Genomic DNA, 144,179 nt, shown 5'->3' with positions numbered 1-144,179 from the left:
GATTCGTATATTATACTCCTGGACGAGAATATTATCATTAAACGAATCCTCTTGGTAAATTATATCGAATTAAGCGAATTGTCGTATCCATACTATAATTATGTTATACTAAAAGATACTGTCGGACGATGATAATAATAATTTACCAAGGTCTTACTTGGATTTTACAAATCTACATGACACAATTTATAATAAACACATTACACTATATAATATTATGATAACGTAAATACAAAAATGTCCGCATAACAGTTGAGAAGATGTGGTTTATGGAAATTGCTTATCCCTTCAAGGAATCGGCGAGAATAATGTTGACTGATTAGTGATTTGTGACTTACCTTAACGAGCAGTGTGGAGCGTATAATCCTCGGAAGACGGGTAACTCGATTCGCCGGATCAGAGTGTTCTATACACTATACTTCTATAAAGTACACGTACAAGAATCATATCGCCGGAATGTCATCGAAAAGCACACCACTATAATTAAGTTATTAATAATAATATTAAATGGTGACTCGGAAGCAGTGAGCTTTCATTAGACCAAAAACAACGAATGAAAAATAGAAAAAAAATGATACAATGAAAAATAGCAGTGGTTACCCAATCTGCATAACCGCAAGTAAAGCGCATTAGTTTCCGCAAAAACAGGTATACCTACTTAAATACCTATTTCAATAACATTTGGTATCACTGTTTTTTTTTTTGTGAAACGATATACTATATTAAAATAAATGCAGAATGCGTGTATTCGGCTTTTCTATTTCAACCATTGACACAAACTTAATTTGTAGTTCGGTACTATTATATAGCACTAAACAATTACAATGCTCATAATATAAAAAATAAACGATTGACAACGTGCAGCTGTATATACAACACTGAAAATACATCATAATATTATAATAAGTAATGCCTAATTATCTAATTATGAACATCGAACAAGCAAAACCGATTTAATCTACCTATACAGGAGGTATGTATACAATAATTGTTTAATCGTGCATAAACTAAAAACAACAGAAGAAAAGTCGTCCACAATAACGTACACCTCGATCGTACGTTCGATCCCTACGCGTTTTCCTGCTCAACATAATATTATAAATCTATGGGTGTATCAGGTATCTGCACCCTCGACGGTTGTAATGTTACGCGACCGGGGGTAGCAGTAGCAGATAGGGATGGGACCGACGTCATCCACACCGTCGACGTCGTTTACAACGCTAATTAAAACATTTTTGAGCCTTTAACAACACACCGGCGGCGGCACGTGTATTCCTTTGTGCGCGTACAGGTATACACAATATACACATAAGCACAGACACACACACACACACACACACACACACACACACACACACACACACACACACACACACACACACACACACACACACACACACAAATATAATATTGTAGTACTCAGGGCGCACTTACCTCCATCGTACTACCACCACTCCCACACCCGGCTGCCAGTGTCAAGAGAGAGAGAGAGAGAGAGAGAGACGATGGATATAACACACTCACGCAAGCATTCTGTTTTGTTATTATTATTTTCCACAGCCTAAAACCCACCTCCAGCGCTTTATCTGATAAACTAATAATAATTCGCGCTTGTATATTATAATTTATAATATCATAATAATATAATACATATATCCACTGCCGACGTCGACGAACCCCTTCGCGAGAGTCGTGCAGTTACTGTACACGTATGAATGCTCCTCACTTTCAACAAAAAACAAAAAAAGCAGATTTAACCTTAACGATATAGGTAGTGACGGCAACGCACAAGTATACATAATACACCTACAATGTGCCTACATCCGTATACACACAAAATACACATATACATATATACATGTACAGTGGCGCAGTAGGGGGGTGGGGCAACCGCAATTGCCCCGGTAGCACTTTTTTTCGGGACAGCAAATTGTACACGAATGTTGTAAGTTTTTTTAAGGGTGAGAAAAATCTCCACTTAAAAAAAATGTTGGTGGAGAAAAGAGGGCATTAAAAATAGTAGGTACACCCAGGGCAGCAAAATCATAGATTAGCATTGTAAATATCTATTATGCACTTGCAAAAATACCTATAAGCAAGTTGCAACTATATATAGTTTTAATTAATCATATTCTACGCCAACGGCCGGATAAGAGTGTGTCGTATAAATGTTTCTAGAGCATATAATATTAATAAATAAATATTATAATATCACGTGTATTAACGCGTGCGGAAGACTGAGTGAGGTTGCGTGCTCATTCAATGTTTCGTTACCGTTCCAAAAACAGTGGGTGCAATTTAATTTACGTTTTTGGACTTGAGAAGAGAGAGTGAGTTTTTAAATTAGTTTAAATAATAAATATTCATACCTATATAACTATAAACGATGTACCTATGATTATATTATTATGATGCCGTCGTCTTTCGAATGTCGTGCGCCTTCGCTTTTTTGTGTACTTAAACATTTACACCCCTTCGGCCCCGTATGGTGCGACAATCAACCGGCGGCAATGGCTTATCTGCAGTGCGCTGTTCACTTTACCGTATAATCTTTTGCAAATTATGTATTATCCTTTTCGTTCAAAACTGCCAGCGGTAGCCAGTACGAAAATCGTATTATAAAATTTCAACGTTAACATCAACACCTGATTTTCCCATATTTCTATACTACTATACGTATTGCAGTGGATAATATTGTATCATACGATGTGTGTTGTTCACCGTACTTACCTATAATATCTTACCTCCACTTATATAATATAATATATATAACAATAATTCTTGTCACCACGGTTAGATTAAATTTAAAATTATTTTTAAGTAATATTCATGTTGTTGGTCCATATTTTTGAATAAAAAAAAAATGTAAATGTACAATAACCTAATACAGTGAAAATTGGTTGTAATAAAGTCGATATTAATAAAACTTCACTTGAAAAACATTTAAACATTTAAAATGTAATATACCGGTGACCCAAAAGAAACAATAAACACTATATATTTATCATAGGTATTATAATTTATCTCTTGTTACAAAATCGGTTAAAACTTGAAACTAATTATTGATTTTTAAAAATGAGGTTCAAGGTCCCGTTATATATTTGTTATCAGTTACAACAATATCAACTTTTGGGGCATGGACCAGTTGCGCCTAAAACAATATTTGTATTTTAGGTCAGTATACCAATTGCGCCGCTTAAATTTTAGGTCAGTATACCAATTGCGCTGCTTAAATTTTAGGTCAGTACACCAATTGCGCTACTTATATTGTAGGTTCCTTATTTTTGCATGGGCATAATATGTAAGTTACTACACGGCGGAAAAAGTTACATATGAATATACACAGTAAATGTGCAACTTTTAACCTTTATTTTAGTCCAAAAACAGTCGTTGCCGATTTTAAACAAGCGATTCATTTTGTTGTTTAAAAAGTTTGGCCTTCAATAACTCTGGTAGGTTGTAGGTTTCATTTCACACAAGCTTAGTGGAGGAATATCCAAAGATATGGACTATAAGCTGAGTATAAAAACATAGATTCTGAAATAGGAAAATGGCTACATTTAATTTTTGGCTTGTCACTTTTTCCACACAATGAAGTGGAGGATGTTTTTATAAATGAATTAATGACAATTTAGCCAACGAATTCAAATGTTACTAAATTCACTGACTATATCGTTGAAAATGATATATCATCAACCTCTACATTCCCTCCCATACTGTGGGCATCGAATACAATAAGCTTTGAACGTACGTAACCTAACCTAACCAATGCATGTGAAGGTTTTCATCAAATTTTTATTCCTCACATCCAAATATTTTTGTCTTTCTAAAAGCGATTATAGAAACACAAACCAACACTTACCTATACTGCAATAAACAGTACTGAAGAAGATAAATATACACCAAACCGAGCGTATTTAGTGAAAAAAGTGGCCATAGAATCTATTATTGAGAAATACAAATCCGGAAAAATTACTTGCAAAGAATTTTTAAAACCAGTTTCTTATTATTACAGTAAAATATAAAAAACATTAAATGGAAACATAAATTGTAATTATATTTTTATATTTTTATGTATATTAATTATGTATTATTTACTTGTATCTATGTGTATAATTTGGTATAGATTTATATTGTACAATTATTATTAATATTAACGTGTATTTAAAAAATAATATAAACCCTGAAAACAACTGAGCGCAATTGGTCTATCAACCCAAAAAAAGACATAGCGCAATTGGCATATCGACCCAAAAAATACAGAGCGCAATTGGTATATCGACCCAAAAAAGACAGAGCGCAATTGGTATATTAAAAGGTCATTTTAAGCGCAATTGGTAAACTCCCAACTTTTGTACCAATCATTTTATTACATTGTGCTATTATATCTTATTATTTCGTATATTTCTAGTTACACACGGGCACATGGTTATAAAGAATTAATTGTATCCGTTCAATCGTAGCATACTAATTGTATTTTTTTTTAACTTTATTTCATTTTTATAGCTTTTACTCTTTTTGAAATTTCTATATTTTTAAAATATTTTTAACTTGACAAAAAATGTAATATACCATGTAGTTGAAAAATAAAAATATTAATTACTATATAATTGTATAAATGTGTATAGAAAATTGCTTACAAAAAATAATTGGTTACAACAAACAAATTAATATTCCCTACGGGCTTCGAGTTTGCCATACCCATTTTCACAGTGCGTACTATAGTAGTATACCTATTATTTATTTTAAATAAGTCATTACTACTTTGAGGGGGACCACGAGGGTAGAAATTCCCCCTTTGCGTTAAAAAAAAAAAAAATGTTTTGGTTAGAAGTGTATTTTTCTTTTAAAGTCATTTTAATTACCTTACAAACAAAAATTATAACATCGTTTGAATAAATAATTGTTGTTAACAATCATTTACAATATTATAGCTCGTAGTGTTATATCAAAATGGACTTATAAATCTGTCTTGGTATTTGGTAATATTCTATTTCTTATACCTCATCTGATCACGAATGTACGAAGTAAATGTGCAGAATTTATACATTTTAACTCGACCAATGTTTTTGACTTTATTTATTTTCGGATTGTTACCACGGCCACGTTATGTTTTTATTTTTTTTATGAATTCTTATACTGTTTAAACTCTAAAGTGAATCCACAAAATAATTCGATTTTCGAGTACAATAATTTTCCGCCAGGTACACATATTATGCGTACCTATAACTTGAAACTAATCCTGCATACTTGATTGGCACAATCGGTCATTATATTCCAACGACCCAACCTTTTAGATACTACCTATTATACATTACGATTTACGATATTATGATTTTTATAATACATAATTTACAAACGTCAAACACAACATATTAGAATACTTGAAAATGTTCGTTGATTACTAATTGTCAGTCTCGTATTTAATTACTATAAGCCATAATTTACCTACATGTCATGGAACGGCATAACTATACATTTTTCAGCACGAAATCGGCTTTTTAAATCACAGCATTACGGCGAGCTTAAATTATTATTATTAGCGTATATAGCTCTTTCGGAGTACACCGCACATTAAACACAGCCGAGAACTGCAGTATTGATCGGTTAAACAAGTTAAGTACATGCGATTATTTTAAGCTAATTAAAAACGTCTCCACAGCATAACGACTGCTATCATCTTTACGACCGAGGCCGTCGGATTAACAATTTCACCCTCACCTCCTCCCACCACAATCACCACAACCACCATCCCCACAAACAACGATATTATTATTATTATTATTGTACGCAATTTATGTAGTAGTCGGCGGCGGCGCCCGTACCTCTCATCGCTCTGCAGTTGTATATATACTGCTATTATCGGCTTGATAAATTGGTCTATAAACACCGCCACTGCAGTCGGGACTGTCGGGGTACAACAAAAACGCATACATATTTCGATTCCTGTTCGCGCTTGTCGTCCCCGCTACAACAGTTACGTGTACGCACGTCGCTGGTGCCCGTCGTGTTTTCACAACACACTATAATATAATACATATCATACACCAAAACACCACGGAGGCTCAACGTTTGAACGTACCATATAATAATAATTAATCAAACCTTGGCGAATAATATAATATAATATAATAGGTATTATAATATAACTATGGTAATGGTACAATTATATTTCGAGGCGATAAAACCAAGCGGTGCAGACAGCCGCATGCGTCCACCGCCGGCGTATGATTGATTCGCCGCTGCCGGAAACGCCAGAGAACTATATATATATGTATATCGTACACACTGCGTGTGTGAAAAAAAAACAAAACGAAAAATTATATAAAAGTTCACTCAATAACACGCGTCGCGGGTTAAGTGAAAAATGACCATCGGATTTCACCGCATGACAACCGTCTGGTGTGCATAAATCAACGACACGTCGTGTGTGTCACCCTTCGCGCAAGGGTCCGAAGGGGTTGTTGCCGAATACACCTGTGCGTGGCGAGCACGGCAGCCCTCTGTGGCTCTCACGCACAACTCCACTCGCCCCAGAGGGAACAACACAACTGCGAAAGAATACTAATCGATAGCTATTATAGACAAATTTATTATATTTTATAATCACCTATATCGGTTTTTTTTAAATATTTTTTTAAAAATAGGTTGATGATAACCACAACTGCAGTGGATAAATCTTTGTATGGCTTAGAACTGCAGCAGAGATACGCTTACATATATGTTTTATTACACGCACACTAAAAATAATATGATTATGTTAATCCGATAAATCATTAATATGTAAATTTCGATAATTTTCAAATGATTAATTATTCAAATTATCATTACAACCGATTAGAGTTAATTGAATAATTTGATAAACTTAACAACTAAAATTATGACAGTGATAGCTGTTATAACAGAACTATCAAAAGTGGGTGTATAATGTTCATTCATATAATATATTCTATTATACCTACCCTCGAAGACTTAAGTATGTATATTCAATCACTTGTAATGCGTTATTAAACTTTATTCAAGAACAACCACACGGCGTGGTGCACATTAATAAAATATATATTTTCTACGGGAAATTGATTTTCTACAATCAACATAGGCGTTTGTCATCAAATGATCAAACATAACATTAATTATACCGTAGTATTTGCATGGTATACATTTATATTGTATGTGTATAAGCGCAGTATATATTTAAGGTGAACCGAGTTCTAATATATCATTATCAAACCTTCTCTAATTGTCATTTGAAAATCACATTTTGCCTCAATTTATTTTGAAATCTGAATTGCTTTGTTTATACCGACACACCTAACCTACACGTTCTGGGGGGACTTTTGTTGTTTGTATACAACATTATTGTGAATTTAACATTCGTAAGATGTCTTGACACAAATCGCATCTATTTAAAAAAAATAAAATACAACCCCCTAATTTGTCACAGTTATCGCACATCGTACTTTTCGTAATAAGAAAAAAATATAATTCCCCTTCTCCATTACTACAAAGTTTTTTACATCCCCTTACAATATTTGTGTTTTGATATTCCGAACAGAGCTTTTATCTTGCCGGCAACAACAGGTCTTCCGGCTGAATACTAAATAAGGACACTTAAACGCATTAAAGTTGTCTTTCGAAAGAAATTCCATATTTTTGTCTCCCTTCCCGTCGGAAAAAAACGTTATTTGATATTGTTCTTAATGTTTCACGTCAAACTCGGCATACCAAATGTCTTTCGGTCTTTAAGCAAAACAAAAAAATAGGGACGTTGGGGTTTTTTTTTGATCCGATCGTAAAATAAAAAGAAAAGTAAAAACCACTGCGCCCGACAATATATATACATATATAATAAAGCCTATAAAAACTAAAACGTGAAAAAAACTCTTTACGTCTAGGTTCTGAAGAATAAAAAAAAAGCTACGCGGTGTCTGCGGGGTGAACTTTATAGTAGTTATACACAGCCGTCTGGATATATAATATTCGTTACTGCATTTTAAACCCCGAAAACTCATAAACCAAGCCATTCGAACACGATCTCTTGTGGTATTGTCGAATATCGCGGTATTGTTCATAAAACTAACCGGAAACGTCTAGGTATAATATATTTTATTTTTACGTGGTGGTACGTTTCTGTAAGTATAGATACGTCAAACCAATGAAGTATGATACTCGGTATCAGGTCAAAACTATATATTTAAAAAGAAAATAACGCACCCATCATAACTCTATTCTGTTAAGTTATATACTATGTGATTTTTTTTTTTAATTGTGTTTTTTTTACTTATGTTCTGCAGGAGTAAGATGACAATGGACGTCAAAGCCAGTCAAGTAGCAGCTAGCACGGCTACCAAGTCTAGTGCCAACGTTGGCGCTTCCGCATCGACGGGAGGACAAGAGTGTGCCGGATGCGGAAAACACATAACCGATAGGTATGGCACACTGCCTACGTATATGTTAAAATGATACACTGACAATATTATATTTAATTTTAAACAAAGTGAAAATATTGGCTCTTATCGCAGTTGTCCTAATATTATATAATACATTAATATGTGATGGCATAAAAAACGTTCAGCGTCCTCTATAAATATTGTGCATATTTTATGATTTTTATTTAATTTTTTTTTCGGCAGATTTCTGTTGAAGGCGCTTGATTTGTTTTGGCACGAAGACTGTTTGATGTGTGGTTGCTGCGGATGTCGACTGGGCGAAGTCGGATCTACCCTGTACACCAAGGCGAACATGATATTGTGCAAAAAGGATTACTTCAGGTATTAATGGCGGACACGTCACACACCGTATGATGCTATTACTGATTGACAGGTTTTACAGGATGTTTGGCAATAAAGGCATGTGTGCTGCTTGCTTCAAGGACATACCGGCGTTTGAGATGGTCATGAGGGCCCGTAGCAACGTGTATCACTTGGAGTGTTTCGCGTGCCAACAGTGCAATCACAGGTAATAATAAACCACTACAATAATATCGTATGTTTCGTGCCGTCGTGAAATTTTAGTGTATATATAGTATATACTGTTAGCATAATAATAATATTATTATTATACGTGCATCGCACACTGTCACGCCGTTATTTGTCGGGATTGCGGAGGTCAGGTGAAGCGAAGAATTTAGAATTCGTCAGCCAAAACATCCCCCACGGCAGCGGCATCGACACCAGCACCAGCATTGTATATATCCACGCGGGAATGGCCGGTTAGGATCGCCCTTAGGCATAGGCGTGCGCAGGGTTTTGTATCGGGTGCAGCATACATTTTAACCGGCCCTAATGAACAATAAGCAGCCCACTTATTTCCTTAATATATCCCCCCCTGAATTCTGTTAGCCCCATAGTGTAAAAATGTAATACTTAATACGTTCATATTATTATCACTTGTGTACCTGAATCATTATAAGGTATACCCTCCCACCATCCATATAAATTCATCACTCTATGACAATGCCTATTATGATAATAATAAATATAATAAATTGTAAATAAAAAATAATATTAATAATATTTTTATGTAATTTAATATATTATTCTATACTTTTATAAATATATTTAACAATTTACAATATAAGTCTGCGATTACTAGGAAGCAAATGTTTAAATTCATCAATTACATCATTTAAGTCAATACCAGTTAAAAGTTCTTGTTCTACAAACAAAAATAGAAGTGCATCCAATCTTTCTTGTGACATAGTATTTCTCAATTTGTTTTTTACAATGCTGAGTTTTGTAAAACTACGTTCACAGCTACAACTAGTCACTGGAATTGTCACAAACATTTTAAGACAGTGAAAAAAATTTTTAAAAATGTCATGTCTACCATACTGTTTTAACCAATCGAGCCATTTGTGTACAGAACCTGAGTTGGTACCTTTTGGTGTATCTTCAGTAGATCTCAAAAGATTAACTTCACAACATAAATCATCAGCAGAAATTGAAAAATATGTGTATAATATTTTATATGTTGAAGTTTCACTTTCATCATCTAGGTTGACTAATAGACCAATAGCATTGATTACATCCAATGTATCTTGTTTGAATCTTTCTTCTAATCCATTAAGAAGTACATCCAAATTTGAATAAAATACCAAAATTCTCATTTCATCATATTTATTTTTAAATATATGTTGTGTTTCAGATTTATCTTCTAGTTTTTTAGAAATTTTTCTTGTTTTTACTTCAGGTATTTCAATATCCATTTCATAGCACATTTTTTTTGTATTTTCAAACATTGATTTAAAATGTTGAGAGTCATTCCGTAATGAAATCAATGACTGCTTGAGTGTTTTAATTATCATAACTGCAGTTAACAATTCTAAATTTGGTGTTTGTAAGGCAGAACTTACTTTCAAAACTAGCTGTAAGATAACTTGCATCATATTTAGACAAAATATGAAATTAAAAGTTTGAAGTTGATGTAAAAGACCTTGGCCTTTTGCCCGCATTTCAGGAATTGAACAATTTAAATTGATTGTTTTTAATGCTTGAAGTATTGCACCATAATTATTTTTTATTGCATTTACGGCTTCTGCACGGCAAGCCCATCTGGTAACGGAACAAGATTTTAATGTTTGCACGTGAGCACCATTTTCTTTAGCTATTTTTTCAAATATAGCATGACGCATGGGACTCCCTTCAATAAAAGAGTAAACAAATTGAACGGTTCCAAGAAAATCAAATAAAACTCGATTTTGGTTAGGATTTTTATTGCTAGATTTGTCACAAATAGAGTCAATTAGAGATAAATTTAAGCAATGCGCATAACAGTGTACATACAAAATTTTACTATTTTCTTCCTTACATTTTGCCTGAACACCAGAAATACTACCAGCCATTGTTGCCGCCCCATCAAAACACACAGAAACAACTGAACTCCATTCTAATTTTATTTGATCTTTGAGAACATCAGTTATTGCTTGAAAAATAGAATCTGCATTAACTGATATCATACGTTTTAGTACCAAAAATGTTTCAACAGGTCGATTAGTCATAGAATTAAAATGTCTTATTACAATTGATAATTGCTCGTGATGTCCAACATCAGATGTTTCATCAGCAATTATTGAAATATATGATTGATTTAATGAGTTATAAATTTTTTTTTTAAGAACATTATGAATTGAAAAAATAATATCGTTTTGAATCCTGTTACTAGTGTATTGAGCGTTTTTTGGTCCAAAATCAATGTGATCTTTTAAAACAACATCATATTTACTTAATACTTGGATAAACTCTCTGAATAAACCTTTTTGATGACTATTAATACTTTCATCATGACCACGGAATGGCCGCCCACCTTTGGCAAGACAAATAGTTATATCAACTAATCTTTCCATTAATTTTCTGTTTTTCAAACGTTCAGCCTCCCTTGTTTTAAGACATACTGTTTTATTGATATCAATTATTTCATCAATTGACTTAGAATTTTTAAAATGAACCAGAGATTTTGTACTATTAATATGTGCTTTAGATAAATTATGTCTCTTAAACATATGAAGTGCTCGGTACCAGCCTTTAAAACCAGTTGTGGAAAAAGTTAATTCCAATTGCGAAGAATTGTTTTCATTTCCACTGAAACAGCGGCATGGAAAACAAAATGCAGCATCAGCTGCTGGACTATATTCAAGCCAATCATATAAATCATACCATGATTTCTGAAATGAACGCATACAACTACCTTGTTTTTGCCTTGGAAATATTTCTAAAATTGGACGATAAGGACCTTTGCCTATACGTTCATTAAATTCAAGTCGATTAGATGAAAGAGGGTTTATTGGATCATCTACATGTATCAATATCTTATTCTTTATCAATGATAAAGAACATGATTCAATACTTTCAGCTAAAAAATAAAAACATATATATTATTAGTATATTTAGTTTTCATACATAATTTATCAATATTATGTTTAATTTATTACCTGCATCTATACATTCAGAACTGTTTAACTCTAACTCTAACTCTGACGATGGAAGTAAATCATTGTCTTCATAATCACTAGTTTGTGTATTAAATAAAACGTTTGATGGTGTACAGCCTTCATGCGACAAAACTTTTGTATTTTGATCATCTGTTAAGAAAACATGAAAATTCATTTAAATTTCAAATAGGTAATAGTTTTCACAAAATAAATTGTTAAGTAGGTATAGGAATGACTTAAAATGGTATTATCAAACAAGGTTAAATAGAAAAAATTTGGTAAATATAAATAAAGAATATAATAAATTATCATAGCTTAAGCGTGGTGTATTTTATCTGTGATTATAGGTGCATAAAGATACAACTTTATAAAATTACTTGTTGTTATAATGCTAATATTAATCACTTACCTGCTATTAATTCTTTTATTTCTGTTTTTTTTTTATTTGAAAAAAAATCATTTATCTTGTGGCACTTTTCACTAGTCTTCAACAGTAACAGTTTTTTTTTTGCACGAACTTTTTCCTGACCACCGAGTCGTTTACTCGACATGATATGAAAAATTAAAATAACTAAGTAACAAGTAACAGAACACTAAGACGAGGTCCAATTTGAAATAAGACTGCAGACTGCAGTAACAGCGAAATATCGTTATTAAATTACAAATTTAATATAACAGTCAATTAGATTATGTGAATATGTGATCTGATTATAAGTTTATAACTAATTATGGTCATTATGGACATTCATTGCGTTTTCGTATCGCTGGCCGCTACACTGGTTGGATGGTTAATGCGCTATTGTTATTATTGTTGTGTCTGTTTTTGTAATCTAGTGTGTACGTCGAATTTCTCCAATATTACCCATCTATTTTTAGACTTGTATTGATAATATAGTATTTTTTTTTTCATTTGAATAACACTAAACATATTTTATATTTTATTTATAAACTCAATATGTTTAAAATTATTCATTCCATGTATAATATTATACATTTCAAATAAATATCTACCAGCCCACTAAATCCAAAATAAATTGTCAGGTGCAGCGAAAGCAGCATTCGCTGCACCCGTGCGCACGCCTATGCCCTTAGGCCGTACGACTAATCCACTGCGATTAGTTATCCAAACAGCCCTCGGATGCAAGACCCGATATACAGGAGATAGGAACTATTTCCGTGGTGATCCGTGATTAAACGTTCTGACCCGCCCTCAAACGAATTATTCGTATTAAGCGGCGCGGACGATATTAATGTCGATGAATTACAGTGTGTTTGATGTGGAATTCAAGAATAAGTACAGTTTATACTCGGGGCTTGGGAGTCTATACCCGTAAAATAACATTCCACGTATTATAATTATTCGGTCGTTTATCCATATATTATAATATATAAACGCGATATACAATGCTTGTGGTGTTTAATGATTGTATAATTCCTGGAGGTTTCGCAAATAATTCAAATTTTCAGTCATATCAATATTTCAATATCCATAATATTATTATTACTATCGTAGTATGTGTCCACTGTGACAAATGTATATATTATATATTACTACACATCGCAGTCGAAAACTAAGAGAGAGAAACTAGTATACTACTATATTATACTACTATAAATATATATGTGTGTGTATGTGAGTATTTTTTTTATATTTATGTACTAGAAGCAAAAAATTCGGTGAGTTTTCAAACTTTTGACGACGACCGCGTAGTATGGAAAAAGTTTACTTTCGAATGATTTATAACAAAGGGGAAAATCGCTTTTCAACCCAAAAAACAACAACAATTTTTAACCTCGAAAATCGCAAAATATAATATTATATGTATCATATTTTGTACGAAAACTCTAAGCTATGACATTATATACGTGTGTAGTGTGTACCTGTATTTATGTGTAATAATAGAGTCAGAGCAGGAGGCGAGGCGTTAGCAAAAGTGTAAATGTTATATTATATAATATCATATGCTATACATTTTTTTTTAATTTAAAATTTTTTTTTGTAAAAGCTCTTAGTGCTATAAATGTATAATAGTTGTTCAAACCTCATGTGAAAACTTTCTTATTAGAAAAAAAATATTAACTCATTTTAACAAAAAAAAAAAAATATATTGTAACTTTATACTTATAAACGTTCCATAGCATAATATTATAATATATATATTACGCACGACGACTCACTAGTATACAATATAATAATATGGTCATCCGGATTAGCAATTAAATAACGTCCGCGATGATACGAACGCGGCACATGTACACATATTATTACATCGACGGTATAGAAATATGGCAACATGTGTGTGGCTAATTGACATGTGACACATACATAATATACAATATATATATATATTAAACTTTACGTCCAATATGTGAACGCGCGTACAACAATCGCGTATAACTGCAGCAGTGACGGCGGCAGTGGCAGTGGCAATTATGAGAAAACAATAACTCGTATATATATATATATATATATATACACATCTCCCACAACAATATTCCACCCCGTAACGCCTAAAGGGGTAGTTGCGCTACAATATTGTAATATTCGCATTGCCCGGCATTGTCACGGAGGAGGCGGCGGCTCTTTATTCCCTTTCACTCCAATTAATTAATACACACACACACACACACACACACCGGATGAACGCGCGGGGGTAGACGGTCATACTACTCTGCTGTGCTCGTCGTACACACACGAACGCACGCACACTGCCAGCGGATTAATTAAATTTCATCCCCAGATTCGGTAAACCCTGTGTAAACGATTCCTTTTATTCCGCCGCTCGGGCATTCCATCACCGCTTCGTCCGTCCGTTCCCGCTCGCCGTCACTCCGACCGTTCGCTTCTCTGCTCGCACTATACACATACATTTATACACCACCTTGTCACGGCGGATATTATATTTCAAAACGACGATGCACTGCCGTAGTCGCCCCCTACCCCACACCACTCGAGACTCGAACGTTATTCTATATATATCATATTATATTATATACTACCCCTTCCGGTGATAAAAACCCACTGCGAAAACAGTGGACGGCACTGGACGCCAAAAACTCCTGCTGTTGCACCGATGCACGCCAGTTGTATACATAGTTGTTAACTACGCGTATCCATAAAATATTATAATATTATTTAATTTCATTGGTTTGGAAAAAAAGGTTTCTCACGTAGTGGTTATCCAAAGTTCGCTTTCATATAAGATATTATCAAGTATAATCCGCATCCATATAGTCAGTGATCGCACAGTCAATCATTTCATATATTATCATAAGAAAAGATGATTATTTTAAAGATAATCAATCATTTCCCTCGAAAAGTATTCACGTTTTTGAAAATATACATTTTACACGATTTGAAGTCATTAAACAAAACTATTATATTTTTTATCGTTTAATTTCTGAAGTTTTTTACTTTTTTGAATAACAGAGTACATTTTTATTTCATATTCTGAAAATGTCTATACATTCAATTGGATTTAAAAAAAGTATATATAAGTTAATTATAACTAGGTTACTTAATTATATAAATTGTAACTATTTGAAGTATAGATGAACAAAATGTCGCTCCCTTTTTTCACTTGTATAAACATTAAATACTTATTACTAATTAGCTTGTTACCTTGTTCAAAATTGAAGAACAACTCTTGATATGAAGGGCTCCCTCTTCTACGCGCCCCAATTTATCAACTATATATATTTAAATGTTTGTTTAAGAGTTAAATTCATTTTGTAATTGTTTATTTGACAATTTCATCTCTATACATACATGATTATGAATACATAAAATAACCACAGCCCACTCCCGAGGGGCTCATCACCTGAAATATGCCACTGGACATAATCTTCATATATAGTTATATTCGTCGCACAGTTGACTTTATAATATATCTTCGGTATAATAAAACAATATAAATTGTCTAATATGTATTATGCTTACGAAAACAAAACTTTACCCCGGCTGTTATCGTAAATAACACCTACCTACTCCGAACAAAACGTCAAAACGGAAATTAGAAACTCCTATAACTACCTAACTTTTTATCGCTATAGCTGTATCAATAAGGGGACTATATACGCGGATGAGCGTCCTACCGGGTACAATATAATATATTAAAACGTAGTTTAAAATTGAATGATATTTCCCCGGGGCTATTAGTTTACTCGTTTAATATCAACAGTATAAACACTCTTCGTCAATCGTTAGTCCTGCAGTTTCAGTGTAGTCCTGTGTGGAGAGAGTGTGTAAGATTGTTATCAGATTTTAAATGCCCATCAACGATTGAGTTCTAGTTTCAATACAATGATGCTGATCATCGGATCTCCGTCACCTAATTAATGTCTTGAAAGTTCTGTTGGTCGTAAATGTTGAATGTTTTCTTATTCCAGAGCCTGTGATAGTATGTTAAGTTCTGTAATCTACAGTATCATAAAAAATCACATTAATTATTTGTCATACAAACAAAAAAAAATTGTTAATATACATTTACCAAGTACTAGCGCGCGTTACTGAAATACTTGGTATGTATTAATATATTAGTACAATGATATTAGTTGTACTAAAAATCGCAAATTATATTGTTTTAATTTTGGCACAGAAGTTTTAATTATTACCTAAAGTCATAAATCATAACACACCATTTTAAATACAATTATGATATTATTATTCAATATGTCAAGTAATAAATTACATTACATAATTAGTAATGTATCGTATGCGTTCAGGTACCTGCTATATTAGCATCATAATGCACACAATATGAAACTTTTTTTTTTTTAAAAGCCTTTACCTACTTAAAATTAATATGTTTTATAAGTATGAACTATGATACTGCTATGATCGTGGGTTTAATTGTATACAAAAGTCAAAAATGTTAAATATCATCATTCTCGACCATTAAATTTTAATATATGGCTGATTTAAAAATAGCATACTAATGCTATTCAAAAAAACTGTTTTCAAAATCTTCTTTTGTTGCATAAATATTTTTAAATACTATTAATTAATGTAAATAACGATGGGTTTTTAACAGAAAAAAATTCAAGCTTCATGATGATGTCATTAATCAAGAACTTATCTTTTTCCTCCCCCGCACTTAAGCACACATAGTCATCATTTTACCGTCTTCAACCCTCCCTTTTATTTTGACGATAATGTCATTATTATTATTATCATTATGAGTCATTCAGTAGAAATCTAATGGATTTTTCCGCAAAAAATACGCCAGTACATTAATTTACATTTTAATCAAAATAATTTATAAATATACTTACTCGTATAATATGTAATCTACAACAAAAAGCTTTATTTAGAAAAGACGAACTTTTATTTTGGTTCTGTAATTACTTTGCTACCTTAAATAATTATTTTGGTATTGATGACTAACAACCACTTTATAATTGACCAACCTATAATGATAAGTTATATAAGTATTAATTTTTGAAATAAAAATAAGTTGCTTCGATTGTGCTGGAAATTGCAACGAAGTAATAATTTTTCTTATAGTCGATATTTAATCTATCACACATTGTGTTATACAAGGGATGACTCTGATTTTTTCTGAATTTCTAAATACCTATACCTGGCTACTTATGTATATAGTAGCTAGTATTTGTAAACCGTCGGAAAGAGTATAACCGAAGAAATCCAAATCAATTCAAGTTTATAAATATATTAACATAATCTTTGTGTATATCTTTATGAAACCGTTATGCACGTGCAACATTAATACACACGGAGAGAACGATTTATTTTTGTTATTCATTTTTCATCTGTCTGGGAAAAGCCTACTTTAGAGTGGGTCTAAACAGGAGAGAAAAAATGATCGACGGCTGACATAGCAGACACCGCGGAGCGAGACACGCGTATTTATACTGAGCCTATATTTAATTTAGAGGTTCGCGTGCAGCTCGTGCTCGTGTGGACGCCGCCGTTAATAGAATATTTACGAGGAGGCGGTGGTGGCAACCGTAGCGAGATGTTGCGGTCGGATAACGTAAACTGCCTGGCGGGTGCGGTGCGGCGGTGCCGGCGTCCATCCGTCCGGGGCCCGACACGAAAAGGACCCCCACCGGAGCTCGTGCGAACGTCGTGGTCGGGAGAGCTCGTCGCGTGTGCGTTGTGTGTGCGATAATCGGTTCAGACAGGTGGAAAAAACGAGCCCGCCGACCGACAAGAGTGATAATCGAGGGGCGGCGGCGGGGCGGATGGTTTATATGTAATTGAATTGTCACTGGCAACTCGCGAGAGCTAATTTTACGGCGTTTCCCCACGCCGCCGCCGATATGAAACGATTGTCAAATCGGGCAAAACGTTGTGTTACCGTAATCCACGCAACGAAACGACAAAAAAAAACCAACAACCTCTTCCGCCACTCGCATAGTAATAATAATAACAACACGACCGAGCAGGGGATCTCTCATTTTATTATTTTTTTGCCATATAGTTTTGCATGTATGCGTATTTGTATGACAAAAAATACTCATCCCTCGCACCACAAGTGATGGTGTATATAAGCACCATCGTTCGTTACACAATTCGTTTTCCGCATGACTTTGTCATTTTCCCCGTTTTTCGTCTCAAATCCAAAACCCACTCCTCGGGAAGACTATATATTATACCAATCACTGGCAATCAGCGCTGTATGTAGGAGTTTCCACGTGGTAAGGGACTTGCAAAAATAAATAATAACTCAGTTGTCACGAGATCATAGTTTTGAAAAATAAAGTAAGTGGTCTCTTAGATCTTATACTTATATGAAATATAAAATACACAAATATTGAAAGAAAATAACTTATATAATATTTTAATTATATGAGGTATTTTTAATTCGTCTTACAACTTCAACTTTTGTCCAGTTTACTATTGCCAGCTTATTCAACTTTTTTTATTTCTATTGTCTTAAGCTTTAATCCTATAAGACATCTAATAATACTAAATACACATCATTACTTACCAACTAGTTTACTATACAGTTTAAACTTGATAAATATAAAACAAAAAAAAAATAATAGTATAATTGTCAATTGCGAGGGGGGGGGCTTCAGCATATAGCCCCTCCAACTTACGCCGCTGATACCAATACAGAACTTGCAAGACACATCGCAACCGAATTCCGTCGCTCGTGTTGCAAATGTAATAAATTATTATTATGTGTAGGTACCATATGGAAAAAAAATTTAAAAGATTGTATAAGATACTTTGTGTAGGCTTCCGATAGAAATGATAACCGCTTGATGACATTAATATAACATTTTGTATTATATGTTATTTTTATTACTTTTATTGATTGTATTTACCTATAAAGATTTGATTTTGTTTTATATCATTTTTAGCAATGTTTTGTAATGATATGTACCTACTACCAGGAAAATATTGTTTTTGAAATTAAACGATTTTTTTCGTTTTAATCATAATTGATAGTTTTCCAATGTCAACGATATTGAATGATAACAGTTTTGAACTTTTAATGACAGCATTTGCATTATTGTGGAATTTATTTACGTCTCATTTAATCGTGCGCGATATGAAAATTTTGATATTTTCGCCTATGTTTATACAGACGAATTCAATTAAAAACAAATTACAAACACGCGCCGGCCAGTAATTAAAAAAAAAAAAATAATAATGATAATAACTTAAAATAAACAACAGTATAGGTTATTAAATCATTAGTATAACGAAAAAAATGCTCGAATGGAAACAATAACATTTATTAAAATATAAGACTAAAATAATTTTACGAACGAAATATTTAAATTAAATTAAATTTCTACGTAATTGTTCACAAAATGAATTAAAAATGAATCGCAACACGCGTGCCGCTTGTGATACACTCTATGGTAATAAATAATAATAATAAAATATATATTATTATGGACTGTAATACCGTATTATTATTGTACCACTTTGTTGCTGTTGCTGTTGTTGTTGTTGTTGTTGTTGTATACCCACGTTTATTAATATTATATTATGACGTGTATATACGCAATAATTAATGAAAAGCGATGGAAAAAAAATTGCAATGACTGATAAAAGTAAAAAATATATTATTCACTGACGGCGGAATCGGAATTTCAAGCTCGTTTGTTTAGGCGATTAACATTATTAAACCATGGAATTACAAAATTGCATTTATTCAAACGCTTGTTATTTGTTTCTAAATGTTTTATATTATTTTCAGAAGTCAATTGGGAAGTCGAATATATTTACAATATTTTCAGCCTATACATTGCTCATTCCGTTTTCAGCGCGCATTTTCTATCGGATTCAATAAAAATTCCATGTTTGAGTGTTCTCACATGGTTGTACACGACGGACGTGACCCGCTCTGTTTTACTTATGACCGAAACCCTTAGATTTTTCGTCACAACGCCGAAATAATAAAAACGCTAACTCATAATCTTACATGTTTATAGATGTATACCGGTAACGGAAAACGTCGCATTTGTACCATAATAATGACTGACAAAAATAATAAACTATTACCAGTTATAGCTTAGTAACTTACCTATATAGGTAATTTTCCGGTTGGATATATTTTATCGGCTGACATTGTTTTTCGAATATTTCTCGAAATGATAAAAAAAAAACACCAATGTTTAAAATCATAATTATTCGCAAAATTACTTTAATGTAATAATATTATGAATTTAAAAAAAAAACAAACAAAATAAATAAATAAATAAACAAACAAACAAATTCGGAGGACTTTGAAAACTTTGTTCAGCCGATCCAAATGCAACCGTGGCGTGCCAAAAGTCAATATACTTACGGACTTTTCTCAAAAACCATATTCCGTGACGATAAAAGAAACTTACAAGTTACATGAATATCTTACCAATGTAAACCAGCTTTATGCATATATATAATATTTATAATGGTATCGGGAAAACGGATAATATAATCTTATATATACGACGTATAAACATTAAACACGTATAGCTTATTTACGAATTGGCGACGACAAAAAAGGACAATATATATATAATGTATACACTACATACAAACAGTGGAACACATAAAAACGGAACATCCGTCGTATGGCCTGCGTAGTGCGTAGGCGCTTCGTTTCTAAAAAGTAGTGAATTAAAGCTGTTTTGGCCAGCACGTGTGATATTAAACAAGGGGCGGGTGTGATGTTCATTTCTTAACATATTATACAGCCGAGTCGCGATAACTAGAACCTCGATAACTCGAAGAACTCGACAACTCGATTTTTTTTTAATTTCCCTAGAAATGTAATGTATTATATTTGACTGATTTTTAATTTTATTGATGTCTTTTTTTTGTCACATTTTTTAACAAGAAACAAACAAAAATTTATATTTTTAATGGTACTACGACTTTACAATGTCACTAATACAGTAATACATATGCTTTTTAATTAAAAATGTATCAACAAAATCACTTGCAAAGGCGTCTCTTATAATGTTTTCTAATATTTCTGTTTAAACTGCATTATAATCTGAAAATGATTGATTACTGCTTCTGAGAATCTGAATATATACTATATATACCTAATACAATAGTAACAAATTTAAGCTGAAAAGCTTCATTTATTTATATATATAAACAAAATATCCATCCTCATATTATAATAAAACATATTAAACAATTTAACTAATAATTATAATTTTAGTAAAGTTTATTTGGACGGAGTTTTATTTCTAGAAAATTATACAGTTAGATTAAAAAACTAAAAGGAGTAGATACTTTAAAATAGAAATTATTTTGCACATTTTTTAGTTTACAAAATATGAAATTGTAATTAATATTATGCACGTCATCTAAAAAATTCCGGGACAAAGAATAAGGAACAAGTTAAACCGTTTTTATCAGATAAACTTAAAATAAACGCTCTTGGGATCTATTGCAGCGTATACAAGGTATACGCATAATCGGGAGGAGAGTGTTCGAATTCGGCGACAAAACTGTTGTCATAATCCGGAAGGGTCTTATACTGCAGCGTAGTCAGTCGCTCTCCCTTCCCCCGGAGCGCTTTCTTCCTATAAATATACGTATATATACGAAGGATTAAAGACTTAAATTACAAACTCCTGCAGCATAATAAAGGTTCTAATTCGTCGTCGTCTCTTCCAAATCTGTGTACTTTATCACGTGTCGCCTTCTTAATTCGATGTCTGCTTGGCTTATCGCTGGGCCTGGTGCACCCACATACAGACGCACACATATAATCCGAGCGGCGACAACAAGCGCAGGTGAAGACGAAAAATCGGTGTAAAGCGATTACCGAACTCTCGATAAGCGTCTTTACGTGGCTAACACCATTTGTGTATTTTATATACCAGCAGCTATAACTCCCTGGATTTTGATTTTCCTCCGTTTCACCCGATGACGACACTTTAAAGCTCGTGCTGGAGTGACGACGGTTGATCTTTGTTTAAACATTTATAAAACGTATTTTATGACTTAAAAATTACTGCTCAGCGGTATTGCAATAAGTACGTCTGCTGCTGCTGCATTAGTTCAGAACACATTTGTAGACGTACTGTTTATAAAAATCTAATATAATAAAAAATTAACCAATAAATAAAAAATATTTAAATAAAATATTTTACAATGTATGAATTTAAAGTTATTTTAAATGAAATACAAAACGGATGTGTTATATTTAATTGAACAACCTATTTGAGAAACGACGTAAGTCCATAAAAGGTAATTCTGAAAAAAACAAGAAAAAACTGTTTTTACCTACTAGTGATATATGGTTATTTCTCTTTCATACTGATTATTTACAGTGGTAAAATTAAATTTTGAAAATATTCACACATGATCTGTCTATCATTTGATAACACATTCCACTCAATATCTCAATTTGTGATATTTTGTGACTTACGTCGTTTCTCAAATAGGTGGAACAATTAAGAGTTAACAATTGAGTGCTATTATTATTATTGTTGGAGAGCGCAGATATACGTTTTAAAATAATGCTATTCGATTCGAAGTTTGAGGTTACAATATACATTTACAATTGGCAATATATATATAATGCGCGAGTGATTGCTTCCCATGTATTTTTTACTACACTAAAAAGGCGGAGTTGATAAGAATTGCTTTCGATTTAAAAGAATCGAAAAAAACAACACGACCGAGATGAAATTCGGAAATTGCACCCACACTAATGACAACAGCGTGTTTAGATAAGGGTAATAATTCTTGTGCATGATGGAAAAGACGGAAAACGTGAGAGACTCATAAAAAGAATTCGAGAAAAAAGCCTTTAACTGATAACATTTCTCTTTTTTATTTTCCCTCCTCTATGATGTTAGTCGTTTAGTTTTATCACTGTTACAGGGGTGGAAATCTTCCCAAATGTACACGCCTATATGGTATACGCTGATGAACCACAAAATACCAACACTTCATGTGGTGAATTAATATAATAAATATTTTTTTTTTTTGGTAACACATAAAAATAAATAGCTAATCAAAAATTGTTTTTTTTATGTGCGTGATTATTTTTAGGATAGAATGTTTTACTTTTCGCAAATTTCAATTTCACTGACACTAAATGTGTTAAATAATCTAAATCGAAATCTATTAAAACCCTTAAAACAATTTTTATTGTTTATAAGATATCCCATAATACCAATTCAAGATATTTTTTTGGCATCGATATAGGGTCATAATAATATTATATATTTATATGACATATTATTTTATACAATGTATTTTGTAAAGTCCCGAAGAGACTTAAAAATAAGACCCAGACTTAGTTGAACCTAAATTTTATTAACTAACCAGATTTTCGATTTTTTTAAATTTGAATCACGTTATTATTAAAAATTCCGGGTTTTTAACTATACGTAGGTGCTATAAAATTGGTATTATTAATAAAGAAATATATTAATTACTATGGAGCATTTGTGTACAGTTATTTATCGTAAAATTGTTAAAAGTCTTAAGTAATTATTGTTGAACGAAAAAATAAAAAACCTGCATTATAGTTTATAAATAGTTATAAAAATTACCAAGTTTTGTTAACAAAAATTGCGTTGATTCTTTTACAACACATACTTAAGTTCGAAAATCAAAAAAATTTTATTTATCATCATATTTTTTAATTGGTTATTACAATAATGATACCTTTCTGTGTACCTATTGAAAAAAATAATATACCAAAACTTAAATTTAATCATTTTCTTAAATTTAGTTACTGAACAAATCATTTAATTAGGAAATTAATGTATAAACTATAATCATTGAGTAACCAAAAATAAATAGTCTAAAATATGCATAAGTTCTTCTGAGCCATATTTCATAATTTATTAAAAACTAAAGACACACTTTAAGTTTAAACACTAACATGAATTAATTTCGTTTTCATTCAAACCCTTCGAGGCAACTTTACTCAATCTGACTCTGACACAAGGGAATATTATTATTTAAAATAATAACTTTTTTACAGTACATTGTGTGTGTATATAGGAGGTCTCCTGTGCGCACTGCAATATGTGAACAAAACCAACATCAATAAACATGGGAGAAGAGTTAATTAAAGGACGTCAGTACTTCGGTGGCCCTCCACACTATCGAATCATTAAGATCTCAAGATCTCTTAACCAAACTTTGTTAGAGTACCTACCTACTTATTAGCAGTACAATCAAAAAGTCCATAGAACATTAACACGAACTATTCAAAGTCATGAATATCACATTCCACGAATGAAACAGACATATTTCACAAATTATTTTTTTTAATAACATAGGTGTTTAGTTATCCCGCCTTGTTTATACGCCTTGTATTCTAGAATATGATAATCTACCACACTATCGGTATATAGTGCACGTCTGCTTGATATTATATCCGTCATGTATAATAATATGGCCATCGAAAAGAATATTTTTTAAATAAATAAATTATTAACATTTGATTTGGTTTGACAAGTATTCAAAAATATGATACCTATATAAAATAGTATAATAAATCATAATATCAAATCAAATATTCAATAATTCGTACATCAACAACAGTTTATACGATACAAAATATGTATGCAAGTTTGTAAATATCAAAATTATTATTTTTTTTTAAATTACATCAACATCCAACATACGAATTTTAATTGATATATAACTACTTCTATAATATTATGGTATAGCCGTTTTATAAAAAATATTCTAATGCAGTAATTTATAATAATAATAATATTATACACGCCTTCTCGGAAACAATTTCGTCCACTCAAGTATATGCACACACTATGCGTCTTATAGACTTATCATTATATTATATACTGCACCGGGTAAACAAACAAATCATAATAATTCTCTATTCGATGTATTTCATTATCATAATTCATAACACTGTATAATTATTATGAATACTGACTAGTGTGGACTAATTTATTTCGACAGAATCGCGGGCGCCGCGTGGTAGAGAAGAAATCGAGCGGCAGGCTGACGCATTTGATGCTGTAGAGACTTACCGTTTTTGGGCGTTATGAGTCTTTATATATATATATACACACTGAGATTTCGTTAAAACATGCGTCTCTGGATAATGTATTCTCCGTTTAGCCAAAACGTCATCTGTTGTTACCTAATGATTATTCACCGTAAAGTGCCTTAGACGTAACAGCTATAGCAGCAGCAGCAGCAGCATCAGCAGGAGTAGTCCTGTTAAATATAATACATAGGGAAAGAGCGACGAGCTGCCGGCGATGTAAGTGGGGCGGAGAGAGGGACGAATGTGTTAAAAGTTATTCATGCAACTTTAAATGCGAACGAAACTTGATTTTCTGGAGTGGTGGATGGAGGTGGGGTATGATATGGTGCAAATACGTATATAATAATATAATATATACAGCGACGGGAGGACGAGAAAACGCGCGAGTATATATTATATATATATGCTGATTAATTATTCGACGGGTGCAGACGCGCATCAAGCCGAGAAACTGGAAGAGAGGTTTTTGTTTTTAAATCGTCGCCATCCGCGTGAAAGGATTTCCGTGTGAGAGAAGTCGAACTATACGCGATGCCGCGTAGTGAGAGGGAAACTCGCTTCAACTCGGGACACGCGCCGCGCGTCCTGCGTCGTCGGGCTGCAGGAGTAGCGGAAAAATGGCAGGATAGTACGTGGCAGGTGCAGGACGAATAGCGCGAGTCGAGTAGAGTTTACGGATTTTAAAAATCGCACACGAGTATACAGCTCATCGGACGTTACAGATAACATCATGAATAACGATCGAGTTTATTTTTAAGAAGTGCTGTGAGGACTTCGCTTGTTCATCACTCCGTTGATTTATTTTCAAATATAGGTATTGAGTTCGATTTTAAGTTAAAAATAATCAAGATGACTGTGAAATATAAATGGGTATTAGTAGGTAGTATAGTTTTCTTTGCTGAATTCTTAGCTTCATCGATACACGTTTCTGTAATTGTCGAGGTACAATAATTTTAAGTTGGAATCTCAGTAAAGAAAAAAAAATGTGATGAAAAACTTCTTTTATTTAAAATCATATTTATTTGAATGATATATTTTTTTAGAATACTCGGGTACTAACTATACCAAGTATTCCATCATGTACTCACAGCGCATAAACTATGCTATTAAAAAATCAATTGTTAAGTTTCGCTAAATTAGTCTCACTATTAATATTATGTAAAATATATTTAATAAAACCTCCGTACATCTATATGGCTTATTATATTCTTCGATATAAATCTATATAGAAACATAGATAACTAGAATAGATTTCTCGTTTCACTCGGTATCTAAAATCAAATGGCTCGATCATTGAATATGATGATATATGAATACTTCTTATCGACCATTTCCCTGAACTTGATGAGAATTTATAATGATTTTTGATACAACAACCTTCCGTTTACGTGTCACTGTATATCAGTCATCAAGGTTTATGCAAAATAAATAAATGTATAACTACCGATTTAGTGAAAAAGGCGAGAGACAAATGTCTGGACGTTAGTATAATAATAATCTTTTAAAACTTTTATAAATCAGTTATTAATCTCAAGTTTTTTTCCCATCGAAAACAATGCTATTAAGTAGCAAAAAGTGGAAGCCAAAGTTTCTTTAATTTATCGACACAATAAAGACATAATCCGGGGCGCCCTCGGACCATGACATAACTGCCCTGGGCACGACCTTTAAATGACTTATAAATCTAATCGAGCTATACTCATAAACTGTTTTCACATAAACTTGATTTAAAGATTTTCAAAAGCTATGGTAAAACAAATAACTTCAAATAAACAATCCACCGGAAACGTATACCCTCGCAGTGATGATGTATATGAAAGACGTTAGAAGACGAACTCCCCAAATATGATTTATCAAAAAAAATGTTATTTCTCCCGTATAACACGCACCCTATCTTTAAGATTTCCTCTGGACTTGATTTTATTTACTTGTAACACATTAATTTAAAAATGAAACTTTATTATTGGAGTTTGAATCGTCCCTGCAGGCTGAAATAATTTATTGTTATACTGTTTGCATTTTTTTTTTTTTGTCAATTATTTTAAGTGTTACAATTATTTGAATTGTATGTAACCTAAATAAAATGGAGATGAAAAATACTCATATATAAGTGTTTAACCGTATATACATAATATAGTATTAATATTTTATTAGTATCTTGACATACCTAATATATTATGTCTACTGTGTTCTAAAGTATGAATAGTAATTCAATACAGTATTAATTAAAATCATGAACCTTAATTTACATTATTACAATAATCCTTTTAGCTCAATCAATTCAAAATTAATTTCCAACCCGACTTTCCTTTACTAATTAATGTATTATGTATTTATGTGTACCTCAAATAAACGGATTATTAACGTACACCCAGATTACATTTCAAGATTATCTCTTATCTCTAAGCCCCTTCTCAATATTATGTTCAGGTTTTTATATTTTACTGCCCATACACTTCATAATAAATAGATTTAATGATATTATATTCAAATAATTGCAATCGAATTATGTATACATATAATACTCGAGACGATTTATTTTTGAGACAGTTGACGGTTGTTTAATGTTGTATTTAATGTTGATTTTAGATTTTGTGTCGGAGACCGCTTTTACCTGTGCGAAAACAAAATATTGTGTGAATATGATTTCGAGGAGAGAATGGTATTTGCAAACATGGCTTACAATCCAGCTACTTTGGCTCAGTTAAAACGTCATGCCACACACATACCACCAGCGGTATGTATCTATACATAAACAATTACTTTATAAGCAGTTAAATTTACTTAAGAGGCTGTCACCAAGGAATTTGTTGTCTCCATCTTACAAACTTACTTTGTACATTTTAAAATTATCATAACTTACTCAAAAATAATAATATCAATAAAACCCTCCGAGGTGCCCTAGATAATTAATGCCTTTATTTTTTATAATAAGTAGACTCACTCTAGTTTTATAAATTACAGAGATTATTGTGAATGTACAATTTGTCACGTTGTATATTTTATTTTATGTATATTATTGCTAAAATATTAGCAGTTAACTTAATTGAATAATAAAATGTGCGGACAGTGCAGTTTTAAACGCATCTTAAGCAAGCAAATGTAATATGCACAGTGGACAGGTTAGCCGTTAGGTTAAAACTATAGAGTATAGACAACTATGGTATTATTACTTATTAGCTAAAAATGTCTGAACAAAATAAATATTTTCTACGTTTTGATAAAATTATAAATTTTGATACTTACCTACTTTATTATCTATATTTAATCTGTACAGATTCAGATTTTTTTTTTGAAATTAAATTATGTTACTATTGGTAGTCACCCTATGTAGTATGTCGTGAACTCATTAACTCTATTCTCTGTTCAGAATCTGTATGCTCGAGCGCGGTCTGTTCTTATTCTGAATATAATATGTAGATATTAAATGCAATATAAATACTATATTATGACTTACGACTTACTTGGTCAGCTAAATTCTCTACGTTTTCTTTTATTTTCGATTATTTAATGTTTTGTAATCAATGTAAAACGATCATTTTGTTGTAGGTTGGTGGAGGGGGTAGAGCAGATTTGCCCATGGCGGCGGGAAGCAACGGAGCTGGTGATCGTAGAGCAACGCCAACTGACTCACACCACCATGGACATCACCATCATGGACACCATCACGGAGCGCCCACCAGCAATGGACACCAGTATGGTGGATCAGGCGCCACCACGAATGGTGATCAATCTCAGCTTCAATTATACGATGTAAAATGATAACATAACATCGTGTTATTCCTCAAAAACCGCTCTCTTTTTAAATTTGATTTTAGAACTATTTTGTTATTTATTGCCCACTAGTATCTTGATACCTATAACTGCGCATAATATTATTAGATTTTTCGACGAATACAAATCGTTACAGACAGATCATTTCTGTTTGGCTAGTCACAACGATAAGGTATTATTCGTAGTATAAAATTACAATTTTGTTTCCATTTTTTTTTTTTTTTTACAAGCTACAGTGTAAAAATACATTTTAATCTCGTGCAATTAAAAGGGAAAAAATGTTAATCTAACTATTACTCATTAATGGTTTTTTTTTGTTATTGTTGTTGTTGCTTAAATTACACCAATCAAATAGTGTCTATTTGCTGTCTTAAATATTTAGATGAAAATACTATAATATTATACATTTCAACATTTGTATATTATGATTTAAAATTATTCCATTTGTCCAAATTTCGAAATATATGAAAACAAAATTATCTTTACCAAACTATACTTTATAATAATAATATTATATATATAGTATACTAGTTTAGTGTTAAGTACTTGTAAGTATGTATGTATTATTAATTTTACCCTTATATAAAGGATCTCTCGTTGATTTAAATAATGTTCTAAGTTACCTTTGTATTGTTTTCAATTTTATGATATTTAACAGTAAGACGAAACACTGGTAGTAGGTATTATATGATATTATATTATGACATGTGTATTATAATAATATGATTAAAAACAAATATATATTAAGTATTTCGTTGGTACCACTATATGGACATTTTATTTGTTTATTTAATTTTCGATTAACCTATATACTTACCCGTGTAATTCGAGTGAAACAAAATCTATTTTTACAGACTTGACGCGATTTATTTGAACGTCGACTTTTCCGGGAGGAAAAACTCGACGGGTATTCTATACGTTTATCTCGTTATACTTGTACGCTGTGTAACGCAAGTTTACACAGCGCGATGCAAGCATTTACTCTTATATACTCTTCAAAAACACCTTTAGCGATACATCGTAATCTCTAAATATACGGTTTAAGAACTAAAGCTCTGTTTTTCTTAACTTAATATTATAAACAACAACTAAAATTTAATTTTATGTCGTGCACAGCACATATAATATGTTAAACACATACTTAATTTATTCATCGGTTGTTTAAGAAGTTTGGCAGGAAGTAGCTACCGTATAATATATAATGTAATATTGTATTATATATATATACTGCGCAGTCTGACTCGCATTATTCAAAATTACCATTTCCTCGGCTGATTTGTTATTACGCGAGTTTTAGGCAGCAGTATATATTTACCGTTCACAAAAACGATAAGTTTACCATCGAAGTTTTTGCGGCCTCGTAAAAATGATAAACCGGCCGTACATTATTTTTTATCAGCGTTCCATATACTGCTATAGTCTGCTTTATCGCGCCCGCCCATTGTTACGTGACTTCCGCGAAGCAACCCCCGGTGATGTACTGCCCTTATACGTGTCCCGTCGCTTCAAATATTCCTCACCCCTATATTATATTGTACGTACACGATGATTTTTTTTTTGCTGTTTGTCTACGACGAGAGTATAATAATATGTACATGCGAACTAAATCGAACTCGTTCAAAAATGCATGAAAACTTCTCGCAAATGCACGCGCGAACACTGTACGGAAATTTCCGTTCGTACACCGGAAATGTGAACGGAACACAAAAAAAATACGTCGACGGCGCGACAGAGCGGAGCTTTCCGGATATTGCACACGCAGGCGATTTTAACGACCCTTTCAAGACATCTGGGCAATAAACCACCGTTAACTCTTTGCAGATGATGTTATTATTTTCGTTCCGGGTCCCCGCGCTCAAATGCCGCCGCACATCACATGTATACTACGTTTGAGTGTGTAGGACGAGTGTGTTTTTACGTGCCCAACAGTATTATTATTATATCATACAATGCTATAGTATTATGTTGGTATGGAATAATAGTAAATACGACGACGGCGGCGTTCGATTTTATTCGAATGAGATGTGCCGAGAGATCAAACTGCAGCGGACTACCCGAACATATTTTTAGTTTCTATCATGTTATGCAAAGCACTGCAGTTATTCGTCGAGCTAAATTTATTTGAAATCGTATAGGTACTCGCTGTTTATATACCCCGTTGATCAGTAGTTTGATAAGATTATTGATTAAATTATAATATTTTGTACTTAGCTTCTATAACTATTTGTTATGTCTCATATTTTCGTTGATTTTTGTAAAAACGAACCTGTCGATGGATGGTGCGAGTCCCATCTTTAATAATAATTTAAGGGGAAACAAGTATAATTACTATTTTTCAAATAGAAATTCGAAATTCCAATTGCATATAAGATATAAAAATCCAGACTCAGCACGCAAAAGCCATATCATATATGATATTCATTTGGTAGATCCGATAAATAAAATACAATATTTCAAATATTATAAGAAATATTTACCTTTTTTTCCACAAGCAGTGGCACAATAGATTAGCCACGCGTAAGGTATCATAGAGATACAGAGAAATATCGAACATGAATGTCGATGGATTATAGATTTTAAACAACTGCTGGCGTAAGGTCCCGTTGGTGCGGGGACGATAAATTGTATACGGCTCGGTGGCAGGATGATAACTCGTGTACAGCTCGGTGGCGAGGTGATAACAAACATTATTAGGTACAATAACAACAACAGCATTTGGGACTACTGGACGGAAAGTTTGTCAAAAATTAATTTGTACACGCCACTGCAGGCCGTCTTAACCTTTAAAACTCAAAAACGGACACTAGTTTTGAACACCCGTGAAACTCGCAAACGCAATACATATCATACAGACACATAAGTCCCAAGCACTGTTCCGGCAACTCGAGTAGTTGAGTGCGGAAAATGCCACGAAACTCATTTGTTGACTGTGATGTCATTGCAGCGTTTGCATAATGTTATCGGGTGTATTATATTATATTGTATCGCGGCGTCGCTGAACAAAAGCTGGGCAGGTTATAACTTGAGATAAACGCATTAAGACGTCAAGCGCGTATTTGGGGCGGCGGGGAAAGGATAATTAAATTACGAGGAACGGGGGACCGACTCAGCCATCAGACGTCTTGTCACCTGTTCGACGGGACAAAAGGACTTCAATCGACAACGGCGGCGTTTAATTGTCACAACACAATGCACCGCGAGCTTATCAATTTATTATTGTTGAAGGGTTCCCTGGTTCGACTTGCGCGCAGTTTCCATTCTCCATTGTCAAGCTTTGAATATTATAGTGTCCGTTTTGAGATTTTCTAACCGACATATTGTGCAAAACGGACGACAGATCGCAATCAGACAAATACATCATATATTTCGCGGTGTATGTAGTGTTATACTGCAGCTATAGTGAGACATAATAATATATGTGTACAGAAAATATTTCCAATGACGGTAACGACGCAGCTTCAACTCGAAATCTAGAAAACTAACACATTCAGGTACTTGTACTTAAGTCTTAAAATACGAGGTATGTTGAATACATAAGTTTAAACAACTATTACATACTATCATAACGCGATAACCATATAAGTTCCAAGTAGGTAAGTTTATTTTTATACACTACCTAGTACCTATATATATATATATATATATATATATATATACCTAGTGGCACTGAACATGTACTACAGGTAGTTCGATTTAACTGCTTTGTAAATAGGATAGGCGAGTAAAATACTAGAGTATACTTTCTGGGTTTTCTGCTATAAAACACATATGTGTTTTCATTTTCTAATTTTAAATGTCATCGAAAAACAATAGCAATTTGATGTCATTTTAATATTCAAAACCAAATATTTATTAAAACTACTAAAATCAAAAAATGAGTCGGCTGAATAATATACGAAAACCCAAACACTCGTATAGTCGCAACAGAGTTTCTATTTTATATTATGCTATTATAATACGAGTACAAAATTACAAACGATATTGACAATGTAGAGTGTGTAGCCACTGTGTTAGTGGTTAGCAAGCAACTTAACAACTGCTATAACTGCAATATGTCTGCTCGATTATTCTCTACTCGTTTACTGCAATAGAAATGCTAAAATATATTATAAATAAGTAATAACACACCACTCTGCAGTACATATAATAATATTCAGTAGGTACTACAATTTACAACGAATAAATATTATGGTCTATGTACGAATGCATCACGACTATCAAAAAGGGACGACTACGAATTGGTTCCCGGGTTGTCTACAGGTAACATACGAATTGGTCCCCGTAAGCTTTCCTGATAATACAGTCTTGTTAAATTAACTTTTCAAATTATTATGATATATTCAAACAGCAACAATTTCCTTCCCATTTATTCAGACTAAGGACTGTCTATTTTTTTTCGATTTTAATTTAAGTGAGCTTCTTTGCTTTATATATGTTTCGCATTGCACCGCTTTTAATTGTTCAATCCATAAAAAATATTTGGGTGTGCGGAATAAAATCTAGAATTCAGTTTTTCATGAAACGATTCGCAACAGTTTGTTGTTCGTTCTGAAGTGGCTGAAAAATCTGCCTAAATTGTTGGTAAAAATTACTATCATTTTCAATATAATTTTCAAGTACATAATCAAAAAATGTATCAAGTTTTTCATGTGCAGGTTTTATAGCCATCAACTCAACATAAACGTTTTGTATTATATCAGGAGGCAATAAAAGTAATCCGATAAACTGATAAGTAATTTTATTCGGGAAATAATTCGTACACTTTAATTGACCCGGGACCCAATTCCACGTTCTCCCAAAAAAGTACATCATCATGTCGATGATCATTGACAGTCGACCACCATACCTGCGTTACCAGTTACCATTGTTAGCCGACGCCGACCTGCAGTTATTGTCGTATCAGAATAGGATGCCACCGAACCTCGAACGTAAGAGCTACGAGAAACATGGAAACCTTAAAACGACAAACTTGGTAAACGAAGTCGACGAAAAACGTCGGACTCGCAGAATAAAATACTTGGCAAACGGAGTCTGACGTATTGTCAAGTGAACACAACAGGTGCGAAGAGTTTTGATCGGCCAGACACGTCTCCTAATACTGCAGGTTGGCGGGCTGACTGTGGTCTGCGGTAACTAGTGGATGCAGGCTTGCGGGGAGAAGGTCGAACTTTTCAAACATTATTCCGCGTCAACAAAACTCTGGCAGAAACATATTTTGCGCGAGCTACGTTCACCAGGCATTTCCGCACGCATCTTTTGGACCTCTTCCAAGCTGAACCACGTGTAAGCTTGGGTGAGATTTCCGATGACACGTGTGGAACAGGGTGCTTTCTGCTGTACACGGTTGGAAGAACCGTTAACTCAGGGGACGACTGGGATTTCCCTGCGAGATTTGTCGTAGAGGTGGCCTGCAGACAGCTACGATCCTGCGATGGACAGCCAAGTCCAGTGTGGCGATTAAAAGGGACCGGTGTCGCTCGAATTTTAGAAAGTCATCCGTTTGGGCGCCGTCTATATCTGCAGTCACCCGAAAGGTTGGCACCGCCGATGGGTAAGTCTCTACTTTTACGCGGTACACGGGCGATTCCATAATGAGCTCGGCCGATGATTGCGAAGCAGCGCCAGTGACCCGACAGTCGTGTTCCTACCGTTGACGGACAAATCTCGAGTGACAACAATCACTGTTCGTTCCTCGTTGGCATCACCAAACGACTGATGGCTGTATGGGGTTTTCACTTGCATGGCGTTCATCATCGGTGTCATGTAATGTATCAAAATGTGAAGAAAGAATCAAACTACCAACGGTTTTTTTTCTTCGAGTGTCTAAATGTGCCGCGGGCAAGAGCTACGCATATTATACTAACTAATAATAATAGCAGTCATCTGTTTGTACTGAAATAGTTAAATACTAGAAGTCTGTTTTTTTCTGGTTTATAGTGTGGCCAGTTTAGTTAGATCGTAGCCAGCTAGTAAATACATAAAACTTTTTTATTTTGAGTGTAAAAAGATCGCCGATAATTTTATTTGAAATATTGGTATTCGATATCGAATATCGATACTACAATAAAAATATTATTATACCAACTATACTTAAGTAATGAAATTCCATTTTAAGGTAAAGTTATTAAGTACGCTTGTCTTTATAAATCATAAAATGTATTATTCCATACATAATTAATACTTACATTATAATTATTAAGTGTTATTACCTTTACCTATTTATGCGAGATAAAAATTAATTGGTATTAAACTCTCACAACACGTAAATTATACCTCCTATTGTATAACTCTAAATCTACTCAATTTTTGATTATTAATATTATCAACGGATTCGGTATGTGGAATATTTTAAGCACAAAAATTGATTTGCATACAGCGTAAACACGTATATTCCAAGAGCATCATGGGAAGTAAATCCGGGGAAGGGTTGTAAATTTAATTTAAAACTTGCCACTTGAACCGAGAAATATTCAGATACGAAAACTGTGTTTCATACCGTATAGAGGTTATAGTATAGTTGCGGTGATTCTAAGATTAGCGTTTGGCGTGTAGGAAACAATGAAATTAAGTTTGTTAATTATTATTCCCAGACCGTCAACTCTTCATTCGCATATAACACAACTGGGTGGAAATATTATTATAATATAGACCGAATATTGTTTCAACGCGAACCTCGGCTGGCTGATAACACACACAGGGACTGACGTACTTGACAACTACTCGTTCGTCTTAACGGTTCCCCAGTTCCCCACCGCCCCCTTGCTCACGCCGTAGACAAGATAACGCTGTTTCGAGATAATCCCTTTAGAATAAATTATATACAATTCTTGGTAGTTAACTGTTATGTTCTAATTTAATTTGAAATGCGAACAAGACTTCAGCTGTTATACAATCAAAGTTAAATTAAGTTTTCGATAGATACCAGATTAGACTTGACCCATATTTATATGGAATACGCATGTACGCATGAAGTACAGATATTTGGTCGGTGTATTTGTACTTTTTGCAGACAATTTTAAAGGAACTCAGTACTGCAACAACTTAGAAGATACGAATTGAATGAATGATATAAGCAATTTGAAGGATGCGATCGCAACAGAAATGTAATTTATATAAATTAAACAACATTGCATGTCATCAAAAAATAAATAAAAACCCATACGAGGAAAAATGCAGAGATAACAATAGTCAATAGTTAGTTGTGGTACATATTATTATTGTAAGTTATATTACTTTCAAAATATGAGCTATAGTTTACAACGGAGCTTGGTTAATAATTATAACTTAAGTTATTAGATCGTATTCTTAAAATTTGTTGACCTTCAATACAACAATTTTCATCTTCCGTTATAGAAGTTTCTACAGAATCTAAGGTAATTCAAATAGAGCAAAATGTCAAAACACATACAATTAGTAAAAAATGTCGATCTCGTTTCGTTGAACACTGTTAGAATATAACACTCCTTGATTTTTTTGGACTATATTTTCGCTGGTAGAACTTTTTTAGGGACATTTTTCTTGAGAAAAAACCCCTTTTTTTGGAGACGTTGTTAAACCTCCCAGTTAAAATAAAGTCCAATAAAATCTCGTAGAGCTCTAACAGTGCTCAACCTTGCGAGCTCGACATTTTTTACTCTGAAAAAATTTAAAAAAATTAAAAATACCACTAGGGTCAGTGGGGGAGGAGAGGTCCTCATCGTTTTAAAAAAAAAACAGTAATTTATCCTAGAGCTGCATCCAAATTGGACCCAAAAAAAAATTGTATAGCTCTATTTGAATTTTGTAAATTCTGAGGTTTGAGTCATGTACACAATTTATGAAGTTCGAATTTTTAAATAGTAGGCAATAATTATTGTCAACATAGATAATTGGCTACCGTTTAAGTCATAACACTATCAATTTTGTAGCCCCAACCTTTTCAATATTTTATAGATTAGTAAAATTACCGAATAATATATACTATCTGAAAATTAAATTGTTCTTACATCTTAACAACGAACAACCTAAAGCAAAAGTGCAACAGTGCTAATTTAAACATTTAAAATTAAAATGAATGACTTTGTAATGAAAATTGGAAGTTGATACAATGTGAAAAAAATTTTTTTTTACTATAGCAAATATAAATATTTTAAATATATATATATATATAAATGGAGCCAAAAATGTATAACAATTCATCAGTTTGAGAACGGCTGGGCCTGATCGGCACAATTTTTTTTTATTTGTTCGTAATTGCCAGGAGAAAGTTTTACGAAATTTTTTTGGAAAAACCCTTTTTTCAATGATTTATTTTTTGAGTTCCGAAATGTTTTTTTCGAATTGAAAAAGCTACAGTAAGCTTTAGCTTAAAAAATTGTTCATATGACATAATTAATCATTAAAATGGGACCCCCGACCAACACCAAAACAATGGATCAACATGGAGAAATATGTCGTGTATTGAATATTAGGTATTAATATTATGTTTAACTATATAAAGTAAAATTTAAATTTTGTAAAGTGATGATTTTCGTATCTTTTTTATTCCGTTTGATTTTATTTATGGCCGTAAGTACCCTCTCTTCACATAGAACGCCATAGTCGATAGTAGAAATAAAATTTCGGTCTTATCTATATGAAATATGATTATTCGATTATTACGACTTCATTTTCCATTTTCCGTTGTTGGCGCTACCAGAAAAACTGCGCTAGTAGAATTTTATTTTATTTTACTAATCTTACTGCAAGATACAATCCTCGATGGTTTAGATTCACAATTGTACCCGATGGTCCGACCCGGAGAGTTGCTCAGAGATTTTAAGATTTAAGAAGACAATATTTCTTTATACACGGTTGCTATTGGTTATAGGAGAAATATAAATATATTTAAATTTATTTATATTTATTTTTTTTGTTTATTGGTTGCCTGCAGTGGTTCAGTGGTTCATCGGGCAGATCAGGTATAAGCATGCAATTGAATTTTCGCACATTGCCTACTAAGGTGGCTGAGTTGCACGTCTTATAGCCGCTCATCGGCTTGTCCGCAATCAAAATAAATATAAAACATATTATTTCAATAATATACACAGCCGGTAGGCATAAAAGAATGCTCGCATTATCACCACCGAGTCTCATATAGAGTTGGCATTTTTAACGGGCAACAAAGTGCACGGGATCAGCTAGTTATAATATATTATTGATGGCTACATACATTCTATATTCTCCATATTCTCTTTTCAATAGTTCCCTTATTTTAAATAATAATATTCAAAGATTGTATAGTGTTCAAATCGTACTTGTAAATCTTATTTATATAAACGATAGACCTCTGCAGACAGGGTAGGTCGGGGTAAAGGGTAAGGTAAATGTACAATCTTGATTTAACCATACTATCGGTCTCTTGTCATTTGAAACCCACGGATGCAACAATGATCTGTCGTGGGAAACCGCGTTCGCCGTTGGACCGAAATATGATTTTCCGGAAGCAACTCGGATGTGCCGCGTCTTGGACGGGGGTAATTTATATCGATCGGTTCCAGCTATAAGCTAGCCTATATACTGCGTCCGGTAGAACACTGCACAGAATCCGGTGCGTGCGACTAGTATAATATTTAAGACGATAAGTAAACTGCACGGTGCGATTTACACTGATAACCGTTAAAGCAAACTCAACCCTCCGCGCAAACGGCGGCCACGGGGTGGAGCGGAACCAATTAAATAATGCAAAGTGGCGAGTCTTAAACGATCGCGGCGGCGGCGGCGGCGGCTCGGAAGTGGTTGTGGCGGCGGCGCGGCGGTGGCGGTGGCGGCGGCGGCGTCCGCGGATTATCAACCGACCAATTAATATTCAAAGTCGCCGGTCGCGGTGTGTATAGCGATAATGATATATATTATTATATGTATATAAACGTATTATATATCTATATATACAGGTGCAGAGTGTGTATATATAACGACTTACGTTGCGCGTCCGAGGCGGCTTGTACATAATATATAATATGTATGTATGTATGTATAGGTATCGTCGTATCAGTATGTATATACACGACCGGAGGATTATAGCTGGTGTATATCTTCGAGGAAAATATCCTCTATCTCTCATCCGATGCCGTCTCAGCATAATATACGCGTACGTGTATGTGTGTGTAAATGTGCGTATATGTATGATATTATAATGAAATATCAACAATCCTTCGGACGCGGCAAACCGACCGCGCGAGCGTCTTATAAAACCTCCCCTCTACCACACCGACCCTCGTCATCTTCTTATAGCTATTCGAACACAGCACACGCACACACACCCTGTCTGCTCACCCGAAACGGTCGTACGCTGCTATCGTCGTGTGTGTGTGTGTGTGGGTGTGCGTATAATAATTCCAACCCCAACCCCCTACCCTAGGTTGACCTATACACTGGCAGTGGCATCCCACGCCCTATCGGCGTCTCCCACGCGCCCTCGGCGTTAAGTAAAATACGATAAATCTATGTACACGTACACATTACAATAACTTGGCAATAACTTGTTACCGGCTAAACAAAACAAGTCGTGCCCGATACCGTCAGCTCGGCGTAATTCGTAACAACAATGCAAATATTGCTCATCGGTATCAACGCGTCTCGGCCACCGCCTCCTAATCTCCTTATTTTAACAATATAGTGTATGCGTTATAGGCTACTCGAGGCCGTATTGCTGCAGGCCATGCCGGTCGAGAAATGTACGATTTGGTGTCGAGGTTTCTGCACAGGCAGTCTCACGTCGAGTTACGGTATAGTAGATTATATTAATATTGTATAATATGATGACGTATAAACTTTTTAGAAAAAAAAAACGTTTCTACCGCGAGAGTAGCCGAATTGGTTCACTATTGAAAAAAGTATTTTATTATTGTAAGTAGAAATGGTTCCCGTTCAATTTTATGACGATCCACTACTGGTCGATTATTGGTTTTCGCTCTTTAATTAACACATTTCCCTAAGCGGCCTAAGCAATAACTTAAATATTATATTGTTACCAATACAACTATACTGCTACCTATAATTGGCGTTTAAAAAATACGGAACTAAATTTTTAATTTGCGACTAAAAGTAGACCCCTATATTTTACTGGGCATATGACATTTTAGTTTGTATGTTGTAAATGTAAAAAAAAAATATAAAGGATAGTACTTTTTAAGTAGGATAAAACGAGTTACAATGTTTAGTTAGTTTAAACCGCGATCAACTATTTAGAGTACTGTAGTTATGGTTAATCATTAAAAAAAAAAAAATGGCAGGTATATTAGCGGTACCCGCCTAATATAATATAATATAGAAGGTGATGTATTAAGAACGTTGGAAATTATTTCTTTTTTTAGATTTTATTTACTCGTTTACTTTAACCGGCGTAGAGTAATCGTATTACACAAACTTTACACTACGACGTATTATACTGAAACACGCTCGTTCGAGGTTTCAAACCCGACCGACGACGTAGATAAATTGTTGTAAATAAACGTTTTGGAACGTCTTTATCGCTGCGAGCACCCTCCGAAACACGGTTCTGAAAAATTACAGTTGTTTGCTGGAACCTCGGATGAGGTAAAAATCGTACTGGCGAATATTTCGGCGGGCGCGGAGGGGCTGCAAAAAAATAATTGGAAAACATTTGTAACATTATGGACAATTGACTACAGGCGATATAAGATAACGAGGGCCATAGAGTTGCAACCACGATGGTCACCCCTCGCCCCTTACTTTATATAATACTACCTCTGTTAACCTGCTGCACGGTGAGAAATTAAATTGAGTGAGAACACGAACACTTGGTCCCAGCTAATTATATCCGAAACGCACGGAAACCCGAAAACGAATCTCGAAAAACCGCTCTACCGTTTATAATTCACTGCACAGTAAGCGTCTCCGACGAAGGGGCAACTATACGTCCCTCTCTGTTTTCGGTAAACTGAAAGTCTCGCAAACAGAATCTTTTAAACAGCAGCTCGGGTAAAAAAAAAACAAAAGTGAAACAAATAAATAATTAAGCGGTACAACCGATTGGGTACCTACCTCGATGTTAATAATGTTGTTATGAAACGTTCGATGTAATATCAAATTAATATGATGTGTTTCATACAAATATTGCTGTAGAAGTTATATCACACAGAGCACAAAAAAATAATAAACAGAATAGAAATACGATAGAAATAAAAAAATTTTAGATTTCTAAACTATCACTGAAACGACTGATTTTATATAATATATTCATCAAGATTGATGACCAATGATGTACTGTACCTAGTTTATATTATCATTTGTTCGCTGTCAATGTTAATTGAGAATCTAAGATTGATAAAAAAAAATATTGTGAAAAATGAAACTTTAATTATGGTATATTAATATTTATTTTTATGCACATGATTAGAACAGTAATTATTCATATCAAAAGCATATTATATAAGAATTAATAATGTATACAGATAACTAAAAAAAGTATGCTGCCACTTATTTATATAACTCACAAAAATAAAATACTAAACGCTAATAATTATAAATTATAATACACCTAACTCGTATAATACGTAACAAATTCATTTGCAATATTGAGTAGGTACGTAATTGACAAAACCAAAATAAAACCCACACACATTCCATGTATGGGTACATTTGTGTTACCTACTGCAATTAAATTAATTTAGATTTTTACAAATTATATTATAACTATACAGACCCAAATAATGATAACATAGATAGGTATAAGCGTCATTTAGGAGCAGCTTTGTGGTAGAGTTTTTGTTTTGAAACACACATACACACACGTGTTTCGTTTTCCTTCAGTGCCGAAATAATAAATAACTGTTGTTGTTTGGCACTTTTACCGGAAAAACAAACGAGCGTTTTTCACAAACTTTGAAAACATACACATTAAGCGAGTTGGTGGCTCATTCATCCGTGTCGGTTTATGTTTGGTGGTTTTACGTCTATACAGCTTTTATGCCATCGTGATTGTTCGATAAAATAAAACGATTTTTTTTTATGTGTTTATAATCTAAATTTTTTCTACATTTTATTGGATGTACATATATATTCTACGTACATGTAGAGTTAGTAACATTTAAGTAATATATAGCATACCTACACCTTTTTAAAATATTTATTTCAATTTAGAAACTCGGTTATAATATTATTAATTATTATTTTATAATATAAGAAGTACGAATGATGCTTTTTCTGAGTTTCATTAAAATTAACCGAAATCGATAAACACCGTTTTAAGTTTCCAATTTAGTAAAATTTCTAAGTTCAAATGACTAGAAATTAAACTATGGATATGTACTTTTTTAGATTTTTAGGTTTTTTATATGTGTATTTGTCATCGCCTTTTGCGGCAGTAGCAATGCTTAAATTTTAAACTTCAATCTTTTTTAATAGGATTGTTAAACTTGATTCTCTATCCAGTTAACTTTTCTTGTGAGGTCCAAAATAAAAATTCCCAGCACTTCTGAAATACATAATCGAGAAAAACAAAAAAAAAAGTTTTTGACTAGATCAATTTTTTAATTTGGTTGTTATTCCAAAAAAATAACTGTAGATACTCGAATTGTTCACCAAATTTTTATAATAACATTAAATGGTAAAATATTTTGACTCTTTTTAAGCTATTTATAGACATGTGACATTGAAGGTTTTTTTCCCGTTTTTTTCAATGAAACATTTTTTGCTTAGTCATAAAACTTAATCATTTAATACAAGATTTTTTTTCTTAAATTGCTTAAAATTACAAAAATTTGTAAATTATTTTGTAACTAAAAATGTATACATTTTTCAATTTTTGACATTTAAAAATAAATGTAATTCACATTCCAACGAAATTATATATTTAAACTAAGATTTTGTAAAGATGTTAATTTTTCGATTTAATTGAACGACATATTATTTTCAAAGGGAAACTTTTACGAGTTATTTAAGTACATTTTATACAGACAATGTCACAATTTTCAAATGATTTAGAATAATTGTAATAATTGTATGCTATTGCCTATTTATATTTTATAATTTTATTCCAAAAACAATCACACAATTCTACGCTAAGTCAGTATTGAATTAAAAGTTAATAACAATAATATATTTTCTAAATATATACTATTATAATTATTAATTATTAATATTATAATAAATTAATTATTAATATTATAATAAATTATTTGTTTTATTAAATTAATAATTCACCTTCACGTATTAGTGTATTACTATAATTATAAAATAAAAGACTCTAATAAATAATAGCAACATAAAATATTTACTTAGTAACAATACAAGCTGACAGACCATCTTCGCTCAGAATCGTCAATAATATGCAATGATTAATCATTGAATTCAAATTAAACACATATAACCTCATAATACATTACAATTCACAGGGACTTTTCAAAAACTAGGGAACACTTTTCACGTACACTCGACTACTACTGTATATGAGAACGATTACCTACTTATTCCATTTTTTCTTTTTACCCTATATTGTATGAAATGTATGAAAAATATATTCAATTTTCTTCTAGAAACTACTCTTAAACTTGAAAATCAAAGCATTCTTACTACTCCAAAAAGTGACTGTTTGAGCCGGGAAAATTAAAATAATATATTATCGCTACGCCATACTAGCGACTTCATCACACTTTGTTTTATAGTTTAATGTACATACAGTACACATCGTTCCGGCGTATAACATTGCATCTATTTATTATATTCAATAAACTAAATTGCAATTTTCACCGAAGTGTGGATTATATAATTTATTAGATATCCCATTCGGCCTCATCAGTGACGGAAGACACGAAAACAAACTCTCTTAACTGTAAAATTAATAATACTTTCATCGCTCAGTATCTAAAATATTTAAAACATATAAGTATTAATTTTAAAAAAAAATGACTGTACTTAGATAATATACTTACTTAAATAATAAAACCCACATGTCCTACCTGTCTCGTGTGTTTATATCTTCAACTATAGCTCATACACGAAAATAATAAAACTCCTACCATTTAATAGCATAACGCAAAATCACAGTATATGCAAATATATAATATCACTAATATCATTGATTATAAACAAAATATTATGGATAAATTATGATTTGGTTGTGATATAAATAAGTATTTAGTTTTATGCTCTACATCTCAAAGTTGTAGTGTGCTCTATGCGGGACGCCCTTCGTCGCGTCGTCTAATAGTTGTTGGTTTGTTTCTGATTATTTAATCACCAAATTGACTAATTGTATGTAATTGTACAGATTGTTGACTAATTTATTTAAAAAAAAAAAAAGGAAAAACAAAAATATTATACGTGAACCATTATATTACAGGCATAGTGTTAATTTCAAAACTCTTTTTGTACGAACCAATTAGACCGAACCCATACAGGGCTGTACGACGTATAATATGACTAAAATATTATATTGTGCTGCAGATGTTATCAATCACGCACCTAGCGTTGTCCCTTTATAATATCATAATCGGTTGTTTTAAATCAGTTGTTAGTACCGCGTACATTGTGCTAATAATAATAATTGTTTGAATCCAAAACGTGTAAATTATTCGACAATGCCAAAACAGTCGAATTACCATTTTTCACACTCACGTTTTGGCGGTATCGTTCAAAGTTTCCACAATGCTTGTTGTGCAGTTAGTTCCGCACACAACAGTTATCTCCATTTTACCCCCACGCGCACCGTCATTTTGTACTGTCGTCTCTCTATTTTGGGAATTCCGCTTTTGTTTAGTTTGGTACCACAGTTGCCGGCCACGGACAAAGCCCGACAAAGTTTCAGTTAACGATTGTTACATTACAACATACCTACCTACCTATACCTACACGTGGAAAGTGCGAAATTCGACAAACGTTTATACCATTATATTCCTTTTCCCATTATAACCGTATATCCTAAAACTATTCAACTGCAGCTTCGAAAACAAAATATATATTACATAATTAATTTATTTTGCACAAATTTAACTATTTCAAAGTGAGCATAATATATATATATATATATATATATATATTATATACGCGTGTGCAAAGACAACGACGAATAAATGACATTAAACATTTCGTTTTAACTGAATTGACTTGCTATTAAAATTAAATAGTTTATGATTTAATTCAATCGACTATCAAAAACAATCACTCCTATAATAAGATCCTAACTTTGTTATTCTGGGAAGCGGTTCATTTTTAAATCTTGAATTATAATACGTGTACGGTGTACCTACTTTACAATAATTCAAATATGATACATAAACTAAAACGCCAATTTTAAAAACGTAATATCCTACGCTCCGAGATAATAAATGTATGAAGATTCTAAAAGTCCATTGACTCCTAAAAGCCACCAAAGCATAGATCTATGCTCTATCAACAATTCTGATCACCTTTATAATATTATCCAGTACCTGTATCTGTAAAAAATATCATGGCAATAATTATGATCATATTGTATTGTTATTCTGATATAAGTAGGTACCTACTTTTCATACTAAATATGTATTTATTTTAATCGATCTTAAATAAATTCGAATTTGTCAACTTGGTCATTAACGCTATATAAATATTGAATTTTCTTAAAAATATTTTAGCTATTAACATGCTGTGTCTTAAAGTTTCCTTGTATTATTATAATTTCTATGAAATCATATAACAGATGTCAGATGATGATCATAAATAGATAATAGAAATCATATAACATAAAACAGTATCTTTACTCTATAGAATATTATATTATTCCTAAACAATCTGAAAAAAGTGAACTTACTTTATTAAGTCAATTATTTATTGTCAGGGGTAGAGTAAAAGGAATAAAACAATTTTTCTGTATCAATGTTGGGTTTCTTTTATATTATGTTTTTTAGCTTTTGTGGATAAGAACGATTTAGTATGCCAGTTTTCATGACGTTATAATATTAATTAATTAATTAATTATACTTTTGTTCTATGCCTCTCGTTTTTCACAAAGGAATTATGTCAGGAAAAAGGCATGGCTTATAAAGTTTATTTTCAGTTTTAACGAGTCTTCGCTAAAACGAATTAATGGGTTGTCGTATAAATTTAAATAAGAAATCACATTTCTATGACATTATTAGAAAAAAATAAAACATATACCTATAATATCATTTGCAATAAATAAAAAAATTGTATAGCTGATAATAATGCATACTATATAATAGGTGGATAAATATATGACATCAAATTAATTAATTATCCATTTAAACCATACATCAATATATATTACATACATTTTTTTATTTTATTGACCATGTTATATGTTATTCCTTCTTTGTCTACAAACACGTATTTTCATAGTAAAGTTATTATTAACAAATATATTATTTTGTAAATAATGATTTTCTACAAAACACTTACAAAAAGTACAAGGGAAAAATAAAAATAATAATTTAATTAAAAACAGAAATATTGATTGTACCACACTTACGAACAAATTTTATTTTATTTCATGTTAACCAAATCATATTTTTTACCGTATTTTACGGAAAAAATAATATTCGTCCTCTATAACAATATTATATATAGTACCTAATTAATAATATTAAAAAGTTGTTCTATTCAAGTGCAAGTATCGACATGGAAAGTCAACGTACCGCGACAAAATGTTAAATGTCAATTAGACGTGATACTATTATTGTACGGTTAAATGTCAGTTAGGGCTCACGTGCTTAAAGGTTAAAACCGCCCGGAATTATCCGAAAGACCGGCCGAACGTAAAATCGGGCCCTCGAGTTTTATAATGATGTAATTTAATAAATCTTGCAGCTATAGGGTTGGAGCAGTGTGATTTTCCATTTGGTCTTTGAGTAAAAGCAGCTCAAGGCTAAATGATTCCGCCACACGGACTTGCATTATTTTCCACCGTGCGCTGCACTGGACACGAGGGAAATCAGCGCATACTTTAAGATAGGTACCTTCCTACCCTTATTATGTGCACAAGACACTTAGTTAAATGTCAAGCCCTCTTCAACTGCTCGTGACACTTAGTCCAAAGAACCCGAAAAATATATTATATCACACTGTTAGGTGTATTCCGTGAGTCCAGAGAGATACTTCATCAATCATCGCACAAATGTGATAACTAAACAATTTAATCTCAATGCATTATATTATTATTATTATGCAGTTTCAATCTCATATTCATCCTGTATTTACGTAAAATCTAAACATTTATTATTCATTTCGAAATTAAACATGTTATAACGTGTCTTGTCCTTCGACTGTATGTACATTGTGCATATACAAATTTTACGGTACAATTGAAATATTAATAATACAAATTTTGCTTTTAAGTTATTATATACACAAACAACTATACACACATAATGTATACTGGTGGTCAGAATGGAAATAGGACATGGAAAAAAATGAAAAGGGGTAAAACGTTGTCAAGGAAATATATGATGTTTTGTTTGTGGCGATAAGGTGCCAAACCACAAGTCGAAACGAACATCAGTGAAAAGGGTAGACGTAATATCAGATATCGATATATCGGACCAGAGACACCCTTGTTCTTTTTGTTAATTACAAAAAACTACCCTTCGGGAAAAAAGAACAAAATACATCACAACCCTTTTACCGGTTTCTTTTGCCGTCTACATTGTTTCATTTTCTTCCTGAAACGTATATTTTTTTTTTGTCTGGCTATTTTCCAAAAGGCACGTAAATGCTGTAAAAAAAACCGTGATAAAACGCCTCTATAATGTTTACGCCCGTAACTATTTTAACTTCAGAAGCACGCACCTCTTTTTCCCGGCATACATTTGCACTGCAGAACTTTGGATTTACAACTGTGCAGTAGTCTAACGCGTGATCGACGTTTTTATTTGGAATGACCGGCCAAAAGGCTGCTACTAGACCACGTTATAACTCAGCACAACAAAAGACTCAAAAGGTTTCTTTTGTGAATTTTTTTTCCACCGTTGGTTATCCATCAACGTCAACTATAGAGACTAGTGCTTAACATTAGACGTGGTGTATAAAACGCTCAGTCAGCGAATGAAAAAGGGCAGTCCTCCTGAATTGGGTAGTGGGGAGAGCATTGATAATTAACATAAGAACGAAGAAAAGATATTAATAATATGATGAATGGTGGAAATGTTGACAGTAAAAAAAAAATATAAAATAAAAATGCCCCGTACATGGTATACGAACTTAAATGGAGCATTAAGCAACTATATATATTAGCATTATATGGCGCGATATAGTTGCATAAACAGGAGCGACTTATGTGATGTGTACGTCTCGCCGAATTATAGTCGTAATTGTACTTCGGTTTCGTTTTAAACATCACTTGTTAATAATTACAAGTTGGTAATAATTGATAGATAAATATTTTATAACAACATTGATATTTTAGTAAAAGCGAAATAAACTATATACAAGCCACAATATAAGAATGAACCGCCCTGCCTCAAAATGTTAAATGCATCACGGTAAGTGAAATTAAGTTCAGAGTTCGGGACGAATGGCACGATAAACACTGAGCACAGTGAAGTTTGTTAAATAATGTGACAAGAAAGTAACGCCATCGTAGTTTTTACTGCACTGCATGTGCAACTTTTACTCGCTTTGCCGGTGTGTGTGTGTGATCGACCGTTGCGCACCCTCAACGCAGATATAGAGACTTTTCGATTCGGTACGTTAACAATCAAATTTATATCCCGTGTCGTTTTATTGGTTTTTAAAATTGCAACTCACGAGTAGTCTCGCCGGGGCCCAACGTACTCGGGACGGGTTGTAATTAAAACCAACTTCCGATTTCCCTCGACTATGTGCGCGCTGCTCGCGAACCCTTTTATAATTGGCAAATCGGTTAAGTCCGCAAACATTTTCCCTTTGAAGGTAACGCTGCAATGGCTATAGGTAATTTATCGTTATAACGGCGCGTAACTTAATTATACACGCGAGGTACCGCGCGTAAACGGTTTCAGATTAATTTTTCATGTTCTATATAGTGACTTCGGGTTAAACCATCGAGTACAAACGGGCTACTTAATTGAGTAAAAATCTATTTCGGCACTATTGGAGTATTATTGTAGATTAACGACGAAAAGAAACTCATTTATAGCGTAATATATAGTATAATATTCCAATAACTGCGGCACATGGTGGGGCGCAGGAATTAAATACGAACTCGTGCCAAGGAATTTTCTCAAAAAAATATAACAACGAAAATTGGTTGTGTTAAGCATTTACCGAATCTTACTTGGCTACTTCGTAATATTATCGGTATATTAGTTAATATATAGTAAAGATGACATTATTTAATGATTACAACAATTATGAGCCTGAACACTCGTCGACTCCAAGTATTTAGAGACAACGGTGATACCTTATACAGTTATACCAACATAATATTGTAACTAATAACTAAAAATTCAAATAATCATATTCTGTTTTTCGTAGTAGTATTATAACCAAAAGGAAATTAATTGAAATACCTAGTCATAATAAATGCAATAATATGTTTATCCGAAAAGGTTATTATATAACTATAAACAACTAAAATGCAAAATGATGATAAAAATATAAAAAAGAGCTAAGAGTAATCACCACCCTTCTCTCTCCATCGTGTACACATATATATATATATTATGTCCCCCGAGGGGAGCTAAAGGCTAATACACGGATATTCACTCGAATCGCAACCGATCATCAGTCTTGTCTTATACAGTTATGCAGGTGGAAAACGGCTGTGTATTATTAATCAGCTGCCGTTAACACTCCAGTCCCCAGAGCTGTTTCTTGACGAGGATTTGCTTTTAGCCCTACGGTCACCTTTTATCGTTGCCATTATTATTATATGGTCATTGTCTCGTGGTAATAAAGCGTTTATTACTGTACTATTTTTTTTTTGTTTTGTTTTCAGAGGGAGTCGGAAAAACAAAAAAGTACCCACGAATCTCCTCAATTTCCCAGAAGTGTCGTTTTCCCTAGAATTTTCTTAAGATCCTATACGAAGAAATCGTTGTTTTTCAAGATTATATGAGCCAAGTAACGAAAAAAAATTATAATTTAAAACTGAAAAAAAAACCCACTTCAGTTAAAACAGTTACGATTATATTGAATAAAAATTTTGTAACATTATAATATTGTAGAAGCGAAAACTATAATTTGCACTGAATCAAATTTGCTATAGATACTAAATTACTAACGCAACCTAAACAAAGTAAAAATACATGCGCAACATTTTTTCACAGACAGTTTAATTTAGACAAAAATGTATATTTAAACGAAAACTAATGATTGTAGTTAAATTTCTTGTAATTCAAAAAAATACTATTCGTATAGAGGCTAAATGTTTTCACCACTATATAATATATATTATTATTATTTTTTTTTTTTTTATAGTTAACAGTATTACAGCTACTAATATTTATATGAAATAATATTATGAACAAAAATTAGTTTGGCCTACCATATTACTAGTAGAAATAAACCTAATAAATATATATATATACCCTCCTCCGAAATATAGGCTGACAGATCGTCTCAGAATAATTGTTCGTATGCAATAATTAACCGTTGAGTTCAAATTAAACAACCATTGCAACAGTGACCTATTCAATGGCAAGTATACCACTCAACACCTACTATACATAGTCTATACTCTATAGCCGGGGAAAAAATAAATAATAAAAGTGATAGAGACATGTACTATGAAAATTTATTAATCAGACGATAGTGAAAAATAATAACTCACTCAGCTTAGCTTCCCACACTGTTTTTACAATATTCAATTTAGTCGTTTTATAAGTATTAATTTCATTGACTCGGCGTGGCGCGTTGGCTGCTACCAGTCGCGGAATGCGACTCGGCAGTAAGTAACGGCCACAACTACTAGCTCCCGGATGGGTGACCACCCGGGTTCATAGTATAGTTAAGCACCTTGCCACACATACACGTGTTTGCTACCTACCGTGGTAACCGTAACAGTCGTAAAAAAAAAACAACTTATAGTGCCTACCTTACCCCCCCGACCACAGTGCCATAACCAATAATTGGTGATACGGTTTTTTTTTAAATTCCGTCCATCGGTTTTAGTCGATTTTATAATTTTTTTATTTTTCTAATTCGAAGTCGACGGGATCTCAAGAAAACCGAACACTTCTGATTTATAAGACAGTATAAATTATTTTGTGTAGGCGCCTAAATATCATTATATTATTACAAAATAATATATTAAATTATGATGACCGCAGAGAAAGAAAAATCGATTGCGCGGTCTTAAAATATTAAAACGCAATTTACCGTAAACATCGTCGAGTTATAATGTATTTGTTCGTAATAATTATAATAATAATATTCATCGGCATTTTTAATTTTTTTACTTTAACGACCTCTCGCAGTACAGAACCACGTCTTGTAAACGTTGCGTTTTAAATTCGTACACACTCGCATTATATGTCATACGCGTCATGTACCTGCGTCGTATTTATACTGTACATTACATTGTATACTATTCCGTATAATACGGCGAACGACGGGAAAAAAATCAATACGCAACGTTAATATTTTGTGCGTATAATATTTTATACATTATACGGGGCGACAATGGCGATCGTCGAGTGTACTATTCACATGGCATCGTACCGTTTGGCGGGACAAATAAGTGGTAATAAATAAAATATTTCCCCAATGCTCGTCAACGCGTCAGTAATACGCTACGAGGACCGGTGCGTAATAATATAAAGACGTCTGCTGGACCTAATATAATTTCGTTGCGCCGGCCGCCTAGCTCTGTCCCCTCGCCAAACGTCTCCTCCCCCCCCTCGTTCCCCTCCCACGTAGTAGTAGTAGTAGTAGTAGTAGTAGTAGTAGTAGTAGTAGTAGTAGTAGTAGTAGTACATTTCCACCGCTCCGCGTGTCGTTTTGGGTAAAAGCACAATAATATTATCCAGTAGGTAGCTTTATGATATTTTTTTCAAAAGATATCTGTAACGGATCAGTGCGCCCGATTGCCTTTGACGGAAAATAAAAAATAAAAAGTAAAGAAAAGCAAAGGCCCCACATTTACTCACGGTCGGACACACGCGCATACCTATATTATACCTATGCGCACCACGTGTATTTTTCCTCTCTCCGTTGTACTGCATTTGATATTTTCCTCCGGCCGACAATTTTTTATCGGCCCGCCATCGAGTGTGTCTCTAATTCTCTATATGTACGATACAATTAAATAAAAAGTGTTAGAAATAAAACCTACCTACTACTACAGTACACGCACTCGCATACCGCATTCAATGTGATCTAGGACAAATAGACGTGGCCGTTTGGACGTGGGGACAATTGTACGTCGACAAAATATAATCAAAATTTTAAATTAAAAATTTATGAGTTATTTATATTTATTATAATATTTATGCGTCAAACGAAAATGAATGTACAAATTATTTATTGTATAAAATATTAAAATTAAAAATGTATCCAAAACAATTCTTTATGACAACTATAGGTACACCGGAAATTAAAATACGATATCAAAAAAAGTTATTTATAATAATTATTTTAATACGTCCAAAATATAATATATAAAATACCTAAGAAGTTTTTTTTTATATTAATGCAGAGAAATATTTTGATAACATTCGATATTATACGATACCATTAGTTATATTATGAACACATTTTAATGTCAATGGTTTTATAATTTATAAGCATAAACCAGAACTATTTATTTTCAATTTTCTTAAATATATTTTAATGATGATCTATTTTAGTAATATTATTTAATTAATTTATATTTCTTTGTTTTACGTCCAAACGGCCACGTCCATTTGTCCCTCAATGATGTATGGGTACTGTATAGTTACCTGCTACAGTTGTGTATATTCAGTGTATATTTAAAATTTAATAATCTAATGCTACACTATCCATGTGACATTTTTTTTTGCTCACTTCGTTTAGATTTTGATGATCGACAACTTAACTTATAATGATACTATTAAGTGTGGATATATTATACACAATTTATGAATCGGACGGATTCTAAACATTCCATGAAAAATATATCGTCTCTCTTTATCAATCTCAATGTATATTGCTATTATACTGCACGAAAGACAAAAATAGTCCAGTCAGGTGTGCCCTCCGCGCGGGTGCTCATACTTCCAGCTAAAAGGGCTGTCCAAATTACAAAGCTCTGCTCAAACGTCGCATTGCAACTCATCGTTCAAATCGTCATAACCTAAACACAGTACTCACGTCTCCCAATTCCAAAATACCACCACACCCTCCTAAAGCATCTCACGGCTCCGTCGCAGATTCTAATAATACCCCATCACCCAACAACTCCATTAACGATACGTTTTTTTCAGATCTTTCCGCATTAATTGATCATCTCGTTTCTCTTCTTACAGCCGTTCTACCTTAACAATATAGTCCATAGTTCAATTTATCTAATTATATCGATTGTCATTTTTATCTCATTACTGTTTACGATGTATCGCGGTCGAAACCTTACAATACTATTGCTATATTATGTTATTATTAATGTTTAATGCCTAAAGTGAATTCTATAATAATATCATGTACGATATGTTTAATTGATGAGCTGTATAAAAGTCTCTGACTTAAAGTTATTGGAAATAAAAAAAAAATAAAAAAATAGTTGTTATACACTGTAATAGAAAACATGACGAAATTACATTAATACATATTTCGATATTTGTGTATTTCATAAATCTATGATCCATAGTTATGTTACCCAACTGTAATAGGTAGGGAGTGGATTTGAAACCAAAGACACGTGGTTTTTTTAGCAAATATATTATATTAACACTCTTGCATTTGTGCGTGTGATATAAATTTTAAATGTACAACAACAAATTATAGGTGAAACCTCGTCTACGTTTAGTGATGAGTGTTAATGTGATTGCGATAAATCATAAAATCCCAATTACTGTATTATTGAAATAAATCAAAAATGGTTTGTGGACACGTAGGTTAGGTTTATTCTTAAGTTTGTGATCTATCGCAGCGGTTCCCGAACTTTTACGACCAGGGCACCCTTAAAAAATTGTTTGTGTTTCGCGGAACCCTAATGTCTAATCCAACTCAACTACAATTTTTCTAAATAAAAAAAGGAAAATCAATTCTCTAAACTCTCAAGTCTTAATAATATTTTAATGATACTGTTAATGACTTTTCATTATTAAACTTAGTTAAAAAAAATTTTCAATCAATAAAATTTTAAATAACAAACATAATTAATAAACATAATTTTCTCAATAATCTCATACATCTGGCGGAACCCTTGAAATAGTCCCACGGAACTCTAAGGTTCCGCGGAACACACTTTGGGAAACGCTGATCTATCGTACACCGTAGTTGTGTAGTCTGTGGTTCTATTATGTTATCGGATCTCATAATATTATATTATTATAATGATATACAATATCAATAACCATATTATTATTACGTTAACGCGGCGTTATAGATAGGCATTTTAAGTACGTTACCGTCGTATGGAACGTTTCGCCCATATCACATGACTACGCAAGTATAATAATACTTATATTATGGTTTGTTAAAACAATGATCGATTATATTTTTTTTTTTCAAAAAAGTAAAACTTTCAGAAAATTAAAAAAACTGTATACCACCGCTTATCACTACATTCATACATCAACACATGTTTTTTTATAGCCATTCTATACAATGATAATAATAAAATGTTATATAATCATACGAATTTCGCTACTTTCTAAAGTAAACGAATTACATATATAAAAAAAAAAAAAAATTGTCATTCTTTAGAACAGATTAAGCTCCTGTGGGTTTTCATAGTTTTTTCCAATGTTGCTCTGGGATCCAAATTTGGTTTTCGGCAAGCTTTTTTACATTGCCAAGATAACCGGATTTGGGTCTCACAAATATTATACTTTTATCAAATGATACCCAATATTGGTTCTCATTTATCGGTTTCTTGTGTCTTGTCGTTCAATTTATTATTTTCAGATTCTGCATTATATTTTGATGTGAACAGGGAAAATCTAAAATCATTATTATTTTTAAAACATATTTAAATATGACCACGAAATATCTAAACGTATATTTCAACTTCACATGCCATGACAATAGATAACATATAATTTTAAAATCATTGTTGGCGCTCGCCTAAATCTAGTTGAAATCCAAAATCGGGTCTAATGGCGCTCAACGTGTTAAACGACTGTAAGAAACGATTCGAATGCATCTAAACACTGTAGTGCCTATACTGACCTATTTCCTATATAAAATATATTATAATATTACACTCAACGAAACGCGTTGAAATAAACCTTTGCGGACGGAATGCTAAGATCATCGCGGAGTCGAGTAGGTACAATATTGCGTAAACAGTATAATATTATATAAATACAATTTTTTCTAGAGATGACAGGCTGCAAAAGCATACACACAAATGGCACGCTAAGCCCCAGCTGTAATTATCATGTTACGCGCCCGCGGAAGCAGTGGCTTAAAAAAATATAATTAATAATTGACATTCGCTACCTTTCTAGTTACATAGGGTTGGTGAGGTGGCGTCGCGAATCGTTGTATGACAGTGTATAATATAATAGAATATTGTACAGTCAGTATATAAGCGTGTGTATATACATACCGGGTGATCCATTTAACGTAAGTCACTTGTTATTAAATATTTGTTCCGCGTTATTCTGAGTCGTTTACAAACAGAATTTCACTGAAAATAATTATATTTCGTTTAATGATGTGATTTTTTCGATTTTCTAATGACACGCATTTTTAATCCCTTATTCCAAAGCAGAACGAGTGTCTTGTAATTCAATGTATAAAAATCGAATTTTGGACGAGTTTAGATATAGGTCATAACTTTTAATACGCGAGACGTACCTACCTAATTATGAGTAATAAACGACTCGTCCGAAATTCGACAATGATGTAGGTAGATCGATGTGCGTCGCTCAATGATCTGCTTTGGAATAATAAATTTAAAATGTATGTTGTCATTGAAGCGAGTAAAAAAATAAGCTCTTAAAAAATGATGACCGTAAAAAACCGAAAAAAGTATTGTTATTTTCCGAAAATGTTATCGAATTAAAATTATGAATAATATTTTTAAAAGCGTTAAAAATTTTGGAAATAACTAGTGTCTTACGTTAAACGGACCACCCCGTACATAATATATTTTACACGTGACTCATCGCCTCCGCGCCGTCAAATTCCAAATGGTCGGGCAGTCAAAGGCCCGCGAAAACGGTTTTTTTTCCGTTATTATTATTTATATTCCCCCGTCCTCCGCCCGTCCGTTTCCCACTCCAAAAGAGACCGCGGGAGGGTCGTTATGATATTATTCGCCCCGGAATAAAGCTTGTTTCACCACTCGGTTCTCCTCGACAACTAATTAAGGCAACCGCCAACGTGCCCCTGCCCGCGCCGACCTTACTGCTGCAGTCAACGGCTCTCTTATGTCGTCAACCGCCGTTTCTGTCCGCTTGTCGCATAATATCTCTAATTATCTTCATACATTTTGTGAGTTTGTAGAAAAATAGTTAGAACATAAATTATTGGAGAAAATATTGTTTTCAAAAAAAAGCTTTGTATACATAATCGAAAAAATATACCTATTTATTTTACGACTTGTGATTAAAATTTAAAAAAAAAAAATATTTTTTTCTTGAAACATCAAGGCTTATCAATAAAATTATAATTTAAAAATTAAAATACTCTGGTTTCCCGGTCACTTAAACATACGAAAAAAGTAAAACTAACGGTGCGAAATTTCCAATTGACCAAAAGGTCATTTCAACCACCCAATAATTTCTTTCTCAAATTGTCGCACACAATGGTAACCTGAAAAAAAAATACTGCACGACACCAACATAGGCAACAATTGCTTAACTATAAACTTGAAATCCAACGAAATACCGTAAAAATCTCTCCTGCAAAGTAGCTATGAAAGTTTGAAGTAATTAGCAAAAGACTTAAAATTGACCACATGAAAATACTACATAGGTAAAGCCGGGGGTTAGGAAAAAAAGCAAGTAAAAACAGCAAAGTGAAAAAAGCATATGGAAAAAAAGCGAATGAAAAAAGCATACCTAAAAGAAAGCGAATGAAAAAAAAGCAAGTTAAACATTTATACATTTATACATTTATAAATTATTATAGATATAAATTATTACAAATAGCTTGTTAAAAAAAATCAAATCGAACTAATTGATTAATAAAATATTTGAATATATTATGTATATAATTTATAATATATCGTACGTGTATTACATGTTACCATTAAAATTTGCAAATAATTATTACAAATAGTTTGTTAAAAAAATTAAATCAAACAAATTTATTTATTTAAAACTTATATGATAAGCTACAGCGTTTAAGAAATGTTCGATATAATTATCATCATTATTATTTATTATTATTGTATCTTGTGCACAGTAAAAATAACTTTTCTTGCATATTTTCATATGTATTGTTTTTTCTTCTTTGGTTGTAAATTACCTATATGAAATTGAGCTATTTTAGTACATGAATCTATCTCTAATCTAATTTTTTTAATCAGTGTCCAAAGAGAGGGATGATTATAGCATCGAGCTTAGAAAATCGATGATTAAATCCTTCTGTTTAATTATTATAGTACGCTCTACATTTTTAAGAGTTGTTTCGTATATATGTATTTGTTGTATATATACCTACTTTATATATGTACATCGTACATAATATGCTGTAGCATAGCCGCATATAGGTCATAATCAATAATAGTAGTAACATTTTTGTTATTATTTACGAGGCGACGCACTGTAAAACGTTTAACTTGCTTTTTTTTCATTAGCTTTCTTTTCCATATGATTTTTTCATTCACCTTTTTTTCATAATATGCTTTTTTTCACTTTACTTTTTTTTCCTTTGCTATTTTCCCTAAACTCGTACAGCCGTATAGGTATAGTTTCTTAAATGCCCAAAACGCGAGCAGTCCCCTAACGTGCGCCTCCTGCTGTGCAGTTCGTATTAACATCAAACATACGCTACCGACTACCATAAATAACTGCGAGGCCAGAGAAAATTCAAAGGTCCCGAAGTGACCGTTGGCCGAACCTTTCCATTAGGACTGAATCTCCACCACCATCATATTCGTTGTCGCTGCACATTTACATAATGAACTAAAGTATTTCATAACTGATCATTATAGGTCATTAATATATCATGTAATACGTGTACATACTCGTATTATGTAAGCCATTGCTATCAAGCGGTAAGTTTCTATAAGAGACATAATATATCTCACGTAAAAAATACAGATTAGTTCCTACATCGTGAAAAAAATGATATATGTGTAAAAAATTTACTAGTTCCAACAATATTCGATCGTCGGTTATTATTGAAATAATAATATAATATATTGATAAATTATTTAAATTATTATTTTTTTAAATAAAAAGTAGAATTATGCTACTATAATATGTTTATGTGAAAATGTAATCAAACATCAGTTTAATGGTAAAATAAAAAATTGTCTTTAAAAAAATGTCATAATATATTTCATAAATAAATAATTATAAAAAAATATATTATATTATTTTTTATATACTCGTATATAGCCAAATGGACGCTAATGTCTTACATAAAAAATTATTAATAGTTAAATTTATTGAAAAAAATCAAAAAAATTATTGTAAAAAAACCTTTTTAATGTTTTATATAATTTATTTTTTACAACGGAAACCTAAATATTTAAGATAATCATACAATCGTATTAATAATTGTTAATATTGTTGTTAGTGGTATAATCTAAAATTTTCTATTTCAGAGTATTTTTTTTTGTTAAATTCGGTTTTTATGTCAGTATTTGTGGATATTATTATTATAAAATATGTATTTACTAGAAAAGGTTGAAATTTCAACAATTTTTAAAATATGTGGAAGTTGGTGAATGGTGATATAACTTTAGTGTACAATTATTGGTGCAGGAAACAAAAGTCTTAATCATAAGTACGGTAGGGGACTTGTAACTATACAAAATCACTAAATATGTTCTCACATGTGCAGCTATGAACCATATAATATGCCCTTAAAATATGCACTAAACATTTTTTTCTAGCTATTAATTTCAAAATATAAATAGCTTAAAAATTACCAAAATAAGAATACCTAACAATTAGATACCTTCATAATTGAATTATATACCATGTCCATGTTAATAAAAAACGGGTTAGGTTAGGTAAATCTCTCTAGTTGAAATATAATTTCCCGTTTTGTATTAATACATAATAATATTTAGTTCACACATTGATTATACAAACCAATGGTTTATATAATCAATTTTACAAACTATGAATTATGAAAATATTTTGTATTTATGATAATCGCGAGTGAAATAAAAAAAAAGTAAAAATTTTAAATTAAATATTTAGATATTATTATTTACATTTACTATACCTACTATTATTATGTGCCTATCTCTTTACTTTTTTAATAACAAAATAATCCAAGTAAATACCTACTAAATACTTTTGGTTTTCCACACAACCTAACGACTAATTAAGATACAATTTTATTCGTTTTAATACAAGAACTTAGGTCCAGTCTTAAAAGTTAGACTAGGTCAACGTTTTTGGAAAAAATCGGATTTTTAAAAACAACCATAATTTTATTGAAAATTACTTAAGCTTATAATTTCACAGTTTATTTTTTGTAATTATGTATTTTTTCAAATGTATCTATAGCTGGTATCGTGTATTTGACAATTAGGTAACTATTCATTTAAATCACATTTTTTTGTATTGATAAAATTTTGAAAGTATTCCGCTGATTCCTAATTCAGTCTCAAGCTTAACTCGTAGTATTGTTTATGTGGTAAAATGTAGGAATGTATATAAAAATAACTATTGATTTCTTAAAAAACAATTTCATATAACTACTTGCTTCAGATTTATTGAGTTTGTATTATGTAAAAAATAAAAATTATAACTATTAAAGGCTTGTCGGTGTACATCCATTTTAGTTACATTAGTTAAAGGTAAATTATTGTAAGTTATGAACAAAATATGTAATCAATATACATCTGTATATTTTGTTTATTTTTAATAAACATTGATATTTTTAAAATACAGCAGCTTTTAGCCGACGATCACTTCAAAAAACCGGACAAATCTTTGGGTAGAAATTCTGGTGTGAAATCAGGGAATGTCCATTTCCACCTTTCAGACATACCGCACGACAACAAGAGGATTTTCGGACCATGACTGTAGGGCCAGAACGCCGGGCCTGCAGGGGGGTTATCGTTGGGCTGCGATGACGGCGCAGTGCACTACGATGTACGACCACCTGCGGTACAGCCGGCAGTGCCCTCTCGACAGAGCAAGAGGATGTGTGGTGCTCGACGGCGACGACTATGGCATGCGGCAGCAGCAGCAGCAGCCACTGCAGGAGCAGGATCAGCTATAGAGGACGAGTCTTAGAAATCAGACTTTGCTGAAGGACCACAACCGCAGGAAATGCTGCTCGAGTTCACGAGTTCGTTCTGAGAGTATAGGCAATCCGCGGCCGGGCGGTTTGGGCTAGAAAGCTTGGGTGCAGACCGGGGTGTACCCCGTACGTCGGACACGGAGATGGTGACTGCAAGAGGAACTTTGGACTTAACGATGAGACTGGTGGAAAGGTTATAAGCTTGTTGGTGACTGTTCTAAGAAGATTGACATGGATTCAAGCCATCTGGTGAGCTGCATATTATTAGGTAGTGGAGACTTCCGGTTATAATCCTATGCAGAAATTATGAAACAAAATTAACAATTTTGATTTTTTCACAATTCTTGGACATTGTTATATAATATTATGGTCTATAATAAGTTCTAATACTCTTAGATCATAATAATGAATATACTTATAAATTTGTAACTTACTTATTTTGGTATTCAATATTGGTATATACTATTTAAATTTGACAACATTGTTTGTAGCGCTTCTTAGTGAACTGCCCCGTTCCTTGCTTTTTACCCCCTTCAGTTTCACCGTCACTTCCGTCAATTCCTTCATGATCAGGTCACCATTTCCGGTTCCGACATACACTCGGGCACATACACCTCGACCTGTAGTTTGGATTTCTCGTCCGTTTTGTCCGGCCGCTTACCCAACCACAGAACGAACACTGGTGGGTAGCATTTCCATTACATAATAATATTATGCTCTCATTGGTCCTTCGGCTGTGGCTTATCTTCAAACTCGTCCTGCTCATCCTGATCCTTTTCCTGGGTTTTTGGTGGCTGCAAGTGCTGCTGCATGCCATATTTTATATTCATCGCCGTCGAAATTATCCTGCAGTTCATTCTCCTGCTCATCCTCCATTCTTCCAGCTCCACCGGCCGATCCTCTTTCGGTCGCACTACTGCAATACACCACGCCAAACCGCCGTCGCAAAGGCCCAACGAGAACGTGGCCCGGTCACCGCAAATGTCCAAGTCCCCCCCAGAAATCGACCAAATGGCACCCCGGTCCGACAGTCGGCCGCTAGTCCTCTCGTTGTCCTTCTTGCAATATGTCTCTTATTTAAGTGCCACTCCAGTTCTACGGAATGGACTTTCTCTGGTATCTACAACACGCCCAGCGTTTTTCCTTCAATTTGACAGATTTTTATTTGATCGTAGTTACTAGTTGGTGTAAATAATTAGTTTTAAAAACTTAAATGAGAATAAACAAATCTCGGTACTATGGTCCTACTGGTCCTAGATATTATATTTATATTATTATTTATTTCGTCTTTAGCGTTCAAACAGAAATGTTATTAATTCATCTATAGTCAGATGCATAAATTACTGCATTGTGTTTATAGTGTTTATACCATTTTAATGTTATACCTATAACCCACCGACCACCCTATAAGTTAAACGTTTTAACTGAAATCTGAAAATAATTAATTATGTAAAAATTTTCGTCCAGCAGAATACACTACACCTGCAGCTATTAATAGATTTTTTTTGTACATGATGCAAACAACATTTCGTGATGAAAAGAGCTTCGGGTTTTTTATTTCTACGAAATGACGAGGGTGAAAATTGGCCGATGATATTTCCCGGAAGGTCGGCACTCGGCACTGATACCACGATGTCCATCGATGGCACGTGAAATATGACTTCTGGAAAATACCACGGCGATGGCAGTAATTATTACTCGTATAATATTATAATATTATAACACCTGTTCCGGCATTATAATATGGGTACAATAATAATATTTTATCAATTCGCGGATATTTCTCTTTGAAATAAACCGTGTTTTCCGATTCACGAGCTAATATTATACCCTCACTCGACTCTGCACAATAGGGCGTATGATATCATTTATGTGTATGTATATTGCGTATTCTGTATATTGAAGTATGTTATGTATAAAAGTAATACCTATGGATTGTCATGTATGTATTATTTTAAGGTCGCGCCATGAAAGTACAATGTTTTTATGGGAACACGCTTGCCGCCCCTCTTTTGCCCAAAACATATTCACTCCCCCCCCCCCAAATCAAGTTCACTGCCCACCTGCAGGAGCCGTTATCGTCCCCGTTGAGAACCACTGGTATAGACGTATAGTATGTTATTTTATATTCAATTGTATAATATTTTATTTTATAATAATATAATTTATTATGTTATCCAATGTATTGTTATGTGCACATTACCACTGCGATGCGTAACTTCCTATAAGCTACTTACGTGACTACGTACATGGTACATACATAGTGTAAAAGAAATAACTGAGAAATATGAATAAAAAATACGTAATATTGTTATGTAATAACTTTTTTAGGTATATTTAGGTACGTCCTACTTATCAATTTTAGCTCATTTTTAAAAATATAATCCATAACAATCGCAATATTATTAAATAAATTTAAAAAAATGTTTTATACACTGACAAGTTTATAATAATAAAAGGTGTACTCTACTCTGATTTGCAGTTGTAGGTTACAAGTGGGTCACTGAATTCGATGGCATCAAATTATAATTCAATTATATAATATTCTACACGTAAAAAAGATTCTGACAGACTGTCAGTCAGCCAATATTATTATAATATTTTTAAAATACATCTAAAATCGTTATCCTTCTATTAAATATTAAATTTCGTCCAAATTTAAACTTACAACAGCAGGTACAAATTTCAATTCTTATTTCTTAGTAATAAGGATTAAACATTTTATACATTTTTGACTATGCAAAATAATTAAACATTTTTCGAGATTTTGACAAATTTGTAAAATTTTAAACTTTGAATGTAAATTAGAAATTAATGCCTATCGCCTATGTATCTTTAATACTTTTTAACTATTATTATAACAACTTATGAGAAATCTTGTATTCAATTTTCAACCTTTTTGATAGAACGGAAAGATTTTTATGGACGATGATTTGAATAAAAATTATAATATCTAAATAAAATAATATTTAAAATAATAATAAGTTATTATTATGGCCCAGATTTATATCCCCTAAAAACTATTCAAATAAGTCCTATAACAATTTATTTCAACCACAATAATGTCCTTAAAAAATGACCAAAAAATTGTTTTAACAATAGATACTTGAAAAAAAGATTGATGAAAATACAAAATAAAAGTTAAGTTTTCAATTATCATCAGATGTATGAAATGGATTTTGTCCATTTCCCTCAATCTTAGTCTCTGGCAGTCCCTTACACTGACTGAAAATATTAGTATTATTTGTATACATTTTTTTATTTGAGTTTTGAAGGTTTTTTCCTAGACTCTCGTATGCATGTGGACTGCTTACCTGTCTTTGATTACCTACCTATGTTGTAATACAATAATTTTATTGAGATGATTGAATCATTGTAAATTACTAAAAGGTATGATTTTTTGTTTGGCTTTTTAATAGGCAAGTGCTACATTTAATATTTAGATATTATAATTGAACAAGCCAATTAAGTCGATAAATAGCTTTCTAAAATTAAAACTTGATACCAGGAAAGTATCATTCAAATTCATACTTGTGTATGTTTATCATAATAATTATCTTTTAAAGCCCCGAAACTGTAAAATAATATTAGCTCCAAATAAGCTTTAACATTTTAAATGCAAGAATTAAAAAAAATATTTCAGTCACTCAATAGGTAATTAATTGACTAATATAATAAAGAATTTTAATTTTCAAGCATTTTAATGTACATAGTTTATGTATAGGTACTGTATTATTGATAATTCAATAATTGTTGATGTAATTAGATTGGACAAAAAGATATTTTTCATACTTGAAAGTTGAAAGTAAAACTAAAAGATAGATCAATTTGTTTAGTGACTAAAATAGTAAAATATAAGAAGCACAATTAGTACACTGATCCTAAAATACTAATTTTGTTTAAAACGCTAAAGGGTACATTACCTCTATTTTAACAGGGTGATATTTACTTTGTCTTTGGAACAAGGGATTTCCATTTTTTCATATTTAATGTGTTTTCTTAATTTTATATTTTAAAACTTGTAAAATATCCGAGCTATTGAGTATTGTGTAAGTATAAAACCGGCTTATGTATGTTTATATATTGATTTTCAGATGTTTTTGATTACATTTTTAGACAATTAGATCTAAAAGAACATTCAGAATTTATAACCTTTCAGAGAAAGAAATCAATTAAGGTTCTAAATAATTTTTATCAAAGAAGAACAAATACAATATATCACTATTTGTAAAATAGTTGGTTATTTATATTATTCAAAAACAAAACAAAATATTTACTATCTAAATTTATATTAGAGTAAACAGCATAAAATTATTAAAATATAATGTAACTTAATGACAAAAATGGGTAGTCAATAAAAATGAAAATAAATATTCAACATTAAGTATATCACAGACGACACATATAAAAAAAAATTAATGATAAGCCAACTTGTTGTCATCAAATGGGTTCCATACGGTATATAAAACTATCGGTATATAAGCATTTAGCCAATTTAATTATGAATAGTTCACCAGTTTTCATAGAACTCTGTGGTCCTTTAATCATTTTTAATGCCATGTCAATGGCTACAATTGAATCAGAAAACTGTCTATCTAGTTTTAAAGACTCTAAAATACTGATTGCTTTCAAACATTCTATAGATGTTGTAAAATCACTGCAACAAAACAAATTTAGATTAAGTTATTTTGTCTTTAAAGTTGTATAATAAATTATATCAAAGCTATTACTTGTCATTACACATGAAACCACCAGGTGCGTTGTCTTCCTGTCTTATATGTTGTTTACGACTGGATTTGTTTTCTGGTAACTGTGAGTGTATAAAAGCTACCAGAGCTCGACATATCACACGACATCTATGATTTTAAATTGTTAATAAAAATTATTTAAAATAAAAACTAATGAGCAACTTACTTTGGGGATATACTAGTCTGTTTCTGTAACCTGATAGCATCAAACAAACTCCAACTCTGTTTATGTTGAGCTAATTGTGCTGCTGAACCAGCTACTCGTAACAGATATTCAGCTGTTTGATCGTCTTCAACAGTGCTTAAGCGTAAGACTAAAGACCACAATAGTGGCAACTTGTTTTCAGTAATATTACTGCATAAAATAAAATAACATCAAATTTGATACGACATTTTTTTCTCTATATTAAGCCACTTACTTAGGTTTCACTGATTCTAGACACTGTACTAGAGTATTTAGTATGTCAGGATATGCTGATCGATTTTGGGATTCTTTTAGAGCCAGAGTGTATAACGTAAGTAAATGACTGGAGGTCATTAATACTTCACCTAATCCTTGATAGTGAAGACGCACAGGCTGAACCAGTGATAACACTTTATCCCATTTAAAATCATTTTCATTCCCTATTTTAAATAGTAAACAAATGAATATACCTTATATTTAATAGTCCTATTGTAAAATAAACTCACCAACATGTTTAAACCATGATGTCAAACAAGCTTCAAGTATATCACCTTTATGTTGCTGATCAGTAACATGAGCCCAAGTAACCATTAAAAAACCTTGTAATACTGCACAGTCAGCTTTTCTTTGACTAATCCACTCTTGAATAGTTTGTAGCATGAGGGAAGATAGTATGGAACCTGTAGGTTGATTTACTAACACCAACAACTCTAGGACCAATAGTTTAGCCTCTTCACCATGTTTAGTGACCATTTCAGTTTCATCCAGTAAACGGTGAAAAGCACATTTAAGATTCTTGTAATGACCACCCAACACTGACCTGTACCTCGAAGCAAGCGATATAAACATTCTTACCATTGCACGAATAAATATTCGTCTTTTGTACATCATGGGTTCTGCATATGGAGCATTATGATCGACATTATTATAACCAGCTGCTGTTTTCAAGAGGCTAGAAATTAAAAGTTATTATTATAATTATTAAAATCCCAGATAATACATTTAATATTATGAGGTGCATGACTTACTCAAGCACAGCAGAATCTGTGCCACACCAATCTTCATTACTTAGTTGAAGCACAATCATTGGATCATATTTTGAAACAAACCAACTCAGAATGTTTTCATATGTTTCCCCATCAATTTGGTACCAAGCAAATTTTTGTGCTTCTAATAAAAGGGGTCTAATTTTTCCACCCTACAGAAAAAATTATAAATTTACAAAAATCTATGATACAAATTATATTGTATAAGCTCAGTAGTACTTTTCTCATATTAGGTTGATTAGATAGTTTTATAAGCAGTGATAACAGTATACGAAGATCAAGATTTGGAACATGTGGCCAAGGTATTTCCAAAATTACATTTGCCAAAAAACATTGAGATTGGGGTAAAAATTGGTCCATGACCTGGAAAAAAATGTATGTAAAACTATTAATTATTTTTATTCTATGTAAACTAAACAAAAAATATCAGCACTCACCTTCATTATAAAATCTAAATCGACAGGTGTTGGTATAAATCTCTGCCAGGGTAACTTTTCAAGATTTGAGTGGATTGTCTCAAAAATGTAATCATTTGTCTGAATATGAGCAAACATTTTTATATACCACTGACAGACAAAACTTAAGACATTATCACATGCTAAAAATCAAAGAAAAATAAATGCATTTCTTTTTAAAACACTTACAATATAATAAATAATGATTAATAGTTTTTAACAGATTCTCACCTGGCATGGTGTCTAGGACAAATGTAATACATTCCACTAATGCATCAACCATTAAAGCAGATATTGAAGAATCAGTAGCCAACCAAGGTAGTTTCAATGATCTATGATCAGTGTTCCACCCCTCATACCATGGTTCCAACCATGGACCAAACATGCTTATTAATGTTGGACACAAAAACTCGCATACTAAAATAGTAAAATATATATACAATTATAGTTTTAAAAATGAAATATAAGCTATTTTTTTTTTTTGTAAACTTAAATCATTTTTTATTTAACAGCATTTAAAGTTTAAATAAATATATATTTATACATTTTAGAAAGCCTTTTTAAATATATTTAAAATATATTGCAATAAATATTTTATAGATATAGATTTGAAATTAAGTTATGCTTTTATAGTATATACAAAATATTGTAAAATAAATACTAAATAGATTAAAACACTCACATGAATGATTTTATTTTAAATTAATATGCATACTTTTATTTGCTAACATTCCACGATAAGACTGTAATGTTCCTACAACTAGTGCATGGGTAACCATAGCATACAAGCCGACCAATGGTTCAATATATACATTGTATTTTGAATACAGCTCTCCAGTAGCAGATTTCACTCTTTCATTAGCAAAATGTGTAGTCAAAAGATGTAAAGTCTCTTGAAGCTGTAGGTTAGAAAAAAAAAGGTTAAACAGAACAAATTATAATTAGTCAAAACATACTTCTTGTGAACTTAGAGATCGTTGATCAGTTGCATAACGTCTAACTACGTCTCTTAGCTGATCTGATGACATTCCTGGCAATAAAATTGTTCTCACAGAATTTGTTTGTGTTGTAGGTACAGCTTGAGCTAAAATTGTATTGAGGATATTGAACCAAACTTGACAATAAATGCGACCTTCTTTAGAATGATCTAAGAGTTTTAGTAATATTTCACCATAATGTTCAGGAAAATCATGATTCATTATTTCACATAGATGTTGACTAAAAATCTGTTGATTGCAATTTAATAAATCACCGTCCAGTTGAATAGTTAAATACCAAAAATATTCAATTTACTAACTTCATGTAAAGACCATGTGTAATCTGACCGTGTTTGTTGTTTAACTAATATTAAAGCTCCTATACAGTAATCCATTAATATTGACCTTTCTTGAAGTAAAGGCTGTTTGGTTGATAGACAAACAGATACATTGAACTATAAAACAATTAAAGGTTAATATTTAATTCCACTAAATGTTACCTTGCACTCACTTTGGAAAGTAAATTTAATGCAATAGGCTCGTATTGAGCATTGCAATGGTCAACAATATTTTTGTAAGCTTGCATAAAAGTATTTGTGGATGCACTAGATGGTGAAAATAAAGGAATCAATATATCGGCTAGTTCAGGGTAGGTAAATGCTGTGTTCTGTATACGTAAACATTCATTTTCATTATTTAGTATAAAAACCTAAAAAATATGAATTTTATAATTTAATTATATTGAATGTTAATTTATAATATTACAAACAATGATTAAAGTAATATATACGTTTCCAATAGATTGAAGCATAGTCAACATAAATTTTTCAATAGAAGGACACGTTTTTAGAATTGCATATTCAGACATGAGTGTATAGAACAACAAAACACCTGATGATTGGATATCAGTAACTAATGCAATGTCCCCTATTTTTATCAATGCATTGTATTCATTGAATATTAACCTAAAATTTCAAATAAATTTAATAATTAAGTTTTAAAAACATACTTTTATAGTAAAAATGGTTACAAAATTAAATACTTACTGAATAACTAGATCTATTGTAGTACATGCTGTTGTTAATGAACGTGGCATTGGATTTTCCAAAATATCAGTAATTAATGTGTCCAATTCTGATCTGTTATTAGAATTAATTTCTACCACGTCTGCATTCAACTTGGCTTCTCGAATCTTTAAATTACATTTTAAACTTTAAGTATGTTCTTTTTTTTTTAGAAAATTATGTTTTGTACTTGAAAAGTGATTTCAGCTGCTCCAGCACAGCAGCTACTCGTGCTGCCTTTTTTTGTCTTATAATCACAAACTGCTTGAACTCTGGTAGTAGAATCTATTTGGACATAAACCATTTTTACACCATCAATGTACCGATTGTCTAAATTTTCATGACACACTGTTTGCATTCGGTACATTCTACTGCAAAACAATATTATACAACCTTAAAAAAAAATTAAATAAACAGAAAATATGATAAACACCCACTTAATGAACTGTACAATTTGTTTAATATTTAATTGTACAATATTTAGCAAATGTTCTTTATGGTACAACATATCAGCAGATATTGCCTGGACATCTGACAGTCGTAACACAAAATCTGGACTTTTAATAGGATCATCATAAGATTTCAATCTACAAGTAAAAATTGCGAACATCAAACTTTGTCAATATTAATAAATGATCATTTTCATTTTCAACCTGTTGATAATTCTGGTAATAGGATCCTTTTCTAAAGGTAGTCTTCTATTAGACTGACTGTTGTTTAGAGTCTTTTTGCCAAATAAATCACACCAATTTTGTACACACTCAAGTTTGTTTTCTTCAATTAATTTATGATTGATTAAATCTGACAACCACTCCTATCAAACAAAAATTAAGTTAATATTTTCAAACAAAAATACTATATTAAATATAATCATTATCATAAATTTTATTTCATTACATGAGATCCATTAATAATATGTGTTAGGTCATTTGGTTCATACATTGAGTCCAATGAAGGTATGAATAAGGTAGATTCAAGAATCCGAACATCAGTTAACCATAGAGTACAAGCTTCATAAAATCTAAAATTATGAATGATATTTATATATGAGCCATTTATAAATTGTTATTAAATATTAAAAAAAAAATTGTCTGTAATCTAAACAGCATACTTACAATAATAATAATAATAATAATAATGTGCATACCTCGATAAACGCAAATCAATTTCAGAATTAGGTTCAGTTTGAAGCTTAGAGCGATGAAAATCAATGCACTCCTTAAGTTTATTACTAATTTTATTCAGATATGGTGAGTTTACAAGACCTTCAAAAAATTTGCGACCAACACAGCCTAATTGCTGAGTTCTAAGTAAAAGTGAAATATTAAAATATTAAATAATGTAACTAAAATTAAATGTTTAAAAATGTTTAAAACATTTACCCTGGAACTCGTTGTAAATACAATCTAAAAAAATTTTGCCAATATAAAGAAGTCATAGGATGACCTGGTGGCATTTCCAATCCATACTGCATCCACCGGTATAAAGCTAAATGTCCAGATGTAAAATGAGGTACTTTTAGTTCTGAACACACTCTCTAAGTACAGAAATACAATAAAATAAAAACATGATTCTAATATGTATTATGTTTTATTATTGTCAAACCTTAAGTGCGTCATCTACATTTGATTTTCCTTGTTGTGCATGTAATTTTATCAGTAAGTTTTTCCAAATATCATTTCTACCTTGGATACACCATTCTTCAGCTTCTAATGCTAACAGAGCATAATATGGACAATAATACAATACCACCGGATATTTGGGTAATAAAAGTGGCCGTTTTTCTGGACTTTGAAACATAAAATTAAGGATTGACCCAATAGCCGTAACATTTTCTTTGGAGCCACTTAATTGCTACAATATAATTACAATTAGTACTATGTTTGGATTGCTCAACAACCAACAACAACACTTACAGTTATCAAACTTATAAGCAGCTCTCGGGCCCACTGGATTGATTGGGTTCGAAAAACATTTCTGAATACAGTATCCAACACATAAACAAATAAATCTGAATCTGCTTCTTTCCATACAGCACACACCACTTTAGTCCAAAGGTCCATAACGGAATGAGGACTTATTAATCCATACCGTGCATAATTTGATATTTGGTACTGAATCATATTAGTAAATTGTAAAGTGATTTCAGACGGCCCTTGAACACTCAATAAATTCATAGCACGTTTTGTGGTACTATTCCTATTATCTGCCATAATGCCTGCTACAATTGTAATAAACCTATGAAATAATAAATTAAAATCAATATAAGATTTGAAATTTTTAAATAAAAATATCACTACTTTTTAGATTCTAGTAGACAATCTGGGTTTTCAAAAAAGAATGGAACTATCTTATTCAGACAAGCTATAGTAGCTGTATAGTGTCTGTATTGTAATAATCGATAACAATAATCTAAACCCTTGGTTAGTATAACTGGAATACAATGGCCAGCTGTGGTTACATGTATAGCAGTGTATAGAGCGATTGGGTCATCGTGACGCAAATATTTTATGTCCTAAAATTGCAAGAAATACATTATTTGGAAATTGTTTTTAAATATGTTAAGTTGTTAACTTACGTTATTATCAGTATCAATATCAATTACAGAAAGTAAATAATGACTTAAGTCTTGTAATGAGCCACGCACTATTATATCTGGTAAGTCCATTAAGTGGAGTTTTAATGTGTATAGTACTTTCCATGTCCATACTCGAAAAGCTTGTTCGTTTGACTTAATTTGTACCAACTAAAATAGTATTAGTTATCTTTTTTAACATTGAAGTTATTAATAAATTTATAAAAATTACTTGTTTTATACTGTGAACTAAATATTGAGTTGAAGTTTCATCTACAGTGATGGGAGCATGTTGTACAACAGCTTTGACAATAATGTTTGCTATACGGCAGTGCATATCTTTAGTCAACATAAAATCACTGCATTGCATTGCATTGAAAAAAATTAAATAATAAAAATAATGTTCAAAAATATTGAAATATGTTCTGTAAATTGATAAATCTAGAAGCTAAACATTTAGACAGAAAATACACACTTAATATCATTCTCATTGCATCCCGAAAATATCTTTGCAAGTATATGGCGTCTTAAGGAATTTTCTGTAGATGTAATTGGATGATTGAGTATCAAATGTTCTAAATAAGATAAGTCATCCATGGTTATATTCCAATTTGGTAATTGAAGAGTTTTAAAAAGATACAAAGAACCCTTTATATGATAAAATACATTTAATTTTATTCAGTCTGATAAATTAAGATTTTTATAAAACAATTACATTTCTAGTATACATACCGAGCCAACCTCATCAAAATTATGTTTAAGTACACTTATAATTTCAGAAATAAGAAATGGATGTTTATCAGATAAATGTGTAAGCAAAGTTCGACAAGTTTTACGACATTGTTCTTTAGTTGTTTTACTCACAAATCCAATCTATTAAAAAAAAAAAAAAACAAAAAATTAAACATAACAGCTATAAAGTAAATATAATAGTCCTTACTTTAAATAAACAAATAGTCACTGCTTTTATAAAGTCTATATCATTAATGTATCTACTTAAGGCCATATTACTAATGGCTGTTAATAAATAGTAACATTCATCATCGGAAGTATTTATAATGCATTCTGAGAGTTCTTCTAATGAACACTCATTGAAATCTATAAACAAGATAAATACTATTAAGATAAAATATACATTTAAAAATTGTTATTATAATCAACCTGATTTAATGTGTAGTACGTATTGGAAGAGATGCACTACCATTTGAGAAGATACTTGTCCAAATGGCAACATCACTAAATACTGCCAAGTAGTTCTATCAACATTACTGTACAAACAACTAACGGCACGGAACAAGAATGCATCATATTCTGTTTGTATTCTAGCAGACATAAACTTATGATTCCTAAATAAAATTACATTCTGTTAATAAATAAAATAATTTCTGATAGTATTAATGAAAGAACTTACTTATATTCTTCTAATACATCAGTAACATAGTTTACAGTATCCTGAAGTAGATGTCCAAGTCGTTTTGAAAATTGTTTATATTCGGTACTTTTAGAATTATAAGTTTCCAAACCGGATTTAAATAATTTAACCAAAACGCTGCCAACAGCAATCAGTCTTAATAAGTCGTGTTCATTCCACAAGTTTATACGTACAACATTTTCATTATCAGAAAACATAATCATCTGTTATACAAATAAATTGATTATTTGTTGGAACTTTTGATTATAATAAATAATACGTATTAAACATAACATCATTCAAATACTTTTTTAAAGAGCACTGAAAATGGCATTTGATTGAGAAAAGCAATAATATCACTCTCACGGAGTGTTTGTTGAGAACTTCCTGAACTATCTTCTTCTCCTTCGCTGTCTACTACTACCCATATAGATTCATTAGTATCTCCTTCACTTTTATAAATCTAAAAAATAAAAGAAAAATATACTGTTGGTACCATCTATACCGACATATGGGGTACAACAATATTAATTTCATGGTTTCAGAAAAATTTTGTTTACTTATAAGTATGTTTATATAATAACATATTTTTTAAGGTCTCTTGCCCGCTATAAATGATACTTATTGTATGTTCATATACAATTAACAAAACAAGTATTGTTTCTTACTTGTTCTAAAAATTTTTCTCGAGATTGGACTGGCAGTAAGATAATAGCCAATGATGTAATAATGTAATCTAAATGAAAGTTATCATCTTGATGGTTTAAATCAATCAAAGGTATTTGGATAAAAGAGTTGGCCCATTTCCCAACACCTGTTTGACATCTAGATCATAAAATAAAATAAATTATTATTTGTGATTCAGAAAAATACAATCTACTGATGAGTGAAGTGGAATACATATATTACAAATGTCGTCATAGTAAGCAATTCTATCATTTTATTATAGTGCCATTATAAATCGAATAATCCTTCAGCTGTGAAGATCTTTCTCCGATCGATCTCTATTTTACCATACTTGGAAAAAATGGTTGAATTGATTATCTTAAACTGTGTTAGATATAGATTCAATCATAAAATGATCACGGATTCTGGCAAGGTTAATATACTAACACAAGTATTACATCTTTTATCCTAAATGTTTCTGAGTATATTAAAAACAGCTTTCAAATTGACATAATTATGATCAATTTTACTGAAGACTTTGATCCCTTAAACCACAACTTCTAAAGAACTTGAGAACTTAAGAATAGGGAATTACTTCTATTTTGGCTCACTTACTATTTCACAGGCAGATCACAATTTGTTAAACTAAATAATGCAGGATACCCATTGAAATCTGGATTTTCTATAGGTACCATAAATCTAATAGTCTTTTTTTTTTATTAATTTACTCTTTCTGTCCATTAAAAAAGTTAAAAAATACTAACTGTATGCTGAAATACATTTTTTTTTACAAAATTCACTTAATTTTCAACTTGAATAAATTTAAAATAATTTCTTTCTCCAGAGTTCCAGACCTCCCATTTTTTAATTAATTTTAAACTACAACAAAAAAGTTAGAGATCTTGGGATATACAACTGTCAACTCCTCAAATCTTTCCTTTAAACATCACACAAACTTAACTGTAAATAGAATATTGAAAGTCCTAGGATTCATTAAACATAACACCAAATATTTCAAATCAGGTCATTGACTTTATACTTCATATATTTCACTTGTCAGACCTCCCCTAAAATAAGGTGTGGTGGATTGACTCTATTCCTAGCAAAAGACCAAGTCAGCATAAACATGTTCAATATAGGTTTAGCTTATGCTTCTTTCATCCTTATTACTCTAGTTAGTGGTCACCCACATCCAAACTCTATGCTCTTTTAGAATTCTGTCTAGTTATACTCGCAACCAGATTCCTTTGTAAATCCCTAGTCATACCACATTGTAAACCATAACCTCCCCCTTCACCGCATACTCAAGACATATATTCCCAGATATCTGTATTTTTAAATTTGCATTATATTCATAGCATATTGATAGGTTTAGATTTAAATTGTATTTGTACCTCTTTGTAACTATTATTTGAAATTTATATTGTGATAAAAATAAAAATTTTACACATACAATAGAAACCATTTATAATGACATCCAAGGGTCTAATCAAAATCAACCATAATAACTAAAATTATAAAATAAAATTTCAAAACATAGTTGTATATTTATATGAACATTATACTGTATTACAATCAATGGTTCATATTTTTAACACTAAATCATGACTTAAAATTTAAATATATATTAGATGAGTATATATACAATAAAATAAGTTGTCATTATTTTAAACTTAAATTTACATTGAAAAAATCTGTCATCTTAGTATGTACTTTGTATAAAAATCATGAATTTTTTTTTTCAATTTCTTTAAAATTTGTTTTTAATATTTAATATTATTGGTTGTTATATTATCTTCGATAACAATTTAATATAGCCATTATAAAATACTTTTCCAATATAACCAAGAATAACTGTCATAACATCGGTAGAGACATTATACAGAAATCATAATCGTCAATACAAATTAATACATAATATAAAAATATAGGAGTTTTACTGGGACCTTCAATCTAAGGTCACTAAAACGGTGTCATTATAAACAGTCTCTACTATATTTGCTTATAAAACCAATACCAACTTTTAATTTTTAGTTTAATCTGATTACCTACCTCAAAATATGATTCATTATAAAGAAATGATCCTTCCATGAAGCAACTCGAAGTAAGACACCAATTATTTTGACCAATAATTTTTTAGTTTCATTAATAAAAACTTTGTCGTTAATTATTTTTCTTTGGTATAAAAATAATATTGAAATGGAAGACTTGAGATCATTGATAGGTGACTGAAGATTTTTTCCTTGTAGACTTCTTACATCAGAATTGAGAAAGAGTCCCACAGGTGTATCAGCAGACAAAGTAGAAAAAGGTTGACATAATACATGCAAATAATAGTCAATCTAAAAAATAAACAATATACTTAACTCATTATAATTTTTAATTGATGAACTATAATATTTATGTACTCGGAGGCGCACCCAGGAATTTTCAACGTGTGGGATGATATTATAAGTAATAATTAGAGTTGACATTTTATAGCACTTAAGATTGCAAAAATATGGGCTATAAATATGTGATAAAATTAACAAAATATACAAAAATTAGAATTTTAAAACAAAGTTAAGCACAAGTTATGGCATTACAAAAAATAACCACAGCACATTCAACTGAAAACACAACTAGCATACTGTAAGAGTACACTAGTTAAGTAATTGACTATATTTAAATAGTATAAAGGTATCTAATGATTTCAACGCTCGTTTAATGATAATCAGTTGTACATTAAAAAAAGGGTCAATCAAAATCAGAAAATAACAAAATTTTTAATATTAAAACCAAATACATGATACAAAAAAATGGGTCAGAGCATTCGTATGGTCAGTCTATTTTCCTTAATGTATATTTACTTTTAAAATTAGACAATAATCAAAAACAGTTTTATTATAATGTTATTTCATAAAATATGAATAATGTTAATGAACAAAATGGTCAAAAATGCAAAAATATCTCAATAAGTCCAGAAAAAGCATTAAAATCTAAAAAACTTAAAAAATGCTAAATAAAATATTTAATTCCAGTTCTCTGAATTACGAAATGCTTACATTGCTATCTATAAGTATTTTATAAGAAATTAATAAATGCTATAAAATCCAATGATCAATGGGGAGGACACAAACCCTAAATTTAACCCTTGGGCACTCCACTGAGAGCACTTATAAGTTCTATAAAAAAGAGATCTAAAATCTTCAAACCTTCTCTTTGATCATTTGACAATCATATAAGGCACAATAATAGTTATGGACTAAAGTTCGTAACTGTTTCAGAGATACAACTAAATTATCTAAAGCTACTTGGTTGAATCTAGATATATCATATTTCTTAGTAGCCGATACTGGATTACCATCCTGAAATAACAATAATTAAAATTAAATACTGATCATAAAAAGAAAAATCAGAAGTATAAAATATGTTTAGATAAAATATATTTGTGTATATCAGGGATGGGCAACTCAAAGTTACTAGAGGGCCAATTTTTAGAAATTTAAAATCTAGCGGGCCAGAGCATAGAAAGCAAACAAAAAAAAAAAGGTCATTCAAAATATACATTTTAATTAACATTTATTTTGTTTATAATGAAATAGGTAATACAAAAAGCGTTATGGAAAATAATTTAATTAAATATTTAAATATAAATAGTTATTTGCAGTTTAGTGAGAGTTTTGAGGATATGTGGCTTTTAATGACAACACGGCGAAATCGACTTCTATTTCGGATGAAGAAACATGAAGTAGGTGACTTAATGTTTCATCTGTAAGTCGATTTCTATGTTTTGATTTAATATACATTTAAAGATGTTCAATACCAGATAACAATTATCATATAGATAAGATAGAGTATAGACTATTACATTATAGATTACAGAGTATAGACGATAAAGTTTAAAATACCTATACCTAATGCAATTTGAAAATGTAGCGCGGGCCAGATAAAAAAGGCTCGCGGGCCGCCAGTTGCCCACCCCTGGTGTATATGATGATAGAATATGTTAACTTATCCAAATAAAACCATTTTTTAATAATATTTACTTGGCATTCACCATACTGTGTATATGTGGCTGGTTCTAATGCCCAGATATGTTTTTCATGTGTAGCGTATGAATATTTTGATTCTTTAATTTCTTGTTTAGTGCTTTCAAGTCTAAGTCTTGCATGTAAATAATCTTGAAGTAATGTGTAAAGTGGATGTTCACAAATTTGGAAAAATTTTAATTCTGTATGATTAAATTCTTCAATACACTCTTGTAATCCAAATAATAATTTATTTTGATAATATTCTGCCAGTTGTTCATCGTTAAATGGAGTTAAAGATTCAAAAGGTGTTTCATTAATTGGTGAACTACATAATTCATTGTATATTGGAGCACAAGGAGTTGGTAATGAACCAACAGAGCAAGGAATTGAAATCGGTAGAATAGATGAAGGTGTTATATTTTTAGCTGTAGATTCTTCAATAACGTTCTCTGTATCAGATATTTTAGTAGTGTCATTATTTAAATAACTGACACTATCATTAACTTCTTTTGAAAGTTCTGTACTTAAAAAAATATCATTGAATGCTTCGTGAAGAGCATTTTCAACATCATCCACTGCAGAAGAATTGAGCACATTGTCTATAGGTTCTGGTTCTTCAACATATATCTGCAACCAAAAAAATTGTTAAAAATGACCAAATGAAATAACATTATTTACAAGTTTGATGATTTTCAAATAACTATCTTATAAATTAAGTTTGAAAAAAAAACTAAAATTATGAACATGATATATTAAGGACTTATTTAGAAATGTCTTAGGGGAGGAGGGGGAGTACGAACAAAAAATTCAAATAAAAAAATTATATTTTTATCTCAAAATAATGTAACAAAAAAGGATAAAATATGGAGAATGGGTAGAGCAAAGCCCCTCCTTGAATATGCATCTGTGCATCATATTAGTTTACTGAGCCTGGACATGTTTAGAACTATTTCAAATATCTCACTTTAACCATTATTATACTTTCTTAATGCAAAAACATGCCTATTTTTTAATAATATATTGTGCACTAAGAAATTATTGTCACAATGATAAATTGGTAATAACTAATTAATAGTTGGAATATATTTATATTTAGACGCATACGTGGACGTGCATGAAAGTTGGAATGTTTATTTTTTATGAAGGAAAAGGAACATAATAATTAATATCTAATAGCGAGTAAAGTAACCAATTTTTTTCAAGTTATCCATTATTTGGGCTGGTTAAAACTTTCGATCTCTTTTATAAAAAACTAAAATGACACCACTGAATAATATTATCATACTGTTCATAAATACCATATTCTAGATAGGTAATAAAACAGAATTAAAAGTTGTTGAATAAATGTCAACAGGAAACAAAATTTTCACGAGTGAATAATCAACAGGCGTACACATTATGAACATTGTTTCAAAGGTTTGGAAAAATCGGATTTTTTTCATTTAAAATGCCCAACTGGTAAACATAAATATAAAGTTACCTACTGTAACAAAACGAGAATGTATAATATACACACATTACATAACGAGTTCATAACAAAGGGGCAAGTCTGTATAGAATTACAACAGGATCAAACGGCCTTGATAGAAAAACCAAATGAACCGGAAAACTGTGAGCCAAGTACCACTCAGACAGAGAAAAATACGAGGACACGTTTTTTTCATCTTCACATTTTAAACTGTTGTTTGGTAGACGTAAATTGATTACCTAACTATAATATACAAATACAAAGGATGAAAGGCTTCTTAATTCTGATTTCGTTTCGGAAATAACACCGTTATGCAGATGTCGTACATACTTTGGCCGGGTGTTTGGTCTCAGACGGAGAGCGAGTTTTTGGCCTTTGTCGTTCCATACCGACGAAATCAAATCATATTTTCTCAAGCGTTAAACGTTCGACGGACAACGGCGAGCGCAGATCGTAAACAATTACGGTCACCCAACCATCGAGCACGGTGCGAGACATTCGTCGACTGTCGAGCAAACAAGCAAATTGCGACTTTTCCAATATATTTTTTTGTCTTATCCGTTTTTATCGTTGTTTTTAATCATGTTTGTTTCGTTTTATCTCTTGTTGGTGACAACAATAACAATAAAATCAGCTGCTGCTACTGAGCGAGTGATTATCACAGTATCAACATAACATCAGCTGTTGTCGTTGGAACGGCGGGGGTGCCTGTGGCTGCCCTTCAGCAGCGTCGTCGCGTTGGCAACCGTGTCCGTTATCGCGGTCACCGGTCACCCGCGAACGATACGCATTGGCGAACAGCTGGTGCTGCTGCTGCAAGTCCGTGATAATATCGGGTCGGTCGGACGTTTGGTAGGAAAAAGGTGGAAATACCACCGCGAACGGCCCGCGGAGATTCCCCGACGTACAGCACGATTGTTCCGTTATGAGTGGCGGCCACAGTCGCCGGTCGATCAGTGTCCGTGTGTGGGGCTGACCAACAAGTCGCTGCCGTTCGGTCGCCGATGTTGTTGAACACGTCCAGTACAGTGCTATGGCTTCGCGTATAACGTCCGGTGCTCGGTTGTGCGTTCGCGCCAGTATCGACAAACTCGTGTGCAATTTGTCCAGAAGTCGTCACCACAATGCGGTGGAAACGGCCGCCGTCCGTCGGGGCTCGGACAGGATGCTGCAATGTTACCAGGTCAGTACCCACTGAGCTGGGCGCTTATCGTCGGAAGGGCGGGCTCGGTCCGTGGTTTTGCAAAGTTGTAGTACAGTGTTGTTGTTATTTTTTCACTTCCTCGGGGAGACCTTCGTCCAAGGTCCTTTCAATGACTTTTTACGAGACTGGGATTTTTGGCAACGGTCCCTGCGACAAGATGTCTTACAGGAGCGTATGCCAATATATACACAAACGCCACAACTCGACAATCGTTTCTACTCTTTGTCTAGGTAGGCTTTTGAACTTACAACTAGGCATCGATCAGTAGTTCTTATACTCTTGAGTCTTAACGCATACGTACATTTTAAACCATTTTTTTTCTGGGATGTGAGATAAAAAATATTGATTTTGAAGTTCAATTTTGTTATACCCTCATATCTATTCAGCCACATAACATAATACCTACAATAACAACTCAATTTATATTTAAATGTTACGGAATATCTATACCAATGTTTAGTACCTACTTATTACTTTCATTCATTTATGATAGTTTAGACATTTTAAGACTCAATAGTTTTAATCACTTACATTCGTATCTTGTTATCTTGTATATTAATTTTATTTATATTATGAGGATACGAAGGGGTATACATTTTTAAATTTTTTGATATTTATGTTAAATTAACAAACAACATGTTTTTTTATATGGGATAATTGAGTCACTGAAGCTTTATTTGTAAAAATATTGAATATCTAACTTTGAAAATAAAATAAACTTATTGATAGTAAATTAATTTTAAAATAATTAATAAATAATCCACTGTTTATATAAATTTTAAATTGGTTTTTCAAATTTTAAAAATGTTTTTTAATTATTTTCGTAATCTTTTAATGATTAATGAGATAACCTATAGCATAATATTTAATCTGCTATAATAGCAACATAATTATTACGTACCTATTCGTAATTAATTTTTTACATCAATTTTCTTGTTATTCATTCTTAATGATTCCTTACGAACATTAAACTCAACATTGATGAACAACTGCGATGATATTTTCTAATGTTTACAACCTTTTATTATATGTAGTGTATACACTATACAGTATATATTATTATTGACTATAATTTTGATTTCAATATGATGTTTCATCTATACAGTTATTTAAAATTTTATGATTTTATATTTTATAATTTATACAACGTATTTCTTCCATAGTGAGTGAATGTATCCCAAAGAAATCCCAAAAAAACGACCTCATTTTCTTAAAAAATTTCTTTTTCTCTTTGTGTATAAATAACAAATTATCCACCATCTAGTCTAGAAAACAAATTAGGTACCTAATTTGTAAAATGTCGTAAAAAAAAATAAAGTTATGATCCATAAAAATATAGGTACCTAGATATCAAATAGATGATTTAAAGTCTTTGAAGTCATCTTATGTGGGTAGTCGTTTGTAGTTATGATTACTTGTTATCAAACCAAATAATTTAACTATTTTTTTTATTTTAACATTTGTCTATCGATCTTTGACTCGTTGTCGTAGTTACCTATGTCATTTTCAATAAAGTATACGAATTATGTGTATTGTTATTAAATGCAATTTAGGTTCCTATGCCTAAATAAACTTTTTTACTTAGAGTAAATATCTTCTAATTAAACTAAATTTGGGCTATTTGTATGTATTTAGATCGATTTAGATAATTAAAAATTGAATTTACTACACATTTTTAAATTTAGCCACCTAAATTTAATATACTACAAGTCTGCAACTGTTATTTCTATTGCGACACATTTGTTAATTATTAATAATATAATTATAGACGCCTTACAACGTATGAAAACCAAGAATTTCTTATAAGAAACTCTCAAATATAGGTACCATTTCTTATCCTTGCTTAATTTATATTGTATGTCTCATATGCGCCAAGCATATTATAATATTTTATACGTTATGTGGACATACCGTTTTATGTTTTCACACATACGCAATTTACGTTAGGTATGCTATTTCTATTCGTTTGGTTCGTCAAACGGTAATAGAGCTCGTCAATCGTACTGTTCACTAAACGCGACGCATTAACGGATTAATTTTTATCGACAATTATATATTTTCATTTGATGATTGATTGCGTAACAATTTATCGCGTATAATTATTATTCCAAATATGATTTACTGAAAATAATAACACAATTATACATATTATATCATGGTGTGTGTAAATGAAGTAAATGCGGCGCCGTGGTTCACAATAGTAATGTATAAATACCTTAAAAATTATATTGTGCCGGGGAGGGGGGGGGGAATGTTTGAACTTGTATAATGTACGCCGCCGCCGCCGAACACTGTCCGACTTGACCGATTCGGCACAATGTGGTAGCGTGTTTATGCGATTCGTCCTTGTGACGTTTTACCCGCGTTATTATCGTTGTTCAATTTTCGCGTTCGCGCATGTGTATAATTGGTGACAGTATGTATAGGTGAATCGCCATAATAACGAACCAGTTGTGCGCAACACGTTACTGGCCTACTAAGAAAATAAAGAAAAAAATCGATAATAAATAGAGAAGAAAAAGAAAAAATAACGTATACCTATATAGCTGCCGCCGAGACCGTTAATCAAGTTCGACAACCTGGTATAGCCCGCGTTCGGTCTCTCACACTCTCTCTCTTTCTCTAGCATGTTGCCGCCACCTCGTCGAATTGCCAGACCATGTCCGAATAAGACCTGTGAATTCTAACACTTCGAACTACCCACCCACCATTCACCCTTAAAAAGCACGATTTTTAAATCTGATATAGGTAACTACAATATCTGTGTATAAAGTTTAATTTGTATAGTGTAATTTCATCGAAATTCTGATAAGCTCAAAACTAAAAATGATGTACAATTAAATACACAATAAAATATGATTTTTTAAAATTAAGACATCGGTGTCTCCCAGAAAATACCGGTAAATCGACGAGATATTTTTGTTACGTTGCAATTATTGCTTTCAGCCTGTTAAAAGAAGTGACGTAATAAAAAACCTATCATCTATAAAATAATATTATGATTCAAATGGAAATCTAAAGATGTTATAAAATGATTCATATATTAATAATACATATTAATCAATAATCGTTATGGGCTTGAAACTTTCTATACCTACTAATTGTTAAGCTTTATCACATAATAGTTTAAAATCTATACCTACATACATTTTAAGACGTATTTTATTTGACGACCCAAATATTTTTTTTTTTTAGAATATTTAACAATTATTATTTGAATTATTTAAAAATTATATACTCATTAATAAAATGTAAAATTACGATTTAAAAATTAAATTTTACTTAAATAAACAAAATAAATAAATAAATAACTTACTATCACAAATCATAAAGAATTCCAATGATTACAGATTAATTTCTATAATTCACCAATAGCATTTGCAACGTTAAGTTTATTACACACACCTGGTCGTTTGATTTTGATATATTAAACAAAAGTAACTACTCAATAAACTTGTTAATGCAAACACGTGCACAATGTGTATTGATAATTTTTAACTGTAAATTCACCAATATAATGATACATAATATGGACTACGAATATTTATTTAAGTTATAAATAAAATTTGAGTTAAGTTGTACACAAATTTCACAAGTTACAAAGTAAATAAGACATAAGCACTTAATATGTATTATTGTTAATTTAATAATACGATAAAAGCTTTAAGTTTTTTTTAAATTAACAAAATATTTAACGTATTGTACGTCGATTATTTTATATATTAACAGTATAACAAATTCATCTAAAAATATTTATACCCTGATGATTGCCTGTATATATTTATTCACTTTTGTTTATAATAAGTTGTTAATATTTATTCCAACATTTTTCATTATAACTATATTTTTGACAAGTTATTTAATTTCTACTAAGCTTATTTATTAGGTACGTTAAAAATAGTATTGATTGAATTCTGGATAAAGGGAAATTCTTATCATTAACATCAATTTAAGATTTATCTTTTATAATAGGTAATTTTTTTGTAGTTTCGAGAAGTCATAAGATAGGTCATCATAAAAATCTTATTACCTACGTCAACTATATTTTTAAATATTAAATCTCTTTAGAAAGTAATAGGTACCTAAATTAATTTGATCATATAGGTAATTATATATTTTTTAACCATAAAATAATCAATTTCGAATTTTGGTATGCCTTCGAGGTAATCATATTAAGTAATCCCTTTCACAGTAATTAACGGTAATTAAACAATCAAAAGTTAAGTTTATGTTCAATGTAAAACTATGTAGATTTAAATTCATTATTATGATATTTATTACTTATACCATAATATTCAAAAGAATGAAGTAGTAAACAATTATTTTTTGAAATATTCTCTGTGTCTTTAAGCTCTGGAACCTCAGTACTTTTTTCCAAGTGATAAGGTGACTCCTTGGATGTTAAGCGTGTTGACCTTGTGACTTTACCTATGGAATAATAGGTGTTTCCTTTTGGCCTCGTGGTTTGAGTGAAAGTGCAAGTGAAACACGTGCAAACCAGTCCAGGATGTCTGCTGCCGTGGTATTTAGCACGTAGACTGCTCGACTATATCCTGTGTTCACAATCCTCAGATTTTTTATTCTTGTTAAAGTTTAGGGCCAATTTTACCAATAGGTATCTAATTCGGCACCATAATATATTCGGGATATTTTCCCTGATTTTATTTGTTCCTTAGAAAATGGCTAGGCAATTAAAATTTAAAAACAACAATTGTTTTCATAAAGAGATATTTATCTAGGAATGTAAGCTAAAGTGCTCAGATAGATTAATTTTCCAAACCAAGTAATCGCCTAATTGTTCTAATATATGTATAGTGAAAGTCGTGGTTCTCTTACTCATATATTATTTTCATGGGTAGTTTGCTTTTCAAATTTACTCCATCCGTTCTAAATAACACTCGTCTTAAATAATTAAATGTATTTAAAATTAGTATTGCTTGCTCTTAACATACTTTTGTACATTGTACCTATCATATTATCAATAACGTGTGCAGACATTATAAGTATATTATAGAGTAATTTTATAACTGATGACTTCCAGAATTCCTCATAAATATTTGTATCTATTAAATGTATATTGATATTTTTTTAAGGGTGTATTGGTTTAACATTTTGGTAACAATTTTAATACAAGTACGACATTAAATTATTAAAATTATCAACTATAGTATTTATAGGTAGGTTGTTGGTACCAAGTACTAACACGAGATAAATAGTGATCGTGTATGCATGTTTAACGTTTAACTATGATATTATAGGTGTTCTGTTTTATTTTCCCCATAATTACTAATTAGAATTCTGAGGGTGTAAATATTTATTACAAATGGCAAAATAAATGTAATTCTACCAGTCTTAAAGTTCCGATTTAATCGATTACTTTTGTCACTTTCGAATTTTAAACTGAAAACTTTCACATTGGGGTGCATAGAAAGTGTCTAAATCAATATTTAATTTTATTGTACCTACTAAATGGAATTAATTTACGGCTACTGTATATAAATAAAACATTAGTGTTAAGTAAGTATCTGACGAAAAGCACACTCTTTGAGCATGCTAAGTTGCCGGTATCTATGTACGTAATATACTTTCAACTATATAAGTGAACGCCTAATACAATGAGATATATTACTTGCAATTACTAGTATTCGTTTGATAAGTTTAAATTGACAAAATGGTTAGAATATTCTATTGGGTAATATATTACTTATTATTTGTGAATTTAAAAATCTCACATTTTATTTAATCAATGCATCGTTTACAAGAAGTGCCATTTATTTAAACATCAGAAACAAATTGATTTTTAACTTTTAGGATTATTTGTTCAAATATGTACATTAAAGGTATACGTTGGTATTTTGAATATTGATAACCTTTACGCTAGGGATCGAAAGTTATGTGAGACAATACGTCTATAATCGATTACTTGATAAACTTACCAATGTTACAACTTATTGAAAGATCCTTAAAAAATGAACTTCTGGATGTTAGGCCCTATCGGCGTCTAGAAAGCTTAGAAAGTTTCATTGGTTGTTTTAAAATTAAGGGTCTTATGTTATATCTCAAATTATCTAGGTAAGTTATAAATGTCTGGTAGGTAGTTATATTTATTATATAAGCGTATAATATTATATTCTTTAAATGTTAGATATTCTGTCAATATTATAATGTATTTTACTTATAACCACTATAGTATACCATCTTAAATAGTGCTTATAACCAATTATTTGTGCTCCTCCAACACAAGCTTTGCTTACCAGGGATGCTGCAATATTGTGCACATAAATGTAATTTTGATGTGAAAAATTTTGATGTTGCAATAAACTTATTATTATTATTATTATTATTATTAAATTGCTGTATACTATTTATGTAATTATAAGTATTAAATAATAACAGATTTTTACATTTATTACGCAATGTTAACATTTTAAAATTAAATTTTACACTTGGACGTTTGCCATAAAAATAAAATATTTCTATGTACCAACGTAAAATATATCGACTGCTTATAATATCTCAGATATTACTATTAAACTTAATAAAAAAATAAAAAATTTTACTTACCTCCTAGTGATAGAATTATAAAAAACCACGTAAATAATTATTAAAAAAGTCATTATTTATTATTGTATTCATCTCAGTGTCAGTTTGAAATAAATATTCACATGTAGCAAGTACCTAGTTATGAATAAAATTATAAAATAAGTGCGAATTATACATAAATTTATTATAGGTAGGTACCTAGTATTTTTCTGATAGTAGAATATTTATATCCTGATTTATTTTAATTAATTAGTGATTCCCTACGCTTATACTATTCTTGAATCTAGTGGGTCCAAACGGAGGAATTTGTTTTAATTTGTATAATAATAAACATCTGATAAATTTCATTTCATCTTTTACATTGACATTATTTATAAAATGTACCAACCAATAATCTTAAATACCACTCACAAATTAATAAATACGGCCAAAGAGTTAAGAATGTATGCTTTAATAAAATTTGCTGTACACATTTTACTTTTTTGTTGTTATACGAATTTATAATAGATGGATTCGGTGTATTATTAAGTAAAATAGTACTGATACAGTTGCTCTTATATGGTTGATATTTTTATATCGTAATTATTACACATTAGTCACATAGTTTTTACACTTTTTGCAACATCTTCTCTTAGCATTTCGTGATTAAATTTTGTCTGACTCGACAAATAGGGTTAAGGTGTCTATAGTCCATATATATAGCTAGTATACTTCCATTTGTTAATAACATATATCCTTGTTTATTTCCTTTCCTTCAACTCTTCTACTTTTATTCAATGAACAAGCGTGTACAAACTCGCATGAACACCACAAAAACGCTCAGGAATGTGTCGTGTCGTCCATTACGTACACAGTATCCAAATTGAGGCCAATCGAAAAAAATATTGACTGCGTTTCTTTCTGTCGTTTCTTGGTTCAATTTGCTGTTAATATGAGTTTTCGAATGCATATCGTATGATGAAAATAACATATCCATATATTTTCTTGCATTACAACGTATAATTGTAATCAGAATTATTATTGTTACTATTTTTATTGACATTAAAAAATTGAATAACTTAATACTAAAAATTCTATATGAAACATAAAATATTCATTGTATCGTTTATAAAAAAAAAAATAGGTAGACTATCAGTTGTTATGTACATAATATAGATGAAATGCTTCACTAAAAATTTACCTAATTTTACCTTAATAAGCTGTGTTTGTTTCAGAATGTGTACGGATATCTTCCAAATTGTACCATTTTTGATTCATTATGTGAAATAAACAATAATTGTGTTTCAAGGAAATTCTAGAATAAATTATACCTACATGATATGTGATGTCATTAACTGTAGGCTGTAGCTTATAGTTTCATAAATAATCGTTAGCAATAACCCATAAAATTAACAATAGTCTAGCGCGAAACTTCAGGTTGATTTAATTAACTTCGGTCATATGTTTTAAAAACAAACGATTTTTAAACAAACATCAGAGCATTATAAAGTGTATTTTACATCTAATTATTAATTGGCGGGGATTCGCTTTGAAATTCCATCGTACGCTGATTACAATTATTATAATCCCAGGTGTATATGAATTCATATAAACCTGCTGCCGCTTTCACATTGGAACGATGACAAATATATTACTGATTTAAAAAAAAAAAAACTTTACAAAACATTATGACAAGAAACTTCCGGTTCATTCGGTAATTGATAATTGTTTAGCTATTAAACCTATAAGGAGTCTTATGAATTTCCATACGTGTTTATGTATTTTTTATTTATGTGTAATATTTAACTAGTATAGCTTTATTCATAAAATAATAATTTTCCACCAACCTATATTTTAGCCTTTAGGACTAAATAATATTCAATTATACAACATTTTTTAAAAATTATTGTAATACTTTTGAAAATGCATTGTTTTAATGGATTTTAAAATTACTTACTCATAGAATATGTATTATGAATCGCAGATTAACCTACAATCTACCCAACTGTCTTAATAAATTGGACAGTCCTCATATTTTTTATTTTTAGTATTGTGTACGTTGAATTCTGAGTTAGTTAACTTATAATAGGTAATAATAATTAGTTAGCATATATTTTTCAATTGTTTATTTGAATCGTATTAGTACTATGTGTATTTTTATAGCAAATAAAAAAAATGTCCAATATACATAATTATGTAAAAAAAAAAAATTAATAAAAAATGTATTGGGTACAATAAACTGTTGACTGAAAATTTGCAAAAAGTACTTAGCACCAAGTGGTGAGGCGGTTGAACTTCGTTTCGCTATGGCCTTGCGGTTGGAGTATATGTAATTATTTCGAGCGATATGTCCGGACATGCACCGATTATTGCCTGACAGCGTTAGAAAGCGCAAAAATGAGTTTTAAAATATTATATATTTTAAGAAAGTAAACTTTTAAATTTAAATTATAGAATCTAATTTGGTATAATTAAATTATTTTTAGTATGGTTTTAAATTATTTTAATTGGTGTACAATGTTTTTTGCATATGTTGATTTTTAATTTAGAATAGAGCTGGTTGAAACTTTAAGAAGTCGAAATGTCTTTGTAAATGTATTTATAGTTTTGTAATCGAACTTGAGTGGTAGTATGGTACTTATACTCTGTCCGACGAAAATCAGTACTTCTGTGCATTCTTCTCGACACCCTGCAGCATGCGCCATAGTATAACTGGTCTCTACGACAAGGTGTAGCTCGGGGGATGCACTGAATTTGAGTGTTCTCTCGACGGACAGAGTATATAAAGGTAATTTTTTGAATTCCAAAAATTTTGCAAAAAACTGTCAAAATAAATAAATAATGTTTTGCTTAAAATCGTTTTATTATTGTAATGATTTATGATATGTATCTGGGCACAGACGTACAGTGTATAAATATCTACTGGTTTTGGGTTGTGACATAGAGTAAAGAATAATATATTTTTTGGTATCCTTTAATATCCTGTATAAGTTGTAATAAATTATAAACTTCAATATTTTCTGTATACTTTATTAAGTACTTAAAAAGTAGAGTTAATACTTAATAGGAATAATATATTTTATAGTACCTAGGTATTTGTATTTCGTATACATTTCCTCAAAGAAAGTTGTTTCAAGTAATTTTTAACCTGAAAAAAAGTATCACATTTATAGACTTGAAAGTGTCTCACATATAATGTTTGCTCGTATCAATGAAAAAACTAAAATATTTACAAAGATATAAAAGTGCCAGAAACCACTATGACGAACGGCGACTGTAGTTTGCAGATAGTTTGAGAGTTGAAGCAATAAATACCAAAATTATAAACGTTATGATTATTATTACGAGTATAGTAATGAGTACCTATTAACAGTATTTTAGCTTTTTGGAGGTGCAAACTAAAAATCTCGTTTTTTATGCTGAAATACAAATATAAATGCTTGTATTTAAACGTGTTTTTAATTTAGCTTAACTAAAGACTAAGTTAAAATGCAGAAGAGCTCACTTTCTTATTTCAATATATACACATACACCTATAATAGAAACCTGAAAGTCTAAATAAATACCAAACTAGATAACCGGTCTTATTCTACGCTTAATATATTTATTTTCTTCGTATTTGACGTATAATAATACGTAATGCTTAAGTAGCACACGGGTGTGCTTAGCATTATCTCAATCCACCTAATATCGTTATGAGTAATTTGAACTACGTATTAAATAATATTCATGTGTTTCATATAAAATTGCATAACTGGAATTTTTAGAGTTTTGAATTTATAATTCCTATAGTTATAATCAATACATTATAAAACAACTTCCGTCTTTATAATTAAGACATGGTTAGGATTTTAGGTATAGAGAATAAATAAAAGATCAAAGAAGAACAATTCAGATATATATTGAACTTTTCAACATAAGTATGAGTATTTATGTCCTTCAGCACAAAATAACCAACTACCTTATTAGGTATTATGAAAAGAATATTATTTAATAATTTCTAAATTGATTTCCACTTTAAACTTTTAATTTTTAACGAAAGGTGTCGTTTTTAATAATTTTTATTTCAACATTTAATATATCGGCTAAAGTTAAATAAAATCTAAATCTAATATATTAATATGTTGTATATCTATTTAGGAAGGTACCATATTATGTTTTATGAACATATACAATTTATTTTTTTTTAAATTGTGTATTTTTCAAATCTCAAAAGATAAAACAATTTTATTTGGTAACAACACTAATACAGAAACCCTAACTCCCCTGGGATCGAAATTTCTATGCGATTAATAATATGTATTTCGGTCGTGTCCCACATACCCAGGACGATGATGAGGGGGCCAAATGCCTGCAGGATGGAAAGTATATACATATATATATATGTGTGTGTGTGTGTGTGTGTGTGATAGAAAACCGGTCGTATGGTCATTAAAAAAATATAAGTGCATTCGCATTTGAATACATCTCTTCAAATATATGGGCGTTACAAATATTCACAAATATTTTTTTAAATATAAGAAAAAAAATTTAAAATTAATAGATGAAAACTAATTTTTTTACAGAAACAGTTAAACCGAATCAGATCAGATCACCAGAGGAATCATTGTCGACGTTTTACTACTTTACAAGACACAGATACAGATTCACTGTCTTCTATCGACCCATACAGACTGTTAGATGACGACCTCAGAGATGTATACACAGACATCACACGGGTTTGTGATATTTTAATATTATACTTCTAGTAAGACTGGAGAGTAAAGTTATTAAGACATTTTGAGACTAAATATTATTAATGTACAGCATCATTGAAAATTAAATCACGCAGGTCATCTATATAAAAACTAAAACTAAAAATTGATTCTATAAAAGTTATAAAATATAAATTTATTTATTTTACCTGAAAATTATTTTTATTTAAGTATAAGAAATTAATGCTTAATTTTAGTTTTAATATTATGCAGCATTATATAACTCTAATATATTGATCGTTTTGAACATAATTCAATCATATAAATAAATATTTGATGAATATTTTAGAGGTTGGGCACATCTATTATGATATAATTTATAACATATATGTATAAAAAAACTTTCACTTATTTTGGTTTATATTAATAGTTATAAGCTTGTATAGTTTTAATCATTAATAATTCCTCACATTCCACAATAAACTGTATACCTAATGGAATTAGTCGCCGTTGTTTATACATATTTAAATTAAATATATTATGCATATAATACGTATATATTATAGGCCTACCTACAATTATCTGTATTTAATGTGTTCAAAATGTATAATAATAATAATCGGCAAAGAATTTAAATATTAAAAAAATAATTTTTGTGATTTTTTATCTAGGAACTCGAACTGAACACTAATCAAGATGAGCTACGGACGATAGCTACATATTACTTCGATGGGCAAGGAAAAGCCCTTAGGCCTATGGTGGCTATCCTGATGGCTCATGCCATAAATTACCACATGAACAATAAGTAAGTTAGCATATTTTAATTTATCAACAATAATGAAAATGATATCTCAAATTCTTATTTGCCGTGATAGTGAAAATGTGAACAAAAAGTAGATCAAAGTATGTTTATACGGATAGAACTGTACAACGACTGGTTGACATAAACTTACGCAGGAAGATATCAAGGATATCAAAACTGGTTATAGTTCATGTAACCTAGATGTCTTACTTACATTCTTGTCCAATTCTTATGTACACATTTTTATTTCCAAAATTTAAATGAAAAAACTGTTTTCATTAACTTTTGATATTATATATTTTTATACTCTATAACATTTAAATTTTGTAACACAAAATATGCAAACCAATTATTATAAAATAACAATTCATATTTTTTTAAAAATGTAATTATGGAGCATATATTCACTAATATATGATTACTAAATCCTACCAATTACTGTAGATGACAATGCGCAACAATACCATATCAAGATGCCATACAAAAATATCCAATATTGTAAATATAAGTTGCGTATATTAGCCCCTTTATATAACAATTAATTATTTTAACTATCGTATTGAATTACGTGATAAATGATATAAGCATAGATTGTTTCTAATTAACATTATTTTTTGAATACTTCGTTATTCTAACACTAAACGTCTAAACGGCTAGAAATATATATTGCAAAAAAGCACATAGACAATTCATATTCATAACCACCGTGCTTATAGGCAACCACATGGTTTTTGTGGGGCGAGACAGTCTTGTGTTGTGGCCGCGAGTGTCGCGTATTGACATTCATAGTATTTGATACTAACCTATATACACTAATCAAATGTGATATATTATGTATGTTATGAAATAACCTTAGTATCTAATCATTATTTATTATATTCTTGGAAATTGTGCGTTAACAATTATAATGGTTTTAACCTTTTTTGGAAATTTTAATTTTAAATTAAATGTTGTTGATAAATTTAGACTTTGTTAAACTAAGTTTAAAATGTCGTATATTATAGTACTTACGGTATTCTTACGGTTACAGTGGTTTGGACAAAAAACAAAGAGAAGTAGCTATGATTGCAGAAATGATCCATTCTGCATCACTAATTCACGATGATGTCATTGATCAATCAGACTTTCGACGGGGAAAGCCGAGTGTAAACGCACTTTGGAGTCACAAAAAAGTAAGTACCTAACACATTTTTTCTGACTTTTTTGGTATCGGTGTTAAAATCGATATCCTTTATCTTTACCATATTTTACGCATTATATTTATTATTTAATAACAATTAACAAAATTATAAATATCAAATATTAAATTGTTATAAAATATGAAAATAAAAAATAATTCTACTGATTCTCGTCTGACTACAAATGCTTAAGAGTTATCTTACTATGATATTTTTTTAAATGTCCCTATTTTATAATTGTCTAAAATTGAAAGAAAAATAGTCGTCATGCATTTCAAATATTTTCAAAAACTATAAACATTTCTTAGTAGCCAGTGTTTCGCGTTAATTCAGTCACCTAGTGTATATAGATGGTACTTCGAAAGTAAGTACGTTTCCAGTCTATTAAAAGAATTGTTAGACCTTGATCGTAACTATAAGGTAACAATCAGAGAAACAAATACCTCACGACATGGAGGTAGGTAGTGACAAAAAAAACGACGTTAGATCTAAAAGAAGTTCATCTTTTATTTTAAAACTGTATAACTTCGAATACTAATAATTTTAACAATTCTAAAGAAAATCATATTGAAATATATCTCATATTCAACATACTTTTATGGATATATTATAGTTGTGTTATTTATCCCTTTAAATTTAGCTTATAAGAATGGCATTATGTAGTTCTCTAGTGTATCTAATGTTGGTTACCTAATGTTGTATTACATTATTCATCCTATAATTTTTTTAATTAATATATTCACGTATGCGTATATAATTCCACGCTTCTGTTATTCAATTGGGTTTGTATCTAATAAATATCAATGTGTACTGATGAATAATGATATACCATAACACTGACCTTGACCCCCAGTAACGGTTATAGTTTTACCTCAAAATAATACAGACAAATTACTCGTCGTATGTATGTAGAACAATTTTAAAACCTTTTGAAGTACCTACTATTTCACTGTCACCTATACATATTATATTATATACTCCACTGACTATTAAGAAGAGGTCACATATTAACATATTGTTATTATTATTACTCCTTAAAAATGGTACCCATGTGGTAAACAAATGGCGAAAACTGTTATTTTAGTAAACTTATGTATCAAACATTTATGAAAGTCTTAAAATTGTGTAATGTGACGTTCGAACCAAAAGAGTAATTACTATCAATTAGTACTGGGTATGATTGTATTAATTGAATTCTATCTCACTGATAAATTTTCAGACGTTATAAAACGTTGAGCTATTATAATACCTGATCTTTATTATATTATTCTAAAAATAAACAATCGCTATTGTATTATAATTATTTTGCTGTTTTATTTTATATTGTTTTTTTTTCGAAGTATCCATCAGTTCTTAGATAGTTTTAGAGATTATATTACTATGTATTATATATTTTTAAAAATTCACATGAGCTGATTTTTGATAACGCAGTCATAGAACTGTGTGTGTTCTATAAAAAAAAAAAGATGCACCGCGTTCGGGTCGTGTCCAATACGGAATGTAATAAGTTAGGTACGATGTGTATAGTCGTCACGTATTGGTGACAAGTGTCGACAATGATGATTATAATACCTCTAACAACAACAACGAAGACTATATTATTATAATGTATAGGCGGTACATTGTACATCGCGGTGAGATGATGGTAATTAAATCCGACGCGGCGCCGGTGACCATTAACCAACCCGACTGAGACCGATATATCGATGAATGAAGAAGGTTTGGCACCGTGGGTTTATACTTTCACTGTATAATATAGGCAGGCAGGCAGACAGGTATAATAAGGTACTGGTAGGTACGCGCGGAGACCCACTTATTACGCGCGCTTCTAGCCGCTGCGGCGGAGATGTCTGGTCGCGGAATACCGCGCACACGGGTATCGATCAATTTCACTCAAGCAACCCGACAAACGCACACAGTTCTCGAAAGCGGTCTTTTATAAGAAAGTCGCGTGCAGGATGTCTGTATTTTGTTGTTTTTTTTTCGTATCTCGTCAATATAGTATACCATAAACGCCAGTCGTCGCGGTAATAAATATATAAATTATGTTATGTAGTCTGCAGGTTCTCGTCGCCGCCACGATTAGCTGAACTTGTCGATCTCTATGGGAAAACGCAGAAAGAGAAAAAAGGGGAGGGAGAGAGATAAAAAATCGAAAATGTCAACCGGACAAGTTTGACCCGTGGCCCACATGCAACGTCTTCCACGTGATAAAGGGCAAGGTCGTCGGTATTGGTTGGCGCACGGTAGTCACTATTATAGCTGCGTACCGTCGGCGCGTGAATGGTACGTTGGCACTGTTGCGAGTTGCATCATCCGCATATAATATCCTCTAAATTATAATATATACAGCAAATTCCTTCTGTGCACCAACAGGACTATCAGGACTGCAGTCTTGAATTTATTATTATTACGACTTGTCGGTAGAAAAAAATTGTGTTTTGTTCTCTCTCTCTCTCTCTCTCTCTCTCTCTCTGTCTCTTTTTCCCCTCTTCTCGAAAATATCGTACGATATAATATAATATTATTCTTGGCCCTGTATGTGCGTTTTGTGTGTCGGTGGCAACGTGTATATAGAGAAAGTTCAACGCGTGCGTAGGCAGCCTGTATACTGTATAGTTAGGAGTATGCGTCGTGTACTCGTGTGTGTTTCACAATTAGACGCTTGTTCCGGAAGACCTTTCACGCAATGTGTAAACAACAAATTTGTATCTATATATATATAGACACACATTAATAAATAATACTATGATGCTTGCACTGTCGTCCAAATTTAGAGAGTCCGATCGATTCTCGGACACTATGTTTGTAATTGTGACAAAACTCCCGGGAACCGAACAGGCAAAGATCCGGTTTCCAGATAAATTATAGTAGGTATAACAGGAAGGGCTGGCGTGTAAAAAACCGGTGAGAGCGAGACGTGATTGACCGTTTAAATATTTTACTAGTTTTAACATTAAACGAGATACCAACCTCAAATTGTCGATTTGATTATTAGACGATAAATACTATTTTAAAATGTTGTAAATGTTAGTGGTTTACTAAGGTGGTTTCGTTCAAATACCTAGCGAAATTTTGTTCTCGTATTTTATTTCTTTTTAAATAATTTTTTTTTTCAACCTAAATACCTTGAAATATTTTTTTTGGAATAACAGATATTATAAGATCAATATCCTGTGTAGTTGTTTATCTTATTTCATTGAATATATTAAATAAATTCTTCCACTTTAAATTCTTATGAACAATTAATCACAAATCTCTTAATAATACATTTCCCATAGGTACCAACTATTAAATTTAATTAGGTAATTAATTACAAACAGGTAAAATACAGTTGCATAATAAAAAAATCGTCTTTGTGTGTCAAAAGGAAATTATCGTTATAATTTTGATATGCGATATCAAAAATCATTTCAAACATGGACTTAAAATTATCATCAATTTTCTTTCAATATACATATCATGGTTAGATATCTAACAATTTCTAAAAAATTTATATTCACACCACGGAATTTTTTCATAGACACATAATATAAACTAAAACGTTGTTGCCAATAAAATAATTCTTGTAGGTACACAATTAATGTAGGTACATTTGATATATTATGTCAATTATGATTTATTAGTGAAAATATTTTTTTTATTAAACACTATTTGGACTTCTTATTTTAGTAATGTATAGTACGAGTATAATGATTATTAAATAATGTCAAACGATTCAAATAGTAAATGAAAAAAAAATTTAGTAGGTACCTACCTATATTCAGTTATTGTTCACAATACTTCGCGAAAACATAGAATATGCATCTATAACATCTGACTTCAATTAATGGTAAATAAACCAATACATATTGAAGGTATGGTATACTTATATATTTTGATATGTTAAACATAATAATAAATAATAATATTATCATAAATGCTTGAGAGCTCAAAGGTTATGCCATCAAACGACTGACACCCATGTCTAATTGTCTAATGCACATAAGTACATATTATGTAGTCATTATTAAAGACATTATTTGTTATATAATACGCGCTGATATTGAATTACTATATTATTTGTCTTGAGACTACTTTGAATGTTTTGCATCTTAAGCTGTTCGTGTATTAAACAATATACCTTTATTAAATACATTATTATACACGCACAATTATATGCTATATAAATGTTACAACTTTTTTATTATTTCCTAATTTGTTCCGTCATTAATTTCAATTAACTTAAATACACGAATGAGTTTGACATAGTCATCGGACACAATAGACAACGAAATTTACATTGAGTAAACATCGTTTCATCCGTAAACCTTTAGACATTGTTTAGAAAATACGTTTCTGTATGCACATAACCTCACGGGTATATTTATTATTCTGTCATATTTCCATTGGACCGTTTATCACTTATCATATGGAATAACTGTAATTAGATCCCATGTTCAGAATCACGTTGTGATTATCTAACGATGCCATTGTTTCATAACTAATATTATGATTCTTACTTGACTTGATCGTTATATAAAAATATGTTTAATTCAAAATAACTTTTTATTATTATTTTGAAATTTAAACGAATAGTTATTTTCTTTAGGTGTAGTTATTAATATATTTTTTTTTTGATCTTAAGCATGGGCAGCTATGTGGCCATTAGCATTTTTTAGGGATTATGGTTAGTTGAGAAACATAAATATGTGGTGCGAAGATTCGTCCCTAATAATCCGGGTGATCACCCATCTGGTCACCCATCTGGAAACTAGCTACTCTGGCCTGTGCAGAACGCGTTAGTGACTGATGCCAACCACCTAGCCACGGCAGGCCCCAGCTATTAATTCAAGTACATCATTATAATTAATTACAATAATTATTACAAATCGTGTAAGATATATAGATCTCATCGTCTATACACAATCAGAAATTATACTTAGTTTTCCCAGTTTATGTTGCTATATACCTACCAATATATTATTATATTAACATCTTATAATATTCAGCTATATACACACAGGTATTCTTTACCTTTCGAGAGTATATTTTTTAAATATTTAACTGCAGATACAAAATTAAATTTGGTAAGACGTTACCCCCTACTTTTTTATGATTGTGAAAAAGCACAAACGAAATCTGTTATATTATAACCCCTACAACCCATTGACCCAGAATGGTCATGTGACCTTAAGTGAAATTATTAGAGAAGGGCATCGGAATGCAGTCGAAACCCTCCAAAATGACACACCCAAGTTCAACCCGAGGCACACTTGCAAAAATGTATTCCTACCACAAAATATTAAACATAGATTGCTTTCACCTGTAATATAATTATTGTATATTGGCACAAGATGAACCGACTTTCTAGTTATAAAATACTGATACGTTTTTTGTTTATATGTTTGTAAGACTCAATAAAACAGCTTGGACATCTTTCCAGGTATAGAACTTTGTAAGAATTTAATGTTAATTTTGACCATGTTATAAAATGGAATAAATAAAAAGACGTGGTTATTAAAAAAGTAGTGGCTGGCGTCATTATGTCTGTGGTTTGTTTATTCTTGCACAAATTCGCTAACCTTGAATGAATTATGAACGTCATCTCATACAATAAATAGGTAATTGATAACTTATAAGTATACCTATAATATGTAAAAAAAAGTTTGTCGCATTAAAAAACAAGTAGGCTATTACTCATCAGTTGTCTATTATAATAATACGTTCAACTTACCTTACCAATATTGAGTAGTTGTTCCGTATTATTGAATAATAAAAATCAATTTCATTCAACATTTGAAAATACCTTTTTGTTATAATTTGATATGAAATATAACATAGGTGATGGCTTTATAATTATTTATTAAGCTTCGCTAGATTTTTAACAATGTTAATACTTGTTTATTTAGATAGTAAAAATTGAATTAGAAAACTGAAAAGAAATGTGTGATTATAATATAAATTATTTGAATGTAACAGGGTAACGCTCCTCAATTCTCGTTTACTGTTTTGAAATATGATTTTAAATGACTAATACGCTTGTATGGCAAATACTCGTTTGGTAGTGTCTTAGTGTTTTCTATTCTTTCTTTTTCTTTGAAATTTTTTTGTTACACAATTATTATTATACTATGTTCATTTAGATTAGTAAAGTATATATCTGTCAACGTTGCTACATAATATAACATCATAAATCATTTTGTGGTCTTTGAGCTTTTTCCGTTTTGTTTTTGACTGGGTCACGAGTACTCACGACAAGAAAAAAATAATTTGGGGTAATGCAATTTAAAATGTTATGAAATTTGGCGATGATGAAATACTATATTATACCATTATACTTATATTATATAGTGTATATTATATATATATACTTTTTTATTGATCTAAAAAATAAATACACTGGCGTCTGAAGAGGCCATTAGTATTCAATTATTTGCAAAGAAATTTATTCCTAGTCATAAATTTGTTGAAGTACGCTTTAGGATCGGATTTTTTGTTTCCGATATTGCTGAGTCCGAGTACTCTTAAGAAGAAAATTTTTTTTTTTCAATAAGTACCTATTACTTAATAGGTTTTTTTCTTGAATGAGATTTATTATATCAAAGGTGTTTTTTTGTGTTTTGAATTCTTTTTAGGCTAAATGAGTCGCTGAATATTATATACTTGTCTTGTACTGTTTGAGTATGTATTCGACTGCTTTATGCATTGCTAGTGCAATAGCCCATGGCTGTTCATTGAGCATATTCCATATATGGTACAATGTCATAGATAGGTACTATAGTCAACACTTAGGTAACTAAAAATACTATTACTTTATAAGTTATTGAATTCTTTTTTGTAATAATTATATACAAGTATCTTTAAAGTGTCCTGTATTATGCATTTGTTTTTAATGTTAAATTGATATAGTCTTAAAAATTGTTTTTTTGGAACTGAACTCATGACAGTATCTGTTAAAATATAATTGTTTACTCCTGAATTTCCGTAGAAAGAAAATAATGAATACACTGCTAAAATACGATGCTAATTAAATTTAAAATTAATGTCAGCACTTAATTTATAGAAAAAACTATAAATGTCATCAATGGATTATTTATTGTACTTATTGCTTAGATATTTCTTGAACTGTTTCAGTAGAATGATAAACTTCGAACCGATAATTATTTTTAAAGTTATTAAATTCTTGGTTTATAATATACGGTAATAAATATTACTAGTATTTTTTTAAAATTACAATCTTTGCAATTTCTATTAAATTATCTATTGAACATTTAAACCAACATCAATCATCTATGAACAATAATAGTGTATATAGGTGCTATGTAAAAAATCGTCTTTCGTTTTTGAAGTTATTTAGTTACTATGATTTTTAAATACTTCTGATACTGGTTAGTTTTTAACTACTAACCAGTTTTTTCCCAATTTGTTTTTAATACAATGTGTATTTTTTCATATTATTTATGTACACATAAACTGTCAAGTACCTATACAACCCTCTTACCGGGTCCGTCGGACGTTGTCAGGTGAACGTTCTAATGCCCACGTGTATAACCGACCAGCGTCCGTCCTTGACCGGACACAAGGCTGCGCTTCTATTGATTGGTCATCGCATCCGTCGGGTAAACTATCCTTTTGCCTACAAGACACACCTTTACTATCGTCTCCTTATACATGCTATCTGCTGGAATGCTGTTTCTTTTCACATCCGACAGAATTATGCAACCATCACAGACTGCTGTATAATAGTGCGTGCGATGAGTGTATATTTTCTCCTTAAGCGCACCTCCCCTTGGTCCCCGCGGGCGGACGTTTTACGTTTCTTTCTTTTCGAAAAACTATCCGACCTTGGCATACAGCTTGGCATGACTAAGCAACGACGCTTTACTCATAAATTATTCGGATTAATGTGTGCATATATATATATATATATTATATATATATAAAGTATACAAACGTATTTATTTTTTTAGGAGATTACGTAATACAATTGTGCGTCTCTTTCCATTTTGATTTGTTCTCCCGTCCAATATAGCTATATCACGAGTTTGCGAAATTATAAACGACGATACCTAATGTCCGATGGGCGAAAGTAAACGAACATTATTATATTATGTATATCGGCTTTGGATATCCAAGGTTTTTCGGCTACGTATATGAGTACAAATCTATGTCAGACGTTTCAAAGCTTTGACGGGTGAATCAATTATTAATGAGTAAACGTACCTATACTATACAATCGTCGGAAACTCACGCTCCCATACAGACATACAGAACATGTATAATTATTTAAGGTCATTCCGGATACATACCCTGGAGTCTTTGACAAAATATCTATACATTTTATCGTATGACGACAACCGCACTACATATCAATTATGTAGTAAATTACTATGTGTATCTACTCAGGGGCATCGTTTGTTGAGGGTAGGGGGAGGATACTGCGTCTTACATGTATATTATACGACAGAGAGAGATCCTAACAAAAAAAAATATGGAAGTGAGTCGTCTCTTAGCATTAATTGCAATGTAAGCTTTAACTTACTTCCGTTAATAGTTTATGCTTTATTTTATTATAATAAATTAGCGTCGGTAAGCCTGCAGTTAAAAACTTAAGTCTGTAGTATTTTCGGAATTCAGAATTAGAGTATTCGCCTTCAAAATGAATCAAAATACTTTACAAAAGCTGAAATTTCACCTCTATTACACATACCTATATTAAAGTTTTCAGTTGATAATTTGTACGTGTAACAATTTTCATGTATATATTGTATATATTTGTATTTGTTGCAGTATAATATGGTATAACAAAATATTTATTTCTAAATTAAAAATACTACAAAATTTAATGTTTCGATAAAAGACATTGCATTTAAAATCGAGTATTAAAAATTTTAATTGATCTAGAGTTAAAAGTTTTGAATTATTGAAGTGTTTTGATTATTTATTGTTATTATGTCTTACCTAGTATTATAAATCAATTTTACCGGATAATTTCATAACCACTCCGTTGTTTACTAAGTATAAATGACATAGAATGGTACTTATATGTATTGCAGCATTATTCTTATTTTAAACAAATATATGTTCTTTCTATTAGTTTGTCGTTGTTATTTACATAACTAATTCTTTGAAACTATGTAAGCATTATAATCAAATGTCTAGAAACATTTTCGTTGTATACATACAATAAAATATACAATGTTGATTTATAATTATCCACTTCATTTAAATAAGTATATAGGCATATTTAAAATGTACATAAGAAATCCACACTTTAAACAAAAAAAAAAATTATTTATTACTCAACTAAATAATACCTAAGTAACTTGCTAACACTACATTTTTGGGGAGAAACTAAATGAGAAAGTTTGTTTGTTTTATATTTAATTAATTGATACTTAACATGTACAGCTTTATGGCGTAAACCAATGTTATTATTATGACACTTGGTACATTTTCTTCGTATTGAGTAGAAAATAACATTCAATTTCCTAATGTGGGTATTTTGGAATTTCTTCCGAAAACAAATTCCACCATAATGTATATTTAATTTAAAGAAATTTTCATTAGACATTTTAGACCAATATTTTGTTTATCGTATAATTGTATTTGCATTTGTGTACTGAAGTATTCTATATTATAATTTATAGCTATTATTTAGGTAATACTAATCGGTCACAAACAATATTAATCGTTAAAATTCATACCTATAGGTGTATAATTAAGGCATTAATTATTGTGATATTAATGTTCTGATGATAATTTCTTTAGTGAGTGTTTATTCATTCTCTCGTCACACATAATTCCGGTTTTTAGAGGAATTTTTGAGCTGCATTGACCTTAGAACATGATATTTTCAGGAAGAATTTCGTAATGGTTTTTTATAACGTATTCTTGTGGTATACACTTTTTTCAAAAATACTGAAATAAATAAAATTTTAATTTTAAGTTTTTTATTCTTGTCTTAGAAATCTCACGTTAATTTAATGTCTGAAAGTTTCACGAATAACATTTCAAATATTTACATTTTTTCTTTTAGGCTATATTGTAGATATTTACATAAGGTATACTTAGATAATTTCAACAGTCATATATAATATATAATATGTAAAACCAATGTTTCTGTCCGACCATCATATTGTGTCATTATCTTCGACCAAGGGTCATAAGGACACGGTCACTTCGGAGGCGTAACCGGGCGCTCAAGTTAGGCAACTCCTACTGCCTCCGCGACGTAGATCAATCAATGGAAAATTATACGTATTTATTTTATTTTTTCAGTTTCTCTTTGAAAGAAGTAAAGTATACCTCTGATTCGTCTAATTTAGGTATAATGGCCATAAATACTATAATTATTATAGTGAAAGTATATTTTAGGTTTAACTGTCTATAGCGATGCACATTACATCTAAAACCCATCGGACGTTAATAATCGATCTGCTATCTTCTTCATTTTAATTTTTTTGAACTATACAATATAATATGAAACTCATATTCCATCAAAATGTTTTATTTAATATTAAAATGTTTAATAGAGATTAATTAAAATCATGTTTTATACAAATAGAAAAATAGAAATAATTGATAATTTAATTATACGACGAATTATATCTACTTCATTATGTATTTTCAAAAATATTGAATTGAACACTTGTTAATTATCTCGAGTACTTAATGTCGAATGTAGTATTTTAAAATAAACTCTAGGTATTAAATAAAAATTATTGCTTTTATTACAAAGACATGATTTTAATCTCTATTCAGAATAACTATAAATGTTGTTCAACACAATACGTGAGTTGACGTGTTGTTCAACTGGAGGTCTTATCGTTGGTCAATAATTATACGATTCAAATTATAAGTTAATCAGCTCATAAAAATGCAATTTAAAATGAGCATATTTCAAATCCTCCAAAAACAATAAATTGCTATTGAATAATTTGTTAATTTGTAATAAAAATTCTGGCGATTGTGTTAAAATATATTAAATATATTAGAATAATAAATAATGAATGTAATTATGTGGCTATATTATGTTTTTTTTATAGGTACGTATTAATAATTACCATGAATTATGATAATATGGTCATTTTTGTGGTCATGTTAAAAATAATAATTATACATTTGTTAACAAATGTTGTAACTGTCATGTACTTTTATTTTTCAGGTAGCCATGGCTGGTGATTATATATTGGCAGTAACGTCTATGATGATCGCCAGGCTCAACCACAATGACGTCACAATCACGCTTAGCCAAGTACGTGTAATTTTGTTAATGTTAATATTAAACCAAACTTAAAAAATATCCTATACAGTATCGAAAAACGGCACAAATTGAAAACTTTACAGATCATCACTGACTTGGTTCAAGGAGAATTCATGCAGCTCGGCTCTAAGGAGACTGAGAACGAAAGATTTGCTCACTATTTAACGAAAACTTACAGAAAAACGGCCAGCCTTATAGCCAATTCAGTTAAAGCTGTAAGTACAAAATGATATAACTTTATTTAATATATTATATATTATGTATTATATATGCATATTGTAGAATAAGGACCAAATAAAAAGGGTTTAAATCTTTTTCAATTGAGATTCATATTTGATAGTCTGGAACATTCGTTATGAACTATAATTGAACTGTTAATATCATTTAAACTTACAATGAATCCATTTATGTATTTAAATTTTAAATGTACATTTTTTAACTTAAAATACGCCTTTTTCCTGTAATATTTTAAATTATAGTATTAGTTAACTATTTATTTGTATTCATATTTATGGATTGGTCGAAGCATATTACACAGACCTAATATTATATTGAAGGTACTATAATTTGATATAAAAAAAAGAATAAATAAATATTTTACTAGGCCCATAACAGTCTATTAGTTTCAAAGTACCAATGTAATAATATGCTTTAATCGAGTGCTACATTTATAAAATATCACCATATATATTTATTATTTACGACTGTATAATTATTATTATTAAAAACCAATTATCTAGTGTTCGTTCTGTATACCAAAAGCCGGTTTAGCTTATGATCCTTATATTATGTTGTTCGTAAATTAACAGCTGCAGCTCCTGTACAATAATAATTATGTTATCTGTATATACAATGTTCCAGTCGGACTTGGCCTTATTTCTAAAACTAATTGCCATGGTGTCGTCCGAATTCGGGATGGACGTTGAATAAATCCTCTTAAGCGTATCAAGTATTTTGCACACCATTTATTTCCCATTCGCATCGGCGTTTATATATATATATCCATCTGTGATCTGTGTGTATAAACGCTAAGTAAAACAATTACATTACGTATTCATTTTCGCTATATTCTTTTGCGTTTAACGAACGTCTCAAATTTCATTTCTTTTAAACGCCTGGCTGAACCTCAAGGACCCGTTGAAAGAATATATAGAGCACGCAGACGGTAAAAAACTGGGCCGAAATAATTTGTTTTTGTCGAGTCACTCGTCCTGACAATGTCCGGTAAAACTATAATATGCATCGGACGCTGCAAAAGTAAAAAAAAAACAACAAACAAACAAACACTTGTTCTACGATATTTATATGAAATATACAATAATGAAACTTATGTACTCGTAATGGTACATACCTACACAATATTATACGGCGTTACGTAGGCGATTTAAAAACCTGCAGAATTGAATGATGAACGCAATACGTAGGTATGTAATGGTGTGCGTATAATAAATTTATGATTTTATCATTGATCGTTAGTTATTAATTATTAAATTTACGTCGTACAGACGATACAGTATACATTACGAAAGAAATTGAAATTTACTTTGCGCGTATATACCGCGGTGACGGTAACGGTGCGGCGGCTGGTACACCCTACCTTTAATTGCCGCATTGTTTTAATAGTGTATATGCGTATAAAATTACCAAGCGGATTAATTAAAACATCTTATATTATCTTATATATTATATTATATGAATTCCCTGGACGTACCTAAATTATTATCATATTGTGTTATAACTGGTGAATTCCTCGAGTGCGATCCCGCAGTAGATATACGCGTGTACATACCTAATTAATACATTTACATATTATTATATAGGTATACCTACCGATGACGTACTATTGTACCAACATCATAATACTATATAATATACACAATATTTTTTCCGGCAAAATAATAATAATTATTATTAGGTATAATAGGCACTGCAACTTTGGTTGACGAAACGTCTCGAGCAAGTACACAATTTGTACAATACATGGTATAAATGTAATATATATTTTAATGATGTGTAATGTGTATGTAGATTGTAGGTACCGGCAATACTGTTTTTTATAAATGTGTACCTATATAAAGAATGAAAACGTTACATTACGAAATCTCCGTGTGACTGTTTTTCTTTCTTTTTAAATTATTTTATTGTTCTATGCTAATAACGGAACGCGTACTTATAATAATACTGTTCTATTCAGAACACTTGGCGCTATTGCGGGGAGACTAGGAGAAGCGATTTTCACGTTTTGCACGGTGTATTTGAGTATAATATAAAATCGTAGAGCCGCCTGTGCCGTATAATGTATATATATATAAACGTACTTAATACACTTAACGACTGTATAACCTACATCTATATATACAGTACAACACACACACCGACCGGGGTCGAGTTCGTTTATATGCGAACTGTACAGATAAAATCGCTGCGGTATAAATAAAAAAATCCTTGTTTGGTCCATTATTTTGGTTATGACTGGGATAAACAAAAATCACCGATTTTTTACCACTCGATGATAATATTAAATATATACTTTCTAAGAAGAAAAAATGGTTCTCTTCTATAGTTTTCACAGTTATTAATATTCATTTCGTCGTTGTTTACTCCGCAGGAAGCTATGTTAGCCGGCGCTGACGACCAATTGGTCGACGTATCGTTCGAGTACGGCCGCAACATAGGCCTGGCGTTCCAGCTGGTCGACGACCTGTTGGATTTCGTTTCCAGCAAAGATGCCATGGGCAAACCGACGGCAGCCGATCTGAAACTGGGCTTGGCCACCGCTCCAGTACTGTTCGCCTGCGAAAAGGTATGCATACTACCTATATACTTACTAAACTTTAACCAAAACATAATATTAACTAAAATAACACTAAATTTAATAAAAGCACCCAGACTGTTTGAAACTTGACAACAATTATTAATCATTCAACTTTTAAAATACCAGACTCAATGGATAGGCCTATTGGATTTTTAAGGAACGTGAAAACAAATATTCCAGTGTTTTTTTTTAACTTTAGTAAAAGTAAGTAGGTACCTATACTAAAGTACAAATATACGTAAACGTAAGTCTTCAAATCAAAATACGCTAAAAATTTATGAAAATATAATAATTATTGTGGCTCTCCAATACGGTAATTATTAACTATACTTTCAAGCTGCATAGTAAGTTGATAAACTAACATATCAATGTTCAAGTCGTGAAATCACGACTTGTAAACGTGATACACGATATTTAAGAATATTGGAAGCAAAATTAATTCGTCAGTCTATTTTATCATAACAGTATTATACTACTTTTTTACCATTCCTTAAATCGACTAATTTGTAGATGTATTGTATACACGCGATTATTGCCATCGTTAAACATCATGCAGGTCTTTAAAATTGTATATGATGTAAATCTGAACGACCCTGTACTTAAACACAGTAACATACTACCTTATAATTATTACGGTTCATTGATTTAGAGTTTACCATCCGATCACTCCTTGTACTATATATGTATAATACATATATATATTATATTGAATTACGACAGATCGTCGCCTTCGTCCCGAAAAATATCACGAGTCCTTCCTCATCTGTTATTAGATATATAACCTAATTGCAATGACCAATAACCAAAGTGTGTATTTATTTGATATATTACTGAGAATTAAATATGTCTGCAAGGGTTAATTTAATTGTTTTAGTTCTAACTGTAATATTCGATCTATACACACTTTTCGTGTAGTATGCATATAATTTTTGGTTGTTGTTCATTCTGGCATGTATATTTCTCGAGAGAGTCACTCATTATCGACCATTTTCGGTCAAGAAGGTTTAGACCGATGATTATTTTTTTCTAAGTGCATATTATAATGACAGAGACAGCTGCAGATGGAGCTTGTCTCTTATTTCACTTCCCAATTATCTAACCAAATGTAACTGTATATACATTTCATGTGAATGCAAATCTCAAAAATTCGTTCATAAGATATACCCACATTATTATTCACTATTTCGATAACGTATATCAAATCGTTTGATCGTCCTCGAATACGTGGCTCGCTGTTCCATATCCCCAAGGTATTAGCGACACGTCAAGTTAGTGGTCAATGGCATCTCGTCGCCAAACTGGCTGGCTAGTTCTTGTACACGTAATATAAAATATATTTTGCATATAATTTCTAGTGATTTTTTTTTTAACGACAAACCATAATGTTTTAGTACTTTACAGTATTATTAATAAATAAACAGTAAATTCGTAAAAGTATATTGATTAAATCTATATCAGCTGCGTGCGCCGTATAGCCTACATGTCTATAGAATTGCAATTTCGTCGTGGCACATAGCATGCGGATTTAGGACGACCCGGAAATAAAAATAATAAAAAAAAAAATTGCCATTCGTTTAATCGAATCGGCGGAATTATTTCTGTTGAGGTCGATCATCGCCGCGCCGTCTTTGCCTTAGCCGTGCCAAGTTTCTTTTACCAAAAATATACCTAACACAATATAATAACCACTTTCTTGCGACCAATGGGATTTCGTCGGTACCGGCGTACCCGCCTGTCAGTGTATTATTATTATTATTATTATTATTATTATTATTTGTGGCCGTAATCCATCCTGCACGACAAACCAGTTGGTTGGGTTGTAAAATATGTTTTTCTCTTTTATTACATCAATAATATTGTAGGTACCTACAACTCGTATGTGGTTGTGTTTCTTGCGCGCGATGTAATAATTCCGAGGCAGAGCGCAATCAATTGTGTTTAATAATCTCACGGATTTCGCTACGGACGAATATAACACGTATATAATATAGATATAATAATATATTGTAATATTATAGGTACGCGTGCGCGTTTTAATATAAAATATATACGTATACAGGAATGGGTATAGTTGGACATAATAATATTATGCGCTGTTTTATGACGCGAACCTGATGCGCGCGTTGCGTTGTCGAAATTCAGGTTACGATTAGAGGCATGTCTGCGATGTGGTGTGTACTCTCCGCCTTAGAATGTATAATATATGCAATTATACAAAGTAGGTGGGTAATAATTTATTAACAAGGGTCATCGGCGGATCGTATCTCCCGAGTACCTAATTTAATTACTTTTTCTCGCGTATATAACGACGTTTCGATTTTTCTTTCCCACCTATGAGTAGGTACTTACTTATACTTACGTTTTATTCGCCTCGGTCGGGCGATGTAAGCCCGGCGCATTGTTTTATCATGTTATATTATGGTTAATGTAGACAAAAAAAGTTTTCTCCGGACGCTTCTTCTTCGCCAGCTAAATCCGCAACAAACAAGTATCACGATTCACGACCGCATACCTGTATATCATAATAATATGAAGTGAAGTTGTCGGCACAAAAAAAACTCGATGTTGCTGCACGGAAAAACGTTGAATCATACAAATATTGAAGTATATACATGTGATGTATTTAGCAGCCGTTGTTCTAGTGTAACAAATAAAGCACAAATAATTCTTATTACACTTTATAATATTAATCACTTTACTGCAAAGTTCTGTTCGTTTATTTGTTAGAGTTTGATTGCAGTTATTTGCAACTGCAGCGCGAAATAGACTATTCGAAATCGTTAAGGAAATTATCGATATAATCAAAATAACCTAATAACCTATAATAACGATTAGAAAAATCAGCCCAAAAACATGTATAATATGTTAATAATATATTATGTGAATTCACAGGTTATGTAATAATTAATAGTATTAGATAAATTATAAATAGGACGATCAGCGTCGTAATAACCGAACGGGACGTGGGGGTGAGGTATAATCATTAATCATTGTCTCATAAATGTCTATATGCTTGCGATGGTTGATTTAAACTGCCAAAGGCTGGGTGTGCATTTTTTTCATCCCACCGTTATGCAACCCACGGTGTCTGTTTGAGAGCAGATATATGGGTGGGTTTCGCGAAGTGTTAGCAGGGTTGCTGGTCGGTGTGGGTCTAAAAATACCTGCGTGGGTTGACTTAACCGTTGGTTATTGTTCAGCCATCATACCGACGCCGAAACTTATTCGACTGCACTACATTATGCCGCGAAAAACGTTTGACCGTCTTACATAATATGATGGCCGGCGACGATCATAAATATCAAAGAATAAACGGCAATAGGATCACGCAGCTTAGGGTCAAGCGACGTGGCTTATATTTTTGGACGGAATCATTTAACCGATAAAAAGTAAGTACTTTACAAAAAAAATACCCAATCGTTATTGCTCATGAGTGTCAACAAATTTGAATAAATCTATCAGATACACGAAAAAATGTTCTCCGGCTCTCCTGAAAACCTTGAAAAACGTCGCTTAACCCTCTTTGTCGCGGAACTATATCTATATGCATGTGATGTGATATAGATATTATTATTTACTCCTCAATTTAACCAATGGTTTGTAATAAAAAAAAAACAGTAGGTACCTATACCTTTTTAATATAATATAATAGTATAATATATTATAACGTATATTAAAATTCACTCGGACTCGATTTACCGGTTGATAATTGATTATGTACCCAATCGTTTGGGACTCGATTATTTGCCTGGCCCCGGCGACGCCGCCAAATCAGTGGGTTGCGTGGGGAAGGGGCGACCCGTGCACGGTATGTGTATTGTGCGAAAGTAAGACGACCGCGCCTAACCTAATTACACTAACGTCTCGATCGCAGACATTCGGCACGTCTTATATTACCATGGAGGGCGGCTCATATTGTTTGAGGGGACGCTGCAGAGAGAGTTCAAGTTATTGCGAAACGAATAAGAACTCATATAGGAAACTCAAATTAAAACGTCTTAAAATCGCCTAGTTATGTTTTTACATTTTTTCTCCGTCATATGATCATTTTGCGATGACATCATGATCATTTATATATATATAGGTCTGTAATGTCTACGTTCATTCGTTTATTTATCACCCAACGATTATAATATTATACAACTCAAATCAATTTAGGTATACATGTAATGTAGGCATTGGCGGTCGTCCGATCTATAACTCTCGGGAGGGCTGCGACAATTATTTACCTCGAGGTGATTGACTAAGCCGGATCGTTTGCAATATCTTCCGCATTTAATTTTTTTTTTATACGTTTGAAATTAAATATTTATTAAACAAAATTAAGTCGCATGAATCACAACCACTGTACAACAAATTATAGCGCGATAGAAAATAATTATAACATTTAAACGAATAATAATACACAACAATATTGCAACTGCAGTCTATATAGCATAGACCAGCGTTTCTTAAACTTTTTTATCCGTGGAACCCTTTTTTATGTGCACTTTCACCGTGGACCCCCAACTTTTTTTAGCTGTTTTTTATTGAGCTCTCAGCAATAAATTATTACAGCTCGACAATTAGAACCACTACATTGTTTCAATACTTTCAATGCGTCATTTTATGTAAGAAATGTTTGCAATAAAAGTTATAATTATGTGCCAAAATTTAAAATTTTGAATAAAAACCACAAGTTTCGGGGAACCCTGAAGTGACCTCCGCGGAACCCTGGGGTTCCACGGAACACAGTTTAAGAAACGCTGGCATAGACTATACTGACAGGTGACAACGAAGCTAGCAAAGTCACTGCAAAACGCTTTTTAACTAGTCTAACTATTAAATAAGTATACCTATTATTATTACATCGGTAAACAAGATACTATTATAAAATAGGAAAAATGACAAACCTAATGCTAGATTTCCACAGTTGAGGGCATGAAACAAGTAACTTTTTCTACGCACATCATAATATCTTATCCATAAATTATTTCGATCAGGATTCAGGGTTATTATTTATTATTTATTACTATTATGTATGCCGTATGGTATAACAAAATACGGAAATATAAACTGGCCCAATATCTCATAAACTCGAGAATAACTTGTCAAGGAGTTATATAATATATTTACTAGCTCCCTCCGACTTCCAAACTGTATGTATATATATTATATTATTTGAAAAATAACTATTTATTATAAAATAATAGATACTGAATATAGTAACACAAATACCTCAATTCTTAAACTTTAAAGTACTATATTACTAACAATTCACATAACATATTTGAACTTATAGGTGTAGATATATATAGGGCCTAAGATTTAAAATGTACAGATAATAGACAATTAATAAACAATTATTGTAAACAATAATAATCGACCATGTAGATATTATATAAACAGTCTCATACGCGCAATACCCACAACTGCAGTAACAGCTGAAAGTCTGACGTTTTATTATGTTCGAAAATAGGTAATAATAATATCTTAAACAACGATATCGAATAAACGTGAGTAACTGTATTATAAAATCAAATTAGAAAAAATTAAATATTAACATTAATTGTCCGAAGTATCGTGGTTTACTGTTTACACGCGATCATTGCTCACGGTTTTGGACACCACACCCTGCATTTTCCTTAGTGGGTTATGGCGATACAGTTCGCGTCCCCCGCGAGTCACACCCTGTAGGTACCATGACTTGGATATGTTGCGCCTATGGTTATCTACTTGGATAGAACCGTGGTTGTGCCTCTCCGTTCATCTGATCGAACTTGCCTCGCGAGGGGCTTGATGGGTGTCTTTCCCCCCTTCATTTTATGCCAACAAATAGCTCCGAGTTCCTCCGATACGTCCGAAAACACTTGTCCTTCCAGCTGAGTTTCAATTTATTCGAGCGTTATTAGCTATCAGCTTTTCTCCCTTCTTTTAACTGCTACTGCTGCTACTACAGTCGCCATTTTCACCATCGTCAATCCACCTGCAACAAAAATTGTCGCCACTGTACCGGCCATTTCGTCTGTCTCTGCTGCACCAGACATCGATTTATTCGGAGTATGCAACACGTCTTCCACAAGCGTTTCAAATCGTTGGAGATAGAACATAATATGGTATTTCTGGTCAGCAGAAGAGCCGGTGGCAGTCTGCCAGTATGTGCGCAGAGTCTCTTCGACTTTGGTGGATTTTCCAGTAGTATTCTGGACGATTTCCAACTGTGCGAGTATAGTTTGTCAGTCCGGAATATTGTTGTTGTCCTCTGAGGTTTCTGTCGGCGTGATCGCTCTGCAAGTCTCCCCGCTTGACGTATTCCGCTATCCAACCAGCTAGTGCAATTAACGCTGTTGTAGCAGCCAATTGCCGCGGATTTTGCTGCTCATTTATGTCGACGGGTTGCACTTCGACTTTAACATCTCCTCCAGTGCAGGCATACCAAACGGGCGTTCTTATTTTTACCGACCTGTTGATTTTTAGGTCACCATACGGAGACTCTTGCTGCGAACTCCGATAATTCTGGTACCTAATCTTTGGAGAAGACATCATAAACGTTATTGCTGGATGTATATAGTTAGTTAATTAAGTAATTTGTTGTTGTAAGTCACATTTTTTATTTCAAACACTTCAATTGTACCGTGATAATACACCAAAAAATATATTATATATTTTCACTCGTTTAAGACTGTCTATTTACAATGTACTTATGAAATAGTTGCAGTTGTAACGAATAACAGTTTTAATCTCTGGCTGCTTTTTTTTTAAATTTAATTAATACAATTACAAATTGTAAATAAACATGTCATCATTCATCGCCCGTATTAACAAACCGAACGAAATAAAATGTAGTACCTACATACCACAAGACATCTGACGGCGTTTTAAAACGTATTTTTCATTTATTTTCACAAAAACGATGTATATACTATGCATGTATGTGATAATTGATATTATGATATTAAGACATGACATCGTTGATACAATTATCATGTGTATGCGCAAGGATATAAATGTTTTTTTTTACTTTGAAGGTATAAACACAATAAAACAACTATACAAGACACGGTGGTAGAGTACCTACCACACTGGCACACTACAATCATAACCATGACTTAACAAAATAATAGAATTACACAATAATATCAAAATAATTGATGACTAAAACAAATAAAAATGTTATTTTCTTTTTGTCCTTGCAGTACCCCGAGTTGAATGCCATGATAATGCGGCGGTTCCAAGAGCCGGGCGATGCAGAACGCGCCTTCGAGCTGGTGCACAAGTCACAGGGTCTCGAACAGACGCGGTTCCTTGCCAAAAAGCACTGTCTCGAGGCAACTCGTCTGGCCGGCAAGATTGCCGAGTCGCCGTATCAGAAGTCTCTGTTGGTCGTACCCGACCTGATAGTAAATCGCATGAAATAGCCAAATCCCCTTTGCTGCACGTTGCTTTAGGGTACTCAGAGATAAATGTGTACGCAGATGTTTAGATTCAATTTAAAAAAAAAAAAACGTAATGGTGAACCAGTTATTATATAAAACTAGTCCCAGCTATTCGAAAAAAAAATAATATATAATCTATAGATGATAACTATTTTATTTATATCGTTCGAAGTTTAAAATCGCCTCGATTCAAAGGTACACTTATTTTTGTTATTATATTATTTTATTTTTAATGTATGTTTATTATTAGTTTTAATTACCTACATACTTTTGTTTTTTTTTTTCAACGCTAGTACTTAAAACAAAATACCATCATAATATCAACTATCAAAAATAAAGTAATTTCTATATCATACCGTTGTATCGGTGATCTACATGATTTTCATCACCGTACCATATTTATTTTTTAATATTTTTTTTTTTTTGTGTTACCCAAGAATTTTTTGTTTACTTAATAATTTAATGGACAAATCATATAAATATATATATTTAGAATATATACAACTAATCATAGTTTTCTGTACACTATAATCTAATTTTAACAGCGCACAAATTCATTCATTTTTAACAAAATATATTTCAAAAACCCACATTTTGTAGCTTTTGATTAATATGATGTTATAATTAAGATTATGGTGTATCGCTTAATTTTATTCTATGTATAGAATCAAGTATAATTTTTATATTATTAAACATAAATAAAATTCAGTACAACTGACTAACAAAATCTTATTTTTTCCCCACATTTTATTTTTCTTAACTTGATGATGAAACAAATTGTAAATACCAAAGAAAATACATTATTTTGTTATCTATAAAAATATTATTTTATTAGTCTATGATTTATATTAATTTATTATTATTATTATTATTATTATTATTATTATGATTATCTTTTTTTACCATTTAAAATTACCATTGTGTATAAAAAAAATTGTTTAATTTTTTTGTAAATGTGTTGTAAATCTGCATATATATATTTGGGTATTTGGGTCTTATAAGCATATTAAAAATAATATTTTAAAACAACGTATTTATTTTATTTTTAACACTTAATTTAGATTTTTCAATAATATGATTTGTTTGAACTCATTTTCCTTTTTTATATTTTAATGTATTTCATACAATAATTACAAGAATATTTTACACATGTAAAAATATATTAAAAATACTTATAATCAACACATTTAAAATAATTATTCTTGATAATGTTATGAAAAATCAGTTTATTCAAAAACAATTTTAAGACGGTTAGGTATCAGTGTTGATTTTGTATTCATTAATAATTCTAAATTAAGGGCTTTTCATTTAGTAATGTTAATTTAGTTCATACTCTTAGTTTAATATCATCTGTAACGATGAGAATTTGAACTAAATTATATTATTAATTTAAATTGTGCAAGATAATATTAAACTAAAGAACTTATTAATTGTTTTGTTGAACAATAGGTTAACTAAACATAATAAGAACTTAATAGAATATTTAAATTTAAAATTTACAGCTATAAAAATCTAGGTAACCAATAGTTTAAAATGCTTATTTATGATTTATTAAATTATTACAACTTACATTACTCAAAATAAGTATCTGCTTCATCAATTGTTAATTGTGAATTATAACACTGTTTTCTTTAATTATAGTGCTCATTCTTATTTTTCCCTTCAATTTGTATAAAACACATTAACAACTATATAGTAGATACTACAAATTATAATGATCTTAAAATATGTGTTTGAAATAGTATCAAATTAATGTTTGAAGTTTATAGTACACTCGCAGATTCTGCAAAAGGTATTAAAAATATAAAACCTTTGATTTTTATATAATTGTTATAATTAGATAAAAACTATTCATATTATAACTTATATTTAACAAAATGCCATGTTTTTAACAGTCAAGTATACTCAGTTAATATATTTTAAAAAAAAAACAACAAAATATATGCTTAAAACTTACTAACATGAGAATGTAATATGAGTAGTAAAAATATAAAATCACAGAAATTACAAATCTTTATAAACATTAATCAGATGTAATTCATAGGCGAAATAAATTAAGCAAATGCGTAATTGTATTTACCGTTTCATTTGTTTCAATGGATTTTTTATTGGTGCTCCTTGTATTTGTGAGTCAGTAGAATTTTCTGTCTTACGAAATACCTTCATAGTGATAGCAGAAGCTGGAGGGGGTAACAACGGTCCTCCTTCTGGTGTTTCAGGTGTAAGGAGTGTTTCAATTGGAGTTGTTGTACTCCGCACAACATCTTTGCCCATTTCTATGATGCCTTGACGCGAACTAAGCATTCCACACAACTGTATAAAAGATAATATTATAATTATAGTTCACAAATTCATACCTTACATATTTTAATTAGACACTATTAAATAACTATGTTTTTTTTACTTCTAGCATTCCAGTTAGAGCTTGTCTTGCCTCTTTATTATGAATAGGGACGGCTGGATCTAAAATGGAATGATACTGCGACAATTTAATTCTACACAACTCAAGTAGGTCCTAAAATTGTATAAGATTAATAATATAAAAATTGATAAAATATAATAGTTGTAATTAAATTTTAATTACATCTGCTGAATTTCTGGTTGGTCTTGGTGCATAACTAACAAGTTTAGATGGCCTAGAATAAAAACAATTTATTCATAAGTACATTAGTAAATTTAATTTATTCATAAATGATAACAATTGATAAAATCATATATATTATTGTATTGTAAGAGAAAAATCTATATTTGATTTAAGCACTGTTATTTTTTTTTTTACCAATTAGTAGATTCATATAAATAGTAATTAAATAGTACCAATAGTTTATTAATTGGATTAAACTTGAGAGTTAAAATTACTTTAAATAGTGATATCACTTTAAAAAAAAGTTTTTCCAGTCCTTAAAACTTAAGACTTTGTAGATACAAAACCGATTTGATTTATTTGTTGTTAATATAAATACTAGCCGTTCTATGTGGTGTTCTGTAATATTCAATTTGATATTGTCGCTCTTATCGTGTTTAAGAGAACTGATACTAGATGGTAATATGTACATCTGCAATAAAATAAAATTATAACAAAATCCATTAAACTAAATGAATAACATTTTTACCTTGGGATCAAACATATGCAAGGCATATTCAATAACAGTCATCACATCAACACGAGGATATCTCATTAAATAATTTAAACAGTCGGTAACGTCACTTTTTAGTACTGAAAATAAAAATTATTTTAAATAAAGATAAAAAAAAATTAAATCATTCATTGTATCACTTACATTGAATTCTTATAAGAACCAACATAGCCACAAAAATATGATTAACCAATGCAAAGTCTTGAGGTGATGTGGCAAAAATAGCATCCCATAACACTAATAGATCTATTAATAAAAATTCTCCACCAAACAGTAATCTCAACCAACGCCTAAAAATGATAACAATCATTATTCGACTGGAAAAGAATTTACTACGGCTGAAATAATCTACTTACAATCCAAAAGTAGTAAACGAAATATCTAAATCCAATAAATGCCCATATAGTTCTGGGTCATGTTTTGTCAACATTGTGTCTCGTATTTTGGAAAGTTTTTGGACAACTTCACTATCAGATGTAGAACTCTAAAACAATTAACATATATTAGATATTACAATAGCAAGAAAACAAAGATATCAATTTTTAACAAATTCATATAAACTCACAGTAGTCTTTACATGCTTGGTTGGTTTTGGCGCAGATATGATAAAATTATTAATGTTATAATAATCCTTCATTATTTCCATTATAATATTAAATATGGAACTAAAAGTAAAAAGTATTTAAGTCATCTTAAGTACTAAATTTATTAATAAATGACACGACATCAGCATGTGTTGTCTTAGTCTTATAAATGTACAACACAGACTATGTTTCATAGCAAATTTAAGTTCAGCAGAGCCAACAAACTTTGAGTTATCACCTTTAGTTTTAGAGTGAATTGAATTATTGTCAACCATTAATTTAAGAACATCATCTATTCTGTATTTGTATGTAGGCTTTTCATTATGTTTCAATTTTTATTCATGTTATGAATTTTTAAAATATGAAAACGCATGATTTATAATTGACATTTCTTAAAAAGGCCAACCTACAAACACAAATAATGTTTGTAAATTAGAGTTTGATAGTAGGTCAATTCACTCTAATACTTAAATTAACAATACAAGGTTGGTTCTGCTACACAGAACTTCACTGTTTTACAAATTTTGTAAAATAGAAAACCAATACAGTGAGTGTAGGGATTAACAATAAAGTACTTACTATGCATCTGCTTCCAAAAATGCAGGATCAAGGATTTTCTGGATTAAATCACTAATAAAAACAAAAATATTGGGATAAATCAATCATTTTAAATTTAATTGAATTTACCTAACATCAGAAGATGACTGTTCCAAAACATGAAGTAATGCCTGATGGTCACAATGGAGAACAAACAATAATGGCGCTAGGATTTCATGCATACCCTACATAAAGAATAAAATGTAATAATAAATACAATTGTAGTATAAAACAAAAACCAATAATCAGTAACAGTGTCATGAGTGATCTACCATAATTGTTACAATCTACATGTATAGCTCACTGGTGATGTAAGCGATATACCTCAAAATACATACAAGTGCCTCACACATAATATTAAAGTAAACTTTAGTAAATATTAATTTATAAAGAAGTATTTTACATGAAATATTATTTAAAACAAAACAAATAATTTACAAAAATGTACCTATTTAAAAATAAGATTGTAAACTTGTTATATAAGAATATTATTTTTACTAATACAAAATATTGCTCTCGTCGCTTAAAAATCATCAAAAATTAAATCCTTTGACGGATGCCTGGACTCAAACAGAACATAAGTTTTTTGTTTAATCTGCAATATATATTCAATGTGTTGGAAATGGGCTCTAGTGTGTGAGTCTACAAAATGTCGCTGTGATTTATAGTTTTATCCAAGTCAATTCAAATTGTAGTATAGTAAATATAGTAGTTAATATAGTAGTCCCTAGTCCTACTTTTTACATAATTACAAACTGAAGGGACTTTTGCATTTAATTTTTTAGTAATAAAATATCAAATTTTTAAAATCTCATTATGCCACCAACATAAGTCTAAAATCAAATTATTGTTATTGTTTTACCAGTGTGTGGGACCATAATAGTTGGCAGATAGCGCACCAAATTGTAAATTATGATAGATCTCTTATAACACCGGTAGATCGCCGTACACCAACAACCTTTCTAATAGATTATGATTAGACTGTTTTATAATTGATCACTAAATTATAAATGTGTTCATTAAGAATAAAAACTAGGCTACATTGTAGATGTGAGCACACACACAGATTTAAACCAAAATATACACAAAATTGTTACAGATTCATTCATAATATTAAATGTAAAATGTTCATACGAAAAAGGTAAAAAAAAACACATTAAAAACAATACAATCTATCACCTGTGTAAATAATAAGTTCACAAATTATTCACGTCACAGTGACACCATGTTCAGTCTTCTCACAAAGAAAAACACATTAAAAACAATTTCCAATCAACCTATGCAACTTTCACAAATAAGATCTTACAAAATATAAAGCCAAATTATAAATGTATTGAAGAAGCAAATATCAACACACGCAGATAAAAATTACCTAACACTTACAAGCAAGCTTTTTCATAATTAATTTATTCTATTTGTTTGTTCTTTGATTCAATACAGTCAGTATCATTACCTTCTGATACATTACATTTGTTTGTAGAGCACAATTTAATATTTAAATTTTTGCATATTAGATATTATTTTAAAATGGACACAAAAAAAAGATTTGTCAAAATAAAAAATTTGTAACCTACTGTTTATTATTTACCAACCAACAATTGTTGTATATTTTCTTATATTACATATAAACTAATGTTTAAAATGTAAATCAGAATATTATGATATACTTTAAATTGCCAAATCTATACTTTTCCCAATTTTAATTGCCCATTTGTTTACCTTTTTTTTTCACATATTTTCCAGTATATGGGGAATACTTCATAACGTCATAGACTAATAGCCCATAGTTTGGGCCTTCAAATTGTGATTTTTATATGACCTATTTTTTTTTTAAACTGAGAACTTCGCAGATTGTAAAAAGTGGTTTTATATTATAATTCAAAATAGAATGTTAAAACATCAACAAATAATTTTATTTTAGAAAAATATTTTTTGTAAAATTTATAATATATTATTTTAAGCCTTTATTTTTTTTATTTCATAAACAATTTATTGTAAATATTGATTATTATTATAATCATTTGTCAACATCTAAACAAGCAATTATTTTTAATTTATATAAAAGTTATAATGAGGTGTTACTTACGTCAAGATAAAAAAATACACAATTAAAATATTACATACTTGTCTATAGCTCAAATCAGGATGTTCCCTTGAATAACAAAACAATATATCAATCATTATGTTTCGAATTTTTTTCGTTCCGAAATATTCAACTTCTGGAGAAGTTCGGACCACATCTTGTTCAATAATTTTTTTTAATTCGATGTCTTTAAAATATTGTTTCCAAATACTCTAAAATAAACAATGTTGAAATAAATCAATTAATTCAATTTTTGAGCATATACAAACACTAGCAATCAGTATAAATTCTATGCAACGACAAACTCTGCAAAAGTTACAGACAAAATCAATGTCACAAATAAAATTATATATATTTGTAATATGACCAAACTATATTATTAATAAACATTAAGTAACTAATTTATGATATCTATGAACAAAAAGTATTTTCATACTAAATATTGATTTAAACTCCCATATTATTAGCATCAACAAGTGCAGAGGTTATCTCTCCATAGAATGTTTTTTTTTTTTAATGAATTGGGAAAAACAAACATCCTCGTCTTGTGACAGTGGGTCGTCCGGTCCAGAATCCTGTGTGTGTGGATCATTGTAATGTGTAGATTTAATTTGTTCGTACAATGACCGATATTCTTCAATAGTCGTCAACCATTCAGATGAATTTGGTGGCAGTATTTCCAGTAAAAGACGCCAACACACACTTCTAAATCTAGATGTCCGCAATTTGGCTTTAATAGCGGTGATCCGTAGTTCATCAGTGTCGGTGATATTGAATAAATATTTCCACTCAGTTCTATATAATTTTCAAATCATAAATTATATACATATATACATTTCTTAAATACATAGAATTCAATTAAAACTAAGATTTTAACAAAATGTACATACTCGTATAGTTTGACGGAAACATTTTTACTATTATTATCATCAATGCTGTCCTCATCCACGTCAGAGTAAAACATTTAGAATTAACGACAAATATTGCTTGATCTAAAATTAAGTTTATTTTAATTAATATTATAACTAATAATGCATAGCATCACTGCACACAGGGAGAACAATAACAACTTTTCTGGTCATTTGAGGACTTGAGGTCAAGATAAATACCTACCTGTTTGTAATTATTTACGTTATAAGGTGTATATTGCTGGACAGTGGTCACTCGACATTCACATTCAATTACGCACGTCAATTCAATAATGAAACGTAAAACGGGATCACACAAATGATCAAACTATATTTTTAATATTATAAATAATACAGTAATATCTACCTAAATCATCGAGCGATTGAGCTAATGAGCTATTCGATTTTGATTGTTATTTAATAATTTGTCATTAATTTTTGTATCACTATTATAATTTATAAGTTATAACGTCAGATAATTGTAATTTATCTATACATTTTTAAATATTATCTACGATTCGCGGTTATCACGAGATAAGAACCACAGAACAAAAATATATTATGTAAAAATGTAAAATTGTAAAAAATTAATAATTTATTCTAGGTAGTTCACAGATCTATAAATTATAGACTATAATTATAGATATGTGAGGAAGTTAGACCGCAGAATAGGTGTAAATTAAACATTTCACCTATTCCGTGGTAAGACAACGATTTAGGATAATATACCTCTATAAATCTATACATCAAACAATTGTATATTATCTCAATTCGTGAGCTACATATATATATATTTCCCATTTGTAAACAAGAACCCGAACAGCTGATCGAGCCGCGCTTCAGTATAATTGTGTATATCTATGATTGTACCTTCCAAAATATTATGATTTAACCGATATTGACTACGGTTTACCGAAAATCGAAATTCAGGAATGAGTAATTATCGAAGCACAGAAACAGAATAATTAATTATTCTGTGATCGCCGATCGAAGCACCGGAGTTCGGGTCGTCGCTCGTCAGTAAAGTTCATCTATGAAGGTTAAAAGTCTGTATACAAATCTATGAATCAGTGAGTTCATAGTATAAGAATTAATGTGTTATTTAATATATTCTTCATACCGTAGAACAATACTATGCTTATAGTATGGAATATGGATCGGGTAGTCTAGTGGAGAGCCGAAAACGGTATGTTATCAAACAATGAAACAACTGTCGGTGGATCACGTATAAGTATACCTAAACCATAGACATATAATATTATATTGCGACCTAAACTATTGTGTTAGTTGCAAAAACCGTTCTTATTTATAGAACTTGTAGTTGGCTTATTATAAAAACCATGACATATCATTAGGTATTCACATTTCATTTAGATAAAAATTTTAAGATTTTAGAATAAAAATTATTTCATTTATTAAGTTATAATTGAGTAGATATATTGTAACATTATTAAATCATTAATTAAAATAATATGCATTTTTTGTCTATGTTGCTATAATTGTTTTTATCTCCAATGACTCAACATTATTATGGACTATAATCTATAATCACAGATTATATTAAAATAAAAATATTAATATATTTAATATATATTAATTAATATAATCTGTGCTATAATATTGTAATCAAACATCTTATTCTCCTATAGAACTATATTAACACTATTGTTTGTATTTTTGTAGAATATTGAGAGCTGGTGAATTATGATTGATATTCTAGCTATACTATATTAGTTATTATTTTAATAATAAAGTAAACATAAACACAATGGAATTCATACCTACTTAATACAGTAATTGGAAAAAAAGATTTAGTAATTCATAACATCAGCAAGAGTTGTGATTACAATATTATACTGTTAATTGCAGTATTCTAATAATTATATATATACTATTGTATTTATTATTTTAGACTTTTTCTTGGTGAGCAACTTTTTTAATTTGACTTTTTTCTGTAGTTATAAATACTGAGGTTTTATTTTATATCAATTTTTCATCATACATTTTGATCAATCAAACTTAGATAGGAAGGTACTATACAAATCAGAATTCAAAAAAGATGAAAAAAACATAGAAAACTTTTCACCATTCATCCAAAATTCCAAACCAAAGGGACATTAAAAGAGGAAGTAAGAAGGTACTAGGTATAAAATATAAGGAAAATCAAATAATACAAACTTAGACTAAGAAGAGGCAGGGGTTCGAAAAAAATTATAAATACGTATATAACGAAACGCTAAAAAAATATATTTATCTATAAATGGTGCCAGAGTTTTTTTTCTGCTTCCAATCTCAAACTGTACTTAAAAATAGGCTACTTAAAAAAAAAAAAAACAGAAAATTTGATATACTATATTAATTTACAAATATTTTATCACTGTAGATGGTCTTATTCGGGTGAGAGACGATCAAGTCATATTCACTTATAGCCCAGTTTATTTAATTTTGATAAATGGTAGTGTGAAATACTATATTTTTTATTGCTTTACTTTTAATTTATCATGGGTACTAGATAGGTAGTTACAAATTACAATACCCCATTATTTGCTTAAAACTGATCTGAAAATGATTAACTAGATAGGGTCAAAGATTGAAGGAAATACTGAACTATTGAAGTAATGTTATCAACTCTTGGGAATCTAACTTAAAACAGGTACTTTAAGCTTTTTTTTTGGATTTTCAAGTGTAGGTAGTACGTAAATCAATACGGCAGTGCAAAACAAAATAAGTACTTCATTGATGAGTGTATCAGTTTCACTGCCTAGTGCCTCCACAATGCAATGAATGATGATCCCAAGATTTTGAGGAAAAATAATCCTAATTTTATACACTTTATATCTATTTAAATCTTGGTCAAATTTGATGAACAATCACATAAAGACCTTTTTTTTAAAGTTGTAAGTAAAATAAAAATTACACTTTTTTTTACTAGAGCTTTTTGGTATAAACTTATAAGTTAACTATTATCTAGTTATTAGTATTAACTATTATCTAGTTATTAGTATTAACTCTTATGACTTATATCCATATGTAAAAATGTTCCATCAACTATGAAAGGTTATTTCATTCCAGCATCCCAGTATTTAATACACATTTTTTTTTTTAAATTTAAGTATTATATTTAAAATGAATCAACATATAGTATGCTATACAAGCCTATACAAATTTGATAAACCAAAGCTTTTGAATAAAGATCTATTTTTTTCTTATTTTATGATCATCAAATTAAATTTTAACAACTACAGGTGTGGTTTTAAATTACTTTTAATATTAATTATTATTATAAGTTGACTATAATAACCTAAATCTGTACAAAATTTAACAAACTAAATTATTGTTTACCAAATACTAAGTACTAAGTAATTTGGTTAGGTTATGGTTATTAGGTGCCTTCCAATTTATATGAACATTATAATCACCTATAATATTCTACATTACTGCCTAATCAATGCATTCAAATTGATAAGATAATAATATACATTATGAATAATAATTAAGTAGTTTTTAAGGTTTGGTATTACTTAGTTTTTAGGTATTCTAAAATAGTTTACATTTTTTTTAAATCCATAATTTTATATTTAGATTTATTATTTCAAAATATTAATGTACTTATAATTTTTGCTTATTAATAGGTATGAGTTCATAACTTATCAATACAGCCTTTGTATTAAATTACAAAATTTTATTTATTATACATATTACATACAAATAATTACACAAAAAGTAATAAATATTAAATTAATATTATTTGAACGATTAGTTATAATGTTGTTTACAATGGTAAAATGTCATGTTGAGCTTACAATGAATATACATATTTTAATAAAATATTAGGTCTTAAGTCACTAAGATTAATTAAATCACCTAATTAATATCATAATATTAAATGTGTTTAACAAAACTTACTTCTTAATGACTTGTAAAATTGATATAAATAAATAAGATACTCCAATTACTAAACAAAATACAGCATACCATTCAAACTGTAAAAATAAATTGCATTATTTACTAACATAATTATTAGAGAATAGAGTATGAATATTTACCAAAATTTTAGAGGATGATGACAAACCAGCTAAAGTCATTAAAAATGTAGCTAATGATTGTAAAGTTGCAGCTAATAAGTTATTAACACCAAACACAAATCCATGGTTGTCTTTATTGACACACTTTGCTATTTCAGAGCTTTATTACAAGATAATAAAATAATTTGGTTTTTTAACATAAAATTAAAAATATAATGAATTAGGTATTGTATATCAAACCTGGCAATGGTCATCATCCCTTGATAAATTGCGCAGTAAATTATGTAGTTGATATATGATACATAGATTGAGTTGTACGAAACTGATATATAAAGAGCAGCACATTGGATAAAAGATGTTACAATAATAAGTAAATTACTATATTTATCCATATTCAATTTAATCGAACCACATAAAAATGTAATAAATGTACCTAAAACCAAATGAATTAATTATTTATTATAATTATTATTATTAGTTTTGAAAACTATAGTCGAATTATATTGTATCAAAATTTTATTGAAACGTATAGAAGGAAATTAATACCTACATAACAAATACATATTAGGACATTTCATGTTGAGTGGCGAAGAGCAACTATTTTTAAGCTGTAAAAATTCCAGAGGGAGTATTTTCCTGTTTTTTCTATGTTAGCTTTATTTCCATTCATATACATATTATATTATACAAATAAGCAGTTGAACGTAACTACTTAACTTTTATACTCCTAAACAATTAGATACGCCAAGACATAGCACCCATCTAATCTAAAATAGGTACCCAGATGGTTGAGGTTGTTGGTAGAGTAGTATCTTGCAATTGATAGCAATAAATCAATATTAACCAAGTGTATGTAAGTATGTTATGTCATTTTTGTTATATTTTTGGTGTTAAATTGGTTAGGTTAGTATTAATCATACTTAAAATTGTATAAACAGCATCAACAGCTCCATTCCATTCTGAAGTTTTAGTACAATTAATAATACTACTCTGAAGGCATTCGTCATTACTCAAAGATTCCCACAATGATTGAATATAATACAAAACCTAGTAAACAATTTTAGAATTATATACATATTATATAATTTTTTTTTTATTTATACTTTTTTTATACTTGATTAAAAACACAAGTTGCAGTTATCACCCAAAATGACCACTTCAAAATATACAAACTCTTATACTCATTACACATGGTCTTGAAATATTTCCATGACATCTGGCTTTGCTAAAAGTATATTAGAAAATAAATTGAGTATTAGTATACAAATGTTGTTATTATATTTCATAATTAATTTTTAATTCTTACTTACTTTTATACTATTTTCAGCTAAATCATCATCTTCATCTTCTAATTTTGTTTCTGATGCTTTATCCATTACATTCATTTTCTGAGTTTCTGACTTAGGCTCACTTCTTTTTACAGCTGGTAATGTTATAGTCCACATCATTGCAGCTGTCAGGCCTGAGCATTATTATGAAAATATATAAATTGATAATACTCTATTTTACCACATCTTGAATATAAACACACTAACTTCCTAATGTGAGGAAATTTAATTGATATGTATCAACTAATTTAGTTGAAATAAACACCTGGGAAAGAAACCCTGAAAAGAAACGCCCTATAAGATGTGCAGCTCTTGTGTAACTGGTAACTTTCTGGTAATATTTTACATTCACAACAGAATATGTATATGTGTAGTATGCAACTTCTGTAGCAACAAACAAGCCATACAAAATTTCAACTACCTAAAAATAATAAGTTATTTAAATATAAAACCAATAAAATGTGTTATACATTATTTTACATTTGAAACAACAGTAACATTACTTACAACAATAGATGTAAAACTTGTACATAAAGATAACAGTGCATAAATACAAACACCGCATAATGCTTGGATAACAATAACAATTTTATACCTCAGCCAGTCAGTTGTTAAAGAAACAAAAATCATGAATATCATTGAAGCATAAACACCAATAGAAAGTATTTCATTATTAACCTGAAATTGAGTAAAAAAATGTTTAATTATTATTAATACCCATATGGCATATGCCTATTGACGTACCTAATTTTTTATTTTGGATCTTGAATTATTAATAGATTAAATAATACCTACATTTAATTTTTAGAAAATAAACAAGCCTATTATGAAATGTATGATGAAATACATTTTTATTTTCATTTAAAGTGGGTTGACATCTATACATACATAATGCTAAAGAATATTCCAACCTATGTTTTTGAACTTGTTCTTGTGGCTAGTACATACAAATATACAATTAAATATTAATAGTACCTTGATCTAATTTTATATTTAAATATTTAAAAAAATAATTAAGCAATGTGGTCCATGTAATTTGTTTAACAATTTGCAAGCTTTAATTAGTTACTCTAATACATCTTACAGAATAAAAACAAAATTTAAAGACTATGGTTTGATGAGAGTTGAAAATTGTAGGGTAACATTCTAGGTTTATCATTTTTTTTTAATTAACTTATTGGGGAGACAGATTAACACTGGCAACGCTGTCGTACTGATGGTTAGGGGATTTCCCCCATACTTGGAGTCTGGATACTATTTTCAGTTTGTATGTATTTCCTCCACATTTTGTATACGTTTTGCTTCAAGTGAAGTATACTTAAATTTATTTGATAATATTAGAAGGAATTGTACTTACCAGCGTATAAAGTTACAATAACAAAATTAATTTATTAAAAATAGTAAAATAAACAATGCAAGACTTATATCCAGAGCATCGGTAGTTGAGCAAAACTAAGTAAAAAAAAATCGGAGCAGTCACAATCTATATATCCGTAATTGGAAGTTAGAAATTGATTCCACCAGAGCGCATTTTGTTAATCTGTTTTCCCAATAGCTACCTTGCACTTACCTTGTTTGTATTAAAAAATTAATAAAGTACATTTAATTATAACTTTGAAATTTTTGTTCATATAATATATTAATTTAAAATTGTATTAATACATAAAATGTATTTTATATTATTAACTGTGGATTAAAATTAACAATAAATAAATATTAATATTTTTAAGATACTCACTTATGTTTTAATATTTATAAAATAATTCTTACCTGTTCTTCAGTAAAATTCATCCGTGGACTTAGTAAATATGGAATGAAATAAGATTCTGATGGACGGAACTCTTTTAAAACTCCATAAATGCACAAGCATAAGGAAATAGTTTTCCACGTCATGTTGAAACAAAATACTTAACAAAAAACAATCCTAAAACAATCATAAAAAAATTTATTTAATGATATTTTAATTATTGTTGATAGTCAAAATTAAATTTAAGGAAGTAAAGAGATACTATTTACCTACCACATATTAATCATCATTAAAGTAATTTACTGAGGTTAAGTAGCTACATTTAATATTTGATAACCTGTTTAGGTAAATTATCTTTATAAATAGTTATGTTAAACCTATCTAATACAAATTGTTTACAGCACTGTAAATTGTATATTGTTTCATTACTCAAGATTAAAAAGCTTTGAATGGATGTTTAAAAAAATATAGTAATTTATAACCAACCAATAGTACTTTATACCTATGATCATTGTTGTATAATTATATCTCATTTAGAATATTATAAGAAAAAGAGATTTGGTATTATTTACATATTACATGCTGATTAAAATTTCAAGAGTTAAAAATAATCTATCATAATTACATGCTAATGATTTTTAATCAAGTATGGATAAGTGATTACAGGTTATTTACATATTTTTTAAATGTTAATAACTGTAAACAAAAAAAAATGTATTATCATATGCAGAAGCTAGTAGCTGGTGTATCTCATATTATTAATATAATATCCACAAATAACAATGTTTTCAAAACGTTCAATATTATTAAATTGTAATATCATGGTTTCGTGCAATATTTAAAAAATGCAATATAGTAAATATTTATAAATACTATACTATAGGAATAAGGTATAATAATATAATATAGGAAATATATTAAGTCTATATTTAATATTTATTAAAACATTTGAAAAGTTTAGTCTTAATACTTGAAAGCTTTGTGTTAAACTATTAGCTTTAGGTTAATAAATACATTTTTTTTAAATTACCTTTTAGAGATAAATAAGAGTTAATGTAATGGGTAAAGTGTAAGATATTACCAACATTTAAATATATATATATATATATATTATGTATAGTTTGTTGATGGTCCTGAATTCCTTATTCCTATAGACTATAATAAGACGTGTTTAAATTATTTTTATGTTCAATATATAGATGATTATAGTTATTAAATATTAATGTACAATAATTTCTTTATTTTCCAGAACCATGATTTGAAGAGATAAATGTACATCTTATTGTTATCTGTTCGCTGATAAGTGATAAGATAGAATAACAATCTACCTTTGAAAATCTCATAAAGGTTATGACCATGGTATGACCTTTAGCCAGCCAGGTTTTCATTACATCGTGTCTTGTATTGAATATATTATTATAATGCACAGTATTCAATTTATAGGTAACGTGTTACCATCATATTGTTACCAACGTAGAGTGTCGTACTTTGGTGATATCGGTGGTGTGATTGGAAGAGGGGGATGACATTTTTGTACATATTTTTACCAATGGAGTGCTGACCTATTAGTTTAGGGTTACCATTTATACAAAAATACAAGTCAGGACACTATAATACCCCCCCCCCCCACAACACATTCTTTGGAATTTTTAAAAATACTTTTTTTAGTCCAACGTTATTTAATATTTCTATTATATTATAATTTATAATAAATAAAAGTCTAAAATTAGAAATAGCACAAAATGTAATAATAGTATTATTATTATCTTATTCATAAATATAATTTTAAATTATCTAAAAAAATTAATTAGGTACACAATTTTTAATTTAAAACAGAGTGGTCTTACTTATTTACTAATATGTGTATTGTTTAAATCTTATTTTAAAGGACTATCCAAGTGAAAATTAAAAAAAAATGTTTTTATGAAATATTGATTGAAGAATGAAAACAATTATTCATTTTGATAAAAATAGTTTTTCGTTGCTTCGCTCCGTTCGGTTCTTATCGACGTTTTAAAATGACGCGTGACGTCACAGGTTCTATCGGTCGGCCGCCCGCCTATTTCAATACACGTATTTCCTCGACGCGTCTTTAGTAATTTATTTATATATTAACTTATAATACTCAAAATGAAAAGCGGTTTTTATATTATAAAAGCTTAGATATTTTCCTACAACCTGATATCAACATCCTATTAAAATAATAAATATTAAACGTAGAAAACGTTTGTTTTGTCCATAATTTATACATATTATTTTCATTTGTTCAGATTATGGACTTTCCTAAATACCACAACAAACTACGTTTCGACTAAATTCGTTTTATTTCGTTATCTGTTACCAATAGTATTACAATTTATTACATATTATAACATATTAGGCACTTTGTGTCTCCGCATTTATTATCTTTACGTCCGTACTTGTACGTTTTAAAATGTCTTTAAAACTATATAGTTTTGAGCCAAATGTTGGCGACATTGATGGATTTGAACCAGATTTTTCTATATCCTTATGTTTACCGGTTGTTCAGGGAAGAACTCAAGTAGAAGTAAATGAGTGGTGTAGTTGTGAAAATTGTGCAAAAATGTTGAACGATTTTGAATGCATGTGTTGTTCAGAATTTCATAACATTAAACAATTATTGGATTCAAAAAAATGTGTTACTGCTACAGTGCTACTACTTCCTTTGAAAAAATTATTTTGGATGAAGAAATATTGAATATTACTCGACAACAGATGATTATGAAAACTAAAAATAAATTGAACATTTGGTTTTGGTATTGAAACTATATTGGTCGGAATTTGCAAATTGTCATCGATTGTACTTGTTTCTGTATTTAAATTGTTGCCTTTTTCTTGCATTCATTTTGATATTTTCAATTATAATTTGTCGCCAATTGTTTGATGGATTTTCGTAACGATTTTTTGACGGCCGATTGGTTTTGAAAAAACTAACTTCTCTCCTACGAGTGTTTTATTTACATTATAATTGTGATCGAGAATGGCAATTATCGAACGTAAATACATTCCATTAAACTTGAGGTGTATTCTTTTTGGCATATATTTTAAGCGAACGTTATGGTAAGACTCCAAGCGACCAGTATGTACAAAATGTTTTGCATGTTGTAAATCTTTTAACAAATCTTTAGCCATAATAATTTTTTTCAACGCAAAGTAAGATTCACTATTAGGATGTATCCAAAGCTTGTTTTTTAAGTCTTCGTCGTTTAACTTTTCGTGTTCATATTTTATTGTTCTGCCATTATCTTCCCATTCGTGTATATTACTAATGTGGTTAAGAACTGAGGTGAATTTTTCAACAAGTAATGATCCGTCACCATTACAAGTTTGAGAGGACCACCATAAATGGTTATTTATGCTCGTTTTCCATAAATATGCATCTGGATATTTTTTGTCAAGTCCTTTCAATCTTTTCGACAAACTCTTAGACAAATGCCATACATCAAATTCATGTTCAATTTGAGGATATTTTGTACGTAAAAAATATCGAATACCTCTATGTCGATCCGTTAGAAATAGTTCAATATTACAATTTTCTTCTTCAATTAATTTATCGATAAACGATTCGCAAGCTTTTCTTTCCAAATCTCCAGAACCCATACCTTTTTGGACTGAATTAAAATCAATAATTTTACTGCTGTGCAAGTCTATTACTAAGTAAGTGCAATATTAATATATAACATGACCGGCTGGTGAAATATTTGTAAATTACTAATAAACGAAAATATGTATAAATAATGGATAAATTAAATGTTTTCCATCCTTAATAGTTTAATATTTATTATTTCAATAGGATGTTGGTATCAAATTGTAGGAAAATATCTATGCTTTTATAATATGAAATCCATTTTTCATTTCAAGTATTTTAAGTTAATTTATAAATAAATAACTAACGACGCGTTGAGGATTTGCGTGTATTGAAATAGGCGGGCCGCCGACCAATGGAACCAGTGACGTCACGCGTCATTTTAAAACGGCGATAACGATCGAACGGAGTGACGGATAATATTTTTAACGGTAGACAATTTTTAATTAAACCAAATACTAACGATTTAGCTTTTATCTATTTTTTCCTTGGATAGTCCTTTAAGAAACCGGTACTTACCCACGTCCCGGCCGGGAAATGAAAAATATCGGGACTCTGTAGTAAAAACCGGTAGTGTCCCGGCGAAATCGGGACGAATGGCAACCCTATATTAGTTACCTATTTAGTATTTTCCTTCCAAAAATATGTTGTTTGTATCATAAGCACCTTTGAATACCTCAATTGTGATATAATGCTTAGCGCCTATAACTGTGTAAGCACAGACTAGATCAAATAAAATGGATGAAATTTAAAAAAAACTATGTTCAATTTATCAATAAGCTGTATAAAATATAATTCACAAATAGAAACAAATAAATACATAATATTTAAATGTATTGATATACAAACTTAACTACCTTCGGTTATACACTATTCGTCGTTTCTGATGCGAGCGTCGTCTCTCCGCATTAAAAATAATATTCAACCACCCACAGCTCAGTGGTTTAGTTTTGTACCTACCGGCTACCAGTCTACCATCACTCTTATTTTTTAAAAAACTTCTAACTTAACGATCACATTTTTTTCCATGACTTATGACTTAACTACTTTTACAATCACTTCGGAAAAAGTTGTGGACAGTGTGAACTATTAAGAAGTGTTACCTAGGTAAAAAAATAATTTACTGTTGTTTAATTTTTTTATCGGTTTCGCCATTGATTAAATTATAATATGAAAGTTGCTGCGTTCTGCGTCGATTAATTTTAATATAAACATTTTTTTTTTGTTGAATTGTAACACCTGTTTATATTAAATTAATATGCTCATGACCGTCACTAAGCACATTGCCATTGAAATATCATTGTGTATTTGTGTGTATAAAATATGATAATATGCTTTTAAACTTTTGAGTAAGTAAGTACTAAGTACATGAAAGACCTTAACCACCTTAAAGTGCCAATTAGATTCACTGTCTTACCAGAAACGATGCTGGAGTGGAAAATTGAAGCATATTTACTCACACAAAAAAAACACACATATCATTGGAAAATCAATGCATTCGTCGCTCCTCTCGGAATCTATAATAAATTGAAATTTGAAATAGAAATCATCTACCTCAAATGTCACTTTTCGTCATTCCTGAGTAACCCCTGTGTGACTTATTACTGAATTTTTGCTCTTTCACATTTTTTACACGATTGCTGACTGCTGTCATTCCTTATACAATTTATTCCCTTTATTATTTGTAATTGTATATTTTAACAAAATTTACTTAAACCCTTGTTTTAAAAGTTTAAAACAAAATCAGTCATAATGATTCCGTATTTTAATTATTATTATTAAAATATATGATACAAAATAACGAACGAACTCACCACGTAATAGAACAACACAAGCTACACTAAAACTAAATTAGAAGATAAAACAGATATAACGTTTTATTTTTAAAATATAAACTAGAATTGATAATAGGCAAATCTATATTTAAAATAAAAATTATTTAAATACTTCTTTTTGGTGTACCTACTTTCCAATAAGAATTTAATACAGGTTAACGTGCACCTACTGTAAATACAATATGTCAAATGTAACATTTTAAGACAGAGCACACAAGTATGTCGTTAAGAATACTTTTCGAATGTTTATTCAAAATACGTTTTTAAAAAGGCCGAATGGTAAACTCCTATAAATGTAGTGTTATCTCCTATAAAAGATAGTGTTAACTGTTAACTACTACAAAAAATTAATATCGTATTGCTGTAAAAAATATCAGTCATGCAATAAATTAACACATAAAATAAAAATAGTTTGAAAAATATAATAAAAATGTTAATAAAACAATAATCATTATCATTTACGTTTAAAAAAAAATTTTTTGAAAAAAATAATAAAAAATTCAATAAAACAATACTAAGTCATAATCATTTACGTATATATTTTTATGGCATACTTTGGAGATAAACTCTAAACGTGAAATTTCTCCTCGTATATATTTATCTTTTTGATTAAGTATAAATTGATATTTAGAAATAGTTTTTGTCCGTCTACGCTGTGTTGTATGACTGCTTCTAATTTTAATGTATGTTTCGGTCTAAATATCTTTCAAAACTTTCACGAATAAATGGAGATTTGGATGATGATGATAAAAATTATTATTAAATCTTGAATGAAATGATTCACATGTATTTGTAGTATCATTAGAAGACCACAATTTTGGAGGAAATAATGAAAACGAAAAAATATAATTTTCAGATAAATAGTAGCAATATTGTTGGACTTTATCGTCAGATGGCATATTTTCTAACAAATCAAAGCAATCTTCAATATCGTTAGCATCTTGCAATAATGGTAAACTGAATGTGAGAACTAAAAATTTTCCAATTTCAGATTCATCATTAGTGTAATCATTCGTTGGGCCTATAATTGCTGAATTTGTCTATACCAATTTTGGCACAAATGAAAATTACAACCATATGAATTTGCACTGTTGGCCAAATATTTTTAATTGCATTATGAATAGCAATTTCAAAGTCCACCACAACTGTAACTGGTTGAAACCGTAAATTATTTTGCAAGCAAATTTCGATAGTTTTTAAAAATAATGTACTGTATGTATGGCTATTTTTGTCAGGAAGCAAAGCAAAGACTAATGGTACATCATTTTGATTCTTAAAACCATGAATAGTGAATAACTGCAAAAAATATTTTGTACAATACCTAATTGAAAGTACCGTCTAAAAAAAATTTTTCGTTAGAACAAAGAAATTTTAAATTTTCTATACAAGAAAATATAATAATATGGCTATCTTGATCATTTAATAAAACAAATTGTTCAAAACAGTTTGTTTGTATATCCATTACATTTAAAGTATCGTGAACTTCTTCAATACTTTTAGGCAAAGGTGGCAAAATAGATTTACGTGCATTATACACATTTCGTCTAATATAATTGAGAACAGTTGTATTTAAATTATTTTCGTTATTAAAATGTTTGATTTCAGTTAAAATAAACTTGGAAGGTTTTTCTATAAATATTGTCTTCACTTACTTTCCTTGACAGTGAATTATTGACTTCTTGGCGTTTTAATGTATACATGTTCTTCATTCATCATGATTCTGAATTATAGAACTACATGTTTTTCAATAATTTCATCCTCTGTATTATTTGTGTAAATTTTACTTTGACACTTATTATTAATACAACGCCAAGTTTTTTTGCCACTTTTCGCAGTATAGTGTAAAAAAAATTTATATTTATCAACTATTAATAACTTTTTACCATTCTGATTATACATGAATTCAATTGCAATTTGTAATAATGTACAACTATAAGAGTGACTAACTTCACTGCACAAAACGGTGAAAGACGCAAAAGATTCACTAGACTAAACTCAAACAATACACAGTTATACAGTTACGAGCAGACTACGATATCGGCAATAAACGCCAATTTGTTCGGAAATTTCCGATACAACCGAGATTCTCATGTTTTATCTTTATTCCACAATATTCGATGCATATATCGCTGATCTATTTAAAACATTTTGCACTGCAAGTGCCGATATGAACGTATAGTATATAGTATATATTATGGAAATAATCTAATCTTTGAGAATCATCATACAGCGTATAAACAAGCTCTATTCAAGGGTTTGTTTATTAAATAATACAAATTTATTATTTTCAAGTTATGATAATTTTGAGCTTTTTGAGTTTTCAACTTCAAAATTGTGAATTTAAGTAATATTACCCTATTGTTTAAAGGGAAAAATTTCTATATAGGAGATTACAATATCTTTGATTTTCAGGTAAAAATTTTAAAAGGTTATTACCTAGTGTATTAGGAGTTTACATTTGGCCTTAAAAAGTTGGTGTCCTTTATATTTGAAATTTGTATTCGAATACTGTCTTTCAAAAAGAATATAAATACAAATACCTATTACCTATACGTTTTTTAAGTATTCGAACAATAGATCAGTTATTTACTACAATAATCAATATAGGTACTATTGTGGGAATAAGATCTCCGAAATTAATTAACACATTCACAACTTTATATTTTACGACGTTCTGCTTTCAACCATATGCAGACCATACTATTATAATATGAACATTGGACATCCATGGTAACCGCTAACCTGCAATAATGATTATTTATTACTTAATCGATTTTGTTCTTAAAAAGTCATAAGATATATTTTTTGAGCTTACACGTGTGTTAAACAGCTACTGTGATGTTTCAAAAATTAGTTTTGTCAATTTTTTTCTACGGTTTCCTTTACACTATTACGAAGACTGAAGGTGGTTTGATAACTGACTTCAGAAAATTTCGTGAATATACCAACATAAAGTCGATTGATTCTGATGAAAACAGTGTCCAGCGATTTCGACAATCAAAAAGTACGTTTTCATCATAAAACCGTAGTTGACATATTTCATTGATTTTAGACTATCTCAAATTATTCCCTTTCTTTAATTTGTAATAGAATTTATCGAATGAAAATAATTTCTCATGATTTAATATATTTTGACTAAGAGCAGATTGGAGCAAATTATCCTTTTAAGTTTATATACGAAATGTCTAGAACTTTAGAACATAATATTACGAGTATACATATAAACAATTTCGAGACAATACCGGTCTCGTTAATTACCTACATTTTACTTTACAAATTACAATGCACAAAGTAAAAAATTAATTATTTATCTGACATCGGTGAATTTTCAATAATCAAACACTGATTACGGGTTGCATGAAAAATGTATTAATTGAATGGTTAAATTAAATTGTGTAGCCGTGTAGGCCAATTATTGTCCCCTATAAATTATGTTAAAGGGGCATAATATATATGCCCGATGGAACCGTGTATTTTCACTCAATCCAATTCATAATCCAACTTTCGGATTTCTTTGTTGTAGTCATATTGTCATAGTCGTGGCCGATATTTTCTCAGTGAATATCGGCGTATGACTCTTCTTCAATTGTTTTACCAGCTACAATGGATCATCATCTTGCTCAGTCATGTCTGTTTAATATTTCAAACATCGCCATAAGCTTAACAAACTTAAATAACCGCAAGACGGTAATAATTTATAAACAATCTGGATTAGCGAGTTAATAATATATATATATGTAGTAAACACGGGTGCCAAAGACAACAGTGGTAGAGTTAGCGATAAAGGTACTAGTTTGTCAACCAAGTGTGGTACAAGGAGGTCAGTGGCGACAATAACCCGGGTAGGTGATCAGACCGCCGACCCTAACCAGATTACGATGCCATTTACGCCGTTTACGCCCCGGACCCGAACCCAGCAGCGGTCGACTACTATTGGAACCAGCAGGCCGAGGAAGAAATGGAAATGTGACGAGGAGATGATTGAAGATGAACCGGCAACTGACCCCTCAAATGCCATCAGGACAGTATGGAATGATATCACCTTGCCAACTCGACTATCTAAGTACCCAACGCCCGTAGACCCTGTCACAAGAAGATTTTTGAAAATGACAGCTACTAATAGATGGAGGCGAAAACCCACAGACAAATGCACTAAGCCTTAGTGCCATCTGTCTGTGGGTTTTTGCCTCCATCTTGTAACAGGGTCTACGGTCGTTGGGTACTTATAGATAGTTGAGTTGGCATCTTAGTGACCAAGCCCGGATCAAGACATTTTGAAGCCCTGGGACCAAAATTTTAAATGAGCCCCCTATACGAAAAAAAAAATGTATGTTTTATGTCCTTACCTGTTATAATAATTAATAAATATATATAAGTACATAGTAATAAATAACTAATAACTTTATTTATAATTTATATTTTACAAGTTTTTTCCTTGCTTTTGTTTGACAAAATTCTTTAATAATTGCTTCATTATCAATTGTTTGAAGAATGTCTTTTTCTGATGACAATATCATAAGCGCCGTCAAATTTTCTTGTTTTAATGTTGACCTGTATTTGTTCTTTACTCTAGTTAGTTTTGAAAAAGCTCTGTCGGCCGAACAGTTTGAACTTGGTATAGTTAAATACATTTTTAGTGCAATGTATAAATATTGGGAAAGACATCAATTAATTCATTTTTATTAAACCATTTCCAAAGATCAATTATATTAAAAGGTTCTGTCTGTTCATAGTCTCCAATTGATAGTTTGCATATGGAAAAATACTCTTTAAACTGTTTAATTTCATTTTTTATATAAATATCTACATATTCCTTGTAGGTCAATATAAAGCTCTTAATACTTTGTTCAATGTTATTTTCTTCATTAATTGTGTCAGCAATTGGAATACACAACTTTGTAACAAATAAAAAATTATCTGAAACAAACTTGTAAGCTTCAATTCGTTTGTCTAGTTCAGAACAAAATGTATCAATGATTATGTTGTGAGTTTCAATTCTAAACTTATCACCACCTTGCAACACAGTATTATTTAAACTACGGAAATCTACATTTTTTTTTATGTCCTTCTTCCTTCATCATGGTAAAGACTATTTATTTCTGGACCAAGTTCAATAACTTTATTTTCATAAATTACACTACTGTTTCTTAGATTTAAAATGTAATTTTTCAACGATTTTAGTAAATTCAACGCTTTCAAAGTATAAAAAAGTAAGTGATATAAAGAATGGGGGTTGAAATCAGGCAGTGGTCCGTGACGATGAAAAATGTATAAAAGTGATCAGTGCCTAGTATTGAGTTGAGAACCATAGATCTAAATATATCATAGACAGTCCCACATAACTCCTAAGCTTGTTGAAAGGGCCAAGGGGAAGTAAAATGTTAGAATAATGTAGTAATTACCAAAAAATATTAGGGACCCGACTAGTGTATATATTAGGTACTTAAAAATAATCCCGGGCCCAACTGGTAAGGCAATTTTAAATACGGAACCCAACTCGGATAAAGCCTTCTAAATTTGGTATGGTACAATAATTGTTATTTTCGGACTAATACATCTGAGCCACTTTTGATTTTACTCCTATAAGCCTATAACCTGCAATCAAATAATGACCATACCCTGATTTACCCATTTAACACTCAACGAACATGTAATTTATTCGTCACCTATACAACTTACTCTCTGATAAGATTGTAAATGCGAAACGCAATACTGAATAGCTTAGCTACAGGTCTCCATAATAGTATTCCATCATTGTCCATGTGGCTATCTATATCTATATCCGATGAGCCTGTAGTGGGTGGCATCCGAAATGGGCATGTACCAGTTGCCCCCAAAAGTACCCTTTTTTATACTAAATCCCCCCAAACTACCTAGAGGAAAAAGTACCAGTTGCCCTCAACCAAATGTACCAGTTGCCTTTACATGTTAATATATACACAAATACAATAGATAGCATAGCTCGTAAAATAGGGGAGGTAAATATACAAATCATAAATAAAATATAAAATTCAAAATTATAATAATTTGTTAATATAAAATAGTACAAAATCAAAATATAATAATTTGTCAACATATAAATAGTATAAAATTCAAAAGTATTATGTTTTGTTATAATAATTACTAACCGATTTTACAAAATCTAATCTGCTAATATTTTTGTTTTTATATTTATTTTATCGGATACAATAATTTACGGATTGATTTCAAGTTCAATAACCCGAGCATTTTTCTTTTAACATACTAAATTACAATTCATACGTTTTTGATGATTATATCCACTCGGACGCATCTAAAATTACATGTTATGTTGACAAATTATTATAATTTTGAATTTTATATTTTATTTATGATTTGCATATTTACCTCCCCTATTTTACGAGCTATATATTGTATTGTGTATATATTAACATGGGAGGGCAACTGGTACATTCAATTGGGGGCAACTAGTATATTTTTTAAAATCGCGATAATAGCGGTGGGGGCAACTGGTAAACACCCTCCGAAATCGCAGGGGGTTCAGGTGCATAACCTCCACCCCCGTGGCCCGTAGACACGCCGATAGCGTTGCAGAAAATAAAGGAAGACTTTTTAGAATATTACTCACCATTTGTTGAACTTTTCTGGATTCAAATAAATGTTGGTATTTTTCTTTACGGTTGGTCGAATTTTTGTTATTTTCCATATTAATGTGTAGCGTAACATTAAACTGTTTTTCACTCCCTACTTTAATGACACTATACTTACAGTATAGGAATTTGCCGGCTGTCAAAAACGCACTAGCACTAAACTCTGACACAAAACTTTTTAACCGACTACCTAAAAAAAACTGTCCGTCTTTCGGCATTTTATTATACAGGAAAAGTTAAGTTTAGAGGTACATAAAAATGTTCATTTTAATTTGTAACACAGATATTAAGCCAGTAAACAATATATTATGAACATCCCAATTCCCAATTGTCAATTTACAGCAGGACTGATGGTCAGAGGGTATCTGACACACACTGAGTCTATAAACTAACAAATACCATAATAAATATTGATATTTATTGACATCAAACAGTGAAATACTGAAATATACTTAATTGTTGTTTCTAGAAATGTTATCTTTCTATCGGGGATTTTCGATAATGTACTATACAGAGTGACTACAAATAAATCCTAACCGATTAAAAGCACACATCACACACGGCTCACCATAGTACGGCCAGCGAAAAGTGAGCCGCGATACCAATGCTCCGGGTGGCCGAATTCATCAGAGCTTCCGCGATTACATATATGCGATTACGCTTAAATACACCACTAGGAACGTAACGGTCGCGGCTCACTTTTCGCTGATCGTACTATGGTCAACGTTCTTCGACGAAGTTGTGACGTTGCGTACGCGGTGCATGCGACATGTGTAGGTCATAGAGTAATATTATATAGGTGTAGGTACTGTGTGCGCCGCGCGCCGTGCGGTTAGTCTTATCTTTATTCTATGCGGTTAGTGGCGTAGTAATGTGGGGAGGTTTGATGACGGTGAATATTTCATCTAATATACATTTCTGTGGCCCAGCGAAAACTTTTCGTCGCCTAGTGGGTAAAGGTGATAATATCTTGAATTACTGGGCGACAACGATTTTATTTATTCATTTTTTACACACTTTTCTTAAATTCGCTTTCACGTCTGTTTGTCTGTTTGTCTGTTTGCCTGTAATCAAATCTTGCGCGCTCGATTTGAGGCACTTTTTGACGATGAACAATTCTGAAAATCGGTATAGACTTGTCTTGGATGACAATACAATGATCCGTTGTCATTTTGGGACACGGACCTCCAGGTAGACGATGACGGGTGTGCAAAGTCATCTCCGACGAAGTAAAGGTACGAAGGGTTCCTCTGGGTCAAAGCGGGTTAATCTAACCATTAATCGTCGAAAAAAAAATCAGCTTTGCAGAGGAACTCCCGGCATCCCCCCTACACAGATTCTGCAGTGGTACAGCAGAATAAGACTGTACAGCTCAAGCTTATTAATAAATCATAATCATCAGTAGTTTGATTTTTTTATTAAATATAAGAAATTTGTTTCACAAATATACTAACGTTTAATAAAAAAATTTACTTTCAACTAAAAAGTAGAAGATAAAAAAAAAATGTTCTGTACTTATAAATAATGAAAAATGTACTGATGAAAAATTTAAAAGTGTGTGGTGCTCTTACACTTGACATATACTCCCAGTCACTAACTTATAAACAGGATTGAACAAAGTGTATGTGAGACTATTAGCTAGGCTTTAAATGTTTTGTATGATGCACCACACACTTTTAAATTTTTCATTATTTTTTAGTACAGAAAATTGTTTTTGCCTTTTTAGTGCAATTTTTAAAATATGTTTTTATAGAAGTGTTTTTTAAAAAAAAATTTTTCATTCATTTCTATTCATTTATAAGTTTATGACGTATATTGTTCCGTTTGACAAATAATTATTGAGAATGGAAAACCCATGTGTTCACCGTAGCCCGAATCAATTTATTCCACGGCTCGCGGACATGTTGTGTCGGTCGTCGGTCATCCCAGCAAATATTTATAAATTTATTGTTTTTGATTTTATTTTAGTCCTTGTTACTACAAGCTATTAGCTACATGATTATTTCAACAATTTAAACGTTCAAGCCTTCAAGGTAATACTTCATACGATATTACGATGACCGGACGACTTTCGCCTTTCGGTAAGTATAAAATAATTAAAAATCTCATATTTTATACTTGGACTTAATCTAAACACAGAACCTATTTTCAATAATTATAATATAATACAAAATACAATAAAACTAAATTAAATGGACTTCAAAATTTAAATTTTTTACAAAATAAACGTCGATACAAGATGCCAGACGGACAAGCTTATTAAGACCATTTCTATTTTCTACGTACAGAAGTTCTTTGAAAAAGTTTAATATAGTTATTTAGTATAGTTTTAATTCTTATATCTATTTTTATAGTGTTGTTTATTATACTTATATATTATTATTTATATTGTATGTCGTTAACAATATTGATTCCATTTTTTGTAATTAAAAAAAAATATTTGTTATTATTTATGTGTTGTGAGTTTTAATGGTATAATTAGATATTGCCATATTGGTAGAGCTTTCTATAATATTTAATACTGAAAAGTTTTTTAAAAGCTCATAATATGATGATTTTTATAGTCAGAGTCAGCATGTAT

At 30.7% G+C, this 144,179-nt stretch overlaps 8 protein-coding genes and 1 long non-coding RNA gene across 23 annotated transcripts in view; 2 read left to right on the top strand and 7 right to left on the bottom strand.

Moving 5' to 3' along the window:
- LOC111030784 overlaps positions 1–1,211 on the bottom strand; it is a 42,100-nt gene extending 40,889 nt beyond the window's left edge. The window contains exon 1 of the long non-coding RNA XR_002604133.1: positions 339–1,211. This is a non-coding gene — a long non-coding RNA (uncharacterized LOC111030784). The remainder of the gene's footprint in view (positions 1–338) is intronic.
- Positions 1–29,638, top strand: part of LOC111030783 (LIM domain transcription factor LMO4.2-like) — a 71,706-nt gene extending 42,068 nt beyond the window's left edge. For 2 of the 4 annotated variants that reach the window (XM_022310455.1, XM_022310456.1), the window contains 5 exons: positions 8,295–8,429; positions 8,634–8,771; positions 8,824–8,958; positions 27,991–28,138; positions 28,951–29,163. In XM_022310455.1, coding sequence (XP_022166147.1) covers positions 8,302–8,429; positions 8,634–8,771; positions 8,824–8,958; positions 27,991–28,138; positions 28,951–29,163 — 762 coding nt within the window. In that variant the 5' untranslated portion in view covers positions 8,295–8,301. Of the gene's footprint in view, positions 1–8,294; positions 8,430–8,633; positions 8,772–8,823; positions 8,959–27,990; positions 28,139–28,950 lie in introns of all 4 variants that reach the window. The other 2 variants (XM_022310453.1, XM_022310454.1) reach the window with 2 other exon arrangements.
- Positions 9,229–12,998, bottom strand: LOC111030782 (zinc finger MYM-type protein 1-like). Its single transcript, XM_022310452.1, has 3 exons — positions 12,339–12,998; positions 11,930–12,079; positions 9,229–11,850 (listed from the first exon to the last, which is right to left on the bottom strand). Exons 1-3 carry the CDS (start codon positions 12,478–12,480, stop codon positions 9,569–9,571), a joined length of 2,574 nt encoding a protein of 857 aa, XP_022166144.1. The 5' UTR covers positions 12,481–12,998; the 3' UTR covers positions 9,229–9,568.
- Positions 29,639–64,883: 35,245 nt separating the features above from the next.
- On the bottom strand, positions 64,884–79,794 carry LOC111030788 (ectopic P granules protein 5 homolog). 3 transcript variants are annotated; one of them, XM_022310461.1, is made up of 37 exons: positions 79,571–79,794; positions 77,788–78,399; positions 76,954–77,106; positions 75,812–76,101; positions 73,762–73,918; positions 73,401–73,556; positions 73,094–73,317; positions 72,844–73,028; positions 72,623–72,780; positions 72,415–72,555; positions 72,158–72,330; positions 71,915–72,041; positions 71,686–71,853; positions 71,408–71,622; positions 71,024–71,345; positions 70,713–70,961; positions 70,490–70,644; positions 70,255–70,413; positions 70,005–70,128; positions 69,761–69,921; positions 69,545–69,694; positions 69,298–69,478; positions 69,090–69,235; positions 68,813–69,008; positions 68,555–68,752; positions 68,364–68,498; positions 68,023–68,292; positions 67,782–67,965; positions 67,298–67,483; positions 67,049–67,209; positions 66,831–66,974; positions 66,594–66,763; positions 66,072–66,517; positions 65,801–66,005; positions 65,548–65,736; positions 65,364–65,489; positions 64,884–65,290 (listed from the first exon to the last, which is right to left on the bottom strand). In XM_022310461.1, exons 1-37 carry the CDS (start codon positions 79,625–79,627, stop codon positions 65,074–65,076), a joined length of 7,290 nt encoding a protein of 2,429 aa, XP_022166153.1. In that variant the 5' UTR covers positions 79,628–79,794; the 3' UTR covers positions 64,884–65,073. The 3 variants fall into 3 exon arrangements, with proteins under 3 accessions (XP_022166153.1, XP_022166154.1, XP_022166155.1); XM_022310462.1 differs by having other exon boundaries at positions 69,298–69,475; XM_022310463.1 differs by having other exon boundaries at positions 65,074–65,290; positions 68,834–69,008; positions 79,571–79,627.
- Positions 79,795–80,185: 391 nt separating this feature from the next.
- Positions 80,186–115,417, top strand: LOC111030791 (decaprenyl-diphosphate synthase subunit 1). The gene is made up of 8 exons (XM_022310475.1): positions 80,186–80,423; positions 91,532–91,684; positions 92,332–92,465; positions 93,493–93,634; positions 104,790–104,879; positions 104,972–105,103; positions 107,497–107,691; positions 114,879–115,417. The coding sequence occupies exons 1-8, from the start codon at positions 80,274–80,276 to the stop codon at positions 115,098–115,100; spliced, it is 1,218 nt and encodes a 405-aa protein (XP_022166167.1). The 5' UTR covers positions 80,186–80,273; the 3' UTR covers positions 115,101–115,417.
- LOC111030792 lies at positions 113,783–114,870 on the bottom strand. The gene has a single exon (XM_022310476.1). It carries the CDS (start codon positions 114,226–114,228, stop codon positions 113,809–113,811), a length of 420 nt encoding a protein of 139 aa, XP_022166168.1. The 5' UTR covers positions 114,229–114,870; the 3' UTR covers positions 113,783–113,808.
- A 1,601-nt stretch (positions 115,418–117,018) lies between the features above and the next one.
- LOC111030789 (TBC1 domain family member 5) lies at positions 117,019–122,911 on the bottom strand. 4 transcript variants are annotated; one of them, XM_022310465.1, is made up of 14 exons: positions 122,795–122,911; positions 122,410–122,511; positions 122,056–122,314; positions 121,561–121,731; positions 119,527–119,621; positions 119,419–119,469; positions 118,821–118,920; positions 118,612–118,739; positions 118,400–118,545; positions 118,232–118,335; positions 118,086–118,174; positions 117,703–117,754; positions 117,523–117,633; positions 117,195–117,431 (listed from the first exon to the last, which is right to left on the bottom strand). In XM_022310465.1, the coding sequence occupies exons 2-14, from the start codon at positions 122,481–122,483 to the stop codon at positions 117,195–117,197; spliced, it is 1,617 nt and encodes a 538-aa protein (XP_022166157.1). In that variant the 5' UTR covers positions 122,484–122,511; positions 122,795–122,911. The 4 variants fall into 4 exon arrangements, 3 of the variants coding, with proteins under 3 accessions (XP_022166158.1, XP_022166157.1, XP_022166156.1); XM_022310464.1 differs by having other exon boundaries at positions 122,633–122,859; XM_022310466.1 differs by lacking the exon at positions 122,795–122,911 and having other exon boundaries at positions 117,019–117,431; positions 122,410–122,483.
- A 1,740-nt stretch (positions 122,912–124,651) lies between these two features.
- On the bottom strand, positions 124,652–141,593 carry LOC111030790 (folate transporter 1-like). Of its 7 annotated transcripts, none has more exons than XM_022310474.1 (10): positions 130,558–130,798; positions 129,551–129,704; positions 128,288–128,458; positions 127,988–128,201; positions 127,763–127,914; positions 127,567–127,674; positions 127,373–127,499; positions 126,693–126,885; positions 126,474–126,612; positions 124,652–126,410 (listed from the first exon to the last, which is right to left on the bottom strand). In XM_022310474.1, exons 2-10 carry the CDS (start codon positions 129,671–129,673, stop codon positions 126,330–126,332), a joined length of 1,308 nt encoding a protein of 435 aa, XP_022166166.1. In that variant the 5' UTR covers positions 129,674–129,704; positions 130,558–130,798; the 3' UTR covers positions 124,652–126,329. The 7 variants fall into 7 exon arrangements, with proteins under 7 accessions (XP_022166166.1, XP_022166159.1, XP_022166165.1 ...); XM_022310473.1 differs by lacking the exon at positions 130,558–130,798 and adding an exon at positions 141,577–141,593 and having other exon boundaries at positions 126,330–126,410; positions 127,567–127,677; XM_022310468.1 differs by having other exon boundaries at positions 126,330–126,410; positions 127,567–127,677.
- On the bottom strand, positions 132,408–133,148 carry LOC111030793. The gene has a single exon (XM_022310477.1). It carries the CDS (start codon positions 133,146–133,148, stop codon positions 132,408–132,410), a length of 741 nt encoding a protein of 246 aa, XP_022166169.1.
- Positions 141,594–144,179: the final 2,586 nt, after the last annotated feature.

This window comes from Myzus persicae, unplaced genomic scaffold (assembly GCF_001856785.1).
Source record: "Myzus persicae strain clone G006 unplaced genomic scaffold, MPER_G0061.0, whole genome shotgun sequence".
In the NCBI taxonomy this organism is placed as follows: domain Eukaryota; kingdom Metazoa; phylum Arthropoda; class Insecta; order Hemiptera; family Aphididae; genus Myzus; species Myzus persicae.
This window is presented reverse-complemented; position numbering and strand designations above follow the sequence as displayed.

What these genes read in the sequence shown, in the direction of transcription:
- LOC111030782 (XM_022310452.1), bottom strand. Translation starts at nt 12,480, where the DNA reads ATGTCGAGTAAACGACTCGGTGGTCAGGAAAAAGTTCGTGCAAAAAAA. An exon ending in AATAAAAGAATTAATAGCAG is followed by an intron (nt 12,080 to 12,338) that starts GTAAGTGATTAA and finishes TTTTCTTAACAG; the next exon opens with ATGATCAAAATACAAAAGTT. An exon ending in TTCTGAATGTATAGATGCAG is followed by an intron (nt 11,851 to 11,929) that starts GTAATAAATTAA and finishes TTTATTTTTTAG; the next exon opens with CTGAAAGTATTGAATCATGT.
- LOC111030790 (XM_022310473.1), bottom strand. Translation starts at nt 129,673, where the DNA reads ATGACGTGGAAAACTATTTCCTTATGCTTGTGCATTTATGGAGTTTTA. An exon ending in TAGCTGAAAATAGTATAAAA is followed by an intron (nt 127,678 to 127,762) that starts GTAAGTAAGAAT and finishes ATATACTTTTAG; the next exon opens with CAAAGCCAGATGTCATGGAA. An exon ending in TGCTGTTTATACAATTTTAA is followed by an intron (nt 126,886 to 127,372) that starts GTATGATTAATA and finishes ATTTGGTTTTAG; the next exon opens with GTACATTTATTACATTTTTA.
- LOC111030789 (XM_022310465.1), bottom strand. Translation starts at nt 122,483, where the DNA reads ATGTTTTACTCTGACGTGGATGAGGACAGCATTGATGATAATAATAGT. An exon ending in GGTTCTTATAAGAATTCAAT is followed by an intron (nt 118,336 to 118,399) that starts GTAAGTGATACA and finishes TTTTATTTTCAG; the next exon opens with TACTAAAAAGTGACGTTACC. An exon ending in TGCATATGTTTGATCCCAAG is followed by an intron (nt 118,175 to 118,231) that starts GTAAAAATGTTA and finishes ATTTTATTGCAG; the next exon opens with ATGTACATATTACCATCTAG.
- LOC111030788 (XM_022310461.1), bottom strand. Translation starts at nt 79,627, where the DNA reads ATGGAACGACAAAGGCCAAAAACTCGCTCTCCGTCTGAGACCAAACAC. An exon ending in TATTTACAACGAGTTCCAGG is followed by an intron (nt 70,414 to 70,489) that starts GTAAATGTTTTA and finishes ACTTTTACTTAG; the next exon opens with AACTCAGCAATTAGGCTGTG. An exon ending in CAAATTGTACAGTTCATTAA is followed by an intron (nt 69,479 to 69,544) that starts GTGGGTGTTTAT and finishes ATTGTTTTGCAG; the next exon opens with TAGAATGTACCGAATGCAAA.
- LOC111030792 (XM_022310476.1), bottom strand. Translation starts at nt 114,228, where the DNA reads ATGATGTCTTCTCCAAAGATTAGGTACCAGAATTATCGGAGTTCGCAG.
- LOC111030791 (XM_022310475.1), top strand. Translation starts at nt 80,274, where the DNA reads ATGGCTTCGCGTATAACGTCCGGTGCTCGGTTGTGCGTTCGCGCCAGT. An exon ending in TATACACAGACATCACACGG is followed by an intron (nt 91,685 to 92,331) that starts GTTTGTGATATT and finishes TTTTTTATCTAG; the next exon opens with GAACTCGAACTGAACACTAA. An exon ending in TAGCCAATTCAGTTAAAGCT is followed by an intron (nt 105,104 to 107,496) that starts GTAAGTACAAAA and finishes TTTACTCCGCAG; the next exon opens with GAAGCTATGTTAGCCGGCGC.
- LOC111030793 (XM_022310477.1), bottom strand. Translation starts at nt 133,148, where the DNA reads ATGGGTTCTGGAGATTTGGAAAGAAAAGCTTGCGAATCGTTTATCGAT.